Source organism: Syngnathus typhle, linkage group LG1 (genome assembly GCF_033458585.1).
Source record: "Syngnathus typhle isolate RoL2023-S1 ecotype Sweden linkage group LG1, RoL_Styp_1.0, whole genome shotgun sequence".
Taxonomy (NCBI): domain Eukaryota; kingdom Metazoa; phylum Chordata; class Actinopteri; order Syngnathiformes; family Syngnathidae; genus Syngnathus; species Syngnathus typhle.
The window spans coordinates 14911640-15055818 of NC_083738.1; the positions used below are offsets into that span (position 1 = coordinate 14911640).

Genomic DNA, 144179 nt, shown 5'->3' on the forward strand with positions numbered 1-144179 from the left:
TACAGCGTTATGGATAGATAGGATTGTTTTTCATTCAGTCCAAGAGCTTGGCCAGACACAGTGCTGCTTTATTCTCCTCTCTTCCACCCAATAGCATCAAAACGACTTACTCAATTCGCTTGATATTGACATCTGTGTATTGCATGTCGTTCAATAAAATGTCAACAGGCTTAGATGTGTGTGAAGCACTCAAGGTGACGGACAGCAAACGGACCCCTTCGGCTGCCCAACATCATGCCTGACCTAAATTAATGTAACAAAGGATCCCTTCGGGCACCTAAAAACATGCCTTTGTAAAAAAACAAGACTTTCTACACAACATGCTTTCCGGGTTAATGCGGTTCGCAAATTCTGGACCCCAAAGTCTGCATTAAATCGAGATTCAGGTGCACATATACCTTTTCATAATGACATCACATGTACTGTGGAACCTGTTCTTTGTGATTATTCCACTTCAGAATGTCTGACTAAAACTGAACGGTATGAAATCTGGCAATGAAAATGAGAACTATAATATAGAAGTATAACAATGAAAATGATATTAAGTATAATATAGAAGTATAACAAATAATAATAAGGAAGATAATGGGAATCCAATTAATCTGTTCCAGATACCCAATATTTCTATTAAAGTAACAGTGTGTATAAATTTTTGCTTTTTCAATGTTCAAGGATAAAGGTCTAGCTTCGACACTGAACTGTAATAGTCTCCTTTGTGTCTCCCTCAGTTAGTCACACTGCTTGTCAGCAAATGATGGATGCATCCCTTGGTCACGCCTACTGTCCATAATGTACAGTGTCTGACTGGTTAATTTTAGGTACGCCGTGACAAGTTAAGAAATAATATTTGAATTTGAGGCACAAGATGGGTCAGAGGTGATGATTTTGATAATATACTGTCAGGTCATACAGATAGTTTTAACCAATACTGTATTACAAAAAAGTGTGTTTTTTCATCACAGCATATTCCAGCTTTAAATACTTGTACTAAAAAAAAAAGATATATTTTGTTTGAATTTCATTTCAATATCATGGATCATGGCCTAAGAAATACATACTAAAGTAGTTAGGAAATCAACGAAAGAGTGCAAATAAAAATGACTGATTCACTCAATACAAAACGGAAAATAAACCAGAAATAATGAGACAGTTGGAGATGTGTGTTTTGTTCATGTAGGTGACATTGTTTTTCCAAAGCAGCTTTGCCATTATACATTAGATGTGAAGAAAAAAAAAGGCAACAATGACATGTCACATGATCGTGTTACTCCCCATGTTCCTCTCTTAATCAAAGCCCCAGCGAGCGGCTCGTTTCGCTATAATGGCCTCTCTCGATTACAACGTGTAAAGTACTCCATTAGTTTCTGTGTTCATGAATCATTAAGTACTGCCAATGATCGGCTAGCTTGGTGATGAACTGCGGATGGAGAAAATGGAAAGCCGAGGAGCTGGATGAGGTCACAAAGCCTCTAAAAAAGCCGAACGAACATTGTCGTATAACGCTGGTCTTAATACTTGATGACAAATGAAATATAAGTATTTCACATTTTTGCTTGATTAAGACTAGAAGGCATGTATTGTTGAGTAGCTGAAGTAACGTACGAAATGCTGAAAGTAAAGTCCAAGTCAACACAGATTGCTTTTTTTTAAACCCATGCATCCATCCATTTTCTATACCGCTTGTCCCCACAGGGGTCGCGGGCATGCTGGAGCCTATCCCAGCAGTCATCGGGCAGGAGGCGGGGGTCACCCTGAACCGGTTGCCAGCCGATCACAGGGCGCACAGAGACGAAAAACCATCCGCACTCGCACTCACACCTAGGGCAATTCTGAGTGCTCAATCGGCCTACCATTTTTAAAACTGTTTGCTTGTGTATTGTCATATTTTATTGACATGTTGAAAAATAGTTGGATACATACTTAATAAATATATGCTGCTATGTATATAAATTGTTTTACAATATTTTATTTGCTCAAATTAGGCCCCAATTCCAGCCATGCCCCAGAGGCGTAGCCAGGAATTTTTCCAGTAGGGGCGCACGCCCACAGGAAAAAAAATCGAACATCACCCACGCCGTTCGCTGATCGCTAAAACAACATCCGGGTCCGGGAGGCTAACGGTGAATGGATAACATCGCGCACATAGAATAGCGCAAGCACATTCGCGCAAGACCGAAAGAAAAAAAACGGCATGAAAATGAAGATTCAAAAAAGCTCGATTTTTTTAAACCAGGGCGCAGGGAGTCCTAACCGGGGCGCCGCCCCGGTTCGCCCCGGCTTTGCTACGCCTCTGCCATGCCCCAATCACTGACCTACGCTAACGGTTGCGTGATTGAAATGATTATTATCTATTGGTATTACAGTTCTTTTTTTAGGTTTTATGTACAATCCTAGGCCCTGCACATTGGCTATATTTCTAAAGCACAGCACAAACTAGTTAATTGAGTGTTGGTTGACCATGTACTAGTATGCCTCTGCAAAATCCGGTTCAGTCTGTGACATTCTTGACCCTGAAACAGTAAAATCAAAGACTTGCTGTACTATTATTCAAAAAATGCATTTTGTAAAGCTGAATACAAAAACAGCTATACACATGTACATATTTGCTTTTGTGAGAGAGCATGAGAACAATTTATTGGTTTTTGTGTCTTTCTTTATGTGTGTGTGTATGAGGGGGTATAGGGGAAAAACAAACAAGAAAATAGCTTGATAGATAGTTTTCGCACAGATAAAGTTTCACCTTGAAGGAGTTATAAAATCGCCTGAGGGAGAGTTTGGAGCAAGGTGAGGGGAGTCAGTGAAGATGGCGTCGCAGAGCTGCAGGCGGCTGTTATCTGTAAAAGCTGCGTGGCGCTCAACGGCATGAAATTGATGAGTTCATCGTTGTCTCATTATTGCCGTGATGGATCAGATTGGCGACTTCCCTCTTCCAAGGCGACTTAATGACTCACCGACACAAAATGTGAGCGAGCGTCTTCACCGGTGGAGTCCATTAGTGGTGGGTTCCCGTGCATGCTTAAAACTAAATTAATAATTAGCCCCAGTTTTAATTATTGTCATGAATAGTATTAATGAAGGAAGGAATTGCACTCAATACTGATGATGTTGTCATGATCCCATTGGTTGTTTTTTGGGTTATTTTTAGCTTTCATTTTTTATTTGATGCTACACAAGAACAATAAGGCAACTGTTGCAATCGTATGTCATGCAACACAAGCTATAATAACAAAGAAACAATACAATCATAACCACAGCTCCTCTTCATCTATCCATTCATCCTTTCACTGTCTCTTTCTCATAAGAGCAGTTTCTATAGATGGTTAATGCTCAGCCTGTAATGGCCATGGCGTCTACCCTGACAAGACTTAAAAAGGTTTGTCTGCCTCCTGCATCCTCGTATTTATTTAATAATGAGCCCACACAAAGCCAGAGTGTCTATTCATAATGGGCCACCGGAGGAGCCATGTCGGTCGCCATACAAATGGCGGCCGAGCAAAGCAATGCGAAGGCAGAGCTCTAATTGAGAGATGAATGGCACTCGCCTGCTGATTGACTCAACTTCTCAATATGTGAGCTCATCTAAGCTTTAACACACCTTATATGCTGAAGAAGAGCTGTGTTGTTTCAGCATTATGATGATTGTTGTTGTTTTTTTCTTTGATTGCCTGTTTTTTTTTCATGATGCGCAGGTTGTACACTCAAATCAAAGCTGCATAACTCATAACAATACAAACATGAGGACCAGCAACCTGCGATGGAAGGGGTTTTGACGTATATTGACCCCACCCCCACAACACAGACAAATTCCTGATCGCAGTAAACTAAAAATAAAATGTGCCCATCTTTACACTGAGCACAATTGTATTTTCATGAATTTTATTTATTACTAGGTAAATTATTAAAAAATAAAAAAATAAAACTTGCTTGCCTTGAAATGATGATGTTTGCATTATTGGAATAAAATCCAAAAGAAATACTGTTGCAACTTTGATGCATTAACTTGATCTGATAAAAACAAGGTAAGTGTGTGAGTGTGTGTGAGTGTGTGTGTGTGTGTGTTTGTGTGTATGTGTGCATGTGTGCACAGATGTGTGAAGCAGATGATCAATTACTTTTCTATAATTGGACGGGGCTTTAATGAGGCGGGCGGATGCAGCCTCCTTTGTCAACCCCAGTCACTGATGTCAGTGGCCCAATCAAAGTGTTTGCTCATGAGCATATCTTCATACAGAACACCAAAAAGCACTTAAAGTTTTTTTTTTAAAATAACCCAACACCTGAGCTCTTTGCATCTTTAAACTCACACTGAAAGATATTCTGCTCTTGAACAAGAGGTAAATGAGGGTCATAATAGCAATAAAGCTAAACTGTTTTTGTACTTATTCTTTGCACTGTACCCAGTCAGATATTTGTTTATCTTGTGGTTATTTTATTATTTTTCTAAATCATTTATTGTAACAAAAAAGGACAACTGCCATAGTGAAGATGCATTCAATGTAATATACTTGAACTACCTCATAATAACAAGCATACGCGTACATACGTACGCATGCACACACGCATGTGAAAAAAGACTTGCAAATTTAAACAAAGGTTTTGGACATTATTTTGCCAAAATACAATACAGAATTAATGTCAAGCATACTCAATATCAATTTTTGTTCATATCAACCAACTTCCCATCTATCCAAGACTTGTACCTGTCCAGGACCAGGAGACGTGCAAGTAACATCTCTACAGACCCTTCTCAACCAGGTCACAGTCTGTTCAAATGTTAAAGAGCGCTGTATGCCAAAACCAGCAGACACAGACACAGCATCTTTCCCCAAGCTGTCGCTCTGATGAACGCACACCACTCATAGAGTCTCAGAGACATCATTGGGCAATAATTTCCTGTTCTTGCCACTTAAATGTTGTTAATCACCTGAATGTTGTTAGTCACTTAAATGTTGTACAGAGGCTGAGATCAACCGGAGTCAAATTCCTTGTTTGGCATGCACAAACTTGGCCAATAAAGCTGATTCTGATTTTGGGAGTTATGTCTCATGGGAATGCAGGATGCGGCTTTTGTTGCCATGATGAGCAGGGCATGCATCGGAGTGAGTCAGCTTTGTGTTTCCTACCAAGCAACATTGTCACACTTTAAAGGACTTTTCCCGACTCCTCTATAACCATTTTCAAATGATTATATTATGAATAAGGATGGACTGACAATGATGGAAGAGTACCCAGGTTGCGAAGTACGGAGTACAGACCGGCAACCTTTGGTAAATTGCTCACATTTGAGTAGTAGTAGCAGTAGTGATAATTGTAATGTAGTAGTACAGCTAGAAACCTTTAGAAACAATCTTGATTTGTGCTATTGTTAATCTTTACCTCAATCATTTGAGCCCAAACTGGCTAATTTTCAATGCCACACTTAGTCTAAGATTTTTAACTTTTGACATCGAGATAATTTGTTACCACCCATTCCATCCATGCAAGTAGGCACTTGACTTGTGCTGTGAGTGAGTACACACACTCACTTCACTGTACGATTGACTGTGTCATCAGCGCCCATGGAGGCCCTGCACATCAATACAAGAGTAACTTGAAACGGCAGCGCAGTTTTTTTACTATCAAAGTGAACATCCTTTGTTGTGTCTGCCGGGCTGACGCCTCATTATGGTTAGATCACTTGCAGCAAGACTGTTGTCTGTGCAAGAGGCAGCTTTTTGTTTATGGGGCTTGGAAACATAAAAATTGACATTTCAAACTTTGGGATCTCTGAAGGTAGCAGACAGGATATGGCAGCGGTGCGCACGTGTGCACTTAAATTATATTCTTCCCAAAGCTGAGTCACGTTGCTTTATTTACTGGAAAAGCTGAATATACAATGTTGTGAGGCTCCACGGAATTATGTCTGCTACACAACCATTGTACAACCAATACCTTTATTGTATGCATTGTTTTATCACTGACAATGCAGTAAGAGATTTACTTTTTATTGCTGCAAGAGTTTATAACCGTGTACCATAATAAATGTTCAGGAGGCTTTCCATTTCAAGATATTCCCTAACCTTCAATGCATTGTAATGTCCGCATATCTGGTCGAGTAGAAACACAGTCGCCGACGCACTTTCGGTCACTTTATTGAACATATGCTTAGCAAGCAGATTCACTCAAGAGCTGTTGTCAACCACAACTTACGTAGTCACTCACACGCAGATTGCTAATAATTTAGCATAAACCTGCCAACCTGACCCTCGCTTGCTCATCACCAGACCCTGCCTTTCAAATACACACTTAAAGTCACGGGTATTACACTACTGAGATTTCAAATTTATTTTTTTGCATGTAAGGAAATAGAAAGAATCCACTCCCAGTAAAAACCAAACAAACTTCTTATTTAGTGAGTATGGCCTCTTACAATAAGTTTCTGTTTGTTCTACTTTCTTTGATATTTTTCTCTTAGCCTTATTACCACAATTACCATTTTAAGATAATGGGTATGATGCAGACAAAATAGTAAAACCGGAGGGAGATCACATGGGGCCAAGCTACTTTGTCTGTTTTTGTCCTAATTAGTCCAGGCAGATAATATGGGAATTGTTATGGTTTGAGTCCAAGCAAGTCAGGAGCAAATTTGCAAATATAAATACGGTGAGTTCATATAGAATGGAAAATAAGAGATATTTTATTCTCTGTGTTGAAAACATCCAAAGTGATCTACAGTGTTGAAAATCTAATTCCCTGTTTTCCTGTGTTTGGAACTGCTTCCACTTTAACAGAATGGGTCTCTTAATCATCACTACAGAACCTTGTTTCTGAGTGCATTGATTTAATCAAATAAGAGACATTTTTCGTCTTATTCCATGTATATATCCAGGGTTGGGTCACAAGGGGCATCAATTTACGCAGGGGGGCCCAGATTTCCATCGACCCAGCCCCTTTGTGCAGGTATTTCTATGGGGGATACCCAAGATAGCTTGGAGACAGTCTCACCAGCATGCTTTGGGTCACCTCTTGGGACTCCTCGTGGTGGGACATGCCTGGAAAACCTCACCAGGGAGGTGCGAATGAAGCACAGTGACGCATGAGGCACTGCATGTGGCTCCTCTATTTTCCAAGATGGCTAACCTTGTCACCCTCTAAATGTGAGCCCAGACAATCTGCTTCGGAAAGTCATTTTGCTTGCTTGTATTTGTGACCTTGCATTGCTCCTTGTTTGGACTTCAAAGTATAACTGTACAGCTCCTTGGTTACGTTCATTTGGAGGTCATGAACAATGTACAGATAGTACAAATAGTCGCCACATGGTACATAAAGACTTCATGTTTTTTTATTTGTTTCATATTCATGACCTCAAATCACAATGTTTTACTGTAATTATGACTTTACTACAGCATTATTTTAGGTTAGCCAATTTAAGAACATTTTCAGATTACATCGCAGCCATTGGAATGAAACTCATCAAAATCCCCTTGTAAATGCATATGCTTACTCTTATACATGCGGTGCAAAAACGGTAAGTGTACCTTATGTTCTCTGTTCAACTTCGCCAACTTCACTAATAAGCAAGGGCAAGGATATTGGCAACGTTTGACAGAGCAGAGCAATATGAGAAAATATGGACGACTTGAGGAACAACGCCAAGCCCTTTTGAAATCCAATCTTCCGTTGAGCAAACGAGGTAATCCTTTATTTATTAATAAAAGCAAATTGAACAAATGAGACTCGTGCTAGCTGCCGTGTCTATTACACCGACACTCGGAAGCTTCGTTCCGGACAAATTGAAGCCGGGTTTCCATATTCCCATGCAGGGTATTTTATGCTAAGTTTAGCAGGGGAATCTCAAAGGCTCATTAGATGTCTTCTGGCTTTGCTCGCCAGCTAAAGAATATCTGCATTTTTGTGGCAAGCTCTCGTAAAATAAGACAAGCACTGTCATGAAAGTAGGTCTGACAAAACTTTGAAAAGATACAAAAAGAAGTAGAATGTCTAATGTGCCCCGCAACATTAGTGGTAAGAAGTATGTGTTGATAGCGCTCCAAGCCCTGAAGCATTTTAGCACCATCTCCAGTTAAACTGCCGGGCCGCTTCATTAACGAGTATCCCAAAAAGTGAGCCGAGCATCAGGCTGCTCGAGATCAATGGAGCCCAGATATGCAATTCAAATACTCTGACAAGGATTTCCCGCACTAACCCCATCTGTATATCTCAACATGATGGTAGTTGCAGTGAGTGACAGCAGAAGAGGACGCGGTCCGATTAGAGTGACGCAATTGGAGAATGATGAATAGTGCCGCCTTGGAAACGAGGAAGAAAACACGAGTCAAAGGTGCCCACACCAATCTCCCTGAATGAGCACAAACAGTGAATGGCTACTCCATGCAGAATAATGCAGTAAAAATGTGACGGCTTTGTTGCGCTACCTGTGCTCGCTTCCCCAACTGGTGCGGCCTTGAACTTAATGCAGACAAGAGAATACTTTTGCCACCCTGTGTGCGCCTACTGAACTTTTACGGAAAGCAGCTTGTCCATTGTTTTTTTAGTAAATAGGAGGCTATAGTGCGTCACACTTGTTGCTAGGGATACAGCACTGAAATGTACTGTAGCTGTGCATGTTTTTGCACTCAATGAAGATTTAACCATAAAAAAATACTAGATAGATGTATGTATATAGACATGTGCATCCATCCATCCATCCATCCATCCATCCATCCATCCATCCATCCATCCATCCATCCATCCATCCATCCATCCATCCATCCATCCATCCATCCATCCATCCATCCATCCATCCATCCATCCATCACATATCCTATTCAGGGTCACAGGGGTGTTGGAGCCTAATACATGCATTTATGTGAAAGTAAAATGTTTCTGTTTTGAGAAAAGGTGTTGATTGCTGGGTCAGATGCATAGTACATCCATGTGAGCATACATCTGTCTCCATTAGAGGAAGAAGAAATATCTTAATCCCTTTTCATTGAGATGTAAATGAGGATAGGATGCCTTGCAGACCACCAGATGATTCCCAGCCCTCCTGTATCATTCCACTAATTCCCTGAAATTTGCAGAAGGGAAGTCATCGAGCTTCCCTTCTGCAGGATTATGTTGGGTGCCTTCAAAATGGAAGGATATTTTGCAAGGCAGGACGTCATGCAGCATACAGTCATGTACTGCGCACCTAAGAATTTGCTAGTTAGGTTACCGTGGCTTGCGTCAGTCACCGTCGAAAGACAGATAGGGAAGACGTGGAAAGATAAACAGCGCTGGATAAGTTGTGTTGCAGCAGGGGATCAAGCCAAGAACATGCGCAGAAATGAAAGCGGGCCGTTGAAAACACTATTGCAACATCTGCTGTGGAGCCTAACTGATCTCATGCTCCATAGCTTGAATGAAACAAAGAAAACTATCAGCATATGGTATATCGAAAGCCTCCATTGAACAAGCAGTACTATAAAGCAAAACTAAGAAATGAGCGGAGGCGTGAAATTTGCACTGCCCACATTCACCAAATGTCAAACATGACACTGAGCAAACGTGTAAAGCTACTACTCACTTGCGTTCCTCAAGAACAAGCTTTAAAAAAAAACAAAAAAAACTTCCTAGTTTGATAATCAAACACAGAGGATGACCAGAAAATAATAACTGTCTGACCTCTCTGTTTTAAAAATTGTGTTTTGGTGAATAGAATGACCACAGCACAAAAGCTAATCTGGATTTGGTAGTACCACCAAGATATGTGGTAAAATGTACTTTCAATCTCAGGTATGGGGTATACGGGATTGCACTTGATAATTTTCACCATGGAACATTTGGGAGAGCACCATAACCAGCAAATGGAATCTGAAATGATGTGATTTCAAGTGTTGAAGGAAGACAAACCTGAGTAACAAAAGAATACACTATTATATCCTGACGCATTCTGTGACTGCCTTTCAGTCAGCCCTTGCTATTCGGAAACTCAAAAATCGCAGTGCTAAGTATGATACAATATAATACAATATGTTGATGTAATTCATGTTGGCATTTAAAAAATGTTTTCTACATGAACAGCAATGTTCTGCCCGCTATTTTCCATTTTAGCTGTGCTATGCTGACATCGCCATATGTACTAGTTGGCATCTGCCTTTTGGATTTGCTGTTTAAAAAATTAAGAATTAAAATCAGCCTGCACAATTCTTCTCAGGTTTGATAAATTACATTTTATTTGCTAAACTCACTTCTTTGTAATACACTCCCATGATATGGAAAATGAAATTGTCAATTTAGCACATTCGGCAGACGCAGCTCTAACTGCGCCACATTAGTCGTTCCACATCTGTTGAGAACACAATCAGCTTTGCACAAGTTTTCTTTAGTAAATCAGTCCCATACTGCTCTTCCTTTGACATGGACAAATTCATTGACAAACATCTTCCAACCAAAATTCGTCAGTACACGTTTCCCTTCTCCATGAAACTTTTACGGCATGAAATGATTTGATGACTTTCAGTGCTAGTAAGTCAGTCTTCATTGTGAATTGTCTGTTTGTGTTACTTCCTGGGGCTCATTTAGTATATATTTAATTAAAGATTTCACTGAACATGAGCAAAATACATTTCTTAAAGGCTTAGTGCTAACATTCCTGAGATCACGACTCAAAACAGTTTAGACTCAACCTTTCGCAAAAAGTCAAGATTGTCACCTTGAGGAGGTGAAGGTGGGTGTCTTGTCTCATCTGATGGGGATTATCTCCCCCTCCCCTCCAAAATGCTTGTGCTCCACCGCTAATCACCACCTCCAGCGATCATTGACTGATGCCACTTTGGCCGAGGCTAATTTATGTGTGCTACAACCGGAAAGCTTAAAAGACAATCCTCCTTGTCTTTTACAAGATGGATCGGTCGTCCGGCTCTCTTGTGTCATATGTATGCATGTCTACTCGGTGACCTCCACCCGCCTATATTTTAAAGTAACAAACAAATAAGAAAACCATTTGACTGTTACCATGGTGAACATCTGCGGGCTGAATAAATCTAACGTAGCAGTCTCCAGTTTCGTTCAGTGCATGTTTTTCAAATTTCTTCCAGTGTACTTTTTCAAATGCACATTGTCTTTTGTTCCTGAAAAGCTGCACGGTATTGCTTTAAAGGCCGACGAGGCAACAATGGACTAAAAACAAGAAAAGCAGCAATTGTTATTGCTTTCATGTAGAAGGTATGGATATTGCTTTGCACGGTTCTTCGCCGTGAATTTAGTTGGTGAGTGCTTTACGTTTTTCTGCTGACTCCCGTAACACAACATTTCCCGCTTCTTCGCTATCATCTAAAACAGGATGTAACGTAAAATTTCCTTCTTTGTGGGTTCCACCACAGCACAACTGAAAAACTGACCTGAAACGTGCACTTTTTAAATGTTGTCGCGGTAAAGTTGTGTTGCTTGGACAAAGTTGCAGGTAAATGCGATTTTGCGGGATTTTCTTGCTTTTGTGGGATTTTCTTGCTTTTGCGTGACTAGTTGCGATCACCATTTTGCGAAATCCTGAAGGAACTGGCGCCATAGTAAGGAGTACCACTAGCACCGTGCGTTATTGATTTTTGGCGACTTAAAAAAAAAACCTCAATATTAGAAAATTACACAGTCAAAACCACATTCACAATGATTTCACAAATGATACATATCGCCCACCCTTAGTTACTATAAAATATTTTTAGAACAATCAAATCTTCCATCAATAAATCGAATAATCAGATAAACTTCCCCATTCACTGTTTATTTATTTTGTATTGTTTAGTGTTTCCTCATGAAAGCAAGCAAATAATCATGAACATCACACAAGAGGGATTAACGTTGTACTCACCAAACATTTTGACACTGATCGTTGAGTAGAGAAGAGCCGGGTAGTTTTGGTGGTGGAAACGGGGCTTTACTGATGTGGTTATTGTTTTCTGTAGTAAAAGCAGATGTTTGCAAATGTCTTGTTTTGATTCATTTGAACACAACCTATAATCAGATTTTTTTCATGAATGAAAACCAAAATTAATGAATGATCGCTGGCGAAAATTTGACAGAGGATTCGGACCTAAGGTAAAAAATGGGTCAAATTCAATTATCAAAATAGTCATCGATTAAAGTGATAATCGATTGTCGATTAATTGTGACAGCGCACACGAGGATATCTGTCACGGACCAGATGGAACGACCAAGTGCATCACATTCGGTTTATTGTTTTTAGGGGAAAAGGGACATGGAAATCAGACACAGCGTGGCTGGAGGGCAAGACGAAGTCTGATGTAGTCAGAGACAGGCGGTCGGTCGGGACTGGGTGGTCGGTCGGGGCTGGCGGGTGGCATACGGGGCTGAACTGACGAGGACTGACTGGTGTGTGGAGTTTAAATCGGGAAGTTAATGAGCCGGGAGCAGATGTGGTGACTATCAACGAGGGAGAGGTGTCAGACAATGAGTGCTGAATGCTCTGGAGGCGTGGCTATGACTGGTGTAAACAGAAACGGGGCACTGACCAGGGTGCGAGAGGAGTGTGACAACATCTTTTTCTGATAAATGTTGGTCAAATTCTAAATTGTACCACTTCAGGAAACGTAGTATTATTACTTAGAAACACGCATCAGTCTGACATACATGCCCCCATCACAATTCTTAATTCATAGATTAGATCAGCCATGGTCATTAAAGGAATTAAATTGAGAGTGGTGACGATTCTGTCTTAATACGTCCCTCCCAATAAACTCTGCTCAAAAGGATGGAGCTCAAAGTGAGCATTGCATTGTGGGTCATTATACAGTCTAATGATGATTATGGCTCTATTAAAAAAACTCTTCCAAAAGTTCCCCATCGGTGATTGCCTTGAATTGAAATTTCGTGACTGAATGCATGCACTCTACAAGAAAGACATCCTTGTTAAATATTTAAAAAAAAATGGAACACATTATAATAAAATGGAAGACAATACAAAGACTAAAAAAATTAGGATGAGCTATTAAATAAAGTGAAAGTGATGTCCTGCCTGCCATTGTGAGCACCATAATTGAGCTCCAAAATAAAGCCAAGAAAAACAATTGAATACATAAAAACTCAGATCACCATCAACTTTCTCATTTGTCTTTAACTTTTCTACTTTGAAACTTGGCACTATACTGACCTTCCAGAATTATGTTGTTCTCAATGAAATATGAAAGTGGAGGGAAATAAATGTAATCTTGCATTTTCCAGCTGTCATTCTTATAAATCACCAGCGCTCAAAAAGAACTAATTTGTGTTGTTCGCGCAGTGCGCGTGATTGATGAGTGTGCTCTGTGCTCCAGTAAAGGAGAAAGAGTTCAACAATACCTTTTAAAAACTACTTAACCGTCAAAAAAAGCAAGAGTTGAGAGAATTATGACTTCCTTTGTTTCTTTTTTCTATTCAGCACAACACAACAAACCATCGACTCACCACCTCAAAGTCAATAGAATTTCTTCCCGGCGAGCAGCATCTGCTTGGCTGCTGTTGTTGTTGACTTTTTGTCATTATGGTTACCTCACAGAGTGCAGATTTCTTTAAGCATCCTCTGTCAAAGAAGCAGGCAGCTAAAACTATTAAAACGCTGAGAATGGATTGCATTAACATAGCGAGCATTGCCACACCTTGTTATCCTTTTCTCCTCTGTCAGATCTTACACATGGATCGCTCTTTATAAACAACCTCAGCAGCCCTGCAAGAAACAACAAATGTGGACAAATGTGAACGCAGTTGATTGTGTCAAACGTTTATTAATACTTTATCAAATCAAAAGGTAAAATAATTGATAAAACATTTGCATGAGGATTTCACAGTAGCTTTGCCAATAAGTGATCGGTTTATTATTGATTCATTAAGTTTAAGCTTAAAGTTCAAATGAACAGAACTGGTGGAGAAAATGTGCAGGTTTCTTACTTACAGTATTTGGCACATGGAGTCTGTGTGTTTAGTCTTCTTACAGGTGAGGAAAAAGTAGAAAGGGGTTTTGAATTATTTATACATTGGTATTGATTCATTCTCAACACATTGAAAGACTATGATATCAAGGCGAAAAGTAATTCAGTGGATTTCATTCAAGTTTAAGACACCATGCAGGCAACATAAAGCAATTACAAACACATACATTGTGTATGAAACTGAGAGGCAACATGATCTGTCATGGCTGGACAGCAGAGATATCAAATTGATATTAATGTCTGTGAGAAGCTTTTTCCTTTGGAGTTATAGCATTGGTGGTCAAATGTCCTCCAGGGGGTGAAGAGCATGAATGTTTAACAAGACGTCTCAATGCAAAGCCTCCACATGGGAAGTTGAATTATTAAGCACCGTGAGCTTGCTCCGCATGACAACACAGGTGACATTCTCAGCTCTCCAATCACTCTACAGTCAAGTTGAATATCAGCTTGTAATTTGTGATGCGTGGATGTAACGTAAAAGTCACTTTAGCAATAAAGCGGCAAGATTGTATTGGCTTTCTCATTTGATTTTGGTGGCTATCGAATGTTTAAGCCTTCGAAAAGGTCTGCGCTTCCTTGGTGCTGTTATTTTGAATGATATGTGACTTATGGTGTTAGCTGGGGTCAGAGGTCCAATCAAGGCAGGCACTCCATCACTTTATAGCGATTCGGCTCGGGGGCCAGAAGGTCACAAGTTTCAATACTCGCCATAGCGGTCCTCAGAATGTCAAGGTGAAATGTTTCCCTTGCAGAGATTTGTTTTTAACAATACGCAAGTGGAGAGTAAAGTAGAGCACTTTTTAGAAAACACTCAGTCCAAGTACAAAGTACTTATGTTAAGGACTAACAAGTGTTTTAGCCTCATGGTAGTTGTGGATGACAAAGCAGAAGTGTTTGTTAAGTTATGTTTAGTGCTGTTACTGGTTTCACTTTGGGAGGTTTGTACTTCTTTTTGTTGTTGATTTACTAATTGTTTGCATGCGTAAAAACAGGCACCAACACCAACAAGTATTTGTAGACTGTTGCATTGCGTTTAATGGATTAATATTAGGCGGGTTAACTAAATATTAAAATATTAGTAACTCACTTCATAGAACCAATTTTTGTAGACAGGCACATGTGCACGCTGCGTAAAAACTAGCAAATTTAGTGCAGGACAAGTCTACTCTACCAAACTGCTGTTTTTGCAACGCAGGTAATTTTGTGCAAAGAGTCCATTGTTGTCAAACTTGTAACACTCTACGTAGGAGTGTGTAACAGGTAAACAAGAGAACTTAGTTAGACTCATATTCATTTGTCGTGACCCCTTTACTTTTATTAGAGGAAGAGAAAGTGGGCTTGGCCTCCCACCAATCCCACAGTTTGCCTGCAGCTTCACCAGAATCGTATGAGTGGCCTGCCGCATGTAATGAACTTAATTTAAGCGTCTGGCACTTATCATTAGTCCACATTAAAGTGACAGCTATATGGATGAGCAGTGGATGGAAGCAGCGTCAGTCGATTAAGATGACAGCAGCTTGAGAGCTACATGTCCGTTCTCGCCTCTTCAGCGCCTAGCTTCATTTACATACTAGAAAAGATAGCACATTTGGATTGCAGCCATCTTCACTTATAAAGACGTTGCTTTGGTATGATACAGTACTGTTGTCTGAACCTGGCAGTGGTGCTCTAACTTGGCAAGCTGTCTGCAGAGCAACAGTTATGAACGTGAGCTACACGAGCAAAGATGGTGTCACGTTGGGGATTCCGCACGGACTGAGGCGGCCAGCGCGGTAAGCAACGAGCTGGTGTTCATAAAGCATTACTCACTTGCTAGGCCGCTGGAAGCACCTTTTAGTGGACTTTGAAATACAGTCGGTTTCCCCAGGCGCTTGTTCAAGTGAGATAAGTTGCTGGTTGGCTTCATCAGACAACACACGCACACACACACACACACACGCACACACACACACACGTTACGAAGCGAATGTCCCTCCTTAGATAAGTCAGAAAGTACACCCACCCACACACACACACACACCCACACCCACACACACACACACACTAATTGTGTACTGCAAACACACTACAGGGCTTTATTGCCTGCAGGGGTTGCTCTGTTGCCAAAATGCTCAGTGCTCATGTAAATTTGGCATTTCTGTTGCTTTAAGTTTCATTAATTTATTGATGTATTATGTATTTTTAAAATCCTATACAATGCTAGTAAAAACCTTCTCCAGGGCCAAACAGTCACCATTAAAGCCTATATAAAGGAAAAAGCAATAGACATGATTTTTAACCTTTAAAAAGGCCAATGTTAAATATATTAAATGTCTTTAATTTTAAAATCTAAAAACAGAACTTGTACTTGGGAGGTGAAGCTATTCTGGAGCGAGGACATCAACTTTTTACCCAACACACTATGTAGTCTATTTTTCATCTGTGCTAACACAGGAATTTAGTCATGATTATACAAAATATTTTTGGCAGGATAATTTTGAATATGAAATAACAAATTATACAATAAACAATACTTATGTAAATAAGAGAACTTTCAACCACCTGTATGCAAAAATACGAAATTCCAAATTTATGTATTGGATGGATTGCACAGAGAGAAATAAAATCAATCACCACAATAAGCGGTAAGGTTGAGTATATGACTGTTTCTTCATGTACTATTATGTATGTATTTACTTAACTACATTTGCTTAGTGAATGAGTGAGTGAATGATTGCTCGGGGTGCATATTTGAGTGAGCAGGGAGGAGGAACACTCACCAACACTCTTTACAAGGTGGTCAAGCTCACTGGTCAAAAAAAAGCCCTTAAACGAGTTCATCCTCTGGAAAATTTTGTCGCAGCAATGTCTTTCTGCAAGATTCTGGAAGAAAGCAGCATTTACCAGTATATCAAAAAAAAATTTTTATTGCAATCATTTTTTCTTTACCATCAGCTCGTTAAAGTCGAGCCAGTCAGCCCCTACTAGTATTTGTTTTCAAGCTGTGATTTTAATTGGATTTCATTTAAATTCAGACCCACAAGCATTTTGCAAATAAAGTTAGTAATGGGCTTTATTAGTCCTTGGCGAAATGACGAGCAAGGACTAAAAAAGCGAAAAAAAACATTCTTGCATCTTTCAGAACCAATAGGTTCTATGCTTTTCTTTAATGTTCCCGTTGCACCCATTGCGAAATCATGAGCAAGCTGAGTGTCAGCCAATTAAGAGGGGTTCATAATTCTGATTCAACCTTTACGAGACCTTTGCTTGTATTGACCCTTATAGTATAGAATTGCTGTGCTATTCACATTGATAAGTAATTAATACATTAAGCATTTTTTATCCATATAGCTATATAGTATATATTAGAAGAAAATCCTGTTTTGTTCACATATAAGACGGACTGGACTATAAACTGCAGATGTTTTCACGTTTAATTTCCATGTATAAGAGAATATGCACAAGTCACACAATATCATAAAAAACATTAAAGATAGGCCGCACTGGACTATAAGCCGCAGGGTTCAAAATGTATACCTTATAGTCCGGAAAATACGGTGTGCATGTTAGTGTGGTAGAATAGTTTTACTTTCAGTGATTAATTGACTGTCGATTGAAGGTAATTTGTGTGTTCAATCAATTTTGATGAGTCAGTCTAGTTGGCTGTTTAAAGAAGCACAACATGGCCAATGCAATACTTAACTGAAACAGAGTATAATCAGTAAAGTATATAGTATACATATATAAGTATAAAGTAAATATATAGTAGCCTATTTATAGTTTAGGATTACTTAACCTACATGCAAATTATCACAACATTACCAGTTGAATGCAGAAGCATTTGTGATGCAATATTAATGATTTTAAGATTTCAAATGAATGGAAGTTTTCTTCCAGACAGATGGTGAGCCAGACTGTTTATGCAGGATAACCACATATCCAAATATACTTTCAATAAGTAAAAAACAGCTTACAGTTGTTAAAACTTCGAGTGTGAATTTAAATAAACTTGACAGACTATGATGCTTTTCATCAACAAGTGGGGTTGTTGAAATTTTGGGAAGAAAACAAAAATACTATGATTAAAGAGCACCACTTGTGTATTTTATGGAATTTGACCCATCTTAGCCCTTTTAAAAAAAGAAAATGGCGTGCTGCTTTTTGCCCTCTGGCCAACGTCTTCTTACATGTCATCAGGATGATGATTTAGGCCGTCAGCTACTCTCCAGATGTCTCACATTTCTGTCTGTATCCATGTGACAGCTTCCAATGAGCAAGAAAAACATGTTTGATGAATCAGAGAAGAGTGGGGTAGACAGGAGTTTGGGAATCCAGAACAGCCTTAAATAATTCCACTTGTGCATAATCAAGGCTAAATAGCTAAAGGAGGACTCATATTCAAATAGAAGGCGTACATTACGCGCTGATACCTCCACGCTGCGATTGCCTAAGGGTGCTGCTCGTGTAAGCAGCAAACTGTATCTTCACTTGGAGGAAAAAAAAAAAAGGCATAAGAGTGTGTGGTATGATTGCCGAGATAAATAAGAGGGTTCATCTCCACTCACTGCTCTCTCATTCTCTTTGAACTCCCGGCCAATTTGGAAATGCCGACACTGACCTGAAAGCCTGAAGAGCACAGACTGCGCAGCACCGCTCCATTCACGCACCCGGCCTCGGTCACTAGTTCGATCGACAGCTACAGAGCAAAAATGATATAATGTAATTGATGCTCAGCTTTTTTCCAGTAAACAGCCGACCTGCTGGTGTGAAAATGATTTAATCCCAAGAGACAATGGTGTAAACTATTTTTTTTCTGTGATGGCAAAATAACCAATATCTTGTTTCTGAGTTTGCAAAATGTCTGATAGTAGCATTAAACTAGATGGGTTTTGTTGCAGTGCCATCCACCTACTCAGCGGCTATTTAGTATACAACATAAACCTCCCTATGGCCCTTAGGTTCACACAAAAAAGGCAAACCACCACTAACGTCAAATGAGTAGTTTTGGCTTTATTGACTGTGTTCAATTGTGCTACCATAAGGTGAAGTCAACAACAGTTAGATTGAGTCCCTTAATCCTTCTGTAAAACTGTAGCAGAAGTGAACGTGCTGTCGCAGAGAAGTCAGTGATTAGGTAAGACCCTCGATGCCTGGTCTATTATGTAAAAGGAGGAAGCAAGCAAGTCATGCTACTGTTGTCTGCGGTGTTGCAAACTTTATTTTCCAACCCCTCTAGCAACTGATCTTCCAAAAAAGAAGCAAGCAAAAATGACAAAAGTGGTCCCAATGTTAGCAACCTTCTTATTTCTTGAACAGTGGAAGAAAGAAGGCCAAGGTGATTTTGCCTGATAATACTTTAGACAGTTGTACAGTTTCATAAAGGATGTCTTTTAACTTGTGAATTTTGTTTGAAATGTGTATTTCCTAATCATAGTAATATTCTACAATTTCTATACTCGTGACATTTTATTGAGACTACAAAAGAGGGGGGGGTGGCTGTTAAAGGTTACAAATAAACTAACTTGTGACATTGACAAAGAATGAAGCAATGTCTGAATCAGGAGTGTTTTCTTTTTACTCCCATAGTGGGGATGAACAATTTGGTGAACAAATCTATTTAAAGGGTGTTTTCAATGAACTGATTCTAATGATTCAGGTAAAAGAACTGTCGTGCCCATCACGACTTCCTCTTGACTGAGGCAGTTGGCAGGAATAACAAGTGGATTGGGAATCAAGGAAATTACTTCAAATGGGGAAAACTTGTAGTTTGAATTTGGACTGACCCCTGGCACTTATTCGACACATTTTCTGTTTGTAGCCTTTGCAGCCCAAACCTGGCGACACGGGGGCGCACTGGTTAGCAGTTCAGTTCAGAGGGTGCAGGTTCGATTCGATTCCAGCTCCGGCCCTCCCTGTATGAAGTTTCCATGTTCTCCCCGTGTGGGTTTTCGCCGGGCACTCCGGTTTCCTCCCACATTCCAGAAACATGCATGGTAGGCCGATTGAGCACTCCAAATTGCCCGTAGGTGTGAGTGTGAGTGCGAATGGTTGTTTGTCTCTGTGTGCCCTGCAATTGGCTGGCAACCAGTTTAGGGAGTCCCATATCTACTGCCCGATGACTGCTGGGATAGGCTCCAGCACGCCCGCGACCTCCGTGGGGACAAGCCGTACAGACAATGGATGGATGGATGGATGGACAGGCCAAACCCAAAATCAGTGAGCGTCGTGCTATATATGTTGATTAATAGGACACACTTGGGCGACAAAACACACATCGGTCACTTTCTAATACATATGTTTGTTCACATGAGAAATGGCTGGCCTCATATATGAGATTCAATCCTCTAAATTGGTGTAGCCAATCCATATGTAAAATAACAGGAAATTGGGTTGGACGAACGCCAAAATAAAAACATTAGCTTCAGTTACGATACATTTTGGTGGGGTGTGTACTGTATATCGCTGTGACAAATATTTTTGTCTACTTTAATATTGCTGTCCTGCTTATACTATACATAATCCTCCAAAATGTTTATGTTCATGCTTCACCAAGTGTAAAGTCACATATAGATTACATATTGGGCAAATTTCCTTTAAAATATAATGTGTATGATTTATGTCCACAAACTTTTTCTTAGCCTTTGTTAATACTGATGCCTCATAATGAATGTTATTAAAAATCAACAGCAGTGCACAATGCTACAAACATAAATTAGAATTTCTGCTGCGACAGACAAGTAAGTCATTTATTAGCATAACAACCAAACACATCCCATTTGAAGTGTATTCTCATGCGCCACGCCAACACCCATCTTTGATTATTCAGTTTTATGTGTGGTCTCTTATGAGCAGCCAAGCTCGTTGATTATAACATTAGAAGACTTGCCCGCTCAGCAGACAAAAGTATTAGCGGTGCCGCTGTAGCAACAGCCATGTGTCTTCCTTCTGACATTTACATCTCCTATGCAAATATAGATGGGGCTGGTAATCATTCATCAGGAATACATCTCCAAATGGGAACTTCCTCTGTCCTGCTCATTTATTATTCATCACCACAAACGGGTCAGGCGGCGAAAGGCTCCACAGCGACTACAGTCGGCCTCATTCAAGTGTTTATCTGCCACATTGCTGCTCCAGTGTTCTCCATATCTGGCACCAAGCGTGTCTCAGTGCAGCGATAGATAAAACACCTGGCCTACAGCTTCTTTGCTGTGTTCAATGATTGAATGTGCCGCATAGAACACATACTGTAGCTGCTTCACAATGGAGAAATGAGCATGAATTTTCAAATGTGGCAGGCAATATTACATGTAGAACACACATGATGTAGATCAGGGATCGCCAAGTCCGGTCCTCAAGGGCACCAATCTTAGGGTGTATTGTAGTAGGGCTGCACCTAAAACAGGCTGGATTTACGCCCTTGATGTAGATGCATGTGCGCAACCCTCCTCGACACTCTTCATCTCCAACTGCAATGTTTGACAGAAGCGGTGAGAACATCAAATTAACACCGAGCAGAATAGAAACATTAGCTTCCGCTCCAGCGTCCTTGAGATGTTTTATGTTCTTCCTTGCAATAATTTTCAAGCGTTTCATATCAAAGCGAGTAGGGTTTTTAAGATGTTCTGAGAAAATGATCAGCCACATTTCAAAGTGGCTCAGTCAAAGTCCAAATCTAAAAAAAATCAGGTCATGATAACCTAATGACTATGGCACATGAAACAACAAGGAACAAGTCAAAGATTTGTAAGCATGGGCGGAGGTAGGCCCTTCTTGACCATAAGGGAGGGCTCCTACTTCATGACAGATATTGAGGTCGTCTCATTGTTCTTTTTTGATATATCATCAAAGAGGCTGATTGCAATTAAATAAAACCAATAAAATCAAATATACGTAAGTCAATAAAATCCCCATGTATTGTAGTTTGCAATAATTTTGCTATAGAAATAACGGTTACCATTTAGCTCCAACTACAAGGGATCTGTAGACAAGACATTTCCTGATTTCCCTCACTGATAGAACACACCCATACTATGTCAGGTGGATGTTATGGCAATCGATAAGCTAAACATACAGCACATCACTTGACTTTTTGCCCCGTAGCGACAAATTCAGCAAGGAATGACAAGGAGGTTTTAGTTAAGTTGTGAGTGTTTTGTGAATTATGGAAACGCACCCTGGGTATATCCCCGCTGGTCTCTTATCATACTTAAGTGAAGCATTACCAAGGCCCTGCAGCGTACCGCCCCCCAATGAAACTGCCCGTGGTGCACAATCATCATGTCCCCTTCCGGGCTCACGTTTCTCATTGCAGGATGTCTGACAATTTGCTGAGCTGTTGAATTTGGGATGCAAGCTGACGAGGAGGAGGTGCGGCAGTACCAATGAACATGAAGTTCTTAAAACTGATCACAAAGTTAAGGTTCTTTGGATTGGCCACGTCTTCCAAAGTGGGTGGCACGCTGGAGCACTGGTTAGCACATCCATGTCACAGTTCTTAGGTGCAGAGTTTGATTCCAGCTTTGGCCTTCATTTATGGAGTTTGCATGTACTTCCCATATTTGCGTGGGATTCCTCCAGGTACTCCGGTTTCCTGTGATTGGCGACCAATTCAGGGTGTCCCCTCTGCTTACCGCCCAAAGACTACTGGGATAGGCTCCAGCATGCCCGCGACCCTCATGAGTATGAGCGATTGGCAAGATGAATACATTTTAAATACCATGTTCTTTGAACCATAAGGTACACTTAAAATACTTTCATTTTTAGATTTAGTGGGGTCACTCGCATTACCGTTGAAGTTGCACGGAAGGAAAAGAAGGTGGCTAATAGTCTGCACCCAGGAGAGCAAATCGTACATTCAGCCGGCATAAGACGCTCCGACTGAACATCAAGCTTGCAAGCTAACCGAGTTTGAGACATAATTGCGAGGGACAGAGGCTCACTTGGGAGGAACAGCCCATCTGCAAAGGTGCAAACTATCACTATGACACTCACAAGGACACAAATGCCACTGACACAACCAATCTATTCAAAAAGCTACTTTGTTGGAAAGAGAATTGTGTCTGAGATTTAAATATGAGATGTAGTGAAAGAGGCAAAGTGTATTTTATATTTCTACAATACTATAATGGCAAATATTCCTGAAGATGTGCTCTTTTCATACATCAACATGCCTCCCTGATTGATTGTGAAACTCTAACTGGCTGTTAAAATCCACAATGTGGTTGGTGCCAGGGAACTAAATAACAGATGAGACGACAGGATGAACAACAGTACTTTAATTCACCACGACTAATTTGATAATAAAAGTCCATTTCACAGAGCAGCCAATTACGGCATGTTGTCACCCAGCTCGGCTGCTTCTGCTGCAGCTGTTCCGGCTTCCCAATGCACACTGTCTGTGATGTTTTCCCTTTACTTTTTGTGTGTTTTAACATGTTTAATGTCTAGTTCATGCACTATGTCCAATAATGAAACCATAACGTACTTGGGAATTTAAAGGGGGTGGCGGTGTTAGATTACTACTAACGTTGTATTGTAGTTCACATCACTAATTCCTCTATCGTTGAAACTTTGACCAAAGACATGCTAATACCTAATATGTAAAAACAGACTAATTATCTGTGTGCTGAATCAAAATAAAACATGGGCTTTTACTTTGGAAAACAACAATCCACATTTTTCTCCCATTTCCCAACATGTTATGATGGATCAGACCATTGACTGAATCAGAACACTTTTTAGTGTTCTGTAATGTGAATTTAAAATCAAATTTTATTTTTTAATAAACAGATTGGATTCATTGATTAATTGTCAAAATAATCAGCAGAGTAATTGATTATTTAAAAAAATGTTAGTTGCAGCCCTAAACCACAAACTAAAATTAACCTCAGGTTACTTTACCTTATAATTAGAAAGAAAAGTTTTGTTTTGACATACAACAAAACCCCAGTCAGAATGTTCAAAACGGTAAGTAAGTCAAAACAAAATTGTCCAACTCGGGCTGCTGTGTCAATAACCGAGTGATTGGCTCTTTGACCTCAGCTGCCTTGGATGTTTTGGATCAAACGCTGTTTAATCAATAGTAATCTTGTTATGGGGGAAAAAAAAAGTTCCTGAAAATATGAGGAAGGTCGGTTGAAATGTGTCTCAGTGAGTAACCCCAGATATTGCACCTCAAGCACTTTGGATCCAATCTAAAAATTATTAGGAATCTTAGTAATACTTAAAGCACTTTGGATCCAATTTTAAAATTCTTAGGAATCTTAGGAACATTGGACGATAATGACGACAACATCTGGTAGTATTTGTAGTCATCAAATGGTTAAAGATTAAGATTTGTGACTTAGAATGCTGATAGTGAAAATATACTTTTGTCATGGAACCCAGCTACCTCAAACACATAGGCTTGAAATGAATTACGGTTCAATAATATTCTTGTTTTGGCCTTCAACCTTTGAAGTATATATATATGTATATATATATGTATATATATGTATATATACATATATATATAAATAGCTCGATACCCGCGCCCCTATGGGGACAAGCGCTATAGAAACTGGATGGATACAAAAAGCTCATACAAAGAAAATATATCTGTAACCTTAGAGAAGGGCAGTGCTATTAACAACAATGGGTAATGGAGACACGTGAAGGAATCACAGATGTCAATCATCATTACATATTATCTGCTTCCAATCCAAATTCAGAATGATCCCCCAATTAAGAAGAAAAATGAAGTCATGGTTGCGCTCGGTACTTGACATCCTTATTAATTACTTCCTACTTTGTGATGGATTGACTCAAGCTTCATGTCACCTTGAAGTCCTCCTGTGCGCTTCGCTACATTAACCCAGAGAAAAATGCACAAACATTTAAGTCTGTGCAGGTGAGAATTTTTGGTGATATTCTATAATAAGGGGTGGATGACATAATCAAGCAGCACAGTGGACTCACAGTTAGCAGGTCTGCATCACAGTTCTGAGGTTCAGAGTTTGAACCTTGGTTCCAGTCTTTTTGTGTCAAGTTTTCATCTTCGGTCCACTTGACAAAAACGTGAATGTTAGGTTCACTGAAGACTCTACATGTTCCACAGTTGTCAATGTGAATGGATATTTGTTTAAATGGGGGCTGGAACTCTCTGGCGACCAGTCCTAGCTGTAACTTGCCTCTTGGTCAAAGTCAGCTGGGAAAAAGATACTAATGAGAGCAAATGCTATGGAAAATGGATGGATGGAAAAATGGACATTCTTATTGTTTCATTTGTGACTGTTATTGCTCTTGCAACTCAGTTTCACATTTGGAAAGATAACTTGAAAGATATCTTAAGACACTAAATGACTCATCATCTTCTACTCCGCAATAACGCTTATTGCTTGAGATCAGGTAATTGTCTGGAAATGACACAGATGACTTGCAAGTGGTGGCTTTTCACAGCAAACTACCCCAATTAGGTCAAAATCTGAAAAATGAAACTGTAGCTTGATCACCTGCTAAGTCTATCCTCAAATACAACAAAGTGCCATCCATCTGAAAAGGCATCTGCTAACACGAGCCAATGAGCAACAACACAGACAATATTGTAACATCTGCTCGGAAGCTGAAAATAAAACGACTGGTGGTAAATCAATAACATCTATATTGTAAAAATGAATCTATCCCAAAAGAAAAGAAAACAGAAAAATCCACCTCGCAAGTGAATAGTAAATCTCATGCCTACTAATACATTCCCCAAAATTGTTGAAAAAATATATAGTTTGGGGGAATTGATACTTGTATGGACTCCAGTATCGCATCGAGTATCACCATTTTTGTTCATGCCTCACCTTTGCTTGTTAGATAACTTTTAACAGTATGTGTGTGCAAATGCTACATCAAATGTACCGTTTTTTTCCATGTATAATACGCAAAATTTAACTAATTTATTGTCCTAAAATCCGGGGTGCGCATTATGCATGGGTACAACAATTTTTGAAGAGAATCTCCCTCGAAATAAAACTTGAAAACACCTTTCTTCTTGTTTGTTGTCAATCGCGCATCGCATTCAGCCATCCTGCCCAACACACTTAGTCAGTCAAATTCATAATTGACGACACATCGTTTGATGCGATGGTGCAATCCTTGATGGTGTGTTATTGTCAAATATTGTTTGTTTTTTAATCTCCATCGCAGACCCCATATATCATATGGAGGCCGCCATTACAGTATGCGCAGAACGGATGCACAAGACACGTCAGCTATATAAAAAGCGAGAGTTCGGTTTTCTTCCTATTAGTTTCAATTCACAGTTTAAATTAGCAGTTTCAATCAGCAAATAACAAAATGCGTATTACAGGTAATATTTTAATTTCACAACACTTTGCCCTGTTCCACTCTTCTCTGCTGTTTACTTCAAACACGCTCCATGCGAACACAATGCTCTCGTATCAGACGCTTGCTCGATCACCTGCTCGTTTGCTGTCACAACGTACCCTACACAAATCTGAAACATTTATTGCGGCTCCGAGTCACGACGAGGGGCAAGTTTTGGTTTCCAAGGGTGTTTTTATTCCTCTTCAACTTCTCTCCCATACAGAGCCGCCTTTTCACATGTCCGCACGTCACTTTCCTCTCTTTTCATTTTAACCTAACTGATCGCGGTGGTGCCTTTCTGAGCAGTCTGGGAGAAATCAACGCCAACAAAAGAAATACATCCAGCCTAGTTAAGAAATCACCAGAAAGATCACCATGACCATTGTAAATAATAAATAAATAATTATTATATATATTATATATATTATTATTATAATAATAAATAATTGTGATAAATAACTGGAACATCACTCAAATATTGGTGATCCCGTTGAAAGTCTCACATATTTCTTCGCTATCGAGTTTGCTACTGCATGCGCAGTGATACTGACGGCAGAATAACATCCGGTTGTTCCCAAAGATGATCTTTTTTCTGAAATAATTTTACGTTTACGGATTTAAGTAGGAGTCAAAATTTGGGTGCGTATTATACATGGGTATAGGCTTTTTCCCAACATCAACATGCCATTTTTAGGGTGCGTATTATACATGGGGGCGTATTATACATGGAAAAAAAACGGTATTAGCGCTACATATTCATTGTTGTCTGTGTGGCATTTTTGGGTGCATCTTGATAGGGCTAAGCAGGAGAGGATTAAAAATAACGGCATACGTCCCTTTGCATACTTTAATCCTCTTAGTGCCCACCCCTAATACGTTTTTATATCTTTCCCATCTCTCGCCGAGGTGAAATATCAGATTAGTCGCTCATGCTCGACTCGATCTCATTACAACCTCATCTAACACAGAGGGCTTGTTAGGCCGACGCCGGCCGCGGAAACGCAGAGCAGCTCGAAATGATCACATTAGTGATTTTTCTTCTGAGTGTATAAACGCATGCACACACACGCACACAAACACACAGTAGAAACATATTGTGACATACTGTCGCTGGCCTTTCTGCATTCAGCATGAAGATGATTCAAGTCAAAGAGACATGACGGCTGTTGACAAACACCGCATACAAAATCCACTTAATAAGCCATACCTAGTGTGAATAATAAAACAATTAAGTGCCTACATTAAATTTACTCACCATCATGAGCTAAACCAGATCTCAAAGTGGAAAAAAAATCAATAATTTTGTTCCAAAAGTTAATGAAACGTAGTACACAGGAGCTAAATCAATGAGCGTACAACTCGCCACGTCGGCATACCACACAAATTGTCTATATTTCACAAGTATCTTGCGTCGGACAGCAAGAGCGGCGGCCATTGCGATTCATGGCGAGGTTGATGGAAAGTACAACATTCAAAGGGAGATGAAGTGCAGGCTGCAAAGTTGTTACTTTGTTTTATGTCGCAAGTGGCGGCAACTTTTTATTCACTCTAAGGAATATTCGATGTTCTCGAACAGAAGGAGACCCAGCTGGCAGGGGGTCTAATGAAAATAACTATTCAGTCATCATTAGTGCAAAATAAGACCCGCATGCTGAGTCATTTTTCTTTTTGTTCCCCTGCACGACTGCATGTCCTTAACCTAGCGTTTGGAGTGTATGAATGAAAAACTGAAACAAATATTGATTGTATTTAATCAAGTTTTTTTCAGTTGTAGGAATCAAATTGCCTGTTTAACTAAGGATGTAGCCGACTTGCAGAGGAGCAAGGTAAGGTAGTTTCATTTACCGTATTTTCCACACCATAAGGCACACTTAAAAGCCTTAAAAAAGCAAAAGTGCGCCTTTTGTGTGACCAATCAGAGGATGTTGTACGTAAAATACGTAGACTGGGGCAATAAGCCAATCTGAGAACTGTACGTAATACATAGAGTACGTACCTCCCCCAGCATTAATTTCTTGTTCAAATACCAAAATTGTAAATTGTCTTCCCTTTTAATAACAGTGAGATATTGCTTTTTTTTTTTTTATAACCCCATTTTAAAAATAAATTTTCGACTTTTTTATGCTGGATTCTGTTGTGTGTATGTAATAATATAAGATAGTTATTATACTAGATAGTTATTATTAATAGTTATTATTAAGATAACATAATATACTATGAGATAGTTATTATTACTATTGGCCCCACCAGGGAAACCATAACTACGATGTGGCCAGCAACAAAAATTTGTTTGACACTCCTGCATTAGGCCATTACAATAAAAATAGTAATACAAATAAACAGCATGTATTACTCTTGAATTATGCTTCTCATTAACCTTAATGAAAGGACAATTTGATTCAATGCACTCACTGTTGAATCAAAAGCGATTCTTCAATTCAAATACTTTAACTCGGATGCTCACACTGTTGGTCCCTTTAGTTCCTTCTATAACGAAGAACCAGATGAATGAATACACATCTTAACAGTCAACTGACTAACCCAACACAGACACAATACTGCACAATGTCACCAATTGATCCTCATTGGCCAACAATGAATCTCGCAGGATGTGCAGTTCACCTCCTTATCAGTGGAGAAAAGGCAGCGGTTAATCCAACAGGGTTACGATTGGCAAAGTCGCTCTTTATCCAGCTAAAGATGATCCCGCCTTTGCAGCCCTGCGCCCTGCAGATATCAGTCAGAGCGTGCTAAAGTGTCAGTTGAACGTGGGCCCTGATGTAGGCAATGAGCCGTGATGAGGCACCCGTCAACACTGTTCCACACTGATGAGTATTGAAGGATGCAGAACAGGTGGACTCAGTATGCAGCAAGCACAGCAGTGTGAATACATATCAACGGGCACGATAACGACTGTGTTGATGCTGGAGGGTAGGTGGGCAAGCAAAAAGTCGACATCAAGAGGAAACGATATGAATATCATAAACTGTTACTTTTGAACAGAGGTGGGCATCGTCCTCTATGCCTGAGCTTTCTCTCCCTATTTTAGCCTCGTCCGGTCGGGCCGAGTCAGCCATATGTCATCGACAACGGAGGTACCAGTACCACATCACACACAGGTGCCACGCATTGTGTGGCTTGCATTGTGTACATTTGCAGTATACATCATGAATGAGAAACATACAGCAGACAGCCAATCAAGAGGCAGTATTATCCCTCTATGGTCAGCTCTCTCTTTCTCTCTCTATTTCTACCGCAGAAACCATGAATGAAATAACTGTTGACACAAAGAGAATTATTTTTCCGCCCTCGCTTCACTGTATGGCTTGTGGATTATGAAATGCTGTGATCCACCCTCGGTCTTCAGGCCCGGGTAAACATGAGCTGACACACGGGGGAAAGGAATCCCCACTGCCTCGAGGCCAGATCTCCTCTGGCCAAAATAAGCAGCACCAACGCACTGACTACATGCTAAGCAACGAGAGATAATGAAGCCAAGGATTATCATATTAAATATGTTGGTATTTAGCATCAAAGCCTGGATAATGGGGAGGCACATTCATGTTTCAAACATGCATCAGGAAAGCTTGCATTCAGCGGAGGCAGCCTGAAGTTTGAAGGTAGGAGATAGTAAAGAGGGAAAGACGGAAAGAAGGCGCACACTGCCCTTCAGTCATCAGCGGCTCAGGACTTTCTTGAGTTCAGGGAAGGGAAAGGTCTGCGCTGCACTGATTGGGCTGCATAGCTACCTCCAAGCCTGCACACAATAGACACGACTCACCTGATCCACACAGGCCAGGAAAACACCACGGGGAAATAAACGGCAGTATTTGCATTTCACTCACTCTGTGTACAGCACTACTGCAATACTTTGGTACCCTGTCACTCTGTATATACCTCTTTCAGATTTGGAATTTGTTATGCACCAATATGGTTTGAAACACAAAGAAGATGCTACTAATACGATTTATTATAAAAAGTAGGAATCATATTTTGGAATACAGTTTGGTTAACTGTAAGTACAGTTCTAGTATTGTTAACAGCACATCCCACACCGCAAAATGCCACAATCTCTCCATGAAACTAAGCAATCGTTCGACTTTCTCAGAACATCAGCAAACCGATCCACTCATGCCACGTCAAACGCCAACGGCTTATAAGAGAGCTACTTTCCATGCTTATTTCTCTCTTTTCTACCTCCCATGACGGTAAGTCCAGACCAGGCATGAGACATGTCGCTCTATCAAATGGCTGAGGTCTAATTGCATTCTGGGATACATGCCTGGAATTCCCAACGTCAGCATTGGTGCAATTATTAAGCCTCGTTCCGAGGGAGGAAACATTTGGAGTGTCCAGCCAGGAGATGCACTGCTGCCTTTGATGCGACTAGACAGAAGCACCATCCCCAGCTGTTTCGACTCCTCTGGGGCTCCACTGTACTTGGACTATTATGATGCCAACTTAGCCAGCCTGCTGCAATCATAGAAACACAAACAAGCCCCTAACCGCACTGAATGCTAAGCCAGATCAGTCTCGCGGGTGGTTTGTCAGGTTTTTGCAGGGATAACATAGCACGAGATTATTTTTTTTCACTCTCATTCTCTCGCTTTCTGTATTTCCGCCCGTGTTTTGGATTCACTCTTTCCGAGGTGGAGAATGGCTTGACACATGCTGCTGACATGCACGCACACTCACACGGCGCTGTACTGTAGACACAAATACACACCAGAAGCCTCTCACCTCTTATCTTCCCTGAGACACAATATGCCAAAGCAGTCTGCGTTTATTAGCTGTAGGCGGGAGGGTGAAAATGAAGATTAGGTATTGATGTACTATGAGAATGAGATGTTGCTGAAATTTATAAGATGATGAAGTTCAACATTTTACATGACATTGTCATGTACAAGAAAGCGCTTATGAAAGGCAGTACATATGACCTCGTCCCTAGGCCACTGGATTTATCACACAAACAGCATGTGTGCCTGCAGCAGTGGTTGTGCCCACTCAGACAGACAGACAGGACAGATTTCATGTCTCTATTCGGTCACTCCACTCCGATTAAGTAAAACAGTTGCACATTTGCCCTCATTTGTCTTGACTAGCCAACAGATGTAAAAAGCCTCTCAAAAGGGTCACCGTTGAGATAAGTACCGTGTGGCAGGGATGCTATCAGATGGCAACAAAGTCCCACAATGGCATCGCACACTTCATTTGCAGACATTCTGCGGGGTACATTCTAGCACATTTTAAAAGTGAAAATATCTTACTTCATCTCAAGTAAAATGAAGGGCACACACACTCATGCAGTGCGCTTGTTCTATCATAACGGTATTTGAATTCGTACAAAGTAACAGTTTGTCAATTGGTTGTCTTATATTCTTCTATGTCATTTGATTGACTGGCTGTCCTGATAACAAAGACATTTGATTGGGGCCAAAAGATAATCAGCTTGATGTTAAAACTCCGACATGGCATTAAAGCTTTGATTTGGCCTATTGTGCTTCAGACCACCTGTTGAGGGGTGGGGTGGAGTTCAAGAGACTGTATTTCAAGCTGCAGAGAAAACATGCAGCTTGGATAATGTTCACTTTGTACGGCGAAAAAAATACACACATTTTCACCGGCTTGCCTTAAGTGATCATTGCCTTGGTAAAATATTAAATTTCCACAATTGGAGAATGTTTCATAGAACACCGTCACAAGGTCAGTTTTTCTCAGGACGAGAAGGCAAAGACAAAGGAAGCGTTGCATAGATTTTGCAAAAGATGTAAAATTTGAGAAATGCACTCTCACAAAGAGAGAGAAGATTAATGAGAAATAGTTTTGTCTTGAGTCAGTCAAGGCCAATTTAGCGACCCAATAGTATTATCAACCTATTCCAATGGACTATACATGATAGATTCATTGAATACATAAAATTGTCCAATGTAATATACTGTAGGTGTGAATTGTTGATTGTCTATATGTACTGTGCGATTCGTCAGTGAGCATTGTAACTTCAACACTGCTTCTGGGGATAGGCTCCAGATCAGCCATGACACTAATAAGGACAAGTAATATGCACTACTCTGCCAGTGATACAATACATTTATGATACATACAGATTGGAAAATGAGGCATATACATTTTTCAAATGTATTCTCCCAAACAAGCATATTGTAATAATGAATGAAACAGCATGAGCACTCACAGATCACAGCTGCAGATTTATAGGTAGCCCTATTTGATGTGCGTTGTCTATGCTCACAATTGCACAAGATTTGGCCAAGATACGGTGCATCTGGTAGTAAAAATATACAGTACTAAAGTACTAATATGGCAGATAATATGTTATAGTATAATATAAATATTCTCTAGTTTAGCTGGCCAGTTGTAGTTTAGGGCCAGTGAGAACAAGGCTGACCCAGCAAAAATCCACTGTCCATTGGCTCGAATATTTAAAATGACAACATGCAAGGGCAAGAAATGTTTTGACATGTTTGATTTTCTTTTCACCCGTGCAACAAATCACACATTCATGAGGAAATTACACAAGCAATATAAAGTACTAGTGAACTAATTTAAAGTGGAAAATAATACAAGAGTCATTTAAAGAGAACAGCAGTGGTAGATGCGTCAACAGCAGACAGTGTCTTAATTGCCATTTAAAAGCATCAAAAGCGCCAACCATCACAAATGGAATATGCTGCTCCTAAACATGTTTTTACTGGAGAGGCAAATGGGTCATTGGGTTACTAATTATTAATCAGTTAAATGTCAACAAACTGGATATTAAATGAGACGCGGCTTTTTGATGTCCAGGGGCTCCACCAACCATGCAACTTCAAACGACCTATTCAGACATTTCAGTCGCTCTATTAATATTTGTATGGAACAGACAATCAATGCAAGGACATATGCATCAAATTGTTGCAGAACGAGGCAAACTGTTGCAATGTTGCTATTGTGCAAAAGCCTTGACCTGTCATGTGAATGCATCCAACTAGAATTTCACTCATGGGGAAATAAAACGCCAAGGCAGAAAAGCTCTAAAAATGTCCACCCTACTGCTTTTATTCAAACTCATGACGTTCTTGCTACACTCCAGTCCAGTAGATGATGATAATTCATATGAATACAAATGTTGCTTTTCAACTTCACATGCGACTTGCTAGTTTCGGAAGGGTGCATTTCCCACGTCAAAATAGTACAATTTAAATCTGTGAAAACTAAAACCCGTTTAATGTGTCATTTGAGGCACTCAAACAACAAGTGTGGCGGAGGCCTGCTGTATTTATTTCAAAGCATGTGGCTCTTTCATTCAAAAGGGGACTGATGGAGAGAAACCACACTGCTGCATCAAAGTGGCGAATATGGAGTCTAAGTTTTTCTCTTCAGGAGAGCACCAAAAGGGTAAGCTATCAGTAACTTCCATCTAACCATTTATAGCGCTTGTGCTTATGAAGCTAAGCTGGAGTCGACCCCAGCTGACATTGGGCAAAAGGCGAGTTACACCATGAACAATGGTGTTGCCAGAGATGGGCGCTTAACCCTAGTTTGCTGGGCCGTCCTGGGCACCCTTCCTTCCTTGTCCCTCTGTCATTATTAATAACATAATTGTCCCGGCATCATCCAACAGATGAGACAAACAATTTGATTTAAAATGCACATAGAGTGGGCAGGTCGGTGGAGCTCGGTGGTCCGCCTCACAGTTAGGGGGGTGCGCGTTCGATTCCACCTCCAACCCTTCCTGTGTGGAGTTTGCATGTTCTCCCTGTGCCCACGTGGGTTTTCTCCGGGCATTCCGGTTTTCCTCCCACATCCCAAAAACATGCTTGGTAGGCCGATTGAGCACTCCAAATTGCCCCTAGGTGTGAGTGTGGATGGTTGTTCGTCGCTGTGTGCCCTGCAATTGGCTGGCAACCGGCTCAGGGTGTCCCCCACCCACTGCACAATGACTGCTGGGATAGGCTCCAGCACGCCCGCGACCCCCATGGGGACAAAGCGGTACAGAAAATGGATATTGGTTGGATATATCAGAGTATCTTCACCATGTGGTGGCTGCCAGTTTTACAAAGGCTCACATCTACTTGTTTTCATTTGGAACCTTAAAACATCAAAAGGTTTCAAGTTAAAAAAGGCTCACTTTAACCAGGATCCCCCTCCATTATAAAGGGGAAAAAAAACAACTAACAGCCTTGGAAGAGCACACACAATGGCATCCACCAAAAACACAAACGTACTTTTTGTATCCACCTAAGCGCAGCATAGAAATCACAAAGTTGTGGTGAGTTTTCAGGATATTGCGTGAACAACACAAAGCTGATGAACCCAATGTACCCAATTTCCTTTCCAATGCAGTTAGCCCCATCAGGCTTGTGCTTTTGGGAAATTTGGATTAAAAACAGGTCCAGATTAAAAGTGCCACGTCAACAGCCACCAGACCAAAAATAATAATAAAAAAGAAAGAAAATCTACAGAAAGGCAGAAGCAAAGGCCCATTTTGTTACTAAACATGGTTGACAGTAGTAGACATGGTTGACAGTAGAAATTACAGGTATATACTAATTGATGCATCCTAGAAGGAGGTGGAATGGAGTGAAGGGCAAGATTGTGATTTACAATTAAACTTGTTGGTTCCACTTTTTTTCATATTTATTCAGATTATAATAACACCAATGTCATCTTGGGCTAAGGCGAAACGAGCTGTGTCTGACGCCTCTTGCATCGGTGCCAAGTTCCATTTTAGGGAGTGCCACAGAGGTGATAAGGCCGGCATCTGTCTCACACGCTCAGATATTCCATCGCAACCAAGAGCGGCCTTCGGTGGAGCGAAGACCTCAGCCGATACCGCATCTCCCAATATTGTCCATCCAACTTGCTTGATCAAATCGAATATTGAGCTCATCAATATGGTCCCACAGCTGTCTTATACAAGGCGATTCTGACATACTTTTAAGCGACAATCGTGCAGAGCAAAGATCTTCTGTTTAAAAAAAAATTAAATATGATGAATGTGAATATAACATGAAGCATCCAAGGGTCATTTGTATATCAGACGGATCTCTTTTCATATTTAACATTTCCTCATGGAAGGGGAAGCCAAGTCAAACGTTTTCTTTACAATATTATATTGTAATGCCACGAGTGTAACCACTATATTTTGTTTAATATTGTGTGTGCGGAATATAAATTAAGCAGCATAATGCATCATTTTTATTCATCTCGGGCGGCAGTTGTTTTGTCTTGTACTGCCACATGATTGGTCGTTACCTGAGCTCTTTGGCACTGTGATGTCATTTTTAGTAAACAGCAAGTGGCATAATAACCAGTCCATCAGATAAATAAAATAATAATAAATAATAATAATACAAATGGGTGAATTTTGCTGTAACATCTTATTGTGATGAACATTTTTGATTTGATTTCCCCTTCAAGGTGGCAGATGAGCTGAAACCTATCACACCTGACTTTGTGCAAGAGGAGGATACACTCGTGCGTGTCCGATGCCCCTTGCTCCGGTGCCGAGTTCCATTGCCAGACGGGCCACGGGGGTGATAACACCAGCATCTGTCACACAGGCTCAGCTATTCCATCCCGAGAAAGCTTCAGGGACAAGTCAGCCGCCACGTGTGCCATTCCTCGGCAGGAGAGCAGAAAGAAATATGCGATACGAGATAAAATTCTGTGTGTACTTTCAGCTGCAACAGTTCAAGCTTTCTGCCACAAGTGCTTCAAATAGCTTCAAACACCATGCAAACTTGTGAAATTCCCATGGACTTCAATAGCCTCACGCTGCCTGTTGCCTTCAAGTTAAAGAACAAACCTTGAAGTGCACACAGCACCATGCGGCATATGTGTGTCAAGGAACGCAATTAATTATTCACTTCCGGTTATGTAAATAACGTGGATTTGGATGTTTCACTAGTTGATGTGCATGATCTCATTATCACTGACAAATCAATGCAATACCTGTCAGGAATGAGTTGAGTCAGAGCGACCAAATGCAGCTTGAACCAGGATATATTGAAAGGAAAGGGAGTTGGAAGGGAGGCAGATGGGGAACCGACGACACAGACAGGAGCGAGACTCACGGCCAGCAAACAAACAGACAGACAGACCAACTGACGGACAGAAGTCCACTTGGACAAGGATAAAATTCTGACCGTGAGCCTCCAGACAGACCAGGGGAAACTCAGACAACAGGAACACTGGGCACGGAGAGGGACGGAACACAACAGTAGACACCAACTGGGAGAAACACACGGGCAGGGCTTAAATACACAGGGTAACAAGAAGAAGCGGGTGACAGACATTACGGCAACGAAAGGGACGTGGCCGAGGGAAGTGCAGGCCGAGCATGCTCTGGCACGGGCGTGACAATACCATGACAGCCACACATTTGACATGATTCCATATTTTGTTTTGAGTCATGACATGGTGTGTGCTTAGGAGATGAGTTTCTTCACAGAGTGACAAAATGAAGTTACCTGCTTCTTCCTCAGCTTGTATACCACCCATCAACCTCCTCTTACTTTCTGATGTACACACTGCTCCCCATAATGTATTGTTTCCATGGCATGGCCATATTGCACCGAGCCGCCAGGAAAGGCATCGTCGTACTGCTTCTACGGTCGTTTACACATTTTTCATTCTCACCTTCACTGGCACCCTCTTGTGGTGTGGTAACATAATACAAATTTTGGGACGTCTGAGGAAACCTGAGTACCAGGAGAAAACCAGCGCGAGCACAACTATATGCTAATTCAACACAACTCGGAATTGTGAAGCAGACGTGGTAACTACAAAGTACTCGACCAGTGTGCTTGGAATAGAAATGATCAATATAAATAATACAGTATGGAAATTAATTAAAAGATGAGCAAATGCTTTCAACAACGGTGACTGGAAATCAAATGGTGGCACTGGAGTCAGTGTGACACCACTCCCTCCCTGCATCAGCACCTCGACTGTGCTCCAATCAATAATGTCCACAAAAGGCACGTCAACAGAAGGAAGTATATACCAAGCTAGATTGTAGCTCGTAAATGAAATATGCCACCGCTCTCTCTGCGAGAGGAGAAACGCATTGTGGCTAAATTATTGCGCTAGTTTATGTTTGAGTCTGCCGCTCCGGGCGAGACTGCTGCCTTTTTTCTTCTTTTTTTCCCTTTCCAGACTGCACTCCACTGCGAGGGTAAATATATCTGCAACATTTTGATCCACCGCATGCATCGAAGCAGCTCAAATTGGGTAGAAACCTACAGACCACAGCTTGGCCCTGTGTACAATTAACTCTCTGATACATTGGTTAGGGAGCACTCAGCCTTTCACCCAGCCTTTGCCAGGATTATAGTTTGGGCAAAACACATAAGAAAAAAATGACCTATCCAATGAGTGACCTTTCATGAGTAAATGCAATGGAGTACAAGAAATCAGATTTCTGTCATAACCTTTATTTCCATATTCGACAGGAATGAGTGCTGATGCCGAAGTGCGGTAATGTTATTGTCAATCATTCACAGGAAAGAGATGATTGACAATAAATGAAAATGTGTTTATTTTTAGTTAAGCTGAATTATACACCTCAAAAGCATTGCAACTATTGCATTCAGCCTTAGAGTTTTACTACACAGTGTCAATTTGAGTGCTGATTTGACCACCCATCCATCAATTTTTCATACCACTTGCAAAAGGCAGACTACACCCTTGACTGGTCACCAGTCAATCACAGGGCACGTACCATATAGAGACAAACAAATATTCACACCATCAATGTGGGAACTGAATCCACGATGCATACAATTCAGGCGAGTAAATCACTTTGCCACCAGTGATGAGATGTGATCATCTGAAATTACGAAATGACAAAGCCAAAATCTTGGCCACCACACCACAGCTTCCATGTGCAATCAAAACACATCCTGACAGTCTAACATCATTCATCTGTGTATCATAACCTGTCTGGATATGAAAGAGATCCAGTACTTTGCCCATCAGAAGAATAAGGATAATGTGTAACCGCTGTATGTTTTGTCAAGTGGATGGACCTCTTGAGACAGGAAATGTTATAATGAACATTCACGTCAACTTTCGGGTCAATTGGTTGTGCATGTGGAGGGTTGTAATATTTTCTGGCAAAATTATATCTGCCAGTTGCAGCCCTTTGAGACGATTCTGTGATAAAGGGCTTTATGAATAAATTTGACTTGACTTGAGGTACGGAATTCGATACTTGGCTCAGAACCTCCACTGTGGCGTTTGCATGTTCTCCCCATTCTTGCATGAGTTTACTCTGCCTTCCTTTCACATTCTAAAAACATGCAACAAGGCTGTAAATGGTCCACATGTACATGTGAATGTGAGTGTGAATGGTTATGCCAGCTGTAATTAGGTGGAGTCCAGTCCAAGGTGTTTTACGCCTCTTACCAAAAGTCATCTGCGATAGTCTCCATACCACCCTTGACACTAATGATGGGAAGGATTATGGAAAATGAATGAATGCATGGATGACTTTACGTAAATTAATGTCCTCATAGAAACATAACTCTGTCATAATCTAAGCCTTCCTGAAAATGATTGCCATCAGTCAGGCCTCAAGAGTCACAGACAAAGGCAATATTTAGAGCAAAAAGCCACTGGGTCAGGGCCATAGACAGCCATCTTAACCATGTCACTGTGCCCCCCTCCTTAAGAAAATTGAACGTCCCCAGCCGCCGCCTACGGTAGTTTAACTTGCTGACGTTAAGAATTTATGAGCTTCAAGATTCCCACGGCGCACTACCTCACCTCTTCTGCGAAGGCGATATCTCGAAAAGTGTTACAGAGAAGCAAACAAATTGCTTTTGATACCTGCTTGTTTGTTGAGGTGGCGCAAGAAATGAGACAAATGCTGTATATATATATAAACGTATATACCTGTGTGGTTTTGGCAACAAGAGGATTTTCAACAGTGTGTTTGCAGCAGAACTGGGCCATTCTTCAAATATTCTTCATGATAAATGATATTGTAAATAGGGCTGCAACTAATTCTTTTTTATTATCATTTTGCCAATTGATCAATGAATAAGATAAGAAATATGTTTCAATTTTTATCTTTCTTTATCCACAAAAATGAAATTATTTCAAATTGACAATGCAGAGTTGTCTAATAATGTGGCTTTTCATATGGTTGTAAATCTACCACACTGAGGCTGAAGTTAATGATAGTGCATCTGTTTTTCTTTTTTTTTTTTTTATGATGCAAGGTTTCAAAGCCATTTTGTATTTCTGTCATCACCATTGATGAACAATGATTGGCTGTGGCTTAGTCCTCGATCACCTCTTGGACAGCACATTAATTGTGCGCCAACTGTCCAAAGCCATTTCAATATAAAGAGCAAATTGATTGTTCCATTGTTATTTTCCTGCCTTCCAAAGCTGTCTTTTTCTCTCTCTTTCCTCTGCAGAGGGTGAAGTAGCAATGCATGCGGCTGCGGACACTAGGTGTCACCCTTGTGACTTTGAAGACGGTCTGCCGCTGTATAGCGTGCGTGCGTGCGTGTGTGGCCTGAAGTGGAACTCGACATTAACCTCCTCAAAGTCAGACTGAAAAATGAAAAATTCGTATTTAATGCATGTGATTCTTGCGTTGAATGTGGCTTCTTGTCTTTTTTCTTTTTTAACAATTTACACACCTAGTGCTGGTTTGTAGTGGTTGGTACACCAGCCTAATGAATAGAACCCTAATGTTTGATTCTTTTTTTTTGTGTGTGTGTGTGTGGGGGGGGGGGGGGGCTCTTTGTTGAGTTGCTGTGCGGATATAGAAAGTACATAATGAGAAAGTGAACCATTCTTTTAACTGGTAACATGCAGAAATTCAAGAATTCAAATGCAGTTTCACTCATGCAACAAATGAAGCCACATACAAGAGAATACAGAAACTTAGGAAGATTTTGTAGGTCTTTTTTTAGATGTAAGGTAGATGATCCGTTAAAGAATAATTCACAACATGTCATTGGTTGCAGCATATAGTGATGCATCACAAGAACAAGAATATTAATTATTGTAAATTAACGATTTCCTGTCGAAAACGGAGCATTTTAATGGCATTTTTTGTTTTGTTTTATTTTTTTTGTTATGTTTTAAGGCCCTTGCAATGTATGGCTGTCAAGGGACTGTGCAGATATTGTCATAGGTGTCCAGTGAGTGTTTACTTGACAAACAAGTCTTGAGATGGACTGTGTTAGCTAAGGAAATGCTGCTGCAAACATTTTGTAATTGCAAAGAGGAGAGAGGAGCAAGTATATCTGCTGGCCATTGTGTATCTTTTTTTTTTTTTTTTTTGCCCCACCCACAAGCGACTCCTGCCCCGGCTGTGTAACCCCTGATTGGCTGAGGAGGGGACGAGAAAGTGGTGTGTGTGTGTGTGCTTGTGTGTAAGGGGACAGGGGGGTACTGCAGCTCCGCATGCACTGAACGCTCGATCGGCTCGAGTGCTACCGCGCGTCTGCCAGTGTGCGTCAGTGGAGCGAGAGGAGCGCATGTTTGAGTCTGAGTTCCTTTATTTTGGATGGTAGAAGCTGCTGGGTCTTCCAGTGTGGACTCGCTTCCGATAATAGGCGCTACGTTTGTGTGCGCGTTTTTTCTCTTTTTGATCTATAACGGATTTCTTTAATGACGTGGATATTTGGTGCTTTCACCCCTTCAAGTGCTCTGCGGGGGAAAGTGGCATCCGCAAGACTTGAGGAGGGGATGTAAGATGTGCTGGAATTAAAAAAATATCTTGGACTTTGCTGATGATGAGACATTCCTGGAACGGGCGAACAAAATCGGACTTGAACTGTTGATTTATTTTCTTATATTTGAGCAAGGATTTCGAATTGAAGTAAAATATATACAGGAATCAAGGAGGACTTTTGAGTATCATCTCATGGGGGATTTTTAACATATATACATTTTTATTTTATGGGACTTGCCTCTCACTGGATTCCTCCCCCTTTATTTTGGATCAGTTGCACTTTGCTCCTGTGAGACAATTGCTCGGAAAGGACATGCACAGCAGCACTTGGATGAAGACGTGCACGGTCAAATCACTGCAGCCCTCCCGGACACCGTGCGCGGTGCACAGCCCGGCCGTCACCCTTCGCAGCTCAACACCGCAGGAAGGACGACTCCGATAGATGTCAAATGTGTATGCACATGAAACATTTGTCTCGACACTTTTTAAAACACGTGACATGATTTTGGAGGTGGGTGCGTAATCGAAATCTTTTATTAAGGTGAACTCAACAAGTTCGGGGGGAGGAAATGGAATTTATACATGTAATTGTGCTGTTGCTCTTATTTTGGGTCGGCGCCGAAGCTGTCATTAACCTCAAATATGGAATAAACGAGGAGATGAAGCCCGGCTCCGTGATTGGCAACGTGACAAAGGACGCGCTCAAACAAGGATTCCAAATTGCACTGCAGCCGCCCTACTTGCGGGTCATCTCCAATTCGGAGCCGCGCTGGGTGGAACTCAGCCCGGCCGGGATTCTTACCACGCAAATGAAGATCGACCGTGATGTAGTGTGCCGCCAGAACCCCAAGTGCATTATTTCTCTGGAAGTGATGTCCAACTCTATGGAGATTTGCGTCATCAAAGTTGAAATTGAGGATTTGAATGACAATGCGCCCAGGTTCCCCACGAGCCACATTGACATCGAGATCTCAGAAAACGCGTCCCCTGGGACCAGGTTTCCCCTGGAGGGGGCAAGCGATCCAGACTCGGGCGTCTTTGGAGTGCAGTCCTACTCCATAACCCCCAACGAGCTTTTCGGATTGGAAATTAAAACGCGAGGCGACGGCTCCAAAATTGCAGAGCTTGTCGTGCAAAAATCATTAGACAGAGAGACCCAGTCCCACTATACTTATGAGATCAGCGCGGAGGACGGAGGGGAACCGCCAAAAATAGGCGCGGTTCAGTTAAACATCAAAGTCATTGATTCCAATGACAACAACCCAGTTTTTGACGAGCCTGTGTACACTGTTAATGTCATGGAGAACTCCCCAATCAACACTCTTGTCATAGATTTGAATGCAACAGATCCCGATGAGGGCACCAACGGACAGGTCGTGTACTCGTTCAACAGTTACGTCACAGAGAAAACAAGGAATGCGTTCAGAATTGATCCCCAGACCGGGATCATCACCGTCAATGGCGTTCTGGATTATGAGACCGCCCAGATATACGAGATCGACGTGCAGGCCAAAGATTTGGGTCCCAACTCTATACCTGCACACTGTAAAGTCACTGTGAATGTGATGGACACCAACGACAACCCGCCGGTCATTAGCCTGCTGTCGCTCAACACAGAGATGGTGGAGGTGAGTGAGAACGCTCAGCGTGGGTACGTCATCGCCCTGGTGCGTGTCTCCGACAAGGATGCAGGGGCCAACGGCAAGGTGCAGTGCCGGCTCCAGGGCAACGTCCCCTTTCGGCTGCAGGAGTACGAGAGCTTCTCCACCATCCTGGTGGACGGTCGGCTGGACCGCGAACAGAAGGACACGTACAACCTGACCATCCAAGCCGAGGACAGCGGCGCCCCTCCTCTGCGTGCCACCAAGTCGCTGGTGGTCAAAGTGGCGGATGAAAACGACAACCCGCCGCACTTTCTCAAGCCGCATTACCAGGAGATGGTGATGGAGAACAACCTGCCGGGGTCATGTCTGCTGGCCGTTTCGGCAGAGGACCCTGACCTGGGCATGAATGGAACAGTGTCGTACTCCATAGTCCCCGGTGAGATTAAGCACATGGACGTTAACACATATGTGAGTATAAATCCGGCTGGGCGTATTTACTCCATGAGGTCCTTTGACCACGAGTACACAAGGACTTTTGACTTTAAAGTCCTCGCCCGCGACAACGGCAACCCGTCTTTGTCGAGCAACGCCACCGTGCGAATTGTGGTGCTGGACGTCAACGACAACACGCCCGTCATGACCAGCCCACCTCTGGTGAATGGCACCGCCGAGGTGTCAATCCCAAGGAACGCAGGCGCCGGCTACATGGTGACCCAGGTCAAGGCGGACGACTACGATGAAGGCGAGAACGGCCGCCTCACCTACACAATCTCCGAGGGCGACCGGGCCTTCTTTGAGATCGACCAAGTCAATGGAGAGGTGCACTCCACCCGCATGTTCAGCGAGAACACCAAGTCCACCTACGAGATCACAGTTGTGGCCCGGGATCACGGCAAGCCCTCACTGTCTGCCTCGGCCTACATCGTGGTGTACCTATCGCGGGACTTGAACGCCCAGGAATCCATCGGACCCGTCAATCTGTCCCTCATCTTCATCATTGCCCTCGGCTCCATCGCTGCTATCCTTTTTGTCACCATGATCTTTGTGGCGGTCAAGTGCAAGAGGGACAACAAGGAAATACGGACCTACAACTGCAGGTACTGACCCACTTTAGCTTATGTGTGTGTGTGTGTGTGTGTGTGTGTGTGTGTATTCCGATCCCTTGTGCAGCTTTCTGGGCCTGCACATTTTTCTTTGCTTTTGTTTGAGGCTGCTTTTGAAATAGAATTAGTCCATCTGAGGATCATTGTTGCTTGTGATTGACTGATTTAATATTTTCTTTGTGACCAATTGTCTCTTAAGTATAAGTGTCATGTTCAATTTGTGGGCATGTTGCCGGACAATTAACGCCCTGCTGGCTCGGTGACAGTCGCAGACATTTCTTATTTAACCTTGGCTGATTTGTGGTTATTAACTTCAATCATCTATGATAATGGCGTTGGTCAGGTTTAGGCCACCTTTAATTTTGGCTTACGTCTTTGACAGGCTAAACAAATCACAAATCATTCCAAACGTGATGTGGATGAGCTCAAATAAATAGCACTCGAAAGACAATATTAATGCATTTTCCGGGAAGTGGCACATCAATATTTCTGCACATCAAACGCTCTGTTTTTTGTTCATCAATCTGCAATCAGCCCCGGTGCCACATTAACATTATACATTTACATATAGATTGGATTTAAGACTTCACCTGCAGCCATAATCATATTTTGGTTCAAATATTATTGTAAGTCAAGTTTGGATGTTTTTTGATAGTGGGCCCATCATCATTCTAAAATAGTACATACTCATTTTATTTGTTGCTGTGCACTGTCTGGTTTAATATACCGGACACATTAGGTTCATTCATACATTATATTAGGAGTTTTTAAACAAGTGGGTTTCTTTACAAAATGCTCAAATCAAATGCTGCCCGATAGATGTTCATTATTATCTATGCTCTCTTATTGGGGATCACCAGATAGTACCTAATTTTATGCCTGCTGAGTGCATAGTATAATGTCACCCTCTTCCTAACAGCTTTGAGAGAGTTAACATTCGACAAAGTGTTTTAAATTGAGGCCTGATTTACTATAGATGGATGCAACTCTGCCAGAAGCTTAATGGAAAGCGTTTTGCAGGTTGAAATGTTCTCCTGCTCATTTAAAAGTCTTGCTCAAAGTATAGATTATACCGTACTACCCACTATAGATTTCAAAATGAACAGCAACCCCCACCCCCACTGGGAGCTATAATCAACAGTGATGGGATGTGTGCCCTTCTGAGTACCCCTTGACTAGGGGGGAGCAGTTATCTCCAATCGATTGCTTGTTTTTCAGTCAGCCTGCTTGACTCAGACCCCCCACCCCCCTTCTAGATTTGCATTGGGAAGTAATGTAGAGCGGAAGGTAGCATGCTAAATGATAAATGAAAACGAGGTGGGAAACGCGCTGCCTTTTGTTTGCGGCTGATCATTTTCTTTCTTCTAAATCTAGGGAAGTGGGGGGGGGGGATTGAATGAGGGCGATAGTTCTTTTCAAGATGCAATCTGAGAGAAAAATGAAAGCGAGGGAAAAACAATGTTGCTTCTTAGCCTTCGTGATTGTAGAAGTGTTGGGAGGATCAGAGCTGCGTTTTAGTGAAGAAACGGAGGCCAGTGGGGGCGACAATAACACAGATATTCCACACACGACTGGAGGAGACTAACTGGGTCTCCGCACACTGATAATAGAAATGGCTTAAACGTATCGCAAAGAAAAGAAAATCACAAATTATCTCCAATAATTGACATGTGGAATGAGCATCTGTTCTACTGTGGAATTCTTCATTTCCCAATCCCGGTGAAACCTTTGATGAAAGAGTGCTCCTCATTTTCTCATACAGTATATCAGTCAAAATTGCCTCTTAGAGTGTGTGGAAAACAGAGAGCGGCAAAATTAATTTTATCTGCAGCCCCCACCCCTCAATTGCGCCATACTCCATATTGCTAGTATGTTTGCTTGATAGTCAAAAAAGTGTGGTTTATGTACTTTGCATATGATTGCGTATACCGGTGTCGTTTGTATCTGTGGTGTTTGGCATGTTTGCATACCGTCTGCCTGTTTGTGACATGTCCAATGTTGCGCATGCAAATCCAAACATACAGAAAAAAGGTCAGTTCCTTTTGTGTGTCAGGCTGGGGAGTCCCTTCAGTGGGTCTTGCCACCCATGGACACAGGTATTTAGCTTTTGTTTGACCCCAACATCATCCTAGCTGGCATGATGGTGCAAGCACGTATTTGACTGTGTGCAAATGAAAAGCAAGACAGAGCACTGCTTTATTGAGTCTGTTCAGTTTCTTTTACTTGCGCAGGGTGGCCGAGTACTCCTACGGCAATCAGAAGAAGTCGAGCAAGAAGAAGAAGCTGAACAAGAACGACATCCGCCTGGTCCCACGCGATGTCGAGGAAACAGACAAGATGAACGTGGTGAGTTGCTCGTCACTCACCTCCTCGCTCAACTACTTCGACTACCACCAGCAGAGCCTGCCGCTGGGCTGTAGGCGCTCCGAGAGCACCTTCCTCAACGTGGAGAACCAGAACTCGCGCAATGCCGCACCCAACCACGGCTATCAGCACCCGTTCACCGGGCAAGGCCACCAGCAGCCAGATCTCATCATCAACGGCATGCCACTGCCAGAGGTGAGAAACCGCGCACAGAGCTCTGGACTATGTTGGGCGATGAGGTAGGAGAGCATCGCTGAGCGATGTTGGGTGAACAAACCGGAAAACGAAAAGCTTTCGTCATTCAAAGTGTCTGAACGATCCATCTGCTATCCGTGGATAATCTGACTGGGACGGCAAGAGGCTGTTTGACACATTTCAACACATCTCAAGTTGGGGTGATATTTAGCGCTCCATCACAGCAAAGATGGTGCTGTCAGTGAAAAGCCTGCCCGTCATTGATGGAAGGTTAAGCTATTTGAAATGTCAAGTGTGACCGTTTGTCAGTACATCTGAGTGAAATGTTCAAGGCATTTCAAGAGATATTGAAGTTGACCTGAGAAAGAAAGCATTTTACCAGCGCAACCAGAAGGCTGGATGACAGAAATGTTTTGCCCATCTTCTTATATTTTCTACTTTTTGTGCTTTAGTTGGCGCAAAAAGCGAACCTATCTCGAGCGATGATTCATCGATCCAGCTAATCAGCTCTATCACATGTAATTTCAGGTGCTGGCGGAAAGAATAATCATTGGCTAAATTGCCTGCCTACTGTCCATTTGGCAGAGCGGGCGTGCGATGCGAGTGCACGGTTGCTTTGTGCAGCCAGCCATTGAATTATCCTGACATACCATGCACGGCTCCAGCAGAGCAGAGAAAGTCTGACGAGAAAAACTATTTGAGCTGACACTGTATGCAGACCAGCTGATTTTTATTTCATACATTTTCCAATGTATCCACTGCTTCATTGGATTTCTTGTGCAACACACCTCTCAGTCGTCATGACCCACTTCTGGTCAATCCTGCGAGAGCAGGCAACGCTTCTCTGAGTGATTGCAAATGCACGTCTTTGCTTTGTCCGCGGAGGAGGTTGTGAAACGCTCACTCCTACAGGCAGCATCAGGAAAGGTTCTGCATCCGTACGCCCTACCAGACACTCGTAATTGATGACTCCAATCTGTCTTTGACATTCATGGAGAGGAAGGTAGGGTGCTGAGGGTCTTAGAGCAAGAAACACAAGATAGATATTGATGTATTGAGCAGATGATCCAGAGATATTCAGGCACCGATGGATTCAGAGAGCTCAATGAGACCTACTTACAGGCAAGCAGATTTACTGGGCCTGTCTGAGTTGGTTCTGTTAAATTGCACGAATATGAAATGATGCTTGGTGATGGTTAGCAGATCTATAGTACATTTCTACGAGATCAGGGTGCTTTCACAGCGGTGACGCATTGTAGTTGTGTCATACATGTTGCAAGTGATCCAAAGACATTTTGGATGTTTCTAATAAGAAACAAATGATTTTCAACACTTTGGATGTTTTTGTATTTTTTCTGTTAACCAATCAACAGCACACACGAGTACGAAACTGGTCAGTTTCCCATTTAAGGGTGGCTAAAAATCTGATACAGATGAGTAACGCCATCTTTAGGCAACATACAACTCTGAAAATAGATACCTACAAACCAAAATTGTTTGTTCATGTTCTTCTTGGTTTATATCAACGGGTGACTCGACGTGAGGATTTTTGTAAGTGCATGCAGGTGTGGGAACATTTTCATCAATTTATTTATCTCCATTCCAAGACAACACGTGATGTATCATAAAACAGTGATTCTTAACTAGGTCCTGAGCATGGCATATTACCAGAAGTCTTGCAGGAAAGAACCCAATTTAACTTAATTTGTCCCCAAAAAGTATTCACCCCAAGTAATGCATCTACTTTGGTTTTCTGTCCATGCCGATGACTAATATTGACAGGCATAATAATGCGCCATGAGAGTTTTCAAACATAAACTATGCGCCTTGGCTTGATAAAGATTGGGAAATTCTGTTATTAACGGCTTTCATCTGAAAGTAAGTCTAATCTTCATCCATAAATCATACGTCTGGTTAGACATTCACACAAGCACCTAAAGCATCCTTCCTCTGTGTCTTAATTATTCTATAAAAGCACATTTGCTACCAGATTAGCCCAGCTTTGATTTGCCCGGGCTAATGAAAAAGTAAAGAGTTAGACAAATTAGGTTCGATTGATTCCGATAATCTTGAATGCAAAGCTCTGAGCCGCCTTGATGGAGCCCTGCATGCGAGTGCAAACAGAGACGAGAGAACGAAGTGAAGACTGGTGAATGTGTGCCAGTGCCAGGTGTCCTGGCCAATGTTGTCTTGGAGCCACTTCATTGGCTTGATGGAGCCCCGGCCTGCTTAGCACGCAGCCTCCATCGCCGGCCACTTCTCCTAAAGTTGACAAGCATCTCTTTGAGCCAGACGACCCCCGTGTCTGGAGATGCCAGCGAGACCGCGCTTTAACCTCCAACCGCATTTACCTCAACGGCACAGTTGCTGTTGTTATCGCTGTTTCCCGCCGTGACATCTGCCGTCGACAGAAGTCCCACAGCACGAACAAATGTCGCGTTTAAATAAGAAATGCTGTAGGTATAATTACAGCGCAATTTGTAACATTAGTAAACGGCATTGAAATGTATCAGAATTGATAGGGGGACATCTGAAATTGGAAACGAATCGGCCCTCTACCTTTGGACATTCCTCCATAATGAGGATAGCTGCTTTCTGCAATGTTGATTCAATCACCTTGTTTTAAAGGAGCTTTATTGTTTTTGACAGCTTTTCTTTCACTAACATCAAATTTTGTTAACATTGAGCAATATTTTTGTAACTTTCCTAACTAACTTCTAGTATATTTAGTCAACATTTGCAATTTTTTTTCTACATTTAACGTAACTGACATTTATATTATTTTGGCAACTTTTTTTCAAATAAACCCATGTTACATTTTAATGACTTGTGAAGTGTCGTTTGATAATATTTAAGAAACTTTTGGTGGATTAACCTGAATAGGTATTTGGTCAATCAGCAAACATAATCATGAAACAGGTAAATATTAAAATATATATGTGTGTGTGTGTGTATCTATATCTATCTATCTATCTATCTATCTATCTATCTATCTATCTATCTATCTATCTATCTATCTATCTATCTATCTATCTATCTATCTATCTATCTATCTATCTATCTATCTATCTATCTATCTATCTATCTATCTATCTATCTATCTATCTATCTATCTATCTATCTATCTATCTATCTATCTATCTATCTATCTATCTATCTATCTATCTATCTATCTATCTATCTATCTATCTATCTATCTATCTATCTATCTATCTATCTATCTATCTATCTATCTATCTATCTATCTATCTATCTATCTATCTATCTATCTATCTATCTATCTATCTATCTATCTATCTATCTATCTATCTATCTATCTATCTATCTATCTATCTATCTATCTATCTATCTATCTATCTATAGTATATAATTGTACAGCACATGGGGAATTAAACAGTGATTTCAATAAACCTATTTTAATTAATTTTAGACCGTTAATTAATTATAATTAATTTATATGATAGTAAGTTGCACATTTTTTAAATTCTTACTCATCAGCACACTTGTTTTCCAATCTCATCCTTTTCATGAATTTCTATGTGGCTCGGATGACCAATTTGTTTTTGCTAGGCAGCTACAAGCATCCGTTGTAATCTATGTTTGTGATCAATGCACTTATACCCAAGCTTTTCCTGCTTCAGACAGACAAAAGCTTGCTGCATCACACAAATATACTACATCCTGTAATTAAACACCAAACCAGGCCAAGATAGTGGAAGGTGACTGTGACAGGTCTCTTCGAAGGACTCAGACCTGCAGTTGTGTAAATTGTATTCCCGCTTGAGAGAACGCAAAGCAGATCTCTTAACACCCATTGTGTCGAAGCATGTCAGCTGTGAGATGTTTGTACGAATTGCCCATGTTGGATCTGAATGCTCACGGCAACATAGAGATGTCTTCTTTGGCTTAATTATAGTTTATCACTTGCTCTGAGAGAAAATTATACAGGAAAAGATTGGCCTTTGGCTACAATGTGTTTTTGAATGTTAGAAGGATTCTTACACCTGTGATACCAGATAATGAGCTCATAGTGGGAAGATAAGTTATTCTAATTCTATTGATTCATATCAGCCAGGTGTTTTTTTCTTCTTCTATATTTTAGAGCAGTAATTAATAAGAGAGGGTGACAAATAAAGCAGAAAGTAGGACTTCTTCAGCTGACTGATAATCAATACAGGTTTCAGTCGCTATGCACCATTTTATAGTTGCAAGCCTTGCGATTTAATTCCAGATACACATTGCATTGAATTATATAGAACACACTTTAATACTTAATATACTGCATTTGTTAATTTCAGTTTCACATAAGCACCATTTGAACCATGTGATTTCTCTCAACTGCTTGACAGAAAAGTCAATATTGGTTAAAAAAAAGTGGTCCTTTGATGTCTGACTTTTGGTAACAATTTAGTTAACTATGTAAGCTATATTTTTGGTATCATTTGGGGTAATGTTGGAAGCAATCAAATGACAATATCTAGGTAACATTTGGCAAAAATACTGTAAATTATGGTAACAATTTGGCTTTTTGTGAACTAACCTTTGGTAACATTTAACTATGAGAAATTACATTTGCTGCACTTTTTGTACCTATTGTTCTCTAAATTGGCTCACACTCGCTGGTAATTTTGGTAAAAATCATTTGGTACCATTTTTTAGTTATGAAGTTTAAGTGAAATTTTAGTCATTTTTGGCATTTGCATTTTGAAACATTTTGGGGGGCTAATCGGTTAATGAATGAAAATACAACATTCATCCATTTTCGATACCATTTATCATCATTTGGGTTGCAGTTGAGCTGGAGCCTGTTCCATCTGATTTTTGACAAGAAGCAGGGTACGCCCTTGGTTGATCTCCATTCAGTGGCAGGACACAATTAGACAAACACCCATTTACATTCAAATTCACACCTATGAACAATTTAGTCTCACTTCGCCAAATACAGAATTAATGTTGAAGTCAAATCTATAACAGGGATAAAATACTCATAAATGTGATGGCTATTGTTAAAATATGAACATAATGAGTGTAATACCGATTGACTGTGATAAATCTCAAGGTCTGCCTGCCTCATCCTGTATATTGTGGCATTCATTATGTTACCAAAGCTGATGCCTACATAACAATATCAGATTCTCAGCATCACACCAGGATGCACGGCTGCAGCCAAACATGTCACACTGAGCGAGAGGCAGCCGTGTTGCCGTCATTCACATCGTAGCAGGTGGCCTTCTACACTCGTGATGAATACGCACACACACACACACACACACACACACACACACACACACACACAAACACAGATACACACACAAATGCCACACACAAAACATCTCTTATGGATTGTCTCATTTATTTGACACACGAGCTGTGACATTATCATTTAGATCGTAGAGGCTGACTCAGGAATGAGAAGCATTGTCAATAATCAGACATCATAGTGATCCTGCATTTAGAGTGCCCTTTTATTGCTCTTGTAGTTGTAATTTTGCGTTTAATATACTGTTAGCCATAAATGTTGCTGTTATCGCTGTCTTGTGCAGTAGTTTGGCGCTATGCTATTGAGAATATCTCAGCAGTGTTTCAAATTGCTTCAGGCATATTACTGTAAATTGAAATAAGGCCTATTTGCGTGGAGTTTTAAAAAGATAACGGCTCCTTTAGCTCGGGAAGGTAATTAGCTAAATATATTTTTCTCAGCCGATTAACATGACTGGATGCACTTGATTCATTGACCAAGCAAAAGGCTACTTCTCCGACTTGCATATACACTATTATCAAAAGTTTGTGATTTATTTTCTCCTGACTTCAAGAGAGTTTGGGCAAAAAGCTAGCCGTAAGTTCATCCATTCATCTGCCCATCCATTTATCCATCATTTTCTACTGATTCAGTTCATGACTGTTTGGCCTTAGCAAAGGTCTGCACCCTGCTGAGTGCTATTTCTTTTCTGTCTATAAAACCTGGCCTTCAGATGAGGACACATTCACTTTTTTATTTCCTTTCCATTTCCAACTACCACAATAGCAGAAAATGTCACATTTCTAATGTTAAATTACTATGTCCTACTTTGGAGATAAATATTACTTCAGTGTACCCAACAACACAGATGGTAGCATTAAGTGAATATAGTGGTTTAAGTGGATTCTAAACTGTGTGTGACAATATATTTTATTCAGCAGATACAAAGTGGTTACCATAATCATCCACTTTTCATCCAGCTTTGTTCAAAACCACTGAAAATGAGGAAATGTGGACACGCTTTGTATTATTGTGCATCATAAAATAGGGTTTAATTCAGAGTCAGTCACAGAGCAGGATAAATCTCTCTAAAGACTTTTAGTGGACGTGAACGCAGTAAGGCGACAAGAACTTTGGACCGAGGCTGATGGGTCCACATGTAATTTTGAGAAGGCTAAATGGAGTGAAGGAAATGGACATCGTGATGATGTTTATCACTGGGGAACAGGACATCATTACGCACCTTGTTAGACCCCGCAAGCATTGCTGCATGGACGTAACTACCCATTTAAATGAGTATCCAGTGGCCTTTTTTCACCCGCCCTACTCTCGCTTTTAATTTCTCGAATTAAACTCTCAAACATAAATATGCCATATTGTGTTTCCTTTCATGGAAATCATTGAACTGTCTCAAGTGCCAACAGAAAACATAAATATGCAAATGTTTACCATCAAGCGCATAATTGTCTGCATTGTTTCCTGCAAAGGTTTATTAAGCCTTCAAGAAAATGTATGACTCTAAAAAGAGATTACGGAAAAAGAAATAGCTCGTCTTCCAGTAATGGGTCATGGGATAGCCCAAGAGAATGGTCTGCATTTATAAAAGGGAGAAAAGGTCAGTTTACATTTTAAAAACACAAAACCAATGGTTTGCTTAAACTCAAGGCGATACGTACATATTTGTAATCTGTAGAGTGACTTTTTTCACAATTTTTTTTCTCACTTGTTTTTAATTATGCACACCAATTAATCCTTAATATTGCCAAATAAAACGTGGGTATCTATGGTTTGGTTACAGATGTTTGCACTTTTTTTTTCAATAAACTCGCTAAATAGAGGTAAAAACTGAAATGGAAGGCAATAAAGGCATTTGATTTGTCCCACACCAATTACTAGAATGTAAATACAGTAATGCAAAAAAAATATATATATATTTCATCATTGTTGAGCGATGGAAAGCTCTATACACTATACAAGTATAATGCCAAGGCATTAACATTTGTCATTGTGTATGTCAACATTTTAGGAAATTGCTCGTTTGTGTTTTGGGCACTTTATTCCTGGAGAATGAGGAATGGGGTTACAATGGCAAATAGCACCTGGCAAGTTAATGTTTTGTTGTTGCAAGATTTCTTTGTTTGTGAAATGCTCTTATCGCTCTGCCACCACCCCCCCCCCCCCCCATAACTCAGAGGCACAGCCATTTTTTTAATACTAGATATGAGGAAAGTTCCTTGAGCAGGCAGCTCTGACACTGGGGAAGAGTGACCTTTTCGCTGAGGCCTAAAACAAGGAGGTAGCGGGAGGACGTTAGTTAGCATTTCTCCCCATCAGATTAAATGCCAACTTCTGCATGCATTATTGTAGAATAGTAAGTAGGAAGACTTGTCAAGCAATTTGCCGCCACAGGTGGAAGAAACCCAACTGCATAGCAGTTGCTGAATGCCGTTGCGCTTTGCTTCGCCACTGCCACTACATTTGGATGTTTGCTATGAACCTATTGTGGCTGGAATTAGCTTGATTTTTTCTTGTGTCAGAGTTGCATGCTTTTTTAAAAGTGAGAAGAAAGTATTAAAAACCTAGCACTGAAGTTGTAAATAGACGGCAAATACTGCATTGTTGTTTTGTTTGGCCCGGTGGTGCAGAGGCCATTCATTTCATTTGAGAACCTTCAAATGGTGCTTTTATTTCAAGACATAAACCTGCATTTGCATCAGGGACTATGATGTGGAGGTTTCAACTGTTGCAGTGGTAGAAATCAGCTGCCTCAGAGGCACAGGGCGACGTAGCCGTCAGAGCAGCGGGGTGGCGTAATTGTGCATTGTGCATCCACACAACAGAGGTAGAGCATGTAATGAGGTGCAGCACTTGCAGCCAGCCAGTCTAATGGGCTATGTCCGAGTGTGGAGGCCTCACGTTCCCCCTGCCCTGTGTTCCTGCCATTTTTTCTCCCGTGCTCATCCCTCTCTGACGCCGTCACCCCTGTAGTGCCCTTCCTTTATCGCTTCTCCCTCAGCCGTTGTCGCCCCCCACGCTGTGTGTTGAGCTATTCTCATTCATGATGTGTGCAAATCTCAGAGCAGTCTGTGTGATTGAGCTTGACATAAAGTGGAGGAGCAGCGAGATGACATTAAGAATTAAGCAGCACAATGAAGGCTCTGGGAGAGAATTTTGCTGATGTTTGGTGTCGGGGATTTGTTGTTTGAAAGTCTCACCTTTCCATTAAGGAGTGCTTTGCATTTTTGCATTCACATGCAGATATGCAGGTTTTTTGCCCAAGCCAGTGTTCCTGGGATTATAGGTTTCCAGAAAAGGGCCTAGGCGTATTATTTACACCCAATGGCGGCTTGAAGAGGGATGAGAATCCATTTCTTTGCTTGAGTAATACCAGGTCAAGTTGCTAAGAGAGGAATGTGTGCCAGGAATAGAAGACATTGTGTCTTGTCGGGCTCAAGACATGCAAAGGATGAAAACACCATTAATGATAATAGTTATGACTGCCTTGCTTTGAAATTGATAATGACGCCGCTCGCTTGTGGCATTAGGAAATAATATTCAGGCCGCGGCGCACAATGGACTCCGCTTTTTGACTTTCCCCTGACGTCTGACATAGCACAGCCCAGACAGCCAACTTAATGAACGAAAAGCACTTGGCCTCACTAAGGTGGCTTTAAGTGTCGTCTTTTTTTTTTTTCCCATGCTAACTTCTTTAGTTCTACCTGAGAGCTGCTCCTTGCTCCAGTTAGAAAGGTAGAGCAGCAGTGCTCCTGAAAGAAAAAGCCTCCATTTATAATCTCTGGCTTTGAATAATGCAGGTTGATGATTCCTTTGGCAACCAGACCACGATGGTTGCCACAGAGATCTTATTGAGTGTGAGCATTGTGTTGTTTTAAATATTTTTTCTGCATTGAAAATGGTGGAAGGTATCCATCAAAATGGTCACTTTTTGGTATGCTTTCACTTTGATACCAGCTGCAATACAAATTCATTTAACATGGTAATTCATTTAACTGCATTTATGAAGCCCAACTCAAGCCTAATTAGGTGAACATGTGAACATGAAAGACGTTAAGCGTCCCAAAATTTCTCAATGTAATCATTCCGAGTTAACGCACTGAAATGATGTTGTGAAATGTTTGACATGCCAGTTATCGCCCAGTGTCAAAATCACACATTAAAATCAAATATTTAATTTTGAATAGAGCTTTATCAATCAATTATGGTCCACGAGCATTTATGCTGGCTTACTTTCGTACCACGTACATCCATTCATTTTCTGCACTGCTTATCCCAGTCAGGTTCATGGCTATTACAAATTTACAAATCTTTCTTTGCCTAATAAAGAAACTGTATCAGGGCAAAATAAATTGACCTGAACTGCTTCGCTTCAAGCAAACATTAGCTTTCCAAAATGTCCGACTGTCTTAAAAATGTGTTTCTGTTCATGAGAGTTGAAATATGTTTAGTGCATGTATATATTGTCCAAACCTAAAAAAACAAACTCAACCTTGTATGATAGCAAACCAAAATTAAGTGTGTGGCTTCATGAAAACATCTTATCTTCAAGCTAGCACTATCTTCACAAATTTGACAAGTAAATCGAATAAGAAGTTAATAGAAATAAAAAATTAATAGAAAGAAAATACCTAAAACCTTTAACAGATAACATATACCGTGTTTTTCCATGCATAATGCGCCCCCGTGCATAATACGCACCCTAAAAATGGCATGTCGATGCTGGAAAAAAGCCTGTACCCATGTATAATACGCACCCAAATTTTGACTCTTACTTAAGTCCATAAACGTAAAATTATTTCAGAAAAAAGATCATCTTTGTGAACAACCGGATGTTATTCTGCCGGTCAGTATCACTGCGCATGCGGTAGCAAACTCGATAGCAAAGAAATGTTTCGGATTTGTGTAGGGTACATTGTGACAGCAAACGAGCAGGTGATCGAGCAAGCATCTGATGCGAGAGCATTGTGTTCGTATGGAGCGTGTTTGACGTGAACAGCAGAGAAGAAAGGAACAAGGCAAAGTGTTGTGAAATAAAATATTACCTGTAATACGCATATAGGTAGAGAACTGAACTCTCGCTCTTTATATAGCTGACGTGTCTTGCGCATCCGTTCTGCGCATCTGTAATGGCGGCCTCCGTATGATATCCGGTTTGTGATGGAGATTAAAAAACAAACAATATTTGACAATAACACACCATCAAGGATTGCACCATCGCATCAAACGATGTGTCGTCAATTGTGAATTTTTCTGACTAAGTGTGTTGGGCAGGATGGCTGAATGCAATGCGTGATTGACAACAAACAAGAAGAAAGGTGTGATTTCAAGTTTTATTTCTAGGGAGATTTTCAAAAATTGTTGTACCCACGCATAATACGCACCCCAGATTTTAGGACAATAAATTAGTGAAGTTTTGCGCATTATGCATGGAAAAACACGGTATTTATAATGTTCTACCTTGCTCAGCTGTTCAAAGCCAACTTTCCAACTTTTGGATAATAATGTTTGTGTTCAAACTAGAAATCCTAGTTTTGTCTAGTTGATATGTAGTCACCTACTTTGAGAGCACAGAAGATGAAGATGGGGGAGGAATGACATGGTTATGGGGTTGTGACTTTTGATCTGTGCGCTACTTGCTGATTATTATTTGAGCCTCTAAGCCGCAGATTTGGCTTTGTTTTTGCCATGGCAATTCGTGTCAATGGGGACAGGAGAGTTCGGCTTGAGGAGTTTGTGTGATGCTAAGCTGGTTGGCAAAGAGAATCGGGTATTCAGCATGCAAGACGTTTTGGGCTTCTCTACTGTTGATCAGATAAAGGAGCAGAATTAAAATATGGCGACTGAACAGGATCATTTCACCGATTCTAGACCTCCATCAGTTACCTTGTTCATATCACTGGTCGGAAGCCACTCACCCAGTTTGCATGAACATGAATTTTTTTTTAAACATGCTTTTTTTGGTTTAATTTGGGGGACTAGATCTAATCCAGACTAAATCTCTCAAGGATGAAGCCCCCTCCCTTCTCCCACCGCAGTCGGATTACGGGAGTGTCTTTAAAAGGATAAGGGCCCGCTTATCGCCGCTTCCCTCAACACTTGTTTGGGATTTAAAGAAACGGGGGAAGGTGCTTCGTCGTCACCTGACGTGATGTGACCGAGATGAGTCAGAGATTAGCCATCTGACAAATGAGATCAATGATAATCACAATTGGCCGTTTTCAAACCACCTCACCCACTCTCCACAACACAACAGGAACAAATGCATATGCTCCCACTCTCACCCACCCAAGTAAAATCATTGTGTGTTTAAAAGACTGAAAGAGGCTATAATGAGATGTCTTGTTGATTGTGGTGAATGCCTCTCACTCGTTTATTAAAGCCACAGTTGAGTCTCCTGCAAAAACAGCAGAAATGTTCAGAGCGTGTGACGAGATGAGCTGCAAGAAAAGAAATGAACCAATTTGCTCATTTAACTTTGCGCTCAATAAATATATCTTTCCCTTTAGAAAAATTACCATATTTTTGAATATCCTTCATCTTGTTTATGAAATTAAAATTAAATCAAATTGTTTTCTTGTCATGGGAAGCACATTTCAATAGTGGTTAGCTTGTTAGAGTCAAGAAATGTGGGTTTTCATAGATTCTCCCCCAGAGTCTTCTTTCTTTGGTTAATTCGAGACACTAGTTTGGTATGAACGTGAGCGTGAATTGCTGTTTTGACTATATGTGCAACCCTGTGACTGGCTGGTAAACAGTCCTCACTCAGTCAGCTCGGACAGGCTTCGGGAACCAGCACTATAGAAATTGGATGGAAGATTTTCCACTAAAGCTGCTAATAAGATCTACTTGGCTGTTTGTTGTATGCTACTTAAATGTAGCGTTCATTGCACATCGCACCAAAGCAGCTAAAGCAAATATGGAGCTCCAAAGTCCAAAAACAAATTACAAAGTTCATCTCAGTTGAACTCGAGTGCACTGCACCCAGCAGTGGACACAGCATGAGCTCACATAGGCTTTATTATCAGACTGTCGACACATTGATTGACACACATATAGACGACTGACTAGATCTGCGTTACGTGTTTTTTGCTATACTGCCCCTGTCAGGAGATGACAGGCATGGGCAGGAAATACTAATGGAAATCTCGTTTATGCTCAAAACTAATGCTCTGAGTAATTGTACAGGCGCTATTTTCAGGTACAATTTAACAGTTTTAACTTTAAAGCAAGTATCATACGAAATTGGACTGAAGGAACTCAATGTCCTATTTTATGGCTATCCTGCCCCCGTGACGGTGTGTGTTTTCACCGAGCACTCCGGTTTCCTCCTACATCCCACAAACATGCTTTTTAAGATGATTAAGCACTCCAAATTGCCCCTATGTGTGAGTGCGAGTGCAATTTGGTACACGTTTTCTCACAAAAAACTAAAGAACAAATCCATTTAGCAATGAACACAACAAAGGCACACTTGAATTGCTTTGTAGTGCCACAAAAACCATAACTTTCTGTTCCCCTTGTAAGCTTTGCTGTTTGAAATCAAGAGTTCTTGTGGCATTATTTTAAATTCAACCTAAAATTCATACAATATTCATGAGTAATTTGACCCAGCTTACTCAGGTTCTTTCATTTTGCATGACTGTTTTGGCTTGAGCTTTACTGTATAATTAAGGTCCCCATGCTCCTAATTTTGATCAAGATGACTCGAAGGTTCATGGACTTACCAGCAGTAAATACAGAATCCATCCATTCATTTTATATAGCTCTTGCTCTTAGTACGTGTGTGGATGGGCCTATTATAGCTGACTAGCAAATCGAAAGCACAGATAGACAGCCAGTCAAATTCACATTCACACCTAAGTCTTCGGGGAAACCTACATGCATGTTATTGAAATGGAAGAAAGCTGGCGGCAAATTCAAAAAGTAAATAAGAAGAGAAAATAATGAGCGTGCGTTCAGGTGGTGGGCAGAAAATGAGATACTTGTATAAGTGTGACGCTGTTGCTTATTTTGTTGGTGGTGCAATGATGACAAGGTGACTGAATTCCTTGCGGATCCCGCCTGTAAAGCCCTGAGCTCTTATCTCGGAAGGCAGCCTGGGAGTTAAGATGGTGCCAAAACCACACGGGGGAGATGAGGCTTGCGTCGAAATACTAGAAGCACCTCGGCGAAGGGACTTGTTTACATCAGCCCCAACGTTTCTGTCTCAACTCGTTAAGCCGTGTTCACGGTTGGAGCAACAAACCTCCATGCGCCTTCACAATTAATAACGGAACTTATAGAGCTATCTGAAACATATTAGGCGACAGCTAATTAACAGACGCAGCAATGAGGTGAATGGGGTGGCGATCTCACCTCCACAGGTAAAAAGACACGCCCATGTAGTTTTTGCGTCAAGTGGTGTCCAGCAACGCACTGTGCAATTAAATCAATTTGAAAAGGAGCCCTAAACGGTGGCAAAAAAGAAGAACGTCATCCTCTCCCCTCACTCTCTTCCATTATCCATGCAGCCCGCATCCTCTCTAAATAGTTTTGCATGACCTTTGCTACAGTAGCTCTAATTATGAACAGCACATAGGCCCTGTAAGGCACACGACTAATTAGAGAGGATTTATCTGAGGGGACATTGGCACCGTTCTTCATAGTCATGACTCGGCTGCCATCAAGCGCAGGTGATTTAAAGTCGTCGCTAAGGTTAATCTGGGCAACACAGTAATAGTAATTAGAATCATAATCATGACAAACATAGTTTTCAGATCAGTCGCAGGGATCATTGTTAACAAGGCGCCTTTATCGTCTCTGGGTTATTTTTCTTCTTTCCACTCCTTTGACTGTTTGACTGCGCTTGTTGAGAGCTACTATATCTCCGTTTAAAAAAAAAGGCATTGCCCTTTAATATAGGACCTCTTGTCATTGCATCTCATAAAGAGTTGTTACTGGAGAAAGCAATATTTTTCAAAGCTTCGACATGAATGGAGAGGGGCAGCTGGAGCTATCTTTTGGCTGGCGGGCAACTTGTGTAATGAGCCTAAGAGGGTTCCAATTATTCCACTTGTGATCAAAAAGGAGATGGAGATTACTTCTCTTGCCTCCTTTTCCCCTCGCTCTCTGTCTCTCGCTGACATTTTGCACAGTAACATCTTTTGATAGGAGCTGGGTAAGGGAAAGGGAAAAAGATGATTACTAGAGAGTGTCTGATAGTCTTGAACAGCCAGTTCTAGCCTCTGCATTAAGACAAAATAAGATTTTCTGACTCACATTTTCTTTTGTGCTTTCCTGCAGGGATGGGCCATTAAAGGCAAAACTTCTCACGTGCATTCAATGTTCATTCTTTAATGTCAATTCCAAATGGGCTGATTAATGGGGTACTGTAATTGCTTTGTTTAAAAGGGTAAATAGTGAAACAAAAAGGTCCTAGAGGTGGCCCTCAGGGCCTGGACCTATGTTTTTTCCCCACAAGATAACAACAATGGTCAGTATAGTTGAAACTCAGAGCAAATCAATGTACTCCACATTCAGTTACTTTTTGCAAAATGTAAGCATAAAAACACTCCTATCGTAGGCATATCATTGTGTAAACTTTGCAAGCCAGGGGAAACCTCACACAGTACTATTTTAGAAAATGTATTTAGCAAGTAAACAAAAACTACGTAAACCAATCACCCTTTTTGAAGAATATAACCATAAAAAATATGCATGTAAACACATAAATGTAAAATGTAAACACATTGGTGCAACTCAGCTAACCAGTTGGACCTTGCCCAATTTTAAACAAATGCGCTTTGGCAGAATATAGTTACGCAGTGAATATGAACTCTGAAAAAAAAAAAAAAGTTGAGTAGAGGCTCAAAGCTAAACCTCGTGGTAATGAAATGCACATGTGCACAATTGTAATCAACCTACCTGTGGAACCTCAATACATTCACTTTCTGTATTAAATACCAAAGAAATATTTTAGTCCAAAACCAATATTATGATCACAATAATACATGCGATCAAAAACAATTGGAATGATTTTAAATTGTTCAGTCCTGCTTTGACTGCAAACATTACAAAGAATGGTGGGCCTGGTCCGCGAGAGACTTGATAGCCGAGCCCGGCGCTATTTTTCTATGAAGCCATCAGGAGGAAGGCGTGTTGTGTTTGTTGTATACTTGCGCGCTGCAGCTGTTTCTCCTCCACCTAATAGTGACAGCCATGCCTCCCCCTCACCACAGTACAAAAGGGAGTCGAAGTATTTGATTGTGTACGGATTGTTTCCTCCCCCATTTGATTTATTAAATTTACAGATTACAAATAAAAGTACATTAGACGCCCGGGGGTGACTAAAGGGGTTTCTCTCCCATCGACCATCAAACTATCGGGGCCTGGGAGAAATGAAATGATGAAAAACAAAAGATAATATTGTGTGCTATGGCGCTGGGACAAAGCGAACTCTTCCAATCATCCCAGATAAACATCCAGCCTAGAGATATGTTCTTGCAAGATAACGGCTTAGCACACACGCTGACAAACAAACACAAGCGCGCACGTAGCGGCGCTTTGGATGAGCACCGAATATTACTACATGTTGTTTAGGGTGGCAGAACAAAAGGATTAAACTGGACTTCATTTTAAGAAATCGAAGCTGCGGAAAGGTGGATGCTGGTGCGTAAGATGCATTTCAATGGGATAGATTATACTTCATAATGGAGACATAATTACAGGGAAACAAGATAAGTGTAAGCGTATGTGTGTGCGGTAATACAGCAACACCTCAGCGTCATCCTGTCGATGCACCGCAGGGGTAAGGACGTGCAGTTTCACCGTCTGTTGCTGTTTTCCGCGACCCCCGTAGATTCCCCCACAGTGAAAAACTTTGCCCCCCAAAGTCGGGCAAAATACAAATTCAATTAAATGAAGTCAGTTCAGCTAATCCCCCCCAACCCCCAACACACACACACACACACAGACACACACACAATCACTTCCCCCAATGAGTGGGTCAAGCCCACTGCATCTGGCCCCTCTTTCTCTTCCAGCGGCCCCCTGCTTGCATGCTGCTAGGTTTCTGTTCCCTGATGGAGATGACTGTTCCAGTTTTCTTTCCCACTGTGAGTGTGTGTATGTGTGTGTTTGGGTCAACACTTGTCTAACTGCCGATTCCTGTTGTGTTATTCCCCTCCTGACTCACCAGGAATGCACATTGTTTATCCCTTCCCCTTTACTTGTTCTGAGTTTTTTTCTTTTAATCAATAGTGTATCAAAAACAGATGCAGCACGAGATGGGATTCCCATTGGAGAGCCCCCGATCCTGTTAAGAAGCCGGATTTATAGGTGCAGCGATGATGAGCAAGCAGATAATACTCTGCTGTCACTCTGACAGCTGCTTAGTAAAATCATCGCTGTAGATGACCAAACAGATGTGCATCTCATTGATTTACCAGCAAACAGGATTAAAATCATAGTGTGCTGCCTGCTTATCTGGATCACCGATAGGCGTGGCCTTGTTTTGGCATTATTTAAAAAAGTGGTCCTTAATCTGGGGGCTTGGACACTGTGGGTCCTTGAGCTCGAACTGGGGGTAAAATAGTTTGAGATTAATTATGATATGATTAGATAATATATTGTGAATCTGACATGACTTCACGTGAACACCATTTCAAGCTCTCTCACTCTCTGATCATGAAAATGTCTTTGCAAAAAAGACAGCTTGGATGTAGAGGTACAAAGCCTTGGATCAAATATGTCGATAAATGACTGCTTTTGCAACATGTAAACGGAAACTGTCTTTGGCAATATTCAGAGACATTGACTGCAATTACAACCCAGCCAGCTCTTTTCCTGTTTTACGTAAAACGGATTAAAAATGTTTCCATTCATGTAGTCTGCTTCTTATCCAGAATAAATGGGTTGACGTTTAAAAAAACAGTTGTGAGAATGATCAGAGGAATTGCTAAAAGAGTGATAAATAACAGTAAAATTCTTCAATGTAAAAGGCCCATGGACCCAAAAGTTTTGAGAATCATTGATTCAAAGCATTGGTTGAAAAACTGCTGCGATACAAAGGTTGTTTGCAAATCAAATTTATGTGTTACATGGGGTGAAGCTTCTGGAGCACACGGATACTGCATGACATGCATCTTCACCATGTGTCCTTCACTACGTCACCCCTTCACTCGAGTGCCATAATGTAAACATCATTTCTTTGCAAGAATGGCCCGGGGTGGTGGGATTAATGAACTTTGATGAAGTTCCACTCCACCCCAAGCACTGCCTCCCTATTTGCCGGAGTAGCTCGTGAAGCCAGAGTATGTCTACAGGCGGTGACTAATTCCCTTTACCCAGTGTCAGATTAAGGCATGTCAATAAACAGACCAACTCAATCCGTCTCTGGGCGACTGCATCCGTTGGTCGAGTCTTTGCCGTCTGTAATGAGCTGCTGCAAATCTCCTTTGGACTGAAATGTCTGGAAAGATGCCTTGTCACAGTGGGTGAGGAGGGGGCGATGTCAGGAGTGGCATTGCAGGGAAAGATGGGACTGCTGCCCACCTTTAATACTCCATCTACAAGCTTCGAACGTTTTCTTTTTGCTCCTGAGTGGCATAATTGGGGAATGTGTCATGGCATTCGGCATGTAATTAAGATTCTTCCTAACGTGGATAAAATGAGATATGAATCGGATATCTGCCAATGCAACCACAGCATCAACAGATAGGATCTACCGTGTCAATGTGAACCCGATGTCATCAGCAATCAGTGATGTATACACAGACGCGACTACTCAAACAACCTAAATAAAGTAGTCCACTCATCAATCTAAAGAACAGTAAAAGCATAGAGAGTCTAAATATGGTACAGTTCAGTAGTCAAGGCAAGGGATCTTAAAAGCATATCAACCCCAAAAAAACTAAAGGCATTTAAAATTGAAATGCAGAAATTTATAGGTGAATTTGAAAAAATTGTAAAACAAATGTGCAATGCAAGGAAAAGATTTGAGAAGGATCATAATCTTATGTGCGGGGGGAGCATAGTTTTTAACCTGCATTTAAAATCATTTACACTTGTGGCTGACTTTTACAGAAAATGTAAAAAAAAAATTAAGGAAAATCTTTGCTGATGTATTCATTGCTTGAATTCATTGTGTATGTGGTACTGGAGGCAGGTGTGCATGTCAGTAGTGTTCTGGTAGTTGCTACGGTGACATACATGCTAAATATTCACATCAATCATTCAAATAGTTATCTTGTTTATGACCTGAATAGTTGTAGGCTAATGTATCGCTTCCTGGTTTCAGATGCTAATTTCCGTACCGTTTCTGTAACCAAAAGCTTGGCTCTTTACATAATCTACACTCTTTCTGAATGTGTATTTGTAAAGACCGGCCCAAGGGAGGAGGTGTAAACCTTTGGGAATATCTCATGCTCTAATTTAGTGTGCCTGACTTCTCCCTACAATGCTGGCTAATGTAGGGCAGAACAGCGAGGAATCAACGCTATCTAGTAATTCTCACACCAAAAAAATAGATAAATGACTGCTAATTATTTTGAGAGTAGTGCTTGTTCCCAAGGGGTCACAAGCACAAATCATTTCTAGAAAGGTTGCAAAGCTCATCTTTTCCTTAATCCAAACCTCCCTCCTTCATGCCAATTTACACATTTTTCGATAGGGATGAGACGACTGAAAACTTTTTGGCTCGAGATCCAAATGAAATCAAATCCCCAAAGACTTGCCCAACAGGGGTTGTTCTTAAGCTGACTTCTCATAGGAAACAGCGCAGATACATTTTTCTCCCCCAACCTTGCCGCTTTATTATTATGTAAAACTGTCCAACTTTATCTCATGCTCTTCTTTCTTGCGCTGCGATGGATTGAGTCTGCGGGCACGTGCTGCCATGAATGCCGAACAGGTGTTCAATGAAACCCATACGCAGCCTCAGGAGTTTGAAGACGCAGCGCCAAGATTGCTATTCAACTGATGCTGACCAGCCTTGTCACTCGGAACAAAGGCAACACAAAACAACCACCGCGGGAAGTCACAGGGACACCAAAGTTTTAGAAAAACATGTCAGAGGTGAGCGGCGACCCCCTCCCTGACCAGAAAGACAACAGACTTAAGCTGCTTAAGCATCGCTTGACTACGTTGGAATGCAGATGTCTGCAGAGGGGAGCCTATTATTTAAGATCTTTTCATCATGCTGAAAGGCGGGGTGGCTCTAAAACACATGAATAATGAATGGAATTTCTATCAATATATGTATAATTAATCACATGTCTTCCGACTGGATGTCTATGGAGCCTCTAGTCCTGAGTGACATGGAGACAAGTCTGGACTATTGTCTGAGTCTCACAGTAAAAATACAAATAGTCATCATAGGCACTTTCCTTACATAGATGGTACGTGGGGTTTTAGCAACTTATTAAATCGATTAAGTGATCGTAAAAATTATGTTGATTGTGTGGAATTGAATTTTGATCAGCGGTGAAACAGCAAAATTGAGTGCGCTACTTGACTGTAAATAATAGGGGAGCAATCTTTAGTCTGAGTAAGAACAACAATGTCAAGTTTGGTAAGTTGAAGCTGGAAGGGAAAACAGAGTCCAGAATATTCACAATCACCTCAATATCCCTCCCCGGCAAATGTGTTTCTAAAAGACACTGACGAATAAATGTCGTCTCTTGGTCCGAGAGTAAACTAAGGTTGACTTCTTTAGCCTTTCTTGTCCATTTTACGAGTTTCGCAATTGATTGTCTTTTTGGACCCAGAGTGTGAAGTATTTGTTCACCTTCACACGGGAAGGCTAAACGACAAAGACGGAAATGCAAGCAGGAAGTGGTGCTGTGTTTACGCGCCTGTGTCATTGTGTTTGAGAGGGGCCATTATTTGGTTTGCTGGGAGAATACTCGACATGTACCGCACCATCAAGGACAAAGTGATGGCCATTGGCTTTTCCTTCCATTTTTTTCAAGCGAAAGAAACAAGCTGATTTTTAACACATTCTCTCAGCCACAATAATTCACTTTGGTAGCATGATTAATTCCCGGACGCGGCGGCCGGGTTTGGACTAAATTGACGGGTGATGGAGTGAAATGAGGTGGGGAACGTGGCAGGTTGTTTGTCACATGTGTACCCCTCTGTCACAACTGATTGAATATAATTTGAGCATGTGAGGTAGCCCGTTGATATTAAACGGGAATAACTCTCCGTATTCATCAGGGCTGACTCCCCGCAGCAAGCAGAAATAGAAAATGTAATCTCATCCGCAACTACGGCTATGGCCTAAAGCTCTCTTCCACGCTTTTTCACCACTGATCCTCCCTGAGGGGTCTTGGCCTGTCTCAAGGAAGAGGGAAATCTATAATCCAGCAGATGGCCGAGGATCTATGAGAATTTCTCTTATCGGGAAAAGGGTGGAATAGTTGTGGGCGTCCGGGGCAAGGGTTGTAGGGGGTTATGGTAGCTCAGCGGTATGCGGTAAACAGAATATAGTAAACTCTTCACTGAGTTGGAGGGGTCTTTGTCTTTCACGTCACCACAATAGGGCTCAGTGGCACGGCAGGGGGCAGACCTACAGGTGAGCCAGTCGCCTCTTTAAAAGTGCCTTCCCGCCAAGTCGGGGGATTTGGGGACGAGAAAAGCTCAACAAGGGGGGAGCGCCTGTGTGTGCAAGATTGTGCATTAAGACTCAGTTAAATTCAGCTGCAGTCATGGGGGAACGCAAACGTGTGCGTCTGCATCCTCATGAAAGCAGACTTAGGACAAATACACATTCCAGCTCAGTTTTATTGGACATAATGTTAGCATCCCATCCATGCAGACATGCCGTCTGACAAACGATTGTTTATCAGCATCACAATGTCTCCTTTTATCGCTACTTTGTTTTAAAACTGTAAATTGTCACGATCAGACAAAAGAGAAAACGAGAGAAATTTCTCTACCTATAAATTGAACAGATTGTCGGTGACACCTTTTATGCATCCCTTTTTTTCAGCATCTTATTAGTGTCTATTGCTCCATCTGCCTGTTTACTCCAACTTAAATGTTGTGGTTTTCCGCCACCAACTAGGTAATTCATAGAGTGAGGCAGCGGTGACATTCTGGCTTTATCTTCTTTCTCCTTGCTATCTTTTTGCAAAATCTGCTGAGCTTGTCGAGTCATTACTAGTAGAAGAATTGGCACTGCCCACCCCACCCTTACTCTTTTTCCGACTGAGCGTCCGGCGCTACGAGGAAGGCAAATCAAATCTTAGAGGAGATTGCGTTTTCTCTCGATGGCAAAAGACGAGTCCATTGTCCCGGTGACCCCGCTTTTATTCAAGAGAAAGATGCAAAGGCTAAAAAAAAAAAAAAAAAACTATGGGGACGGGATGTGGAGGGTGATGCTTCTGTGTCCCGCAGGTCAACTCTCGCCCATTTCCTCCCATCTTGAATCCGCTCCCTCGACTCCCCTCCTTACTTGTCGTGACACAGTGATCAGTCACATTCCTCCCCGCAGTCCTCCAGATGAAACGGAACAATAATTATGGGAATAGAGTGGCTCTGGCCGCCAAAGCGGGGCCGCTCAGATCACAACAACACATTGTCCAACCTGATTAAGGAGCCATTTGCGGCCTCCCCCCTTCTCCTCGGCTGCTCTCAGCTGAAACTTGACCCCTCGCAGCAAGACCTATTGATACGCCCTCCGACTTGAGGTTGTCACGAACGTGGGCGTTGCATTTCTGTGCTGAGCCTTCGTCGGAGTGAGTGACTCATCAATGTTGCTCCTTCTGGTTTTGAGAAGAAGGGAGCAGTGGTCATTTCCTGTTGAATTCTTTGAGTCAACAAGCCATGTTGCAAGCTTGTTACAAGCAGGGTGTTTTCTGTCTGCCAAATGAACAACAGCGTTTATGGCGGACAATAACCACCTGTGAAATAAACTTTTTGGAAATAGCGAGCGACTGAGTTCGATCAATAATTGCAGTGTTCAAGTTCATTCGAGTTAATTCCTTGATGCTGGCTCAACTGAGCTCGAGTGAAGAACAAAGTATTGTGAGATTTCAAGTCTTGCGCTATAATGCACATTATTGACCTCCAGGGTTTTGAGCATATTTTGATGCTTTTGAGTTTCACAATCCATTCTTTGATGCTTGCTGAACTGAGCTACACAGAGGAATGCTGGACTCACTGTATTGTGTATTATTGCAATTTTTCAGGTATATTATTCTGGAAAAAAATGGTTGCCACATTGTTAGATCATTTGGAGTTTCACCATACTTATAACTTCTAACACAAGCTGAATTATTTATTCGACGTGTGCTTTATTGAAGAACGCTGAGGTCTCACTAGAATTGCTGGAGTCACACCTTAGAATGATCAACCTTTTATAGGTTTTGTCTGACTTTTGAGCTTTATTATTCCAAAATATAAGTCACTTTGTTTTCTATCTTAAAATGTCTGAACAAAATCCGAGAATTATTTGATGCTTACTGAACTGACCTCAAGTGAAGATTATGCCACGCATTACTATGGTCCTGCCGGGTTTTTGTGTGACTTTTTATATTTTAATATTTCTCTCCCAAATTTGTGTTGTTTGCCTAATTGTGCGACCTTTTCCATATCTCTGTTAAATGACATGATGATTGCTTCTTTTATTATCTGTCTATGTATTGTATGCATCCTGGAAAACAAATCAGGGGCAAACAATGAAACATTAATAACTCTTTCTTTTTTCCTTCAAGGAATTGTCTCGTTTTTACAGTGGCTTGTTAAAGTTTGTGTTAAAGAAAGGGACTATGAATTACGATAACCTTAACGGCAAACGCACTGATTTATAATGTAGTGCATGTCCTTGCTTCCGTCATTACAGTTTTTCCCGGCTAAAATAACAAAGGAGGTATTGAAGTTGTGCGAGTGTCTGCATTGACTTGGCTTCTTTGTTGTATTTTTTGGTTTGTTTTGGGATGGTTGGGTTCTGTTATTCTTTCAACATAGCTGTAGTATCTGCACAGCTGCCCTCACTCGGAAGTCAAGGGGTCGACCCGCAGCGTCTTATCACCGCCTGCTATCTTCACTTTGGAATTTGAAGTGAAGCCTCTGCTTTCTCTCCCCGGAAAACACCTGCATCTGATCACTCTTTGCAGGGAAGGGTCACTTCCTGCCTTTTCACTGGACCTCCATGTTTTTCTTTTTTTTTTTTAAGACTCAAGTTTTTTGTGGGAGTTGATACTACACAGTGGCGCAACAGGGGTTCATAGATCCTCAGCAAATATAAACGCTGGGCGAAATATGAATGTGGGATGCCTTTGAACTTTACGCTGTAATGTGGGTCAGAGATCTATCGCATGCATATTCTGAAAAAGTCTTTTCATCTCCAATTGCGGCGTTAAGATTCCCCCCAGTACGCGCTTAAGTTCATCTCCTTCTCTCGCTGTTATTTATTTAATTTTCTCCACATTAATGTGTAATGTTCTCAAATGTGTTAGAAGTGAGCCGTTCGCACGCGGGGAGAGGAGGGAAACATTTCCGGATGATATGGGGTACTTTTCTTCTTCCACTTCTTGCCTTAATGATTCTGTTTCAAAGTTGGTGGGTTGGCCAGCAAAGGAGTGCATGTGGACCGAGGATTGAAGAAACTTGTGTTCACCGTACCACTCAACACCTCGTCAGCCTCAATGTGTTTAAGCGTGTGTATGTGCTTTAAAAGATGCAGAGGACGCTCTCCTTTGAGGAAAATAACATTCCTTATGAAAACCAATTACTGCTAACATTGTTATAGTTTCTTCTCCTATTGAAAGTATGTATCTCCCTGTTTCCAACCTCCCCACTCATATCCCCTACTCACCAACCCTCATCCCACCCCACCCAACCTCTGTGTTCCAGACGGAGAATTATTCAATTGACTCCAGTTATGTGAACAGCAGAGCCCACCTCATTAAAAGGTACGTTTATTATTTTTTTTTTGTTTCATGCACCTAGCTACCATTGTTATCTCTTATTGTTTTATCTAATGAGACCGCAGGAATCCTTGCAGCAATTTGTATGTGTTTGTTTTGGAGTGGGGATAATAGGGATTGGTAAGAATATGCAAAACAAAAGAAAGGAAGAAAAAAACAAATCCTCTACATAATTCATTCAAATGATGAAGAAAGATGGATGGAGATGACTTAATTAGATACAACAGCAGAATCTACATCTATATGATAGGAATCAACCTCAAGACCATGCGTAAGCAAAATGTAATGGAAACCAGTTCTTTTAAAGTACCAGAAATGAAAGTTTTTGCTCTCCCTCTTACAATACAATGCCTATTAGTAATCCTTTCAGCAAGCTAGCAGTCACGCTTCTGCTAACTTAACATGCAAGGTGTCGCAGTTCCACCATATCAAATAGCAACCAACGTGGAGGCGATTCAGGGTTGCCATGGCAATGTAAAATGTTGTATTCACTTTAATCTACTGTATATGTCATTAAACTATGTGATATTTTAAAAGAAAGGGAAGTAAAATTTCCTTCATGCGCTCTCCCTATAGTTGTGAAGTGTTACTCATTTTACACGACAATCAGACAAAAAAAGAAATCAGGATTTTAACATAAACTTATGAACATCATCATATCACAATCTTTTAAGCAAATTTATATGAATTTAAGCACTAAAGTCACATAGAAGGTGTCCAGAAAGGTCCACTAAACTAAAGACCAACTAAAGTAGATGTAGGGTTGCAATGGCAATGAAAGACATTCTGTTATCCTTAGAATCTACTTTTATCTTATCTGAATTATATGTCATATAACCCATGAGAGACATTTGATATAAATCAAATTCTTTAAAATAGAAGTTAAGTCATATTTTTATTCCCCCTGTAATTGTGAAGTCAATGTTAGGGTCTTTAAGTTATTATCAAGCAACGTAGAAGGCACCCAGGCAAGTCCATCAGAAGACCTACAAAAAATGAAATCCATGGTTTCTGTGGCAATTAAATATTCTCTGTTCTCGTTATTATAGTTTGAATTAAGGCTATGTTAATCATCTTTAATATCCCACTGAAGCATCATAAATGAAAATCCTATTTTTTTTAGCCATATGTCAGTGTATTTCCTTCTTAGGCTTCAGCTAGCAGCTTTGTAAATCTAAAAGCCAGAGAGCAAGCTACTATGCAGTTTCTTGAAATCAACATCATCATAGAATGATTGAGCAAGGTAGCACTCATGCTTGCGCTAATACAACATGAGAATTGTCCAAGTAGGTCAGCCAAAATAAACCGCACAGAGAATGAGATTCAGTATTGCTATAGCAATGAAAGGGATTGTATTCTACATATTAGAGTCTACATTTAGCTGATAATTGCATACATAATGTGACACAAATCATATAATTTTGTAGCAAAAGCAACTAACTTGTTTCCGCTCCCTATAGCTGTGAAAAATAACACAAGTCATAGAACACTATGCATAATCATGACCTTCTGTTGCACTGAATATGAGAAGAGTCCAACTTATTAAAGACCCGCAGACTAGCTTATCAGAAGTCAGTGGCCCATCAGAATGAAAATTAAGATGTTACATTAAAAAATGTACAGTTGCTTTGAAGATTTGATATGATAGATAAGATTAAGAAGAGTATTTTAAATGTTGTAAAAAACAGCTTCTCATTTGATATCTAAATCAAAATCTCAACGTTATGTTTCTATTAAATATTTTACGCTATTTAACAACAGAACATGTTCAACGACCTCCTTGTTGTACATGAGTCATATTTTGGTGACATTGCAGGAGCACTGACTTCATTCACACTTTGAAAATGTTTTAGAATATTTATGTACAAATAAATATCATCTGTCACGATACTACGGTTTGAAGGCGTCAGAATATGCTAACCAGGCACTTGATGCTTTTTTAAGGCTTGTGGTTGGGTAAATAACAGCTGGTCAGTTTGTTTTTATGTGAAAGTAGAGTCGATAATTTAAAACCATCATCCATATGTGGACTCAAAAAACAGATTCATCCATTTAATTTTCCCAGCACTTGTCCTTGGGGTCTCTTTGGGCTACACCATGTCACTAATCAATCGCAAAGCACTTAGGGACAAACAACTTTTCATATTCATACCTAAAGTATAATCCATTGCAGGGATGGGGTTCCTTGATGATGATGATTATGTATTTATTTATTTTACCCTTAGCTCCAATTTATTAAAAAAATGATTTTGCACTTAATGTCGGTTTCTTGTTCAGCACTTTTTTGCTATCCTGAAATGGTCATTTTTGTGCGAGAGATCTTTATACTGAAAAAAAATAAACCACTATGTGGTTATTTCTGTTTGCTTCAAATCTTTTGTTGCTGGGTTAAGGCAATGGGTTTTACATTCATTGAAATATGTATTATCAAGAGTGAATAATATAGAGCACTTATTTATCCATATTTAAAATAGCATTTTTTTTTATACATCTGGTTATGAAGTATGTGACTGCCCCGCCCCCTCCCCCCGCCGCCCCCCCGTCACACTGAGAAAAGATTGTGGCCCCCTCCAGCATTTCAGTTGCCAATCCCTGGTCTATAGTCTTCATGCATGAATGTGGGAGGAAGCTGAAGTATCTGTAGAAAGCCCACGCAAGCGCAGGCACAACTTGCGGCCTCCATGCGGGAAGGACTTGAGCAGAGATTTGATCACCGATCCTCTTTGAGCTGTTAGGCACATGTGCTACCGGCAAGTCCATCGTGCTGCCCCAAAATTGGATAGCTACGTGGGAATGCAGGGTTAGGAAATAGGCACGGGGGTCAAAATAATTCCCTCCGGCTGTGGAATAGTTTTGCAAGTGGGCTACTTTTGATTCCACAATTGTCCTTTTGTTACCTGCAGCCTTGCAACAAGGGGGCTTTCTTTTGTTTGCTCCCGGCTTTGCCCCCTCTCTACAGACCCATTATGACAATTTCCCCTCCAAAGATTTCCTGCATTTATGTAAACAAAGAGCATGGAAGTGCAGATTCCCACAAAGCAAGCCCCTCAGGAGCCCAGTGAACCCCCCTGGTCTGATACAGGTGCAATTACAGTGATAACATCAGAAGGTCAGCATTATCCGCCGCTTCAGCCTCGCAATGGGGAACGTTCGGCCAGTGTTTGAGGATACAGCTACCTTGGAATGTCCTTCACTCCTACCTCCCACTCTCTCCCTGCTACTTCTTCCAAGAACACATGTTGATTTATTCCCCTGCTCTTTAGTGTTGTTTATAAATGTGAATTTGTTCCGGTGGGATGGTACTCAAACGAGGGGAAATCACACTGTTACTGTGCAGCTGTTGATTGTTACTATCGCCTCCCCGCCACCCACCACCCATCCTGCTTTATTGACTGCGAGCTCCCGGTGCAAGCCAGATGCTCGGTTTGCATGCCTCCAGCGTTTCCGACATCCATCTTTCTTCCCGGAATTCCTGATTACTGCAGTATTTGTCTGATTGAAGTGAGCAAGTGCCTCCCTGTTTGTTCAAGATGCCCTTGAAGGCAGTGTGTCCATCCAACACGTCTTTGCCTGTTGCACCAAGGAGATCCGTACAAGCGATTATTATTACGATTATTTCAAGTTGAGTGTTTTGCTAAGATTTATTTTAAAGCCAGTGATTTTTTTAAGTTCAGAATAGGTAGAAAATAACCTCATAAAAAGACAAGGAAAAGGCACTTAAAACACCCTGGGAGTGAAAACGATGCGCGAACATGTGAGCGACGCTGATGTGACAGTTAATCAACATCTTTCTCGGTCCTCCCTTGTGCAGCACGTCGACATTCAAGGACCTAGAGGGGAACAGTCTGAAGGACAGCGGCCACGAGGAGAGTGACCAGACCGACAGCGAACACGACGTCCAGCGAGGACACTATGTTGATACGGCTGTCAATGACATGCTCAACATGACCGTGCCTCCCAATGTTTGCCAGCTGCCAGACCAAGGTAAGACCACATCCGTGTTGTTGTACAACAATAACAGCCAAAGCATCTTCACCGGTGCAAAATGCTAACTTGTGGATCTGGTTTGTGTTTCCACCAATGGGTGTGACATCAACTAATGTGATATCATAACAGTTTGATCACTTTAAACTAGGTGAGAAATAAAACAGTAAACAGCAATGATTAGTCAGGTAATGACCAATCAGGGCTCACCTGTTTTGAGAGTTTGGTCATGTGATATTTGCATGCTGAGTAATGATTGGTCATTGCTTTTTTTGTGGACCGTCAAATCGATTTTGTGGCGTCAATGCGGAAGCACAAAAAGACCTCCAATCTATATAAAATGACAAGAGTGTCATGTCAAAGGCAATGGGGATTGATACATTTGAACATATACTCTATTAATATGGAAACTATATCAATAGTTTTTAAAAATGGAACATATGAAATAAATATGGTCATCCGTTGGTTGTGTGGCAGTTTGCGAAAACGGAACAGGCAGGTTTGTCTTTTTTATGCTCCTCAGGCTGACCTCATGTAATCTTGGGGTGATTCTGAAAGCACTTTTATCTAATTTATCTAATTATGTTAATGATAAACTGTTTAAAAGGTTGTATAAGGTTTGCTTTGCTTTGTTTGCTGTTGTTGTCTTTAATGAATTCTATAATTGTCACTTCAAATAATGCAGGACATAAAATCACTGTGAATGTGTCCACAGTATTGGATATTGTAGTAGGACTTCATTTATTCACATAAGTTATTTTGGTATCCTCAAATCTACTCTCCCAACTTTCGACAATTGGATAGGGAAAAAAAAAACCACATTCTACCCTTCTGATGTAACCTCAGGCAACACACATTGATTGACAGCAGCTATGTTTGCGTTTGAAGGCTCGTCGAATCCCCACGAGCTAGCGTGGCAGCAATTAGGCTCACAAAGGTGGACTTTTACATACCTCCACGAGCCCTGATCCATTATTCAGAGGGATCATTTAGCTGGCGAGTTAATGTGGATGTTTCATATCTGACTGAAGCGTTTAAAAAGACATCCCGTCGTCTGGCAGGAGTCAGTGTAAGGAGTCGTGTTGGTGCTTAACTGCTGCCACTCACACTAGAGAGGAAGGATGAAGATGTCCGTGGCCGGCCCAGATGTTGCCGTGCACCTGGTAGCCATTTAAGACTCGCAGGAAAACACCACAGTTGCACAAGCGTCCGCTTTGGGTAAAACTTTAGGGTGACCCTCGTTTCCGTTTTTGAGCTCGGCAAAAAGGGTTTATTAATAGCTGTCTCTTCCCTCAGTGGTGTTATTTTAACTCCAACCATAATAAGCACCTTACTTTTCTTCTCCCCCTTGCTCACGTACAGAATCAATTTTTAATGAGTGCGACGGAACAAAAATCCCCTTTTATGTCAAGGAATAATAAGGCTTTCTTAAAGTTGATATAGCTGGGAGCAATTTTGGCTGAATGTGTTGTGTAAGTGGGGAATAATAACATTAGGAGACACACTTAATGACAGCCATGTAAATGGACTCAGTCGCCGCCGCCTGCCTGGCTGCTCGCCCGTCATTTGTAACAACTTGGCCGAGGTCCGCGCCTGACGTCAAAGCTACCCTCAGTAGCATCATACGCTATTCAAAAATAAAAAAATAAATGACTGTTCATAAGATCTCAACCTACCAATCGAGTCTGATTTCATGTAATAATTGGACGCAATTAGAGATAATGCACATTGTGAGTGTTAAGTATTAAGAATGCGTGGTACACTTTCATTTCAGTATTCATTCTTTTAAGCAGAACAGAAAATTGATAGTGAAGGAGCTGTTTTGAATTACAATCAAATCCTCTTGATAGGGATTTCTTTCCACAGAGCTGCTCCCCCCAAAAATGATATTTGGTTTTCACTCTTTGTCAATAAATGGTAAGAGCCACAAGAAAATTATGAAAATGCTTGTTAAATTCACTACCAAAGACTTATATGTCTTTTCAGACTCCACATATTCAATCCCAGGAACCTACCTAACCATCCATTCATCTATTCGTCCATCAGTCAGTCCATCAGTCCCCCTCCCCCACGTCCGTCCATCCATCCACGCTAAAAAAGGGTCTGGAAAAGCTACTGTAGTAGTGGGGACAGGCTTGTCTTCACTTTGAGTCCATTTAACTGACAAAAATTGGACCATGTGAAGCATTTACTTTGTGTTGGATGAAGGGAAGGATTATCAGAAGACAATTTACTGAACACACTTGCACGCCTATTGGGAGACACAGCCACAGCACAATACACAAAGACAGACAACGTTGAGAATTCATTTCCTACGTGCACGCTTTTATTGTCATGTTTTCCTGTGTTGATAAGGGCTATGAACAAAACAAGTGGGAAGGAGCGTAGGTTAAACTCCCAGGATTGAACAGAGCAAATATTTACCATTCCCAGTGCCATGCAAAGGTGCTGTTTGCCCAGGAGACAAGAGTTGCCTTCACACAAAAACCCTCCAAAGCATCATAAACATGCCGGCTTTCTTTCATGAGGTAATCCCTTTGTGCTCAGTCAACCCCCACTGCTCTCAATCACAATGAACAATCCTTCTTCCTCCAACATCACTACTACTGGACATTTTTGACCCGTTTTAGAGGGTAAAAACTGTTTTGATCTAGGCCACAGGTGTCAAACCCAGATTCGGCTCGCCACATCATTGTATGTGGCTTACAAAAGCAAATCATCTCTGTCAACCTCCATGACCCTTCCCAAGATAGTAACGCAATAGGTTACGAGAGGCGGTTTGTAAGCGGAATTGTTCCTAAGTGGAGACACACTAAATGTTAATTCAATTGTTGTTGTACAGTATTGGAGACACAATGGCAACTGATGGATAAAAATAAATAGTCAAAGAAACTAAAATTAACATTAGAAGTTAATGGAGCCATGCCATCTTTTGAAACAATAACACATAATTACTGATAAAAATCAATTTCAAGGCACATGATTGAGGATTGAGCATTAAAGTCAAAATAATTTTTCAATAAAAATAGATCCGGTCACAAAATAGAACATTCCACTCATAGTATAGTCCTCGATCCCATTCTATTGTAAATATACCAAATCATTTGTGTATTTATTATTTACGTTTCCTCAACACAAACTCAAAATACATGAATGATTTTCAAACATAAAGTCAGATGCAGATTAAATCTGTCTGTATTACTTTAATTCATTTTTGACTTGCTGTCAGCATCACACCCCCAGCTGAGAATCAACGTTCTAGTGTTTCTTAAGCGTTTGCTGAATCCCTGCCAAGAATCTTAAGAGGAGCTCTTTTTGAAAACCTCACTCTGGCCGATTAGATTATTGAAGTATTTTCAGAATAAATCACATTAAATCTCTTTCAAATCTATAATGGAAAGGCTATCTTTAACAGTCATGAACGGATGATATGGCTTAAACCGTAACCTCTGAACGAGTGACGTATTAAATATATTCTTTATTTTTCAAGTGAAATTGGAGGGATTTCATTAAATGGAGCTTAAGCAATGCCAAGCCATTACTGTTATGATAAAAGCCAGCTAACAGACAGCTAGATCTTTTTTTTTGGTGGTCTTCTTTCTTTTGATTGTCAGCGCTCTCAAGTAATTCCTGGCGGATGTGGATGAGCCGCTGTGTTTTTACGGATTAACATCCATGTTTTGACAAATTTCTCCATGTAGGAGTAAAGTGGGGAGTATGACAGTATTTGGGATTTATGGTTTTGTGGTTATTTCAAATTTATTAGAGTGGGGCAAAAAAGAAAAGAAAAAAAGAATCTGCCCTTGTGGCTTTTTTACACACTGAGGAAAGCGAGACTGTTCAATTAGCTCGGGCAAGGAACAGGCCTCCTTTATTTTTGACATATTCCTCTCCCCCTTCATCTCTGGAGATTTTGCCTCATCTATGTGCCAGTTCCCTGAGGGGGTGTGCCTGAAGCCTGGAGCCCAGGAATGGAAGTTCACTCCGTGGGCCACAGATTCCTCCATATTCCCATCTTCCATCAGAGGGATCCACTGGGTCTCACTGTTCCTAATTGAATCGAGCATCCCTCCCCTTCCTCTCGGATCGCAAACCTTTTTTTTCTGTCTTCCCTTAAACTTTGTGCCGCTCAAGCACTTCCCTTTCCCTGTTGAATTTGAAGGGGGAAAAAAACGTAAAAGCATCTCATATGTTTCTGCTGCAAAACTTGCCCTAAATTCAACACAGGAACATTTCTAGTTTGCAGTTCTGTGATCTCCTAAGGAAATTGCTGACAGGTGTCAGAGTGTGCGAGTCGGCGGGGCTGTGCTGACAGCAGGGGGAGGAAGAGCAAGAGCAGGAGGAGGAGCAGGCAACGTGAGGCAGGCAGAGAGAGATGAGCGGAGAGTAGAGTAGGAAGTCTTAGTGAGGGAAAATTGGGAGGGGGAACAAAGAAACAATCTATCTGACAGGTAAGACTGATTTTTAGTTTTTCTCCGGTGAATAAAACTTCAACAGCATCGAATCAAGTGTGCCAACAACAAATCATGCATGATTATATTTTTATGATCACATCCACAATCCAAACTCCATACAGGGATCATCCATTTTGATTTGCTTAATCTAATGTGGGAGCCATGGAGGTAAAATGGCCGACAGTGACAAAGAGCAGTGGGGAGGTGTAATACGAGTTAAGGAAGACGGAGTGCACCGCAGAGCGCATGTCCGACATGAGAAAAGATGAAGGCGAATAAATTGGAATTTCAAGCTGTGTCCACCTGTGTTCCACTTTCTTCCGTCGTAGGAAATGAGGAGGAATAATTAGCGGAATGATTTTTGAAGAGCCATATTTAAGAATCCATACTGTGTGATTTAATGGTCAAGATGACAAAAAATGCTCACACTGTAAATCCGTGTCTATGCTGTTCCGCTTAAATCGGAGGACACTGCAGACGGCAATAATGATCATTTCAATCTGTAGTCAAATATAAAATCAGAAGAAGCCTGGACGATGATGCTAAAAATAATGTGCACTACAGAGCAACATGCTTCACTAATGTTCTATAGCTCAGGTTTGCGACTGACCTAACAGATACTGATTATAGGGGAGTTGTCGAATAACGCCCTATGTGACTTGAAAACATGCCCAATTCCAAAGCCAGAGGAAACCTGGCTTGAAAAGGTGCAGCATGAAGCTCTTTTTACTTCCCGTAAGAGGATAATATTTCTGTCTTAATGACAATTAGGCAAACTTAAAGTGCATCAAATCAACAGAATATAGTTTTGGATAAAACACAAATGTTTACAGGCATTTTGAGTTTTTTGTTCTTTGAATTGGTCATCAGATAAATAACAAACCTTGTGACAAAATATACATACTATAGTACTCTTTTTACACGACAGTTGCGGCTCGTGCATTCAAAATACATAAGAAGTGAGTATCTGAGACAGTGACAATTGTTTTCAATGCAAATGTTTGTTGGCAGTTAATATCCATTTTTAAACTCTTGTTTGGCGGTGCTGCTCCTCTGATGGTCTGCCTTTTTACCAACTTCAACCCACGATGTGAGGCAATGTTTTTCTTCAGTATTAAACAAACTAACAGTAGTGTCTTGTTAATTCTAACAGTGTAAGAATGTCGATACGTCATTGCTGTAGGGCGTAATACTTCCATCTGTCGAAATGACAACTATACAGGAACTCAAAAAACAGCAGCTTCTTCCCAATTCCCAGGCACCACTTGGTTCAAGTTGTATTTTATCGTAGATTGCTGTGGCACACTTCGCATCAACATTGTACTACTAAAAGAAAACCTGAATATGCTAAAAGAATGAAGCTGGCATTGATCAAAATAGGACAAACACGAAGTCGTTGCAGATAAGTACTGCAAAAAAATGCCAAAAAAAACCTTCACCGTGTAAAACATAAGTTGTGATCATTTGTTTAAGCAATGTTCAAAGCTTTAAATTGGCTACAACTGCATGTAAATTATAGACAAGGTGGAGACAGCCCATGAGTATCGATTTGTGAAAAAAAAAAATATATTTGACCATATTTGGATATAAGAGGTTTCTGCCTGATAGCGACGACATGTAGATTCAACGACATGTAAATTGTGTTCTCCAACTCGTAAGAAGGAAAGCTGACTGGCATTTATTGCACCCTGTGGAAAAGAGGCTGCCATCATTTTCTTTGTTTTTACACATCTGAATATGTTAAGCAAGCATGTACACTGCTTTCATGTTTAAAAATAGCCAAAGTCTCTTGGTAGTGGTGTTTGTTTGCTGTACTTGCTTAAGTAAAAAATCCCTGCCCCACCTCTCCTTTTTCCGTTCTTTACTTATTTCCAAGCGGGAATAAGTCGAGGGATGTGTGGATGTATTTAAACAAATGTGTTTTGATGCTGAATTAAGTTTTCCAAGTGTCTTTTGCTGCTGCGTTTTGCATACGGGGACAAATTAAAAGTGTAGATTGTCTCTCGGCCACGGAATGTCGTAACACGATAGAAGCATCACCTGATCCGAACAAAGCTCCCATGAATAAAGCTGGTGTATTTTAATCAGCTCAAGAAGAAACTGCTTATCTCCATGCACTTGTCATGGATAGCGTATTGAACATATCAGAGAGAGAAATGGGAATAGTTCATTATTTTCTACGGCTCACAATGAGCCTGATATGGGGGGGGGAGAGAGAGAGAGAGAGAGAGAGAGAGAGAGAGAGAGAGAGAGAGAGAGAGAGAGAGAGAGAGAGAGAGAGAGAGAGAGAGAGAGAGAGAGAGAGAGAGAGAGAGAGAGAGAGAGAGAGAGAGAGAGAGAGGGAAAATAGGCTACCGGATCTCCATTGCTTATTCATGATGCTGTGGCATGCTAGGTGTGTTAATAATCCACACAGAAAGAGAGTAAATCACACTTGTTTGTCGAACACCTCTTCAAGCCGGGCCCCTGTGGACGGCAGGTGGGGAAACGAGGCTTGATCAGGGGGTTGGGAGGCAGATTAAAACTGGTAACGTCTTGGAGTTTGATGGGCAGGAGTGGATTGGATTTGGAGCCGGAGTGGAATGTTAAAACGGCTCGTGGGCAAACACTGCCTAGAGTGTTGGAGAGTCCGTTTTCAAAGGTTAATCACAGGAAGATGAGGAGATAGAGAAATGGTTAAAGGGTGGGGGACGGAGCATTTCAAATGCGGCAAATGAGTCACCTTTGGTATGCCAGAACACGCCTGAAAACTCACCGATTTTTGTACTACGTCGTGGTGAAAATGTGTTTTATTTTCTCATTAGCACCATTTGGAAAAGTAGGAAAAAAATAGTCTCAAGCAACAATATCAACAACTGACACCAACTTTAGTGTGCATCTATCATAAGGAGAAAATGTCTCCAGGACCATGCCCAACATTGTAGTTGGTAATTTTAGTTATTTAATGTATTCCAAGTAACAAACAGGAGATACTAACCTGCAAAGATGAACATAAATCAAGTTTGTGCACAAAAACATGAATGGTTGATTAGAAAATATTTGTTCATTTCAAATGAAGTTTGTGAAGTTTCCATGGAGACGTTCCAGTTTTGCAACCAGAGTAAGGTTTGGTTCTTCCACACCACATTCATCTAAGCCTTTTGCTAGCTAGATAAAAAGGGCCCTATCAGAAGAGGGATGTCTCCTTAGATTAAAAAACAAGTCTGAAATCTAGCTAAAGCTGTAATTGATTTATGAGATTTGCGCAACCAGTAATTGATTAATTGCATGTTTCATTTAACTAAACTGGTACATACAGTGTGTAATATGTATCGTTGCTAAGTGGACTCTACAAAGCAGGAGTCCCCAATTCTAGTCCTCGGGATCGGGTGTCCTGCATGTTTTCTATGTCTCCCTGCTGCAGCACTCCTGATTCAAATGATCAGGATTGTTATCCAGTTTCCGCATATTTTGCTGATTATCCGATCATTCGAATACAGAGTATAAAACATGCAGGACACCGGACCCCTGCTATAAAGTAATAACCTTGCCATTCACTATTTCCCCATCTTGGAGATGCTCACAGTTACCTTCCCTTCTCTGTGTGACGCGTCTAGTGCACATACGGTATGATTACATTAGTCTGGGTCATTGCAGGAGCAGAGCAATGTTCACCACTTCTGGGTGGCGATTTGCATGATCTGCGTGATGCACATTCAGCATAAAGCGAGATTAAGATGGCTTCCCACCTACACACTTATCACATAGTGCTGTGAGCACACTACTCTCTCCTAGTCGTTAGAACATTGTGGCGGGCCCATGCGACAAACGTGCAATTCAGTTAAACCAACTTAGCTGACTTGTTTAGTGTTTAGAATAACAATGCGCTTAGCCGACGTAGTGCTGGGACACCGACATTAGAATTCCACTCCCAAAAATGTTGCACACAATTAAATCTGACATTTTGTAGGTGAGACATGAGAGTTTATTTCTGTTAGGGAAAGATCTCTGGGATTGATTAGCTGGATTCAGTCGTCATTTCAGCCATGCTATTTGTGTGCACACCAATAGATATATGAAGTAAAATGAAGCTTCAAATTTGCTCCATTAACCAGTTGCATTATTTGACCCCTCTAAAAGGCACTGCTGGTTTGAATACTAAATGGGTTAAGCAAGAAAGCAGAGACAATATCAGTACTTAAAATACAAATTTGTCACTATAGGTGGTTCTCATGCATGAAATATGGCAATGGTAAAAAAAAAATCAAAGAAGCACTTGCCTTGCTTCAATTTCCTGGATTTTCTACAATGATGTTAAACCAAAACAAAAGTAGGCAGGACATAAATAAGTAACACACTACTGATGTTATTGTCATTTGCTTCACGTGAAACTGGTCCATGGCGCAAAAATGGTTAGGGTCTGCTTTTGCCCCAAACACCTTCCCCAAAGACAGAAAATAGCAGTTAGGTTCACTCCGGAGCCAACACTCAGCTGTAAACAGAGTCACAATGGACTCATGGCATCATTGTTACTGGCAGAGTAAACAAGCTGATATGAAGGCACACACACATATACACATGGTCCAGAGGAGACCCGTGAGTGGGAAGGATACCCGCCGAGAGACTGCCAAGCTAGGCTTGTATTACAGGGATCCCAGGCTATGAGACACCGACTGGGCGGTCCGCGTTCCCTCCAGGCAGCTGGCCCTCGGCCCAGTCGGCTATAATCAGCTCCATTACCTGTAGCACTGACTCGCATTTAGGAGCTCTCATAGTGAGTTCGTGGAGCAGAGATGAAGCGGACAGTATTAACATGCGAGAAGCCGATGCACATGCACACTTGCATTCTTCACGGGCACGTAAAAGGCATGTGTTTTATCTCCTAAGAATATAAATTAAACGCTCTGTTGAAATCAGTGGGAATAATCAAGTGTGGACAAGTACATTGTAGCTCATGCTTTTCTGTCCAGAATACAAAGAGACACTTCACTGCAGCTGGGATAGAGTGGAGGAGGGGAGTGACGGTATTGGGGGATACTTAAGGCATTTTAACGCCACTCACTTCCCTTCCTTTTCCGTGGGAAAAAACCTACACTTCTACCCTCATTAATCCATTTGACTTTTTTCCATCTCATCTGTTCATCACATTGATGGGGCATAGCTTCACTGGAACAAGGAGCAGCAGGTTTTCCTCATTACACACCTTGATTTGGAGCGCCAAATGCACAGAATGTGTTTTTGTTACTATAAAGCAGCAGTTGTTAATCCCAGTCCTTATTTTTGAATCGGGTGTGTTGCAGCAGAAAAACATATATAAAACATGCAGGACACTGCACCCCGAGGAGCAGGTTTGAAAACCCGTACTTTTCAGGTCAAGTAATTAGTAAAGTAGCTGAACTACTTTTTGTAAGTAACTGTAGCAACACTGATCCTGGTCGTACCTTAACAGCGAGTAGAGTGAAAAAGTGTCCTCTTCTCGCCAGAATGTGTTTAAGTTCGCCACTCAAATACGCTTACGCAATATAAATTACAGTAAATATTTGTATGACAATCAGTTGCAATATACTGTACATACTTATAAAACAAACAAGATATTGTAAATACGATAAAAATGTGTGTGCCACAATACCAGACACAGTATTCTGACTCTAATTCTTTGGGCGCCATTCAGAACCTCCAATAGATGTATACTGACTACCCCTGTAATGTGTTCCCTTCGTGTTTGTTCAGTAATTATTATATTGAAATTTAAGCAACCTGATTTTAACACTGACCTACATCACCTAACTACTAGCAGAACCCTTCAGATATAAGTGGAAGGTTAAAGGCAAGCCATGTGACGCAAGTCTACTATGACTATCTTTCATTCAGCAATCAGCATCGGTCCTCTCTCGCTGCCCCCCAGGTGACCTCGGCGAGCCGTGCTCTAACTCGACATTCGGTCTCAGCAGCAAGCGGCTTAGCGCGTGACTCGCGATATCAACTATTGATGAGGCTGGACCTTTTTTCTTGGTCAAGACTCTTCAGGAAATCTTGAAAGTTAACTCGTCACAGACAGACTCAGAAGTGGGCCGTTTCAGCTCTTGTCAGGTTAACTACAAATTGCAGTTGGCTCAAGTGTATGAATAAGCATTGAAACTCTCCAGAATATGTTCACGCAGTGTTACAAAGTAGCTAAAGCTACTATAGCTAACATTTTACAAAGGAATATTTATATTATAAATTACATAGTTTTAACACATTCTTAAGAAAATACGTACAGGGGAAAATAATAGCCTGAGTGGATGCCTAGTCTGCCCCCTGATCTTTTCTGTCACCCTTCGACAGAAAAAGTCCAATATTTTGAAAACAGAATGTTTTGGCCGACAAGAATCCCAAATCTGTTTTGACAAAACCAGACATTTTGTTTGATTCTGCTCGAGTTTGGTGAAACATGACCTTCCTATATCGTGTTTTTGTTGTTGGTGTTACAGCATGCAAATGATACACATCTGAAGTGCAGCGTGCATGCTTGTAACACTGCCTGGATGATTACTACCAGTAGTCAGTCGCTCTGAAGTGTGTTGTGCTACATGCTAGTTTACGCTTGTTTTTCGCCCACTTGAGCGTGAAAAAGGTCAACGGCTGAGCGCGGCGCATGGATGTGTTTGCATCGTTGCCAGCGGTGGTGCATAAGCAAATTAAGTGAATTAATCAACATTAACAACATTATTCACAAAGAGCCTTTTGTACAAAAAGGGATATTTCCTCCAGGCAAATCTTTCTGGGCATTAGCATAATTATCGTATTAATGCAAAATCAGGCAGATCTGTTGCTGGTTATTTACAGTCTTGGGCTTAGTGTTAGTGAGGGGGAAAACGTGCACTGTAGTGGCTTTATTGTCCTTTCTTTCATATAACTAAGCTGGGGACTCAATCGATGGTGGCCAAATTTGACTTTTCAAAGGCCCTCTGTCCCTTGCCTCTTAAAGGGAAGGATAAAAGGTAATGGGAGAGGTTGGCTGTTAAGTTTAATGGCAGACAGGCAAGTCTCAGAGGGGCTCTATTTAATGACGTGCCTCTTCTCATGCCGCGCTCGTTAAAGACAAGGCCAAAATGCATGAAGAGGACAGGCCCGCAGCGTTGCACCCCCTCCCACCACCACCCTCGTCTAGGAGCTGCGGGCTTTTGTGTGTTGTGTGCACCTACTCGGCTCACATTAGCATCAGGAAATAAATAAAGCAGGCTTGACCTCTTCATTCCTCAACATAGGTTCAGCCACGTTGCATTTGGAAGTCCACGCAAAGCCTCTTGTGTGGCTTTCCCGCTGTTGAGAGAAGGAAACGGGGAAGCGGATGGCGGGAATTGGATCTTTGACACCTGCCACTTCCACTCTGTTGCACCTTGCTTCACCCACACCTCCACCCAACCCTGCCCTTCCTTTTTGCCCACCCATCGCTACACATAAGGATGTTTGCGTGTCACAGCTCAGCATGTTATTATGAGTGGGCGCACGCAGGGAAATCCAATTACTTCCACTGTGTCAGACCCCACACACTTATGCATGTAACTCAAATTAAAAAAGATGTGCCCATTAGTTTCCCCGTATCCTCATGGTCTTTCCCTCCCCTGCACATGTGCAAATCCTTTTGCGACTTGGAGGCTGCATAGTGCTGCACTGGTTGGCAGGTGGTAATGCTGAGGCTATTGATTCTGACTCATATTAAGTGGTATCGTGGAGCGGCTCTTGCTGTGGTGAATAATGTGGAGCCAGAAAGAAATCAGCACGGCTGTTGCTGTTTGACGGGCAGAATGGTGAAGAATAGCCTTTTTGGTAAGGAACTATTGCACCTTGTAACCAAAATGAGCTTCTGCACCAGGAGTCTTGGATGCATATAATGCATAGCCTTGTTTCATTAACAACCAAGACTGTATAAATGCATGGAATTAGTAAAGAAAAGTGGATTACTCTGAAACACTGAATCATTCCAACCAACCTTAATGTAAGTCAAGAGCCAAGTTGAGTGAGCGCAAAAGGATTGACTAAGGGCAACTAAGGGTTTAGGTTTTTCTATGGTTTAGTGTTTTTCTTAGAGGAAAAAGCCACAGAGCTGATATAAAAAAAAAAAAAAAAAAGACGCATCCCCTGGTGAAATGCTGAAAAGATTAAACACCAATAATTTCGAAACTTGGGCGGCTTGGTGGCGCACTGGTTAGCACGTCCACCTCACAGCTAGGAGGGTGCGAATTCGATTCCACCTCCGGCCCTCCCTGTGTGGAGTTTGCGTGTTCTCCCCATCCCCGCGTGGGTTTTCTTGGGGCACTCCGGTTTCCTCCCACATCCCAAAAACATGTCTGGTAGCACTCCACATTGCCCCTAGGTGTGAGTCTGGATGGTTGTTCGTCTCTGTGTGCCCTGCGATTGGCTGGCAACAGGTTCAGGGTGTCCCCACCTACTGCCTGTTGACTGCTGAGATAGGCTTCAGCACGCCCGCAACCCCTGTGGGGACAAGCAGTATAGAAAATGGATGGATGGAATTCTAAAACTAACCCTCCACTCACACACCAACCCATAAAAAAAAAAATCAAAAAATAAGGTCAAAAGAAACGCCACTGTTTAATGCCTCAGATTTACACCAAATAAAGTAGTATGAAATAAATTGATTTATTCACAAAACAAACAAACAAACAAGGTATGTGGAATTACCCAAATACTAAATTAACCAAGGCAATTTCAAACAAATGTTCACAAAAAAGAAATTCAGGGAATAAACTCAAAACTCCAGAAAATGTCAAATGACTAGCAACATCACCCATGAACCAACAAAGCCTGAATGAAACCAGGGAGCTATATACAAGCAAACTGTCATGACAGCGAGGTACACCTGAAAAAAAAAGTGGCAGGAGAGAGCTGATTGATTGACAGCGGAAACAGATTGACGAGAACAGGTGGAAACGCAAATTTAACGAGTTGATACGACATGAGGGGCAAAAGGGACATTGGAAAACATGAAACTAAATGTAAAACTAATGTTTAAAAAACACAAAGAAGGCTTAAACAGTTTAAACCATGAACAGAATACATCTATTCCCAGTATTTCCCAATGATTTTATTCGCTGTCTCATCGCTATCATTCATTCTGATTTTAGAGGTGAAACTTGAAATCTGTGAGTCTAACATATCTTAGTAATGGATGTATTTATTTATTTATTTCAGAATCTGGTCCAATGCAACACTGGGCATACGCCCCAGGTGCAATTAAATGTCCAAACACGCGTTGACTGCCACAGGTTCTTGGAGGCAACAAAGTAAACCATGATGGCTAACTACTCCACCTCATTGTGTGCCTTTCTGCTCACATAGCTTAAGCTGCCCCTCATACTTCATACTGCCACTCACCATATTACAATGTCCTACTTCCAGTGGTTGTTAAAATTACCTCGAAGAGACTTTTCAAGGGAAGGGGGAGGAAAGAAAAGGCGGAAGGTAGAGAGGGAAATGAGAGGGAAATGAGAGAGCGGGTACCTCACCGGGGCTCGGTGACAAGATAAAATGGAATATTAAACACATAGGCCTGCCTGACACAAAGTGAATGTGACTGAATGAGAAGGCACATTGTATTAATTATGTAAGGCTGCTTTTTTGAGGCAAGTCGGAAGCAGAGCGAGAGAAAGAGCGACAGAGACAGAAGAATGGTTTGGATTTTTGCTCTGCCGTCCAAGCGTCCAAACGTATTTAGTGGCACTAAGACTTTGTGTTTCTTTGATTCCACCTGGCAAAAATAAAGAAGCCTGAAATAATCAAAAAGGAAAGAAAATAGACACGCTACTTTTTGGTTGTCTTATGCGTGATGGATCATGGGATAATGGATTCAAATGAGACCATACGATTATAGCACGAACCCATGTGTTCAACAATGCTTGCTTTGGTGTCGTGAGAGGTTGATGATGAGCACATAAGGATGACCCTTCAGCATGCCCGTAAATATACAGTCGTCGCCGACCATGACCTGAAAATATATTGTCGACGGGGTGAGGTGTTCCGGACGGAACTAAGTGCCCATCGATCACAGCACAATGTCCCTTTGTTGACGATTGGCCATGGAGTGGTGCTGTGGATGCGCCACACAATTTGACTTTTCACAGAAATGTTTTTCAAAAGACCATTTAAGATAAGGACAATTTCTTTTCAAAGTGACGTCGTCAACCCATGGTCGAACATGCATATGCAATTTTGCGAGCTATTTTGACCAAGTTGTATGAATGTGAAAAGTTTTCACAGGTCATTTAGCCCATTTAAGTACCTCCCCTTGGCTTTCATCTCCATCTCAATGCTGACCGCTGCTTCGGCCCCTCCTTTATGTTTCCCCTCAGACTCAGGTTTAGGAGCAAATTATTATGTGAGGTTGGTCAGGCTTAAACACACCTTTCATTTTGTCCTCTGCTAAAAGCTGTGCTGAGTTAAAATGAGTCAATCACATAGTATGCGGGGGCGGGAAGATCGCTATGCTGTCATGGCTGCATTGGCATGTGCACAGCTGGCATATCAGGCGCCCGCTGTGTGGAGAACCAGCAGGGCCAGAACATAGGTTAATTGTGAGGCTTACCTTTAGGAGGGCAATTTGAAAAAGCGGACAATTGGCAAGCGTAACATTTGCGTAGTTGCTGTTGTAAACACCACACTGCATATTGCAATGCAAAAGCTGGAAAGTATTTCCAGTATATAAAGGTTGCTACCATTATTCACCTTGATGGATTTGAGTCTTTTGTTCATTCATATTCAAAACTATTGATTTGTTCAACTTCCAGATGGAGTTTTGTCCAAATGTAGCAGTAAGGTCAAAAATGCAGCTGGGACGATAATAACAGAACTAATACGTTTTTTTAATTTTTTTATTGTCAAGATTGTGATCTTTGTACTATATTGTAGTTTAATTTGAACTTGAAATCACTTGCTAAAATATTTAGAATTTCTTTTCAGCAGATTTAATTTGTGCTTAGCAGGTTTGCCTCGCAGCTTTGAGGCTCTGTGTTCAAATCAGGAGAGTCATCCGGTTTGGAGTGTGCGTATTCTTCATGTGCTTGTGACCCCCTCCCCAATATTGACTTCCTTTTTATTTTATTTGTTGGTTTAACACTGTTGCATTTTTAAGCTGTACCTTGTTTAATATCACAATGCGAGCAAAAAAACCCAACAAAAAAGGGATGAAAAAAAAAAAAATTCCTGGCCTGCGCTACAGATGGTCCTCACTAGGTACGGCATTGTGGAAAAATCATTGCCCGGACATTGGAAAGTGCTAACCCACGTAACATTGCAAAAATTCATCTCATTTGTACTTCACACAATAGCCAACAGTCCTGCCTTTAAACCTAACAAAGATATGATGGTGTATTAACAGCATAGTTGTGTTTGTTGTACCCGGCCGTCTCTGTTACACAGCTGTTAAACATCTGCTGTTTGTACCAATTTAGACGCGTGTGCATTGTTTGTTAACATGGGTTAGGTAATTCATTCCTCACATCAGAACCTGCTGGCTCAGGATCGCCAGCGGCCAAGGTCAAAACCTGGAATACAGTTTGGCCTGTTTCTCTTTAAACAGTCAGACAAGTGCAGCTATAGCATGTACGTATATACAGTACGTACTAAAATTAAGCTGAAGTGACATATTTTAATAGCCGCAAGGAGGGTACAGCTACACGTGCGGCAAGTAACAAGCTGTCAGATATTCCGCCGCGTGATGGATTTGACGTCAAATCTGTTCTTCATCAATTGACTGGGGTTAACGTGCAAATGGAGAAGCGTGGAGACCCATGACTTCGCCGCACGTATCGATGTGCTAACAAGACCGCCCACTGATTCCAATTTCTTTCACAATTAATATTTGACTTCCAGACTTAGTCATTCTAGACAAAAATGTGAAGAATTTTGGATGAGGGATATATTTAATTACAGCAATGTATGTCAGACAGCAGTGCTGATGAAACGAAAGGGGAGGACAGGAGGAGGAGACACATAAATGATGGGCTATGGCAAGGGAGCTTCAAGGGATGAATCTAGTGGGTGTTTTTGTGGTGGTGGTGGTGGTGTGCACAGAGTGATGGCTTGCCCGGCGCAGTAAGGGTGCCCCTCTACTGTTTGTAAAAACAAGACCATCACACTCCATCTTGCCACTCCCGCTGGAGCCGAGCCTGCGGGCTGATTTATGGCGCACGCGCTGAATTGGCTCGCTGGGATGACAGCAAAGCTCGGACTCTCCCGGGTGAGTGGTGAATGAGGCTGTTTGTCCGAAACTAAGCTGGCAAACGCACCCGTTCCACTGAGGTGGTTAGAACTGACTTGATGTCTACATGTGAGCATGGACCGGACTCCCAAAACTGGTTCCCACTCTCGTCTGCCTCTGCGCTGCTGGTGCCATTTTTCCCCGTGAATTGTCCTCCCATATAATTCTTCTAACCTCTTCTGTGGCAACTGCTTCATCAAGGCCCTGTAGTAGCAATTTGGATTTAATCAATCTTTGCTGTGTGGCTGCCAGAATGGAAAATTAATACCGAGTGCAATTACAAAACAGCCATTTCACTGTCAAAGATACAATGCAGCGCCATGATGAGAGCAGCGAGAGAATACTGTCGAGCAGCAAATCTTAGCCCTTTCATTGCAGCGAGTGTCGGCTGCCATGTTGTCTTCACAACAACCACGGATGCCAGAAGACACGCTCTTTGAAAAGATTTTGGGATTTGACGCCGTTTCAAATAAGTCAACAGGATAAAGTCAGTCCCAGTGCATTGGGGAGGAAAATGTATTTTGAAATTGCAACCTGGCGAATGAAAAGTTCAAATAGTGAATGCAAGCATATGGGTGCTCTGAAACGTGTCAGACTCAAACCTTTTTAGACATAAACCCTTCCATGGACATGGACTGATTTGTCCTTCGACTTCAACTGCTTTGGCCTTCTTGTGTTGGATGCAATTTGAGTTGAAGTATTCGATCATTTTTAGACAGAGTTGAAAACGGACACCAGTAATGTTATCTCATATCTAACTGAGCAATAACTTGTGTTGGCCAACTTGTGTCAGCTGTCATTCAAATCTAATAGACACAATCATCGCCGAGAGTTTACGAGGGGTGGTTTGAAAGCTGAATGCGGCAGAGTGCGCAGGAACATGTACCAAAACGGGATCAAATCAAACTTGGCATAGCATAGCAAATGTTGAAATGTTTAAAGAAGGCAAGCTGGGAATTGCAGTCAGTAGACTGCAGACAGGAAAGCACTATCAATGTAGCCAAATCCAAGATGAAAACATTGTTTCCTGATTCGAGAAAGCCTGTCCAGCTGCCCGGACCATCGTCAGTCTATGATGAGGTAGTTTGTCAAGAAGTGCCATTGAAATGCAGCCGATTGCCATTACTTGTTGACAGAGTAGCTTTTTGCTCTCCCTGTCGAATAATTGTTTTTTCAAACACTCCGATAGATATGTCGAAGCCATTTGATTTGATAGGGTTTAATTTCAAAGGCTGTGACGGCGGAAGAGGAAAGTGGCACATTAAAGCAAAGTGCCGCTTCATTCGAGCCGCACGTAAAACATATCAAGGTGTAAATTGCTCTTAATTATTCCCTTTGATAGCGTCAACATCACAGTGGCATCAACATGTCTGCTTGTCAGTTGCAGAGCGTGTATTTTCATATGACAAGCACAATGCGGGTGCTCGCCGCACCGACAGCAAAAGTGTCAGCGCAAAGTGGAGGATACAAAAAGGGAGTTTAAAGCCCAAAGTGGCAGCCATTCTCCCTGTAAAGTGATTTAGCACACCGCAGTGCTGTTTCGGGTTCCCTTTGGGGTTTGTCAAGCTGTGATAGCAGGCTGACTTAAGTATGTCATCCTGCATCACACACAATTTTAGCATCTCAACTCGACCTTCAGAATGACCACCAGTCTCTTTAACGTGTTTCATAGGATGATGTCACTGTTCAAGATCTTCCGGTGTGTTTGCCGACGTTGACACAAAGTAACTTGCAAAAGCTCTGGGAGTTTCTTTGACGAGCTCCTCCTGACAGTGAACGCATCCCCTCTTTGCTCCCGTCAGGGGGGATTTTTAGTCTTTCGCTGATTCTTTTTTCTCGCCTTTTCCCTCCATTAGCCACACACAAACATCACCTCCAGCTGTATGACAAGAGGGGCTCATTATGTGCGCGCACAAGGAGATGGCAAATTTAGCGATGAGCTTGTCGGAGCTGAGGGATTCCTCAAATCTCTGTGCCAGCAAGTTAAGACATCTTCATCAGATGGACGGAGGCACTGAATTTAATGAGCACGGTGACAAACTGTGAGGAAGAAATAGAGAATGTTTGGGTTATACTAATCAACATTTGGTCGGAACTACAATTACAACTGGAATTGAGATATTTCTCATGGTGTCAATTATGGTTTAATGCTCATTCACCTGAGTTTGGTGCAAACACTGCAAGTTTAGCTCCCTCTCAGTGATAGTGTGTCAGCGAATGTGAGTGGCCTTCTGCCTTAATGTGTCCTTTGACTGGATAAATGACCAGTCCGGTGTCAAGTCTACCATTAATCCTAAAGGAAATTAATGTGATAGGAAAGATGGGTACTTTACATTTCTAAGTTTGATGCCTTACTTTAAGTCAAGTTCTTTGTCCTACGACCCCGCACTTGGCAATTAGTAATGTTGTAGTCAAGACCACTCATACTGAGACAAAGACATTACAGAGCTTTGAGACCGAGACAAGACCAAGACCTTTGGAGGTCGAGACTAAGCATTGCAGGTAGAAAAGATCTTATTTTTGCTCATTGTCTTAGAATGGGTTTTTCTTACGATAACATTTCCGGTGTGGTTCATTTCACGGTTACTTTACCTGTCTTTATGCTTCCTCTTAGTGTGCAGATAAAAGTGCCAGCACCACAGAATTTGTATGTTAGAGAGTGTTTCTGCTTACATTTCACTTGGCAAATAAAAATCTTTTGGAGACCAAACCTAGTTACTGGCGACTCGGTCGACATTTTTTCTTATTTTTACTGGGCGCTGCGTCTCGAGTAGTCTTCCTTTCACTCTCTGTGCGCATGGGGCATTGCCACTCCAGGTGACACCAACAAGGAAGCGCAACACCCTCCATCTGTATTTAACACTGCTCACATTACTTGGTCTCAGCGGTCTTGATAAAAAAAATCCTGAGTCCATCCTGTCCCAGACCAAGACAAGACAAGAGTAAAAATGCCTTCGATTCCGAGACAAGACTTAAAAATGGTTTCAGGATGAAAATCGATCTCTAGAACTACAACACGAGCAATTAGATAACAATCTCTCTCCCCTTATCAGAGATCCTTGTGAGGTTTTTGTAGTTTCCAATGCTCTGTTGTGGATAACAAACAAATCTGACCTTCAAGCTGATTGACCATCATATTTCTAAAAAAAAAAAACTTAGCAGGAGGAGCCGTCACCATCTTTGTTTCTGCATTGGCTTTCAAAGTTGAGCGCCGCTCTATGAATCCTGAAATTAATCATCGACAAGCTTATTAGTGGGTTGAGAATAGGAGGATTGTGCTTTGTTGGAGGTCACTTTTTTGATGTAAACTCTGCCTCATCAAAATTTGTCACGGCTCTTTAGAGCGACATCTGCGTTTTATAAAGCTCCACGCAGAGGCAGGATGTGTGCGTGTTAATGGCACTCGGCTTGTACAACAATGCCATTTACACCCTGGTTGCTCTCCCATAGACCCCAAAGGAACCAAAAGAGTGAGAGTTGAAGCAAACATTCACTGGAAATGCATGCGCTGCTAAGGAGGAATCATACAACTTGTGTGTTTCTCTTTGTGCCCCAAAGGCTTTTCATGCTTTTGAAATTGCTTCAGGCGATAGAAAAAAGCCAAAGTAGTCGGCGGAAGCAGCATTAAATTACCAAGACGCTTGCAAATCTTTAATCAGTTGAGAGATTTACTATGTCAACCGTGTCACTGGAGATTTTTCTAAAGCTATTTCTTATAAATAAACGTAGACCTTGAACTGGACGAAAGAATGAACCAGGTGATGTTAATGTCACAGGGTTGGATAAAGACTCAACAAATATGTGTGGGAACACATAACTTTTGCAGGTGACACTCTAATTTGGATGTCATGTGCATGTAATTTCCTATTCATGCAACACACCCCATGTCCTATGTATAAGATCAAAAAACATAGTAGCAGAAAGTGGATGGTCGCCTGGATGCCCTTTCCCCATAGCAGCAACATCCAAAATGGCTTTAGAAAATGGAGAAGAATGGCTTTACTCAGCATTTCAGGTTATGCTGAAACCAGGACACTGTCCCAATTCATTGAGTGCATCTCCACATGCCGTCTGAACATCCTAACACTATTGCCAAGGTTTGGTCTAACGCCACTCTTGTGGGTGACTAGTCTAACCCGTAGACAAGATCCTAACCATGCAATAACCCCCCCTTCAAGGAATCAGGCACTCTTTTTCAGTCAGGTAGCCAATTAAAGACACTGTGTGATCAGGTTTTAGGAATCAACCGCTATTGTAGCTCAAGTAAGACTGGAGAGACTTTTGGCTGTGATGACATTTTTATGTTCTGATTGGATCCCTCAGCTCGAAATAACAACCCCAGCTTTGTACCCTTAGTCTGCTTGATTGCCACCAGTGCAGCAGCTCCAATCAGCATCTATGCAAATGCAAGAGTGCAAGATTTGAAAATGGATTTAATATTCTCATTGAGCAATCGATTTTATGTTGAGGTGATGTTGATGATGTTATACTCCTTAGTAAAATGGTAAACCCCTGTTACATTTCTGAATGTAATATGAATGTACAGAATGTAATCCTTTGGACAACGGTCAATCGTGATCTGTTTTCTTGGTGCTGGCCTTACAGGTAACGGACTCACTCCGCAAGTGACCTTTCTACTAATATGGGATTTGCGTGCACATTCGCACGTTATCATTTTGATTAGACAGTAACGTAAGAAGGAGGCCTCTAGCAAAGCGTCACAGACATATCTCCAATCTTCATTTATCGATCCCCAGAGCCTGCGCTGAGGTGCAAGGAATGAATCAAGAAAAACAGATCACTAATGATTTTAATTAGGTGATCTGTCTGGCTATGATTGCCAGATGTAAGCGTATGCATTTGGGTCGATTGCAAACAACCCCCCCCCTGAGATCCTGTCTTGTCACCTTGGGCCTCTTGATATGGAGGTTGGCTCGTGCTCAATGAGTAGATTGGAGCGCAAAAATGTGTCAATGCATATCTGTGCAGCAGGACGGCTCACTGGAGAGATTTGTCGCCTATTATAGGGTTCAATCATCTTTAAAAGGCGTGCTGCGGCCAACATTTTGTAATCAATCCTATGAGGTAATTTAGTCTGCAGACGGCAAGAGAGCATGACACCAGCGTGCTGAAGAGCTGTTGTAAAAGTCCTTCCCCCTTTTTAAGAAACAGAATGAGAAAGTGCGTCCATACAGACTGCAGACAAATCTCATATTCACTACAGAGTAAAACATCATTACATATTTATGAGTCGGTGCCAGATGACAGGTGCGGAGAAAGGGAGGAACCGAAAATATGTCTGGTGTCTCTGTGAGATATCTGATCGCACCGCTTCAAATGAACTCTGATGGTCTAGTGTTGCCAACCCCAAAAACATTATTATAGAAAGGTGGTAAAAGACTTTTGATAAACAATTCATCAAATTAATCAGCAGTTGCAGCACCATTTCAACATATTCTGATAGTAAACCCTAAAGTAGGAATAGGTTCTTTCTGACAAGAATTTAAGGGTGTATTCAGACCTGACTGCTGGTCCGGACCTACACCCAAATGAATCCTGGTGCGGAGTAAAGAACCGGACTGAGACCCACTTTTTAAAGTGGTCTTGGTGAGCTTCCAAAAGGACTCTGGTGCAGTTCGCTTCAGGTGTGAATACAAACAGCGTAAATCCAAACCAAGTCCAGGATAGATGAGCATTTTTGGACTTAACCAGACACCGCACGTTTTCCTCCATTTCCGGGTCTGTGCTCCGTGTGCTGCCCTTGTCATTGCTGTCCAATGGGAGTACAGTCATCGCAAGCATGGACGTGTTTACAAAATACTCATTTTGGTGTTTTTTATAATTCCTTATTAAATTACAGTTTTTTTTTGTTTTTTAGTGATTTACAATAGATGTTAACAATCCAATCAAAAATTCTCGTGTTTTTTCAGGTGGAGAGCCCGCTGAAGGCTTCCACTGCCAAGATGAATGCCGCATCCTTGGACACTCTGACCGCTGTTGGATGCCTCGGGTCCCCCTGCCGGCACGCGTCAAGTCGCCTGAGCATGCTCGTAACGTCATTGCTTTGTCAATCGAGGCCACCACTGTGGACGTACCCCACTATGAGGACGGCACCACCAAGAGGACTTTTGCCACCTTCGGCAAGGACGGGCCAGAGGATGTTGAGCGAGGTGATGTAAAGGGGAAACGGACTCATGAGTCACAGGTGTGCAGTCCCAAGGCCAACGGCGCCGCCGTGCGCGAAGCCGGCAACGGGCGAGAAGCGGCTAGCCCCATCACTTCCCCCGTGCACCTGAAGAGCCCTTTGTCCAAGCCCTCGTCCGCCTACAACACACTGAAATGCCGCGACGCGGAGCGCATTGCCAACCACAGTCTGCTCCGGCAACCGGAAGGCAAAGACAGCGAGCCGTCGGTGCGGGAGTTTAACACGCTTCTGCACGACGGCCGTGACAAAGAGTCCCCCAGCAGCAAGCGCTTGAAGGACATTGTGCTTTAGTGAGATTCTCCGCCACGCGCTTACAGCTCATGCGGTGTGAAATTCACGTACCATATATAAATATACAGTATATCCTGCAATAGCTGTGTGTACACGAGAAGAGTCCGGCCGTGGGACTTCACCAGACACACCCGTTTGCGGTATGCAATATTCAAGAGTGTGCTGCAGCTAGTTGTGTGCTCATGCCAAGGTAGTAGATGTGGCTTTGTTGTAGTCGCAGTACTTTCTCCTTATTTGCATTTTTTTTTTTTTTTTTTTATATAAGCAGCGAGTGGACAGGCAGGTTACTGTTTACTGCACAGACATGGCCAGCGGAGCACTCCAGCTCTCACGCCAAAGCGGGACACGTTGGACACCCAAGGTGCCGACACCCGAGTACAGTTATGCCTTTTGGACGACTTTTTGTATCACAATTCAACATTTGCCTTCTTTGGTTTTTGCAGTTTGTTTCAAGCTGCCAAAATCTGCTCTTGGTTCCTTTGTATAGTGAGATCAGTCAGTGTAATAAAAAAGACACACAGGATTCATCTCAAAAGGTATTTGTGCATTCGAGGGAGATGTAAAATGATGACCTATCCGTCCTGTTTGCACACACCCTGTCTACTACGAGAAGCTTTCTCTGCATCTGCGAGGACATGCCGCCGTCACCAGACTGTGAGCTTTTTACATGGATGGAGCTAAGTGAACTGTGGCTATCTGTGGCTATAACCCCCCCCCCCCCCCCCCCCCGAAGAACAATGTAAGCAGAATAGACAGTCATGTGTTCACACCCGGTTGTACGCCGCCGCATCTGTGACGGGCAACCTTGATTGTAGCCAACGGAGCACAAATTAGGATCTTGTGTTGCGTGGAGTCTTGTACCTTTTTCTGACTTTTGACTATGGGGCTAGGATAGAAGGGATCGTCACTCTTGTCTTGCTATGTGGAACTCTGTATAGAGTTTTATTATTATCATTTTTATTAACCTGTTGTTATGTGACAATCCCTTTAATGTTTTGTTTCAACAGATTTAAAAAAAGGCAGATAAAAATAAACATTGGTGTTCAACTGAAGCTACAGTAGCGTTTGTAACACAAACACAAAAAAGGGGAAAAAAACAAGCCAAAATATATTTTATAGATAATTTAAAAATGTATAATGAGAATATTTAATTCTGTGTAGTTATTCTATGAGTAAGTTATACTTACTTTTGTTTTTTATTTCTTTTTTGTCTTTTGATTTTTATATTGAAATAGTTTTTGTTTTTTTCGTTTTTAATTTTCAAAATGAACGTGAATTATTTTTCTTTGACTGTGATGCCCCTGGAAACTGTTGACTTGCAGTCTACCTTGTTGTAAAGAGTTTCTTATTGGTCAGTTCTTGTGCCATCAAGTTTCTGTGTGGACAACTAGAAAATGTAAAAAAAATATATATATACAAAAAAGAAAAAAAAAGCTATTCCAGCACCAACATTAGTGTGTCTGTTCAATGAGCATTAGAGTGAGATAGCAAAAGAAACCAAATAAGATAAAATAAAATGAACCAACAATGCAAACATAAGACCTGTAATCTTACACTCAAGCTGATAACTGGGGTTCCGCCTGGCATCATACTGGGCCAAAAAAAAAATTCGATATATTTTCAGATATTTCACTGAGAGCTTGGGCTCACCCAGCACTCATCACGCATCTGTTGATCTGACACAAAGTTTTTATAAGAGTGGTGTAAACAAGACCCCTGGCCCCCACAAGCAGCAGGCTTATGTCTGACATGACAAAGATCGGAGGCACGTCAGCAATGTGGTTTTATGTTGCTTTGCAGTAAACTTGTACAATGTGGATCGTGTGAATGAAAGTGGACAGACTGCATACAAAAAAATATTTAGATCTTGTAACTGAATGTTTTGCTGGTCTCACCCTTGGCTTCTGGCAAAATGAACATCAGAATAATCACTGAATGTATACAGCAGCTTATAATTAAACTATTAAATGTGCTCTGCCTTGTTGACTGATCTTTCCTGCACACACAAGTCAAAAACTTGAAAAAAAAGAAAATCTACTTTAGGAAATGTGTGAGCGTCAAGCAACTGAGTGAGTCTTTTGGCTTGGCAACACTGATTTACATTAAGCGAGTTGATCGTGGAAGAATTTTCACATTCAAATTTGTTGGTGTGACTCGAGCAATGCACGGGTTCTGTCAAAGCTCAAAGGCTGATCAAAAAGCTCACTTGACGACAATGAAAACTGCTGGTATCTTTGCATCGTGATTCAAGCATCTCAACAACAATGGACCTACAATTTACTCACAACTAAATGCATACAAATATTCCAAACAACAATTATCTAACAACTTCAACACAGCTTTTTAGTCCTTGCACCTGAAGAAGAGTTGGCTTTGATCATATCTACTTTCTTTCCCAGAGTCTTTCAAAGAATTACAGTTCAGGTGAAAGTAAAAACTGTTGATTTTTTTTCAAAGACTTACGCCTGAGGTGGGTATACAGAGGCAAATCAAAGGACAAACACAAAACATTTACTAATCCATTTGATTGTATTTAGACATGGCACATCATTACAGTTCTTAAGTCAGGGGATTACATTCACACGAGTGCAAAGAGTATGGAAAACTAATGGATAGATGTATTTACACATACATGACTGTCCCCATAAGGCAGGGGTGGCCAACCAGTCAAAGACTAAGAGCCACATTTTTTACTGTGTCATCGCCAAGAGCCACATCATACACATGAGCACACATGAACATCCCCCCCCCCCACACACACACGCACGCACACACACATGCACACACACACGCAAACACAAACACACACCTCTGCTCAGCCAAATTTATTGTGTGACATTATCATGTCACGCACCAACATGATAATGACAAATTGACTCCTACAGTACTAAAACCACAGACCAAAGACCACATTTTCAACAATGAACATTGTGTGCATTGTCTCACACAGACAAACTCTCAAATTCCACAAACAAAAACATAATTTCTTTCACTTACTATGTGTGGCGGGACAGACCATTCGTTTTAGTTGGTCGTTTTCAGGAGACAAGATTTCAATAACGTCACTGAGGAATTTTTTAACGAACTCCACTTCATTGTACGGCTTTTTAGCCCGTGCAATGTTCCAAGCCAGTTGAAACAATGCAAGCGTGACAGTCTCTGAGTGGTTCGTAATTTTTTTGAAAAACTGTACTTATTTTTCTGCCTGACCATTCAAAGTGTCCAAACTTGTGCTTGCGAAATTCAGTCCCTTTTGGAAAGTCCTTATCGATATTGGCATGAAGTGAGCTGAAGTGGCACTGAACATTTGAAGCTTTTAAATGCACTAATGACGTCCGACATATCAGGCAGAATTGCTTGCCATTGCGTTCAACAAAAAACAACTTTAACTCTGTTAAAAACGTCCTGTGTTCATTGTCATATATTCGTTTAGCTGTTCATTTTTTTCTTGCCATTTTGAGAGCGAAATTGACACTCCTCAAATGGGTTTGTCCCTCCTCCTTTGCGGGATTTCACCTCACGCGCATGCGCGTTTGACCAAGATACCATATTGAACTCCAGCGAAGATAATACGCACAAAAAATAAATACAAATGTTGACATGAACGTAAAAGAGCCGCATGAAACCAGCCAAAGAGCCGCATAAAAGTATTTGGTGAAAGGGTAAAATTATGTAAAATAATTTTAAAATTGTTGCTATGAATCACAAAAACATAATTGCCGTAGGTGGTTTGTAAAAAGTCAATTAAAAAAGGCATAAACAATAGTGACATAGTATATGGTGATGGGCTACATACACTTCATTCTTATAGAAAGGAATGTAATGCAATAATTTTTTATCAACCTTTTCATATTTTGCATGTTAAGGTTCCAGCTAAACAAGTTCTGAAATGTAAACAATTCCAGTATCAATCTTGCACCTATTTTCAAACTGATCATTATCCTGGTAAAATTGATCGACAATGTGATATAACATGGCGTGAACGTGTGCCACTTTGAAAACAGCAACAAGATAGGGCCATTCTTTATTTTAATAATAAAATGGAAATTAACAGCTGGAGTCAGCGCTGGCTCCACAACTCACCATTAATATTCACAGCACTCGCTTTTGCCATTTCCCATTATTTCCTTCACGGACCTTTGGGGGAAAATCCCAACCAGTGAGGCGAGCGCTTGCATGTGTCTATTTCTAGTGGGAAGTGTTCTTTTTATTTCTCTGAGTGGGTCACAAGGTGCCATTTTTGTGACAAAAACAACACAGTAACTATAAAGGCCAGCGTTGCGTTGAGTCTCATGCTCCTTCTCAGCCAGCAGTATGATGTCATTAATGACTCGTGTACACTATTGATTTATTTGTTGACTTTGAGTGGAAGGGTGGTGGAGTCTGCTACCTTTCCTATAATGCTCCCACTCAATAAACGCTCCAAGTTTCACCTCTCTCCCACACATGGAGCAAGTGAGCGAGCAAGCTTATAAGGATATATCGTATATGAAGAAAAGGATTCCAGGGCTAGTAAATGAATGAGGGAGGAAGGAGAGTGAGGAACAGGAAACAGGCAGCTACCCTGTCTGATAAGAGGCTGTCTTCATTTCTCTAATTAATTTGCCATTGCCTCTATATAGCCTCTGGTGGAGCCAACATGAATGCTGGTCTGAAAGCCCTCTTGCCATAACGTGGCCATTAAATCCATAAAGAGGATCTTGTTTCTTCCAGCTAAGTTGCAGGCACCGTTGGACCGCACAGATGGATTACCACTGGAGGGGTTGGACTCCCAAGTAGACAGAACAAACTGATATATAGCACTGACTCCTTCTAAAGGGAAACATGTGCATTCAAGAAAAATCTTATCATCAGTGGCTGGAAAATTAACTTACCCACACAGAATTTGCCCCATTTATGTTTCTGATGGGACAAGCTTCCACTGAGTTTGTTTAGAAGTTGGTCAGTGTTTCACATTTTGTAAATTTTGTTGCATTTACTTTAATTTTGTATACATTTCTCTAATGAGTGCAACCTTTCCACCATGATTAAGGCCTGAGGTCAACTTATCGAGTCATCCAAGGAAGTATGATGATGCAAAATGGTGCTTGTTCGAACACATTTAATCGTTCCTGATTCACAATGGTCATGGAGAATACCCCCCCCCCCCCCCCATTACAGTGAGATTTATATCAAAGGTTACCAGGACACACATCCTATTAAGGTCCTATTAATGTTTCAATTATCACGTGTTAAGAGGGGGAATCAGAGAACAATTAGGGTGATTTATTTACGACCGGGACAAGCACAAGCAAAGCCTGCTGCAGCTTGGCATTTCTTCAATACAGAATAGATAGGATCTTTTGAATTAGACCCCAAATACTAAAAATCCAACCTGGATTTGTGATTTCTCCCACTAATATCATGATTTTACAATGAAGTAATTGTTCTGGGCAATGTGACGCAACAAAACTCCTCCTTCCTGCTCAGCGTTTCCCTCCGTGCGACCTGCTCCCCTCCCCTGCTCTTGTGCTCCACCCGGACAGCTGATATTGGTCTGCATCAACGACAGTACTCTGAAAACGCCATTGCAATAAAACGTGGGGTTTCGCGGATACGTAAATCAAAACAAAAATGAATTGAAGCAAACTTAACGATCAGGGCACGCAAAAAAATAAAATTAAAATTAAAACAAACAAGAGGATGAAGAAAAGAACCTGGAGATGGATGTGAGTGTTTAATGTTACATAAAGGTTCTGCTGCTAGTTCGTTGCATGTTTTCTGCACATTGCTACCTAAAATTAAACAGCACATCAGCAGTTTTTCAGCATTTTGCTGTAGTGTTCAAAGTGTTCATACGTATTTTCTGAAACATATACCGTATTTTCCGGACTATAAGGCGCACCGGACTATAAGGCGCACCTTCAATGAATGGCCCATTTAAAACTTTGTCCTTATATAAGGCGCACCGGACTATAAGGCGCACCATTAATGCATCATCTCAGATTTTTAATCCAAATCAAATCATTCTCCATTTTATCTTTTTTATTTCAACTTCAGACGTAACAAATCACCAAAAAATGATCCATAGTCTTTTTGATTCATGATTCATTTACTTATGATTGATTTCATGACATAATGCTTCGGGCCAGTTTAAATTTAGGAATTTGGTCCATATATAAGGCGCACCGGACTATAAGGCGCACTGTCGGCTTTTGAGAAAATTACAGGTTTTTAGGTGCGCCTTATAGTCCGGAAAATACAGTAATAAGAAATCTACATCCATATATACACTAATATCTGAAGTAGTAATTTCAGTAAGAGTGAAGCGGTGTGTAAGGAAGATGATATAGTACGGCCGTGGTCCCCAAACTTTTTTTTCATGGTTCATGGTCATTGTTAATTTCTTGCAGTGGTGATGATATTCAATTGGGGTATTTATACTCTTAATGTTAGTCTGTGAGTTATTTTTAAGAATTTCTCTACGGCCTATTACCGAGTGGTCCGCAGACTGTTACCGGGCCTCAGACCAGTGGTTGCATCCCGCTGAAATCCCAATAAAAAAATAAACTCTCCATATTTCACTACCCAAAGTTGGCAAGTACGTATCATATAATACAAGAAACCGGTTGACAAATAACATCTCGCCCCTCCTCCCCCGCAGTCAAAGAAATCGTTGGCCGATACACTGAAAAAATAAATGAAAATCTCCCTATTTTTCATGCCAATGAAAAAAGATCTCCCTATTTTTCACAACCCAAAGTTAGCAAGTATGATACCAACCCCTCTTACTCAAATCACTGATCTCTGCCTCTTTGGTGGCCTCATTCTTTCAAAAGAATTTGCAGCTGCTCCTTCCTCACAAAAAACAGCAACTTCTATTCAATGCTGGTGGCTGTTCACTGCAGATTTAAGTGACAGCATGTTTGACATTGAGTGCACGACTTTTGGTCAACGGAAGCCATTGGTAGTGTTAATCGAGGACAACTAATTTATGCATTATATCATAATCAGTTTTGAATGTAATAATTTTCTCCTCCCAAAACCCATCCAATTCTTAGTTCTTTCAGCCCATATCACAAAGAAAAATACCGAAGAGTATTAATTAGCGGAGATTTACTGGCAAGCACTAAATCCTGAGCGGATGAGAGATTCCTCCACTTTTAAGCACATCAGCCATTTCTTTGAAGACTCCTTCAGCCCTGCACTTTAAACGATTACCCGGCAACCCAACTCACCTCAGAAGAACAGTCCGCCTGGTGACTTGAAAGAGATACCGCTGCCATCTTAGCGCGATATGAAAGGCTCAGAATTAAAGAGCCTTTCTGCAAACGAATTTTCTTGTCCCACTCGCTAAATTCCCTTTTTTTTTTTTTTTAAATTAGAACATTTACCATTTGTACATTTTAACTGTCTAATTATCACAGAAATGGTAAACAATACAGTTTCAGGAGGAAAAAAACAATGAATTGTACATCTAAATGCTTGTTACCCAGCAACCTAAGCCTATTTTCAAATGGAGAACCAAGCTATCTACTATAGCCAACAACTTAAGCTGCAGTTGGGATAATAATATCAGCAATAGCCCAAGAGACACTAGAGTTTAGTTTTCTTCAGCCATCCTATTTTCTACCTTACACTGTCATCCCTTCTGGATGCGAATCAAAGCGACCCCTGAAAAACATTCTGGCCTTGCATGAGACCTCACACTTCAACTGCACAGCTTCTCCACTGAAACTCTATCGAGTTTGGACCAGTAAGTGATTACAACACTTTGTCACTCCTACAGCGTCGCTCCAGTCTGTGTGCTTGGAAAGGGTAACTAAGGATGACTTATTAGGCGATGAAGAAGAAAGTTGGTAGAAATTATGAAGACTCTTGGGGATGGATTCTTCCTGTCCGGCAGGCAGGACTTTCCACACAAGAAGAATTGCCTTTTGTCTGAGCTTTGTTTTGTATTGAAAAGGTTAGTCTCTGTCTCAATGAGAAGTGGCTTGCTCATTGCTATCAGTAAGAAGACTGATTACGCTCTCCATCTCCCAACCACAGCTACATATCTGCCTGTCCTGGTCACTGACCACTTCCTTTTGTGGCGACCACAAAGGATCTTTGATCACCAGTGAAATTAGTTACTCAGACAATAGTCTTCATTCATACCGGGCCGCCAAGGCCTTTCGAGAATGGGGGAGCAGCAGCAGCTTCCGTCGCCACATTTTTCCAGCAGTATTTAATTAGACGTGATGTGATGCTGGACAGATCATATCATAACCATTAGTGATGCCCTGATAACATAGCACCATAAAGCTGTTTTGTTTGAAATGGGTCCAGCGAGACTACTTGGACCTCTCGGGCCACCTGCCTGACCTAAGCCACCTTGCTCGGACATCAGATGCCTTTTAAGGGGGCGTATGAACACACTCGCGCGCACACACACACACACACAAACACACACACACACCTACACACACACACACACACCACACCCTCCACTCTAAGGAGGATAATTTGGCTGATAGCTATAAGAAATACAAGAGTGTATGGCCTTTGAAATCCTCTGTTTTTGTAAACAGGAGACCTGGATCTTAACACAACTCTCCATGGGCGTATATTATTGGCTGGTGATGATTGGACCCACCATTGAATTATTTCACCCTGATGCCGGTACATGCTCCTTGCTCCCTTTACTCTAGAAAAACAAAAGCACTCCACTTGGAAAATGTCGGTATCACAGTATATCAGATTCTTGTATGTTGGGGTACAGTATTCATCAGTGATGGCTGGTGGAATTTTTGGGGGGGCATGTGGTGTAAAAAAACAGCACATGACGGTTTGAACCAGTATCACACAGTTAAATTAATGCACCGCAAAGAATAAAATTTAGTACGGAGCAAAAGCGAATTCCATTGTAATTTCATCGGTCAATCAATAATACTCCTCTAAAGACATGCAAAAACTTGAAGCAACAATAAATAAATAAATAAATAAATAAATAAATAAATAAATAAATAAATAAATAAATAAATAAATAAATAAATAAATAAATAAATAAATAAATAAATAAATAAATAAATAAATAAATAAATAAATAAATAAATAAATAAATAAATAAATAAATAAATAAATAAACCTTCTTGTTCAGAATAAAAATTTGGATTGGAATAGCCTTGAACGAATTCTTCAATTCGCTATTGTGCCTCAGTTAAAGAAAGAAAGAAAGAAAGAAAGAAAGAAAGAAAGAAAGAAAGAAAGAAAGAAAGAAAGAAAGAAAGAAAGAAAGAAAGAAAGAAAGAAAGAAAGAAAGAAAGAAAGAAAAAAAGAAAGAAAAAAAGAAAGAAAAAAAGAAAGAAAAAAAGGAAGAAAAAAAGAAAGAAAAAAAGAAAGAAAAAAAGAAAAAAAGAAAGAAAGAAAAAAAAAAAAAAACCTAAAGCTTCACACAGTGGCACACAGCAAATACAGTGAAAGATGATGAGCTGAAGGTCATCACAGGGCAATTTTCTTTTCTTTTTTTGGACGAGAGGGTTGGCTATAGCTGACCATCATCAGCAGTCATTCTGCCTATTCAACGTGTTCAATTGAATTACTTGCAGAGGGAGTCAATGAGAGAGGTGTGCAGTCGCCTGTTCAGCCAAGCACATCAGTGAATACACATTCAGGGCCACTTCGGCCTTATTTTGCTGCTTGTCAAAGAGAAAAAGAGTACTGGTGGATATGTACTCGAACAGAACATTCAGTGCATTTCCACAATCTTCCAAGATTACCCTTATAGTTCACGGGCCTTGCTTATCAAACTGTACAGGATTCAAAAGTGGACGAACACCAAAAATGCATATGAAAAAAAAAATCGATATATCAATTATATTTGCCCTTGAAATGCCTTGAGTTGGGTAAAAAAAATCAAAAAACGTTGAGCACTCAATATGTATTTTACATGTTAAATGAAAAACAAACTCCCAAAAAGGGAGAAAAAAGATAAATATGTTAAAAAAATAAGAACATAAGGTTAAAAAAAAACTAATATATATTTTGTAGATACAATTTATTAAGCTTATTTTTATTTTCATCATCGTTTTAATGCTATTGGTTTTTCTGTTCCACGTATCTATCCGTTTGGGCTTGACTCATAGCGGGGGAAAAAAACATAGTGGTGGTTAATAGATGACAAATTGTAATTTCCGTTTGACAGAGAAAACAAAAGTGATATAGACAGTTGCAGGATGAAAGGAAGACAGTATGGATGTAAAAAAAAAGAAAGGGGAAAAAAAGAACGATATCACTGTTGTGAATGTTGGCTTATTACTTTGCCTGTGATGTTCCATTGTTACACAACATGAGCTTTTTGGGAACAAAACATCCAATGTGTATTTGGTAGGCATCGCGACTTATCCTGACAAGCGTTATTCAGAAAGACCAATATCTGCTTCACATCCTTAATTTCTAGTCTTCATTATTTGACCAACTGAAGTAGAACAATAGGAATTCAACCACCACAGACCTCACATTTGATCACACATTTCAAACAAGAGGCTCACAGTAAGACAACATTTAAAAACTGTGAAAAAGCAGATTGGGCATAGCAAGCTCGTGGTCGGGGACAGGTAGAAGGTCGGGCCAAACAGTCAGGCATTTCACTACACAGCGAAACAGGAAAACGGGAATCAGGTGACTGACGGGATTGCTGGGTTTATATACACGCCCTAATCAGCCGGTAACAAGGGCACAAGTTGCGTTGATCAGCGTGCAGTTCCGGAATGGCGCCGCCAAGGATTAGCATGAGAGCGGTGCAAATACGCGACATTATTGCATGTTGACAAACAAAACACATTTGCCAATGAAAATACTAAAACCAGTTTTTTGTCCATTAAAATGTATCTTCGTTTTTTACTACCAATACCCTCTTATAATATAATATGGTATAAGAATAAAAAATAACAATTTTCTTTGCTTTCATCGGGGCGCCGGTTCACTGTCCCACGGTGTAGAACCAACAGATTCAAAAAGTCCATGGTTTCAAAGGCTATTTCTTTGATAAATGCAAATGTGTGATGTATGTTTTTTTTTTTCTTAAACTGCTGTTGCAAACTAATTGCCCCAAGGGGACAATAAGGTATTCTCAATCTTGATAATAAATGGTCCATTGGGAACATAAGAGTTTAAATGATCATATGTAGTTACCATTTTCCTGAGTGAAGTGATGTAACCAAAAACACTAAATCCAAACAGTAACAAAGTGACATGTAAAATCAAACAATACAAGAGTTCTGTAAATAACTGCTATTGTAGTCCTTATAAGAGGCTGTGACAAAAAAATGTGTTGAATGGGGGTTCAGTCCTCTGCATAAAAGAATAAGCGATTATGCTCATGCAGAAACTAGAGCAGTGTGTGCGTGTTGAAAGCGTGCAACTTATTGTTCTCTATGTTATTTAAATCGCTGAACAAAAGTGAATGGATTGCCCGCAGCTTTGCTTCAACTACAGGTGTGTGTGTGTGTGTGTGTGCGTTCGTGCGTGTGTGCGTGCTTAGAGTGCAGCTGGTGGAAGAAATTGGACATGCTTGTTGTTTTGCCCAAGTTGTCCAAATCGTACAAGACAGATTTTCTTTTTCCACGACATAAAAGAGAAATCATGGAATTGTGTTGTAAGGGAACAACTTCACTCCGGCCACAGTGTCTTATAGCACAAATACATCTTTACTGACTCACTTATAGACGATTTATGTTTATGTACAAGCCATGGCACAGTATTGCATCTGGATCATCCTGCTGATTATTGTGTTGTTTTAGTCAGAGATAAAAATCTATTTTAGAAAAAGTTGGGGGTGACGGTAGCTCAGTCTGTGAGCGAGGGTTGAGGGTTTGAATTTTGACCCCCTACCAATTATTCTAAACGGCAATAACTAAACTACTCTGACACGATATGATTCAGTTAAATTATGATGCAACATGAGTTACTCCAATGTGGCATAATGCAGAAAGCATATGGTGAAGCATTTTCGTACTGTGATATTTTCCCATTATACTAATCCATAATAATAATAATCCAACAACCAACAATTACAGTAGACTCATCACCGAATGCACCCTCATCCTCCAGTGCTTTTGAAAAAGTTGCCTTCCCACTCCGACTTAGCCCCACCATACAATACTTTGAGGAGTCCTAGAGAGGCCTTGGGGAATACGTGTGGTGACCTCATGAAGAATAAGTAGTCCGGTCTGAGGTCATGCCCCTGGAAAGTTCAACAACAGAAGGCATTAGTAATCGCAACAACAATAGGGGACGGTGGGGAGGAAGTAAGTCACTGTGAAACTCGCTCTCACCGACTCACTTGTAATAAAGCTACAGCTTGCAACGTTTCCAAAGCCAAGGAGCATATTTATGGAGCTTTATGCTACCATAACGAGAAGGTCCTCATGGGATTTAGTGCTGCACAAGCTTGAATGGTGCACTTCATAACAACCCTCCACTGGCGCACTAGCAGAGGACTAGCAACATGTTACAATATGTGGTGGAGGAGGCAGGGGAAGAGTTTATGGTCGTGTCGTTTTTGAAGTGTAATGCTACGTGTCGTTTCTTTTCTACCCTACACGGTGTGTATGTTGTACTAAGGCCAAACCTAAAAGAGGCTATATAGGGGCTCTTGAGGACAAAACTTGAGTACACCTGCTGTAATCATGCAATATAAACTAACAAGCAATTTAAACAGACAGATTTTGCGCTTTGACAATATGATTCGACTAACTCGTGTATTAGAGCATTAGAAGACAGGATATTATACTGAGAGACAAATACCACCACTTAAACAAAAAGTCAGACCCCATTAAGTCAATCAGCATGACATCGCTGACAGTCCTAAAAAAAACCATATCTAAGCAACAAATCAACAAATGCTTGAAGCATAAATGGGTGGTAGGGAAAAAAACTCATTGTTTTTGTCACACAACACAGAATGTGGGCAAGGAATACATTATTCAGGAGATAAAAGCTCAGGCACAATTTGATACATAAAAAAGATGCAAATCAAAATCCCCCCACAATGCTCTCTACCAAGCAGTATTTGAGCCTTAATAGGGGCACTTTATTTCCGACTGTACATCAGTGGATTATGCTGAGCAATGGAGAGCAAGACCTCCTCGCTACTGCATAATCTTGCCATTGAAATATATTTATTCAAATGATTAAAAATTAAAGGGGCCGGCGCTACAGGCGGTTACATCATTATTGAGACTCCGGGGAGCAAAATAAAATAGGTAATGTATATGGTCTATCTTGTAGCAATTCAGTTCTGTTTAATCTGCCTAAAATATTTTAAAATGAGGGCTAATGAGTAGCAAATTTTGAAAAAATTGAGCTGAAGCGCAATCAAGTTAAATTAAAGTCAAAGTTAAAGTCCCAATGATCGTCACACACACATCTGGGTGTGGTGAAATGCGTCCTCTTCATTTAACCCATCCCTGTGTGATTTTAATCATCCCCTGGGGGAGAGGGGAGCAGTGAGCAGTGAGCAGCAGCGGTGCCGCGCTCGGGAATCATTTGGTAATCTAACCCCCTAATTCCAACCCTTAATGCTGAGTTCCAAGCAGGGAGGCAATGGGTCCCATTTTTATAGTCTTTGGTATGACCCGGCCGGGGTTTGGACCCACAACCTTCCAGTCTCAGGGTGGACACTCTACCACTAGGCCACTGAGCTGCTTTGTGTCGAATGGTTACATATGACTTTCACTACAATAATAATAATAATATGAATAATAATAAATTATATTTATATTACATTGCATAGAATCTCAAAGTTCTAAGTGTACTACAATGACCGTAAAGCAAAATTCCACATGCAGATCAAACGCAATGCTGTTTCAACCGCAATTTGTTCAAATTTAGAAAATGCTTTCCGAATCTCACTCACTCATGGCCTCTTTGCCATCACGTTGTTTGAAAATGTGTCTACTGCATGTGCCACATTTACAGATACACACACTAACTGGACAGCTTGAAGACAGCTTAACAACTTGATGCAAAGCAATGCTTTTCAGAGGCTGTGAATACTGCGGCAGACGGCGTTCAGAAATACCGCGTTGGAATCAAACCAACGAATGAATACAGAGAGAAACGGTTTTATGTGCAACAGTGACTAAGTTTCCTTGAACACCCTCAAGACGGAATCGTTCCCAGTTTGCTCATAAAGATGGCTTTGGGGCAACAGAAGGTCTGGTTCCTAGACTTTTATAGAGATACAGGAGAGAGTTGCTGTGTGTTTTGTGCAGATCTGTTGTCATGAGCGACTTAGTTGACTTTATTTCTTTCCCAAGCACAAATATGCTTTCTAAGCAACAACGCGTGGCACAATGAAGCTAGAATCTGGGGGGTTTAATCATTATCATTGTAGAACTCATACACTGCTTCTGCAGTGCTGCAGCCTGGCGAAAGGGTGGCACGACTACGCTGATGCAGACATTCATTAAAACTGGTATTTGGCATGATTAATGATTGTTGCAATTTGGGGAGAAAATGTACAACCTCTGTTGGGATTTGGGGACGATAATTGGACTGAGTTGCAAAATAGGTGGTCTCCCTTGCCCAACTTGCCCTGTCATGTGTAGTGCTATAATGTCTCTTGCTGACTTCATTTCCTACAATCCACTGCAATATTTCACTTCACTTTTTTTTTTTTGTTTTGGGCCTTTATTATGCATTCGTTTCATGCGGGATAATTATGCTGCTTTTGATTTAATGAAGCGATAATTCCATAATAATAAATATAATCCTGAACCAAAGCAAATTTGCCTTGTGACAGTTGTTTCTATAGTGGGGAGTCAGTGCACGGTAGAAGTGTCCGCATGACAGTTGGCAGAGGAAAAAGAACAAAGAAGAATTATTAAACAAGACATCTGAATTTGACCTGCCACCTCATGATGGACCCAATTTTTTTTTTTCAATCAAACAAAAAGAAAGTGCTGGAGAGTCATTTCTGGTCTTTTATAATGCGTTTATGTTTTTAACTCACACATACACTATGATTTGGGTTTTGTTTGACATCTTTCCCCTGATCTGGCATAAGGGCAAAAAATAATTTCTGAGGTTTCGGGATTTAAATTACTAACAGACTAACAATTTTATTGACACTGATGGGGGTGGTAATAAGTGTCTCCGTCAATAGTGGTAGTATAGAATTTTAAAATGATGCATGCACATTAAAAACTGTGGTGGTGGCTAGTTTTAATAGAATCACATTAGTGGTGAGAAAAAAGGGCAGCACAAAGCTTCATTGCCAGATTATGTCCATTAACGCACCGACAAGAATTGTGTGCCAATGATAACAATATCCATCGTAGAATCACAAGTGCCATTACACTGCATTGTCTCTGTCATCATTCTTGTAGCAATAGCTACGCCAAACGGCCATGGCTTGGTAAAGCGGAGATAATGGTGAGTGACACTTTAAATTCTTTGATTTTATTTTGGTCCTTGAAAGTATGCCTCCACATGAAAATACTTTAATACATTAGAAAAAAGTATCTTGTGCTTGTGTCTTTGTTTATGTGTCCAACTTACATTGACAGAAAATGTTAATTATTATGAAACAACTTAAATATTATCTCTAATACGGCAACATCACTGGTTTGTCTCCTGAGGATATTAAATGCAGGTGTAAATGTGACAGTTTGGACATCCAAATACAGGGATTGTTAATTTGTACCATTCCTGATTAATACCATAATGCTACAGAACAATTTGGGTGCATTTTGGGACAAACAATGACAATTATACTCTATGTAACATTAGTCATTTTGACATATTATTCAATTCAATTCATATTGAATTATATTAATATAAAATCAATATAAAATATAAAAAAGATTTTACAATCTTATATTGTAAAATGAGGCTTGAGCGCCCAATATTCCATCCATCCATTTTCTGAAACGCTTGGTCCCCACGGGGGTCACGGGCGTGCTGGAGCCTATCCCAGCCGTCATCGGGCAGTAGGCGGGGGACACCCTGAACCGGTTGCCAGCCAATCACAGGGCACACAGAGACAAACAACCATACGCACTCGCACTCACACCTAGGGACAATTTGGAGTGCTCAATCGGCCTACCAAGCATGTCTTTGGGATGTGGGAGGAAACCGGAGTGCCCGGAGAAAACCCACGCGGGCCCGGGGAGAACATGCAAACTCCACACAGGGAGGGCCGGAGGTGGAAACAAACCCGCACCCTCCTGACTGTGAGGCGGACGTGCTACCCAGTGCGCCACCGAGCCGCCAATATTCCAGTTTGTGCAAAAAAAAAAAAAAAAAGTGCATGTGCGGATGTGTGTTCTAAGAAAGGCAGCGGTTCTCAACCCTGTTTCTCACACACGCGCGCACACGCACACACGCCACCACCACCACCACAAATTGTCACAATTATGCTATTATGTTATTACCTCTGCACCAAGGAGCTCACAAATAGCATTCAGCTCACTATGGCTTGCCGCTCATTTGCGAGTGTTTCATCTGGACAACCGATCACGCAGAATAACAGTGTGGTGTCAGATTAATTTGATTTATTGTTGATGACATCATGCAGCTTTGAAGCGGGAACAATCGCCACATTCAGCGCTTCACTTTTCTATGACATTCCATGACCATTAAATAAATCAGTGGTGGAAAGCACTGAAGTCAGTGGATGTTTAGTCCAGTAAAATCTAGATTATAGCATTGAGATTGTTGGGAATTCTGTGATTAATAATTCATCATTTCTCCGTTTGCTTGAAAATGGAAAACATTTTTTTTATAACTAAATAACTTTTTTCTAATTACACATGCATTTGACTGAATATTTCACGCCGGGGATTCACATCATTGCTACTATGTGCCGTACAAACTATTAATCCACTCATCTTAATTCATCATCTCGGATGAGTTACTTATCCCAAACTCCCTCATTCCAAAATGCTGGATTTTTAGCAGGAATATCAGTGGTGAAGTCATGGCCAGAAAATCATGTCATAGTAATATCTGAATGTCCAATCATATTTGTATAATGTCATCCTTATACTACTCAAAATTACAGGGCATGTGTACATGGAATCTGAGAATTGCAATGACATGTTATGATATATTAATAGACGTCATAGTCAATTTAGTCACAGTGTCTCAAAGTCCGATCTTATTCTTCTTAATGGATGTCATGGTCAATTTAATCACGCCTTAAAGTCAGATCTTATTGTTCTTCAAGTGTGTGGTGTTTGACAGAATGGCCGACACAGCACGCTTCTCACTTTCCACCGTCAATCACAAGTCTTGCCCACCGACCGCGGCCTTTGAGGTGCAGGCTGCCGCTGGCTCCATTTTTATACTATTTTAATCAAAGCGAGCGTAGTAGTTTTTTTAAGTCTGGTTCACACAGCAAGATTTTGAAGTTTTCGGACAACTTCCAAACTATGATGTGAACAAAAAATCACAGGTATAACAGTTTCGAACGTAGTGTGCGTGGTGTGTAGCCACATGGCAAGAGCAAGAGGTTTTGTTTTTTTTTTTCTCTCCATCAGAGCTGAACAAAATTTTTCATGTTGGTTAGTAATAGCATGATCGCGTACTGCATTGTGGGTTTCCTCACGGGACTCTAATGTCCTCACACATTTCAAAAAGTTAGAGTCAATGAATATTGAAAATGTTCCATATGTGTGAATGCGAGAACGAACACTTGTCTAGACATGCCAACAATCTGTGCGTAATGCATATTCTTGTTGTATTAACTTGACGGACTTCACAACCAGTCACAACTTCATTTGGGGGAGTTTGTTTAAACCAAAGTTACACAGATAACATCATGAGCTGATCTGGTGGACAAAAAGGATAACTTATTACTGTGCAGCTTTTTTTTTAACAATTCTATTGAAAAGGTCTTTCAGATGTTAGTCCAGCTGTGACGAGTCGTGCTGCACATAATATTGGACAGCCAGGGTGGTCGCTCATTAAAAAGCTCCACTGTGACTGGAGAAGTATGACAATGAAGCTACAAGGCTACTGCTGCTGCAGTCGTGAGCCTCCGCGCACCTTTTTCACAGCGGTCAGTGTGTTTGTGCATGGCCACACTAATTAGGGGAGCTGGACTGCCTTTCTTTCTTCAAATAATTTAACCATCAGGGGTCAGATCCCATTAACTGGCAGAACCTAGGGTCTACTATGTGTGTTCATGATGCTACAAATGGAAAAGAAAGCCAAAAGAAGGGATAGAAGAGACCGAGCAACACAGCACGACGTGTTTGCTGCGATGTCACATATATATGCTCTTCTTTTAAGCAAAAAAAGGATCTTGGGCGATGAAAGGGCATCGGCGCTGAATCCACGACCGTGTGGTATTCATGGGCTGCTGAGACGGGAGTAGAATAAATTGCCTTGGCTGATTCACAACTGCTATAAAATAGATTAGAAAGGTAAGCATTTGATTGAGCATAAGATGGACCCCCGACGGTTAAGTGAAGTTTGATTATTGGTGTTGAAATTCAACAGGAAAAAAAAGCGAGTATGGCTGCAGGGTGCAAGTGTGCAAAGCCTGCAAGAAGGCAGTCTTTTTAAACCAATTATAGCTCATTTCCATGTGTCTTTATCCTTGCAACCCATTTCATTTGACCTTGGATGTCCCTCTGCAGTTATCCGCACTGAGGCTATGTAGCTCCCTGGTGAGAAGTCTATGTATTCTATAATTAATAATTAATCAGCCTGGTGCCAAAGAGACAGCAGGCAGGTGGAAGCACTGACACATAGAAAGGTGATGTCACTCTCTTTCCTCAACATTGATGAAGTACTCATAGCTGCTTAGATTAGAACAGTGCAATCAACATCATTGTTGACCATTGTGCCAGAATCATAGACATTTTCAGCAAGCAATTTGCCTCTCCATTGATTAAAAAATGACATACTAATTAATTGCTTTAATCATGCAAACTCGTTATCAATAGGATCATATCGCTTTGCTGTCAGTGAGTGATTAGCTTGGCACAGTGTTAAATGCTAGATCCCAGAGTGCCATCTTTTTCCCCGTCCCCAACATCATCAGCTAACACACACCTAAATTGCTTACTACAATACTAGCCATTGATAAGTGTGTAGGGTGGTGAAGGACAATTAAACAAACAAAGCAAGGTCTTGTTCGCTGCTGGCTTTTAAAAATACATCCTAATTATTCTGATCACCCACAGGAGTTGCTCTTTGTAAGCGAGTAGGCATAATGCATTACAATGTACAGTAACTATCTCAATATGTGTCAACAGTGAACGTTTGTGACTAGATCTCATTCCGCTAGAGTCAATTCAAATGATCATGTTCTCTTTTTGTAAAGAACATCAGTGTTGTTTTCATTCATTGGCCACAATGCACCTGTAGGGCTATTGCTATTTCCAAATTTATTCTGTGCACATAACGTGATGTTACGCACACCACAGAGCAACGTGTTGCTATGAGTTCAAAACGTATACAAACACGTGAGCCAATCAGAAGTCTCAAAAAAGTTGTGAGTGGAATAAAATGATGAAAACAGCCTTAGTTACTGATACTTGTCATTGGTCTCACTCTGCAGTGAAGAATTGGAAGCCAGCACAATGACCATGTGGCTGAACCCAAAGCTTTTAAGTCTTTATCTGGTGTACTTTTTCCTATACATTTATGTTAAACCTCCCAGGATAACGTATGGAAATTGTTTCATAATACTTATTCTGGAGTATAAATCCATAATCCTATATTTTATTATTTAATATTCATACGCAAATATGAGTACGTTGTCAGGTAAACACAATCACTACTATAATTTCTGTGCCATTTAATGGGGCAAGACACATCGCTCACAAAAAATCATATGGTCAGATCCCAGAAAGGCACCATCTGGGAACTCCCCCAAATGCTGAGTGATTGAATGACAACAAGTTCTTGCAATCTGTCTTGGGCGCATTAACGTCGTTGGTAAGAGCGCCCAAGACGAGCATCACTGAACAGCTGAGCAGGACAAAAGTGAGCCTTAGAGGCTCTGGTAAGCTGCCCACGGGATGGAGCTAGCTTGCGTTGACCAGCTTGTGGCTGTTGATTTTTATTAAAGGGAAATAAATGAGCACAGTGCTGAATCTTGCAAAATAAAAGCTATTCCTATCCCCAAAAAGTCTTACCGTGTGTTTCGGAGCAATATTATTTTTCTTGAGTCGGACGCTTATTGGAATTGCCAATGAATTAGATTTCCTGGCGCCGGGGTCAAATTGATACATGGGCAAGTAAAGGCCACCTAAACCAGAAATGTTTCTGAACATCTTCAGGTTATTTCTTTGCCTCTGATTTTTACCTCAGTTAGAGAAATCATGTATTGTGGATGTCTTTCTGGAACTTACATGCCCATTTAACGATGTGACTGGTGTCAAGGAAATTAGAAGTGGGCTGTTGCAGCTGTCATAAATATGACCCTTGCGGGAACAGATGCCTAACTATTGCTCTAAAGATCAAGGTTGGCTGCGTAGAGCTTCTCTACCCACCATTATCCACGCTGTTTTATAACTTTGATTCAGGAGGGTTCATAAATATATATTGACATGCAAGCCTTTGTCGTGTGTAGGCGGTGAGCCTATAGATGGAATCCCCACCTTGAATATTGAAACATGTTTTTTTACATTTGCCTCGATTCTATGTAGACAAGTAAATAAGGTATCAACAGCACTTTACATGTTATTCGTGTGCATGTATTCCTGCTGGAGAAGATCCTTGTGAATAGACCCTATTAAGAATCAGTGGAATCAGTGGCAGCACCCTCTAGACTGACGACCCCGTTCTGCCGCTGCAGCGTCTCCTCTGAATGACATTAATATTCATTTTTTTGGGTTTTAACGAAGCAGGCAACAGGCACCGGGTGCCCCGGGAGCACCGCGTTTAGCATCAATGGCGATACAGTCAAACAAGCAAACACAGAGGAAGTTGGATGTCTCCTTCCTCTGGGCTCCATATTAATGAGACACACTTCAGCCAATTACGGACACCCCCAGACAGATGCCTTTGCTCCAAGACAACCTCCCACCGTAGACTCTGTCCCTCCCCCCTCCAGCCAGTTACCAACACGGTAACACACACATACATCATCTGCCACAGACAAAAGCTACGCAGGGTTGCCTTATAGCATAGTGTATGGCTTTGCAGATAATGCAACAACAAACTTTAAAGGGACAACACGTCTCGACCCTATATCCTCATATACGTATACACTTAACAGTCAGACTGTGAGGGCTTAATATTTAAGACACACTCTTGCTCAAAAATATCACATCTATATTCTCCACCTCATCAAACAAGCTACTCAACGAATATCAGATCCAATATGGCTAAGGACCATAAAGCCTGGTCAGATCATGTTTTTCACTGATCTGATCTGATCTTCAAACTCCCAGGGAACGTTCCTTTGTAAAGGTGAGACGTTCCCTGAGTCACAATTGGTATGTTTCTCACATTTCCACAATTTTCCACCACAACGGATTGCCCATTTTCCTTTAAAGTAAGATACTTATTTCAAACAAGATTTACCTCAATAAACTGTATATCATCCCAGATAAGATTCTGCTTGCTACCGCGTTAAACGGTTTATTGTGGTGCATAACAGCGCATCTCAATAATAAGAGTTTGGATCAATGCTGCAAATAAAGATGTCTTGATACACTAATTATGAACACATTATACACATATTTTAGGTGGCCAGTGTAGCATGACAAAATCCTCAGAATGTGGTGCTCATTTCAAAGGCCTCGAGTAACCCACATGAGATGCCTTATTAATTGTGCATTACAGAGCTGAGGAAGTAGAAACGAGTACGACTTGCCTGTCATCATGGTAGCCACCACGACTCTTAGCAACACCACCGTACTCATAAGAACGGGAGTAACCAGCTCCTGTTTTACCACTGAACTTTAAATGAAGTCTATAAGCGCTGACCGCACAAAGACCCGAGGACCAGTGGAATATGTACAGGACAAATAAATACTGTTATTAGACAACCGTTTTACCGGAATGTGCTCATGCGTTTCTATTGGCATGCTTTTTTATTTGTAACATCGACAATACAACTAGTTTCTTTGGTAGTGGGTAAGATTTGCTCCTATTTATTGACTATTGGTATGCATGCTGGTCTGAATATCTGTCTATCTCTAGATGAGCGCTGTGATTGACTTTCAGGGCCCTTCCTCTTGCCAAAAGTGAGCCAATATGAACAAGAACATATCCCTTTCACTTGTTCCCTATCAGTTGTAACCACAAGTACAAAAGAGAATCGTTCAACATCAGTTGCTGTTTCTATAAAAGTTAACAACCTCTCCCAGTAACAAAAGTTTCAAAAAACTGTTGAATTTATACCACGAATCTTAAACCTATAGGCAAAATTGCATCAGTTCTGGTAAATATGTTGGATGAAAGATTGTGGTCAACAGAGATTCTATGTACAATACGAACTAAGACTAGATTTGTGTTTGCATGCAAAAAGCTGAGCCTACTTGAAGGCTTGAGGCAGTCGAGACAGCAGATAGCAAAAGGGGCCTGGGGACCAAAGAAATCATTGAGCTTGGCTGGTATTCAGGGTGGATCTGGCCTGTAGTAGAGCACAGTGGGCCTGATACAATTCCGGGGGAGGGCAAGAGTGACTAGAATACATTCTGTATGACTTGAGCAATTGCCAAGGTCACTGAAGTGAATGAAACACTCAATATCATGGGAAGTAGCATTTTTACAGGCACTGTATCCTTGGTCACAACTCATACCAAGGAGATGCTAATGATATAGCTTTTTGAACCATCTCTTTAAAAGATTCTGAGAAAGACTCTCCCACCGGGAAAAGCCCTTTCTCCTTTGTTGGGTGCATGTTTTAAAAGTAAGGCCTTCTCATACAAATGGAACAATTTTGTGGGTATGGTGCAGAGAAATATCAGATAATGAAGTGTAAAGCTTAATGCATTAAACCTGAAAAAAAAGACAAAGAAAAATCACTCAATTACAATTTCCGTTCATCGAGCTGAGTAAATGCCACCGTACAAAAGAGAGATTGTCCGTACCATATAAATGCCAGCCATCACTTATTTTTTAAAATAGATTATGCCAATAATGCACAGGTGTCAAACTCAAGGCCCGGGGCCCAGATACGGCCCGCCACATCATTTTATGTGGCCCGGGAAGACAAATTGTGCATCGACTTCATCTGTCAATACTGAAGTTACAAACTGTCTTCATGTTTAAAAAATACAGATATTGCTAGCAATTTTTGTTACCCTTGATCTTGACAGTTTTTACTAGTCTCCGGTTTCAAAACTTAGTTATTCATCAGTTTGTTGACGGTCGTAATGGCCCTCCGAAGGAAACTATGACTACAATGCGGTCAGCGACAAAATTGAGTTTGACACTATAATGGGTCAAATGTCTAACTCAGGGTTCGGCAACCCAAAAGGTTCAAAGAGCCATATTGGCCCAAAAAAAAAAAGAAAAAAAGACATAGGTGTCTGGCGCTGCAAAAATCTAAAAGCCTTTTATAAGGCAACATAGACTGTCAATACATAAGTTGTATGCCTACTATTAAAATAATTTAAAATAATAATAATAATTTTAAAAAAAATAGTGGTATCAATTCGATCATTTCTTCTTGCGCCCCATTAGAGTTCACGTACCTGCATAGCATGTTTACAACTACCTTAATTTTCGGACTATAAGTCGCACCGGAGTATAAGTCGCACCAGCCATAAAATGCCCCAAAAAGTGAAAAAAACCATATATATGTATATAAGTCGCTCCTGAGTATAAGTCGCCCCCCCACCCAAACTATGAAAAAAAACGCGACTTATAGTCCGGAAATTACGGTACGTAACTTTTTACAGCATAAAAATGGCTGTGTCACGATTAGCGTCTAAAAAATGTATTTAAAGAACCAAAAACAACAAATAAAAACTTATTTTTCCGTTTTCACGCATTTTGCAAAAACTCCAGGCAGCCGCTCGGGGCATGCTAAAGATCCGCATGTGGCTCTGGAGCCGCTGGTTGCCGACCCCTGGTCTAACATGAATATACATAACTAATAATAAGTAATAAATAAGAATAAATAAATAAATAATAAGTTATATATATATATATATATATATATATATATATACACACATATATATATGTCAGGTATACTGTTGATGACAGCAACTATTTTTTTCATTAATACCATCTGTAATATCCAATTTCTGCATCAGTGTATGGTTGTTTTGCTGGTGTATTGCTACATTGTCTCCGTGATCTAAACGCCAAGGCTTAGTAGTTTGCAGTGGTAATCTAGATAGGCTTCCTCTTTAGCTTGATTGTGCTTCTCGCATACCCGATAGACGTTGATTTATCTCTTTGAGATGTTGCTTTCGTAACCTGACAGTAGTAACCCAGTGTGCAGACGTTTGGAATGCTCTTGAGAGCCTTTTCGTTTTGTTGTTGACAGTCAGACTGCATAACTGAAGTAGTGCTTAAATGCAGTAGCAGGGGTTGCGACAGTCATTGAGATAAGCAGAGGAGTCCTGTATACACCTGATGGATGTGAGGTCTTAGTGAAATAAGCATAATGTCACCATTCATGTTTGTGATATTAATACAGCAATGTGATCATTATTGTGATTAATGTGTGCTGAATTGAATTGCATAATACTGAAAGAAGCTTGTCATGTTTTTGTGACTTTGTTTTTGAACAGGTTTTGTAGCGCCGTGGAAATCGATCCAAGTATCGATAAAAATGATACTAGTGTGAGTATTGGTATCACATCGATTCCAAACAGCTTGTATTGATCTTGTACATACATACATTATGATTTCTTATGGGTCATTTGAGAAATTCTCTTAAGGATATGATTTTATATGTGCTTCACAATACAGTTATTTTCAAGTACCGTATTTTCCGCCCTATAAGGCGCACCTAAAAACCTAAATTTTTATCAAAAGTCAACAGTGCGCCTTATAGCCCGGTGCGCCTTATATATAGATCAAGTGATGAATTTGTTGATCCATACTGGTTGTACACAGTGCTCTGCCAAAATGTTTTAGTACGTTTTAGTACGACTAGTAAATTACAAGGTCGCATCACTTCCCAGCATTACGGTAACTGTAGTCAGGGGGCGTCACCGAATAGCTGTTGTACCCGCGAGGCTATTTCATTTCAAAATAGGCTGCTCCGTTAATGTTTCGAGTAAATCTACGGATCGATATGGAAGGGAAACATAGGTTAGTAGTACCAATGTGTTAGATCGAACTTTAGTCAGTTCTGATCATTTTATAGGAGATCGTTTGAGAGACGCGATTGTTTACACTTTGCTGAGGCTCAAGGGAGATTGCGAGCTGAGGGTCATGTTTTTTTGCGGATGGCTAATGCTATAACGATAGCTGCTATACGCGCGAGGCTATTTCATGTAAAAATAGGCTGCTCTGTTAATGTTTCGAGTAAATCTACGGATCGATATGGAAGGGAAACATAGGTAAGTAGTACCAATGCGTTAGATCGAACTTTAGTCAGTTCTGATCATTTTATAGGAGCTCGTTTGAGAGACGCGATTGTTTACACTTTGCTGAGGCTCATGGGAGATTGCGAGCTGAGGCTCATAGGAAATTGCGGATGGCTAATGCTATAACGATAGCTGCTATACGCGCGAGGCTATTTCATGTCAAAATAGGCCGCGCTGTTAATGTTTTGAGTAAATCTACGGATCGATATGGAAGGGAAACATAGGTAAGTAGTACCAATGCGTTAGATTGAACTTTAGTCAGTTCCGATCATTTTATAGGAGCTCGTTTGAGAAACGCGATTGTTTACAGAGGGCTCGTTGGTTATTGGCTACTGGGTGCAGACCGCAACCCTAGTCAACCTCAGTTTGTTGCAGTAAAGCTTCTATTTTATGCGCCTTATAGGCCGGTGCGCCTTATATATGGACAAAGTTTTAAAATGGGCCGTTCATTGAAGGTGCGCCTTATACCCCGGTGCGCCTTATAGGGCGGAAAATACGGTAATTATTTTTACAGAGACGGACATTTTACGTAAAAAGTTATGTTCATTATTTTCGCCTAAAATAAAATATACTCTTGAGTGAGAATTGCTCCAAAGAAGTTCAGGGCAGCAGTATTCGATTCTGGCTGCGGCCTTCTAGTGTGATGTTTGCATGTTCTCCCCGAGCCTGCATGGATTTCTTCCGGGTAATCCGGTTTTGTCCCACATTCCATAAACACCAGTCCAAATTGTCCTTATGTGTGATTGTGTATGGTTGTTTGTCTACGTGTGTGTTCTGGGATTGGCTGGCGACGAAGATAAACGGCTCGGAAAATATATGAATGGATGTTCCCTCTCATTGGCAGTACAAGGACAGCAGAAAGGAAACCAAAACAATGGTAAATAAAGTTGCACTGATTACCTTATTGAACAAATCAAATGAAAACAAAGATTTGGGGTCTGGACTAAAGGAATTTAAGAGAGGCACGGACTATGACTATGCAGTCTACTACTACTTTGTACATTGCAATTTAAAACAATACTCTTTGTATGTTTCCATTAAAGGTATTACAGCACAATTAAAGACCTCAACAATCTAAACGTGTTATTTAATAGGACAAACAATTTAAAGAAGCAGATATTTTTTAACCTAAAAGTACTTGGTATTTGTATTGGCGATACTGGTATTTACTTGGTATTGATCAATCAACACACAGCTCTACAATTGCGTCATTGTGAAAAGGTTTCAGGTTTAATCTTTAGCAATTTTTAGCCATTTTCATAGTCCTGACACTCTGATTTCCTTTCACAGTCCATAACTGTACAAGTTAAAAGGGTAAAAGAAAAAGTGGCTTGAATTGATTGTTGACATTTTGGGGTATATTGCCTTTGTCTGGCCGGAGGAAACTGTGCTTGCAGGGGAAACATTATTGCAATCCAACAACTGTGAATTTCCTCATGTGTTGTTTTCTCCCTGTAAACCCTTTGCAAATAGAGATTCGTATTCTATTAGTTTTTCCTCAAGCTGCCGTTCCCAAAACAAACTGAGAATATATACATCTGTTGGTCACAAAGCGTTCCAACTTGTAGCCTTTGAAGAAGACATTCTCTGTAGTTTGCTACTGAGGAATGGAGATTGGACTGTCATCCGGTGATGTCTTGTCAGGTTGCTTTGAGCTCGATCAGCTCTTTGCCAACACAGTCTCCTCAAAAACATCAATGCTCTTTGCAAGAGCAGTGTGTTTTCTGCCAATGTTGTTCCTATTTCACTACTCAAAATGCATCCTTTGGACATACCAATGACACATTCTGCAGTGGCTATGCAGAACTACCGTAATTTTCGGACTGGACAAGTCGCACCAGCCATAAAATGCCCAAAAAAGTGAAAAAAACCATATATATGTATATAAGTCGCTCCTGAGTATAAGTCGCTCCCTCACCCAAACTATGAAAAAGAACGCGACTTATAGTCCGAAAATTACGGTAAACACATATTTCAAATGAATTATTTGTGTATTATATTAAGTATTAGTACATTGTGATGTACGTGTCAATTTTTAAAGTGTCATCATCACAATAATAAAAATTCACATTGACATCACGTTTTTCATAGACTGCACATTTTCAGTTATCATAATGAATTTTTGTTACCTATACCAAAATCATATAAAAGATAATTAAGTAAATTGAGAAATACTGAGGGCCTTACGTGTATAATAAAAAGTACAAATGTGTATTCGCAAATGGATGCTGCTGCAAAGTGACAACTCAAATGTTATTTCTCAAGTGGGAAAGTAAAGACAAAATAAAAAAGAAAGAAATATATATCTTTGCTCTCCTTCAGTTTTCACCATAGGCCATTTGCCCGTGTTCTTGTGAATTAACTTTCAAGGGTAAGGAGTTTGATAAAATAATTAATTTCCCAAGATTTTGACTTTGACTTGACTTTGAAGATGGCCATCACTAAATCACTTCAACAACTCAAATCCATCTTTTGTGAAAGGAAGCTGGAAAAATATAGAGGTTTTAAAAGGGCAGTGCAGATGATGGAGATTGCTTTGTACTTGTTTCCTGAGTGTCAAATTCTGAAGCGTAGATTTGTAGATGGGAATCTTGAACATCCCATTGCAGTTATTCATGCAACAACTACAACTGCATTTTGACATTTTTTTTCTCAAGAATTGAATACCCTTATCGTGTGTAAATACTGTTTCTCAAAAAAGTGAACTGACATATTTTTGCCTACTTCAGACACATCTATTTTTAATTGACTGTCTTTCTTGGTTTCTTTGTCTCTTAATCCTCTGACAAACAAAGCAACATGGCAGTTAACCAACTGCGTAGTAAACTGGACTTCAAAGTGATTTATTTTTAAGAACAGTGCAGCAGCAGTCCAGATTCAGACAGTTTGTATACAAACAAAAGAATAAAAGCATCCATGCGGAGTTGATACGTTTTACTCTTTCTCCCCCCACCACCACCCCCCCACCCCCGACAGATAAAACAGATCATGTGACGTCTTAGCAATGATTGAAAAACTGAAATTGTGTGAGTGAATAATATAGTCTTGTGTTGCCGGGCGGCAAACACAGCAATGTGTTCAAAGTAGAATGAGGGTGACATTGAAGATAAGGTCTCAGAGGTCAGCGTCGCAGTGCTGATGCTTTTACTGCATGGAAACTGAGCAGGAGGTCAGTCTTTGTTCCACTGACATACTAGGCTTTCCCCACTGGTGCACACTTGCTCCATTTTTGCTCCTCTTATTGTGTGAAGGCGAAATTGCGAAATTCTAGTTTATTATGTTATTTGTTTATTTATCGTTTATTCATCACTCTTATTTATTCATTGTTTGTGCCTTCTTGTTTTTATTTTTTGTGTTGTTTACTTGTATGTATATTGTGTACTATGTCTTGTCACCGTGGGATAGTGGGAACGTAATTTCAATTTCTTTGTGTGTCTTGGCATGTCAAGAAATTGACAATAAAGCAGACTTTGACTTTGAGCCACTAGTTCATTATCCTCAGGGTCTTAACAGTCCATGGGCCTTAAGGGTGAAAAGGACATGGGGGTGTCATACGGCTTCACAGAGACTTGTGTCTACATGTGACATGCGTTAAAAGTCACCAACGGCAAACAGTTATTGCACCACTATGTCAATGCAGAGAGACAACAGTAAAAAAACACATTTTACCCAAAGTCAGCCAGGACAGGATGCAGCTCTGTGCAACCCTGAACAAGGTAAGCTATATAAGAAAGCAATGGATGGATGAATGAATGAATAGTTTGGCATACTTGTCTCTAAGATGGCTGCAAATGACTAAATATATAGATTATGGTCTTTACAGTGTCATAAATACCCAGGGACAAATGACAAGAAATATATTTCAATGACATGGGGCCTTTTGTGCGGCACATCCGTACTTCTTGAGTGAGGTTCAAGCTGAGCGCCTATTCATCACCGTCATCACGCATTTTCACTAGTTTGCACTTGCAGGTCAACTCTATTTCATGTACACACCACATATCACAAATTTGACTTTCCAAGAGGGAGAGTTTTACAACCAACCAAAGAAACCTTGATTCAATTTATGCAAAACTGCTACATAAATTATAACAATAACCATATGATGTTGTATTATAAAAACATCACTTTCTTTAGGTACCAGGAGGCACCGATGTGTTGGTTCACCGTTGATTCAATTCTAATTAAAAAAAAAAGACAAAAACATGTCATTCATCTTTGTGTTATTTATAGCAACTAGCCAGTCATGTTTGTTAAAAACCTGGTGTTACACTTGTAAAACACATTTTATCAGTTGTAAAGCTGCACACCTTAAACACTGCATGCAGAATAACACAGATAAACTCTTCACATTAAAAATTCAATTTCAAAAATTCTATTAATTTTTCTAAAGTGGAGAAACAGTACAAGGATTTCATCTTTGACCTCCAAGCAAAATACACAAGCGAAGTGCTGATCTTTTCAAAGGAGAATAGACCTGCTATTTGCTTCTGTCTTGCTGTTGTCCAAATTGGTGTGCAGAAGCAGAAAATGTCTTGTATTCGGACGATTACATCCTCTCATCAAGTGCAAAACATAGCACGGTAGCGTTGTATAATAATTGGCACGTGATTTTGAGTTTTACAATTGTGCCATTAGGTGAGATAATCAGCTCTCGCATTGTGTGAAGTCAACCTCTGCGCTATGATCGAGGGTGGGTAGATATGTGTCTTGCTATCACAGCTACTGGGAACTAGTTGTAAGGTGATAAAGAAAACAGTAGCCATCCATGCCACCCCCCTCAGATGAAGCACCACAATAAAAGCATTAATCTCTTCTGAAATGATAATGTCTACTAAATCACGCATTGCTTCTCATCGCTTGAGACTAATGAATGCAGCATAATCAAATATGTGATTGTATGTTATTCAATGAGGGGAATAAATCAAATTGCAACAGCACAACAATTGCAATGAATGTCTTAATGAGAATCTCATTTTTACATTGGTTGATTGCCAAAGAAACGAAATGTTTTGCTCTATTCAATTGATTGTTGAAATTAATTTCCCCAATGACATGATAAACAACAACTAAAGCCCATTATCAAAGAATGAGGAAAAATCCATGCATTTCACTCATTATTGTTTTTAAATTTGCATGAGATTTAAGATACCCTGTGTTGGGTGCAGCCAAACAACCCCACAGCATAACGGTGCCTCCACTTTCACAGTATTCTTACTGTTCAGTGGTCATGGGAACAAAATCTTACCTCATTTTTTTTCCAAGACATGTAATTTGACAATTTCAAGGCCCACAAGATACGGTATTCAATAGTTACATATTACGTATATTCTGGAAATTTACCAAATGAAAGAATACACTCGCTCCTTTCACTAGGAAAAAAGTTTGTTTCTGCCTTTTTTGGTTTTATAATCAACAAACATGTTCCCATTGTACAACAAACATCAAATATGTATTTTTCTGCAACAAACGTGCAGTATTACGCATCATCAGACAATCACTGGCCCGTTGGATGCGCTGGCGCTATTGACACCAAAATGCTATTAAGCGGTGAACTCAAATCACCCGACTGACTGCAGCCCCAGCAAAGTGATTGCTCACAGTCTGAGCTCAGAGACAGCGGAGTGCATAATAGCAAACAATAACATGACTGTGTTCAGCTGGGTCCCCAAATTGGCATCGGTTGCTCCGCTCTCTCTGTGACAGTTGGCGTAGGGGGAAAAAAAAAGCTGTCAGTGATTAATTTCCTTGGAAAATATATTTTTCCTGCAATTGACAGATGTGTTCTAGCTGTTGCAGGAATGTAATTACACTTTTTCAAGTGCTGATATTACAAATGAGAATTTTATGCTACTTAAACATCTATCCTACTTTTCAGGGGAGATGATTGCACATTTACTCCACTCCTACTGTTGAGTTTGAAGGAGGGGTGACCAATATGGTACTCGCTGGCCTGTTCTGAAAACAGCTCAGCAGCAATAAGGCATTCTGATTTCCTAGGTACAAGTAGGTATAACTAGGTACAAGTAATCATTTGGAAATGTAAACATTTGCAGGGTTACGAAAAATAGTGTTGTGTTTCCGAGATATTTCACGTCTTTTTCCAAAGTTGTTAAATCCTCCTGTTGATATTTACTGAGAAATCATTAACATGATCAGTGTCTTTGCATAGGTGAATATCATTTGCCCTTAATAATGAGAAGGTAAAATGAAAAAAAATTGTCATTTCATTGGTGTGCATCTGGTAACTGCCCATTCATCATTACCCAAGTAGTCATTTTTCTTTTCCATCCATCCATCCATCCATCCATCCATCCATCCATCCATTCATTCATTCTCTGGCTACCTACATGTAATATAATGAAATGCCCATGAGGTAGCAAAATAGAATACTATAAATATTTTTAAATAATTATTTGCTAAACGTATCCACCAGAAGTCCTACTCCAGTCATGTCTTGGTATAGCCTTGATGCTACAGTAGAACAAGTGTGTTTTGAATCTACTTTGACCTTGTCACTGCTCCTAGGTGGGCTTCACATTTTTTGACAAGGGGAATTAGGGGAGAATAATCAATAAAGAGAGGTGACATTTAAATCCAATGAAATAATATATGTGACAATATGGGAACATAAGGTAATGCAATTTTGTATTCATACAGTTTTAGTGTGAAAAAATTTACCTTTAAAACTATGTTGTTTACCGAATGTCAACTCATACGTGTGCATACACCCACAAGCTTATGATGACTCCCATCAAATGTGTCAATCAAGTAAGAGAACAGCTTGAACATGCAAAGAGTTAGCAATCTCGCCTCACAATTTAAAAAAAATTAAAATATCTGAGAACCCCAACTGTCAGCTCTTCATTCCGTGAAAAATAATGAACCCATAGCTCAGAAATGGTTGAAATTATAAATTAAAACCAACACAATGTAAATTAAACAATTGAGAACAAATGCAGTATATTTGCAATAAATACTTTATGTACCTAATCTAATGTTATTTTTAAAGGTATATATTATAGCAATGCTTTGAGAGCTAATTTGTCCTCTTTTTATTTGACGTTTTTTCTTAAACTATTTAATATATTTATTGTCGATTATCTAATTTATTACTTCGTTTGAACTTATTCCCTTTCAACCTTTTTTTGCTTCAAAGACTTGTAAGCTCATCTATTTCTATGATGTTTTTGTTTGGATTTGAACTATTTTGCTATTGTGAGCTGTTAATTATAATTGAATAATGAAACTGATAATATGGAAACACTTTTGCTTTACTTTTACTATGCTTTAATATACATTCTTCTGTTTTTTTTTCAGGTATTATGTATAGTTGAAGTTCTGATTTTACAGTAAAAAGATTGTTTGTGTATGTTTGCTTTACATTTTAAATTTGTTAAATATTTACTTACATTTTAGAATATTTCTACCAGTCTTTCGATCAGCTTTTCTTCCACCAGTGACAGTCAAATGTATCAAGTACAAGTGCAATGTGTGCAATTCAAGCCTACAGTAAGTTCCCGATAAATTCAAAAGAAAAAAAAGGGGCACAAAATTACATTTATATTGATTAGGCACTATGCAGAAAACATATTAAGACTAAAACATTAAACGTAGTTTCTTCAGTGTGATCTATTGCATCATTACCATTCCAATGACTTTGCTACCGCTCCTATTTCCACATAGTTATCTTGTTACCCCTGATGTCTTGTACTTCTGCAGGCGCCACTTTGTCTGGGCCCGTCCCCCGAGATGGCAGCCATGAGGGATCGGGCCCGGACCATCAGAACGAAAGCGCTTGCTAAGATTAGGGACCCGATGTGTTGGACACTAGTAATAGGGAAGAGGAGGTGAAAGTTTATCTCAAGTGATTATCAATTACTTCTTCTTAATATGTATGATAGAGGTGGGAAAATCTTTAGTTTTATTATTGCGTCACATTTACCACGTCCGCCTCACAGTTCAGAGGTTATGGGTTCAATTCTACCTCCGGCCCTTCCTGTGTGGAGTTTGCATGTGTGTGTTTTTTTGCGGGTACTTTGGTTTCCTCCCACATCCCAAAAAAGGCCAATTGAGCACTCCAAATTGTTTGAATGTGAGTGCGGATGGTTGTTCGTCTCTGTGTGCCCTGCGATTTGCTGGCAACCAGTTCAGGGTGTTCCCCGCCTAATGCCCAATGACTGCTTGAATAAGCTCCAGCATGCCCGCGAAAAGCGGTATGGACAATGGATGGATGGATTTATTTTTTTGTACTATTTAGAAAGTAAACTTGTTTCTGACATTATAAACATTGTTTACATGTAGTTTTTTTTGTTTTAAATTTGTTTTAAACATGTGTTTATTTTACATTTTAAAAAGTATATTTTTGTTAAACAAAATAAAACATGTTCCTAAAAGGGAAAGGAGGGTGACAAAAAACAACAACACACATTTATGTTGAAGGCCAGAAAAAACATTGAGTCCACTCATTGAATTACTAGCAGCCGCCATGGGTTCAGTGTATGTATTACCAAATAAAAAAGTATAGTAATAAACACCGACATAAAGGAAAACACCTGTATCATAGAAGACTTGGCTGGAGAGTGTATGCCAGCTCTCGCTCAAAGTCAGCAGTGATTGGGTCCAGCTCTCCGTAAAAATGTCTAAGGTCTATGTTTCATGCCTACAACTGTCCTGATTGTCAGCATCAGTCAGGATACAGGCTGTTTCTAATCCTAATGAAGACTCTCCTATTACTTGGACTGGACTGATAAGGCACTAGCCTGTGACACTCCATTTTCAAGAGTGAAACCTTATCGAGAAACTATCGAGTGATAGGATAGCTGCAGACCATTAAGTGAATGTCTAATTAACGTATTATGAAGGCATTTTGGAGCTGGCTATCAAACGGACTTTTCCAGGCATCACTGCGTCCATCTGACCTGATTTGATTGTGCGGCCGTATTAATGAGCTCAGCCATGGCCCACATTCAAGCCAACAGAGTTTGGGCAGTTGAGACGATTGTACAATAACAGAATGCCAGTAACAAACATAATGTTGGGGTCAAAATTTGTTCTTATTTGTTCTGAAACTTATTCTTTCTGCAGTCCGGATTTTACCCTTTTTACCACAGCTGTCAAGTCAAAATATATGCAAGTAACAAGTGTACCTGGATCTTACCTTCATTTTGTTTATAATAATGACAACAAATTGTATTAATTAATTTTTATGAAGGTTATTTATGTCCTTTTTATGAAACCATGGCATCATTACCCTTACAAACCATTATTATTTGAGAATCTGCCATTCATGGAAAAATTGTTTTAGGCTCCATTTTTTCATTTTTAATGTTGTTTATTTTTACACAACCAGTTTTATGCACTGTATAGCATTAATGTTCTCAAACATTACCAAATGCAAACTGGACGACATCCTTAAATGCAGGCTACATATCGAACGTAAAATAAGTTTTGGCTTACTTATACACACCTACTGTTTGTACATTTCATTAAATAAACAAATAAATAAAATACATTTTGTAATGAATGAAGGAATGAATAATGGGTTCCAATAATGTCATCTTAAACTATTTTGTAAGAGAAGAATTTTTGGTACATGTTCATATCTCAAGTACAGTCCTGTTACAAACATCAATTTAAGGCTTTTAAGTTTTGCTGGCTCCTGAGTTTTCAAAAATAATAACAGTATAGTTTCTTCAGGTTAAATTGTCATAGTCCTACCTCACAACACTTAGCAGCCGCATGACATTAAAGAGTAACACTGCAAAAATGAAAGCCGACTGTCTTCCACATGCTGTCTTGTAATGGAAAGATCCTAGATGTCCTATACCCGGTTTGCAAAACAGCTTTTTTGCATGACCCTCTTTAAATTTGCATTGAAACATGTAACACAGGTGGACAAAGCCCGTTCAGAGTGTCATAAACGGAATCACCCGGTATCATGTCACTTATCCACACTTGTATATCAAGATCCACCCTGTGAAGGAGTCGCTTGTTTGACACGTCCCTAAGTATGAGGTGTGTGACCCACAAAGAAAGTGAAGGTCACTTTAAGGTGGGGAATTAAATGAAGAATCTCAAGGTGAGATTCAGACGGGATTATTGTCATTGTGTGCACAAATTCGGGGGGTTTAACTTCACTTTATCCATCTGCTGTTCTCTCGGAATCCCCTTCGCTGGCTGATGTCGGAGAGGTTCACTGCACTGCCTCTTTCCTGTATGGGAACTTCCATGAATATAAATGGTTGAACTCCTCCAAGTATTACTTCTCATCACGGCCTCACAGCAAGTTGAGAATGTCAATACCTGCATAATACACAAGAATGCTTACTTCCTATACTACTTTCTAAAGGTTATAATGGAGCAAGTTAGCGGTTATGTTTTCGACTGCATGGCCAATTTAAATTGCCATTGTGGGGAATTGGATATGACACAAGAACTGAATAGTTGAAGTTTAATTTTGTCAATGGCTGCTGTTGATTTTCCAGTTTTTCTTAGCTCCATAATAGATTATTTTACCACGATTAGGACAGTATAAATGTTGTCAACATAGACTAATCAAACTTAATTTAAGTCTGAAATTACAGGAATTGGCCTAACTGTCCCAATAACTTTGGAGTAGCCTACAGTGTAAAGTTTTTTGTTGGACCAGTGTTAAACCCTGAAAAAAAATGTACAGAAAAAACTAAAATATGTTCCATTATTGCACATGTAATATTGTGTCTAATCCGTCATTTTGATTTCAGTTCAGTGCAAATCCTGCTCTCCTCTGGGATCATGCACTCATAATCAAATCAAAAGCCTGAAGAAGAAAATATCCTTCTTGGTTTGAGCCTGTTTGAATAGATAATCCTTGTAGTTGCAACTAATAAATACACAGGATACAGCTTACTGCAGGGTTTACTTGGCAAAAAGCACTATTAGATTCCCAGGTCTAATAAAAGTGAATTCTACGAGAGGAGGACCACCGGCATACCTGGCTCACATCTGCAAAGCAAATACCCCAAACGAACACAAAGAGCATTATCAGGCTGGAGATAAATCCAAAGGCAAATAGAGAATGACAGCAATATGGTTTTAGCAGAGAAAACCATTAAAATTCTATTTAAATCATAGTAGCGTGCGCTGGTGAAACAATGCACAAAGCCGGGCAGACACTGATGCTGGGGCCTGTGCTTGTGACTCACTCCTCCCATGAATTAGAGAATGCTACTCCTTCCTGCGATCAGTCACCCTCAGGCCGAACTGGTACCAGTGGACTGCCAGAGCAAGACGTGGGTTCCAGTTGAGGCTGAAGGCCATGCTACCAAACTCCTTTTGAAGTACTGTGGTCTGCAGTAGTCATACCAGATTATATAATATTTAGTGATTATTTTATATGCATGGGCTAAGGAGAGGGCGCCGTATATGCTGCACATCAGAGAAAATGCACTAATAGACGATTTGGCAAGGTGCCCTTACTGTAATGCATTCTTACAGTCTGACCCAATAATAAAAGCTGAACATAAATCCAGCTTTTTAAGAGCCAGTTATAAATGAGTGCAATGTCAGCACCATTAGAATGCCATAGTATGGTTTTGTGTATGTACTTGTATAGATGTTAAGATTCACTTGAAACAATTTAACAGTTAAGCTACAGCTAGGTTGCTGAGTCACTAAAATGATCAGGGAAGGTAAACACATTTTCAAGTTTTTTCTCTGTAAACATAATTTTAAGTAGATACTTGGTTTGAATCAAATGAATGTGCTTTTAAGCTTTAGTAGTTTCATAACCACATGTAGTTATCACTGGAACGTAAGGACTGTTGTGTATTTAGATTGTATGGTCCTATGTAGGAGAAATTTACATTTTCAGAGTAGATAATAAATGTTAACACTCCTGTTGTGTGCTGTCTCAAAATATATTGTTTTTTTGCTTCATATTTAATGCTTTTATCTAATTTAATGGGCAAAATGGAGCAAACATAAAATGAACATGATATAGTCGGCCATGCATGTGAAGTGGACAATTGGAAACCACCTTGCACCGTGTGTCCATGTGTGACCCCGTCCTTCTTCACCCCCAATAGTGACATGGGCGATATGAAAATATTTTTAAGACAATAATGATTATAATTTGTTCAATGAATTGATTTCTACCATGATTCAAATTGATTGTCCCACGATGTTGTAATGAAATCTCGTGACGTTTGATGCAAACGCCCCATTATGTTAAATTCTACCTGTGCAAATCTTGGAAAATACCAAATGAACTCCACCCATGTACACAGTTAGATTGTGCTTTGCGCTAGACTTGCGCTGGGTGTGAAAACTACAACTGAAAATGTTATTGTACCTCCTTTCATAGATGCCATGCTCCACCATTTTCACTGAGGGGGCCCACTTGACTCATAACTCTACAAAACGAGTTGATTACTCTTGCTGACTGTAAATTTTTCTACTGATATCAGCAAAAAGCTTTACCAAAACATTTGTTGTTTATAGAGAAGACATGGCATTCGTAATGCTGCTTTGTACTACTGTGTTTAAATAGTCAGTGTGTGTGTCGCGCGCAAAAAAAAAAAGAAAAAACGTTAGTATATAAATTCAAAGTCAAAGTCTGCTTTATTGTCAACATCTTCACATGCCGAGACACACAGAGATCGAAATTACGTTTTCCCTATCCCACGGTGACAAGACATATTACACGATAGACATACAAGTAAACGACGCAATATAAAAAACAAGAAGGCACAAACAATAAATAATAAGAGTAACAATAAACAATAAATAAATAGATAACACAACGAATAAAAGCCAGTGTGCATACAGACAGTAAAAGTACAGGATGCTACGCAGAACGGGGAAGCGAGTTCAGGATCCTGACAGCCTGGAGTATGAAGCTGTTTGAGAGTCTGGTGGTGCAGAGCGCAGGCTTCTGTACCTCTTCCCAGAGGCACACTATGCACACAAACTATTGTATTTTCAGTTTATTTGTCATCACAAATGCATACAGCGGGAAGTGAATATGAAATCAGTTGCGTCTTTATTACCTTTCTCAATGTACATACCAAAGTGTCAATGCACTTGTAATTTCAGCTTGCACGGCATCCCCCGGCCGAGCGATGCATAGATCACCTCCTGACATAAGCCCATAGCTCATCTTTTCCTGAGCTAACCACAATGCCGAATTTTTCAAGCAAGATTGATGCTTTAACGGGGAGCGTAGGACAACTTACCGAACAGTTGATAAATTGACACTTTCTTAAAATGTGCTGTTTCCCTTGACACTTTTGCTGTGAAAATAGAAATGTATTTACATAACTTGATACTTGTCTGTGTGTGCTAATCAATTTTGGGCACTCTTCAAGAATAAACAAAACTAGCCTGGTGCGATTTTTTTTTCTCTCTCCCAGAGACAACTGTGGCGTTTTATCTTAACTGCAGATTACTACAGTGATTTATACATATAATAGCCGTGCCCACAGCAAGTTTGCTCAATAATAGATAGCGTTGCCTAGCAACTATTGAGTGCCATGACAGTACCAGCTACTGGATGTAAGCTGGATTTTGTAGTTTTCTCTGTCTTCTAATTGGCCAGGTTGGTAAACCTTGGTCCCTTGCCACACTCCTTGTCCCACTTTCAGTCAGAGTCTCAAGTGGAAGATGGCACCGCCGTTCTGCTAACCTTCTGACGAGGGAGATGCGCGCCCATACTGAATATTGCCGACGCAACACACAATGGGATTTCGGATACTTGCTGCCTTAAAAGAGACCGTCAATTTACTGCAGAAAACGTAACACATGGAAGTATGCATTTATTCATGTCACAGTCAATATTACTGGGTCATTGAGCCTTTGTCTGTATATAAACATACATACGTACTATATAGTACCAGTATCGAGTAAATGAATAAACAAAGCAATTTTTTGTCCATACTACAGGTATAATGGTATAATTTCTTTTTGTATTGTATAATGAGCAGTATAGGCTTAGAGTCTTCAATACCCCCGAGTATCATCGCCCATCTAGCTTGTACGGAACTGCCTAGTACATAGCCAGATTGTGTACAACATCTAGCCTATTTCAACTATTAATTTGTTTCCTCTTTATGGGAGATTGTTTACATCAACATACACAGCACTGTACTGATGGATTGTCTCTGGGGTAGCTAACCAAACATACATACACACACACACACACATACACACGAACACACGCACACACGGACGAACAAAACATCATGTCTTTAGATGCACTCGCCCACATTCCATGGGTGAGTTGAAAAACGTGTGTAATTCGTTCATTGCGCAGTAGAAAAAGAATATTCTGGAAAATGTTATGAACACAACATTGAGTAAGTGGTATCTGTTGACATTAACTATGGAGTTTCCATAAAAAGTGATGATTGCAAAAAGGTGCATTTTCACACCAACAAAAAAACAACAACATTCATTCCTTTATAAGTAAAAGTGCAGTAATATGAATACGTACCATAATTAGAAAAGTAAGTTAGAAACATATAAATAACAAAAACAATCAGCTTGAATTTATGGCCAAGGGAAACTATGAAGGTGATTTGAAGCACTGATTCCCAATTTTCAACCTTAAAATAAAGTTGATCAATATAAATGTCATTTCTCAATGCAAGTCTTTAGACGCCTTCTGGTATATATTCCAATTAGAAGGCCTCATTGAGTTTGCCACAAAAAGCACCCCCCCCCCTCCCTGCACTCACTTATTGTGACACTTTGATGTGTCTTTTTGGCGTGGTGGTGTGTCACCTCACAACTTATCAATACTCATGCCTAATTAGACACAATTAAGTTTGGAGTAAGCTACAAATAGGAGGGCAAAACAGAACACTTAATTATCTCTCTTCTCAAGCTGTTTGCAAGCCTGGAAGATGAGCGGGAGGGGATGCAACACTAATTAGCAGCTTCTTTAAATAGCCTGCATTTGGATTACCTTTTATCAACAACAACAGCAAAAAACCTCTTCAGTCAGCTGCCAAATCAAGTTAACTAGTTGTCACAAATCTTTGCTCCACTGATTTGCTTACTTCCACATTGAAAGGAGCAATCATCAACTCATCAACTATCAACTATTAGTAACTGTCATAAATTATGGGGAGTGGCTGAAAGTTATTTTAGTAACATTAATTAAAAACCAATTAAATCAAGACTGTACCAAATCTAGGACTCTAGTAACGTTTTTGCTCTTCTAAATTCTTTTCATGGCCAATTCTCTTGAGATCATTCCTACAGCAACATCAGTGCACATTTGTGGAGCTAATTTTGTTTCTGACATTGGAGCATCACTTTAATTTTTGCAACTTTTGCACCACACAGCAGAACTACTTTTGCCTTATTTACTGATTATCAGTGTGATTGTACCTTTATAGCTGCTGGTTGGTTAGCAGCAGAGGCACTCAACAGTTAACAAATATGAATATCTTCGTGAGAAGGATTGTATCTATGAAATGAGATAATAGTTACTACCCGTTTTGAAGAGGTACAGTCGTTTAATTGAGACCTCATGGGACATTAGTCAGCACATTGTTTTGGATTGCTCACAGACAAACCAGATCAAGATTCTATACTGAATTCTACCATACCCAATGTCCTTGTATCCAAGACCGTTGCTGTGGAATTTCTCATATTGTACAGTACACAGTGATCCCTTTCCCCCATTGAAATTGCATGACATTTACATCAAAGGAATCTTCCTTCAATTGTGCAAGATGTAATTGCCCATGATGGTCTCTGAGGCGGTCGAGATCCTACAGAGGCTTTACGCTTATGATCAGTCATGTCTCAGCTTTTATCAGCGGCCCCGTGGCATAAGTCACAGCAAGTCAGGACTTTGATAGTGGTGTGTCACCGGAAGGGACAAGGAGGAGTTGGTTGACCATCAAGGGAGACTGGGAGCGGAGTAAATTCATTTGCTGCGGAGCTGATGATAAAGTGAGTCGTTTGTACACAGGCTCCGCAGTGGTCCCTCCAGAAGGGGAATGCAAAGCGAGAAAAAGGAAGAAATTGAGCATGGGAGAGGGGGGGTTACCCTACTCTCCCTCTCATACTGAGGTGGGAAGGTGGGGGGCACAGTGACAGATAAAAGAGCCTGTGAGCTGAAAACACCAAAGACATAATCACTAAAACAGACATGAGACACATCTCACTGCAGTGTAATATGAGTAGAAATGGTGGTCTATACCTCCTCCGTTGTTTGTGTATTCATTGACTACAACGTATGCTGTATCAAGGAAGTCCTGCAGCATTAATCAGTTATTCAAAGTATAATAGTAATCTAAGAAATGTCAGAATAGGTATGAAGGAAATATGAAGTAATAATAAATCTCGACGGAGAGATAAATGCCTTTGTCTAATGGGGAAGCGTTCAATTATCCTGTTAACAGAAGTTACAGTCAGTGTTTTGAGATCAGTCATGTCAACTCAAAACCCCAACTGGTCTAACCTCGACATTCAGAACAATATTGCATTCATGAAATATAAATTAAGTGGCAAAATCTACCTGATTTTAATCCATATCAGAGGGTGACCATCTTGCCTCTTAGTCTTGACTGAAAATGACATCACAGTGTCTAATCACTTATTAGATAACAATCCTCAGGAGGGATTTTAAAGAGTTCAAAAAGCTCCGGAAAAAGGACAACTTTCTTAAATTCACACTTTTTAAATAATGATAAACACCACTCAATATTCAAAATGTTTGGTGGTCAATATTAATAGGCTAACTGAGGCTGTCAGATCATTGTAACAGGACAAAGTGACCTAAATTACATAACTCAACTTTCGTCAAAAATTAACTATAATTCAGTGGGGCTGGGGCCTCTGTCTCTGTTTGCCTTGGGCATCCAAATTCCTCTAATTTCTACTAATTTGGCACACTTTCTGAATGTCAAACAGCCTAATTTACTCTGGAACCAAATAAGCAAGGAAGTAAATATAGTGGTGTTAGTTTCACTGATATGTCATAATTGCACATTGATATTTTGATGTAGGATCTTGCTTTTTCATAAGCACCAGTGTAAATACACATGCAATGTCATGACTAGATACCGTAATTTTCGGACTATAAATCGCACCGGAGTATAAGTCGCACCAGCCATAAAATGCCCCAAAATGTGAAAAAAAACATATATAAGTCGCCCCGGAGTATAAGTCGCATTTTGGGGGGCAATTTATTCGACAAAATCCAACACAAAGAACAGACATGAACGAGCAACAACAGGCTAAACGATACGGTATGCTAACGTGACAAACACAAACGAGGAGCTGAGAACGGGCCTGACGTAACATTCAGTTATTTAAAAAAAACTATTACATAAATAACATGTTTATAAAACCATCTGTGTCACTTCAATTCATTAAATCCATCGATCGTCCTTTGTCAACAATGCCGTGTGCCGCGCCACAGTTCAAATTATTCCACAGGCCCATACAACGATATATAAACTATATTTTAAATAACTATCACAGAAACAACAATATTATCAAACCATTTGTGTCACTCCAAATCATTAAATCCATCGATCAAATTTCTCGTCTTTTATCGATCGTCCTTTGTCAACAATGCCGTGTGCCGCGCCGCAGTTCAAATTATTCTACAGGGCCATACAACAATATATAAACTATATTTTAAATAACTATCACATAAACAACAATATTATCAAACCATTTGTGTCACTCCAAATCATTAAATCAATCGATCAAATTTCTCGTCCTTTATGTCATCCTGGTGACAGATGACATGTCCAGAGGATATGGCGCTTTATAGTGTTAATTACTTTATTTGATTTTTCTCTCTATTTTTCATGTTTTGAATATGTTCAAGATAAAGATATCAAAGCATGTGAAGTGATCAACTATACTAAAAATAACATGTGAAGTGGTCAACTATACTTGTAAGTGATGTGTTAATGATCAAGTAAACATTTGTGAAAAAAAAACATATATAAGTCGCTCCTGAGTATAAGTCGCCCCCCCCCCCCAAACTATGAAAAAAAAAAATGCAATTTATAGTCCGAAAATTACGGTATATACATTGATAGTTTGACCTGCATGACCACATGGTCGTCACTGTGCAGTTTGAGTGTTTAAACATGGAACGAAAGCATGAAATGTCTCTGTCTCTCTGGGCTGTGAAAGATTTATTTGCCTGAAAAATTGCCCGCACTGTGACAACTTGTCAATTAAAGTCAGAATCATTGCGGCTGACACCTGACACTTCTAATTTTGGTCACTGCTATGCTGGCCACCTCTTCACATTCAATGACAATCATCCATAAGAACCTAGAAATTTGCTATGTTGTCTTTGTTTGCACTCTTTTAAAGCCGTTTAGCCTGCACCAAGATGTGACCATTCAGTCAAACTTTTATCTGTGATCCATTACAGCGGAATGTCTCTTCAAACGAACAAATCTTTTGAGAGAAAGTCTTACAAGGAATTGCTTTATCAACCAGTTGATTCCTTTCTCAGTTAAATTGAGCTCAGCCGCAAATGTACTGGCCAGAAGTGGAACTGCGGTCAATAATGCAGCCAGCAGGTGGTCAGGGAAGGGACTGTTGATGCTTGGGCAAATGTGATTCTTTCACCGCGAATGAACATCTATCACTCAGTGAACAACTACACTCACTGATTCTGCCCTGAGTAACTTACTCATCGCAAATAAAATGACATCTATCACTCAATAAATGTTCTGACATGAGTGAGTTGTTCACTGCCACTTAACATTATATCGTAAAATAAAAGTAAATTAAAATTCAGTTCTGTGCCAAGTAATTTGTTGACTGCAAATGAACAACACGTATCACTGACCACTCAGTTGATTCCAATCATTTCTTTATTATGAGAGAGACTCTTTCATCAGCATCCGTTTCTCCAAGCTAATGGCTAATGTTGAGTTATGCTACATGAAAACAAACACAGACATGTCATGTTGACATTATTTCAACAGACCAGTGACAGCGAGAAGTGCCATTCAAGTCAGAGGACTTCATTAACGTTCACTAAACTTACTACTAAAACTAGTACTGTCTCTGGGCTTTTATTCCTTTTGGTAGGCATTTTTGTGTTGTATACAGCATGGAAGGCAGAGACCTTTTCTGAGATTGTGAATCAAAGGTTACGCTCACACTTGTTTCAAAGCATATAGGGGTTCATTGGCAAAGACGAAACATCACATAAAGAATTTGATTTAGTTTCAGCCGAAAACAAATTAAATGCAGTGGGAGAGCAGTCAGGTTGTGGTCATGGAAAGGGAGTAAATAGAGCGCAAGTTCATTGTCAAGGGTAAACCGTGTCAAGCGCCTCTCCATTGAATAATGCAAGTCGTATGTGTGTGGGGGGGATCATTATGTGACATCTGCAGTGCCACCAAGTGCTGGCAAATTATGGCTGCGAGTAGCAGGTGATTGGCACTTAATGAGCAAATGCGAGCGACAATGAGCTTTAGCCTAGGGGCAACAACAGCATGGGGGAGCGGTAGGTCATGGATCTAGAATAATAAAAAAGTAAATGGTCTCCATCACTACTATTGATTTCCCTTAGCTTCACTCTATGTTTTATGTCCACGATTAGCAATGACACATTGAAACACACAAAGCCGGCAAGAAAAGGTAGTCTGCAATAAATGAGGTTTTAGATCCACAATGCACCTTTTAAACAAATCTCTCATAGAAAGATTCAAAATAGTTTATTTAATTGTTATTCTTATTTTTGTATGTAACTCCACATTAGGCCAATAAAGGCTCTGCAAGGTCCAGGTTGAGATCTTTATGTCGATGCTTTGAAATGGAAAACAGGGTGTCGGTTTCCAGAAATTACGCCTTACCAGAGGACTTGTACTTGACCCCTGCTCACATTTCCCTCCCTCTTCTTCATCATTAGCATGCTACCATCAGAGTGCCTCATAAATGTATCCACTAAATCGCGGGAAGCGTGCCCGCCCACCCGCTGAGGCCTTTTTCTCACCATCCCCGCTCATTATGCAACTCATCATGGTTGCATGACTCCTCTCGGAAGCCACCTATCTGCCAATCCACATCCCCACCTACCTGCCACTCTCAAAATCGTGACAAACAACCACCTCATCTTGCTCTCTCTCCCCCGCTCAGTCTGACTTTTCATGCCGCTTCATCTGGTTCTAATGGAGATGTAGCCTTCTTTTTCAATTCCCTGTTTTGGTATCAAATTAGCCGTGAGTCACATTTGCATCCAGTATTTTTTTAATAAGCATGGGAAAATATGATATGCTGACCAATCCACTAACTTTCTCTACATCATTGCAAAACAAGAAATAACTATCAGGGTGGTTTTCTGCATGGGTGAGATAAAGATAGGCATTTTCTTGTCAAATGTGTGTTTGATTTCTCGTCATGAAATAAAGGGAGATGATATCTTTTTGTCATCACATCCCGTAACGTTAGTTTGTTGTTTCTCACACAAATTCCTAGGCAAAAAGTTATTCTCACTTATTGTAGCTATTTTTGCCCAAAGGTGGTACAAGGTGAAACAAAATGTTAGGTCATACAATCAATCCCCGGACAAATAAAATGTGGGAGACCGGAAGCTATTGCATTATATTCACTTGGCAACACCTAAGCCTTTTGGGAGCCACCGGTGTGTCTGAAGGCAAGCGGGTGAGAGAAACTCTGTTGCAGATTGTTACATATGAACTAGCTGCCTGAAGCTATTTATAATGTCCAATCTTATAATTGGAAAGCTAATATAATGAGATGGGTTAAAAATTGCATCTGTCTATCTTCAAGGTACACAAAGACATTTAATGTGTTGCCTTATTCAAATTGATCTGTCATGGAAAAAGTAAGAGATCAGCTAAAATAAACTCTAAGCCAACTAACCTATTCAGGGACATTGGGATGTGTAGTACTTGCACTAGCGCTACAGTCTGCCACTATGCACCTGTCAAATTCTCAGATTGTTGGTAGATCTAGTGTTGACCTAATAATGTGATTTAATTTTCCAAGTCATTGTTGGTTTAAATGACAACATCTATTATATAGATATTTTTTGTTTACTCTTGCAAGAAACTTTGAGCCTAACAGCAGAACATCAGTGCTTCATATGAATGTGAGTGGATGGATGTCCAGTGCA

General features: G+C 40.6%; 1 protein-coding gene across 2 annotated transcripts; it reads left to right on the forward strand.

The window, feature by feature from the left end:
• The first annotated feature begins 40658 nt into the window (after positions 1 to 40658).
• On the forward strand, positions 40659 to 99552 carry pcdh19 (protocadherin 19). Of its 2 annotated transcripts, none has more exons than XM_061281467.1 (5): positions 40659 to 43675; positions 45895 to 46240; positions 70335 to 70393; positions 74220 to 74392; positions 97015 to 99552. In XM_061281467.1, exons 1-5 carry the CDS (start codon positions 41544 to 41546, stop codon positions 97578 to 97580), a joined length of 3276 nt encoding a protein of 1091 aa, XP_061137451.1. In that variant the 5' UTR covers positions 40659 to 41543; the 3' UTR covers positions 97581 to 99552. The 2 variants fall into 2 exon arrangements, with proteins under 2 accessions (XP_061137451.1, XP_061137459.1); XM_061281475.1 differs by having other exon boundaries at positions 45913 to 46240.
• Positions 99553 to 144179: the final 44627 nt, after the last annotated feature.

What these genes read in the sequence shown, in the direction of transcription:
- pcdh19 (XM_061281467.1), top strand. Translation starts at nt 41,544, where the DNA reads ATGGAATTTATACATGTAATTGTGCTGTTGCTCTTATTTTGGGTCGGC. An exon ending in ATACGGACCTACAACTGCAG is followed by an intron (nt 43,676 to 45,894) that starts GTACTGACCCAC and finishes GAGTCTGTTCAG; the next exon opens with TTTCTTTTACTTGCGCAGGG. An exon ending in TTGCCAGCTGCCAGACCAAG is followed by an intron (nt 74,393 to 97,014) that starts GTAAGACCACAT and finishes GTGTTTTTTCAG; the next exon opens with GTGGAGAGCCCGCTGAAGGC.